The sequence below is a fragment of the Mytilus galloprovincialis genome, chromosome 2 (genome assembly GCF_965363235.1).
Source record: "Mytilus galloprovincialis chromosome 2, xbMytGall1.hap1.1, whole genome shotgun sequence".
In the NCBI taxonomy this organism is placed as follows: domain Eukaryota; kingdom Metazoa; phylum Mollusca; class Bivalvia; order Mytilida; family Mytilidae; genus Mytilus; species Mytilus galloprovincialis.
In genome coordinates this window covers 30,919,244-31,063,422 of record NC_134839.1, presented here as the reverse complement: position 1 = coordinate 31,063,422, position 144,179 = coordinate 30,919,244, and the positions used below count along the sequence as shown (strand labels likewise).

Below are 144,179 nucleotides of genomic sequence, written 5' to 3'. Positions count from 1 at the left end.
TGTAATAAATTGATTCTGTTTGATATAGTACATGACATTTTATCTATCTGCTGATTCCAATTTAGGTTTTTGTCGATATATAAACCAAGAAGTTTTTCACAATCTACATATTCTATTTGTTCATTTGAAATATTGATATCTAAACTGTTTCCAGTTGAAAAAAGTCTTTGTTTTGAACCAACAATCATTGATTTACACTTTTTGGCATTTAATTTCATACAATTTTGCGCACACCAGTTTTCAATTACATGAATATCATTTTGAAGGTTAGAAGTTAACTGAAGTAAATTATTACCTTTACAATGTAATGTAGAATCATCTGCATATAAATCTATTAATGAATGTAAATCATTGATATATAAAATAAATAACAGAGGGCCCAGGATAGAACCTTGTGGTACCCCAGTTTTTATGCATTTAGTATTAGACATGACGTTATTGACCTTAACTTGTTGGCTTCGTTCAAACAAGTATGACTTAAACCAGTCTAGTGTACAATTTGAAACATTATCATATTCAAGTTTTTTCAATAAAATTATATGATTAACCAGATCAAAAGCTTTCTTTAAATCTAAAAATATAACTCCGTTTATCTCTCCATTATCTAACGAAAGTCAAATTTTCTTGTTGATTTAAGGTAGATCATAAGTAAATCTTTTTTGAGACAGAATTTTCTTATACTTAGCCAGAATGAAGATTTTAATATGCTCTTTTTAAAAATATAAGAAAAAATAGGGGTCACCGTGCTATTTTTCAAGCTATGAGTCGTTGAAAATTGCCTAAATTTGGTTAGATTGTTAATGGAAAAACACAATTTTGTGCATAAAAAATAATCTATGAGATAGAATTTTGAAATAAATTGTGAAAAGATAGGTTTTGTAATATATTTTAAGAAAATAAAAAGAAAAAATGGTGTCACCGAACTTGTTTTCTTGCTACAAATAAAAAGAAAAAAATTCCCTATCTGTCCAGTATAAATTTTTTACTAAAAGAGTTATCTTCCCTTAAATGGCTCATTTGAAAAAAATGATTCAAAAAGCAAAATAAAATGATATTTGTTTAATTATTTTGAATTATACAATAAATTGTCAAGTTTTCTTTATATTATTAAACAGTCTAACCATCAAATTGCAAATCTGTCTCCAAATTTGCAGATTTAGTCAAATAACTAGACCGATTTTTTACTGTGATTGTTCAATCCAAGATGGCGGTATACCATGAATCTACCTTAAATCATTATTCAAAAAAAATATCTCCCAAAATAATATCATCACACAGAACGTGTCAAATGCTAAAGACACAACATGCTACACTTCCAGTAAATTGGAAATACGTATAGATTATAACATGCCCTTTTCCATATTGGCCCTGGTATCATCCCGAGACTCCCATATCGGCCTCGAGGCTTTAGGCTATTTTGTATATGTAATAAAGGTTCGTTTTTCCAGTCTGTATCACCTACCCTGTATCGCATGCCCCATATCGCATAGCTAAACCCGTATCGCATACCCCGTATCGCATGGTAAAACCCGTATCGCATACTTTTTTTTTTTTTTTTACATGAAGTCAGTTTTTTTGTTGTTTTTTTTTTGGCTTAAGAAAAAATTTCCTCAAAATATTTTTTTTTAATGACGTCATTGTTTTGTATGTGACGTCACGAACGTCAAGTTTTCACAACATATTTTTGGGCACACTAAGTGCAACTATAAAAAATACAAAACACTCAAATAAATACAATAATAAACAAAATATTTTTAAAACAACAGATTGTTAGGTAACCCAGGTGCTTCGTATAATTAACTGAGCAGTTATTTTAAGGCTTTGAAACAAGACAAAAGCAGGACTGATGGTAACCCAGTGCTATGGATCAGAAAACAGTTCATAAAATATAATACTCTTCTGTTGAAATATATGATAAAGCGTATAATACATGGCAAAATCCGTATCACATGCCGTATCACCCTCGACCAATATCATCCCTCGGGCCTAAAGGCCCTTGGGCTGATATTGATGTCTCGGGATGATACGACATATGATACGGATTTTGCCATGTATTATTCTCTATATATTATAACGTTACATTCACGTTCCGTGCAAAAATCGTTCAATTTGGACGTGGTAACATTTACGGGAGACACGGACAACTTGATGGAAATTGATGAAAAATTTGGCGTGTCCTTAACCTTGAAGGCTTAACCAAATCTTAAAAAAATAACATTTTAGTAATAACATTTGTTTGCATAGTTCATTTGTCTGTCACATATCTAAAATACCCTAAATTATCATCGTACTCAAAAATCTTGAACAATGGCTCTATGAGTAACATTTACGGGAGACACGGAAAATACTGAAAAAAATAAAATGGGAGAAGCTATGTTAAAAATAAAAATATTTTTGTAAATTCAATAAAATCACATTTTTATGTAGAGGTGGCGAACCTTTCCTATTATTTATATGAAAATATTATAATATTGAAGTGTTAGCTTTCATTTTTGTGTACTCGAATTTTCAAATCTTACAGCTATATGGAATTTCGAAAATGGCTGCTAGATTGCGAACTGACAGGATATTTATCGTGACCGTTTAACATAATAAATATGATCATATCATATCCCATCTGTACAAATTTTATCGAAATCCATTCAGCAGTTAGTATTTTTTCTTCGTTAATATTTGGATGGTTGGCACCTGTTGTTACGTCTTACACGGCAAATACGGCAAATTATGAACACAAAATCATTGTTTAATCATATAATGAGACATAACATTAAATTTATTAAAATCAGGTTTTATTTAATTTCTATCAAATGAAAAATCAAGACAAGTTACTATTCAATAATGCGTAGATTTGATTTGTTTTTATTACACGTATGCATTGATCAAGAAATGGTCAAATGAAACATATATATATAGACCGAATACCGTGCGTAACGTCTAACAGGTGTTTATATATTGTACAATATTGTTACTATACTATATATAAAAATATTAATTTTCGCGAACCATTTAGGTCACGGAAATTCCAAAATATGGCATCAGTAAGGAGAGTTGTGCAAATAATGTGAATACACAGAACCCCCATCCAAATTATCTTTAGCTAAAAGTATTCATCATTTTCTATTTTATATGTACTAACAACATTCCATTTTTCTATAATTTCGATTAAAATATTCCAAAATCTGAGTTAAAAAAAGTCAAATGCCCAAAATAAACATTGTCTGATTGGTTGAAGTACTGTGGCGTCAATGATAAGCATAGCAAGCCTCGATGTAAAGCACACGCTTCACATGAATAAGGAGAGTTTTACAAATAATGTGAATACACAGATCCTCCATCCTATTTATATTTTGCTGAAAATGTTGCAATGTTCATCATTTCTGTTTTGATTCTGCTAACAACATTCCATTTTTTCTTTAATTCAGATTTATATATGTGGAACCCGCAATAAAAATAGATGGCCTCAATGATTTAAACGCAACGCAAAAAATTCCGTTGACCCTGAATTCAACGGATCGATAATAGCATAATCACCATCAACAAAATGTTTACCGTTATCTTTGTGAAATTTCAGTTATATAGTTCTTTAATTAGAGAAATTTTGGTAAGTATTACTTATTAATGTTAAGGTTCTACTGATGTGCTCCTCTAGACCTTTTTGACGGTCCGTTTTATCCCATTTATCTCAATATTATCTCCGATGACAGTAATGTCAACCCGACCTATTCGTGTCAAAAGTGAAAATCGCATCGATTTATTGAACTAATTTCTTCTTAAACTGTGCATGCATTATTTCTGTATTATATGATAACCAATCACATTCACGTTGCATGTTTGCATGAAAATGGTCATGTATTAGTGAATTGTAAGGGCGATGCAACTTGAGGTCAGTGCGCGATCACGTGACATTATTATTTGTAAACAAATTTAAAACATGCTCCCCGCGTAACACGTGTCTGAATTATCCTTTCAAAGTGTTATGAATCTTTCAATCACTATTTTATGAGATATTTCTAGGTTTGCATATCAGTAGTCAAAGTGAATTAAACGTAGTTCTTAGTTGTGTTTTTTTTATATAGAATTAGAAGGTAAATCTACATAAGGGGGTCTCATTGGGGGGGGGGGGGGGTGTTCTGATCCCAGATCCCACTTACTGTTTTGTCAGATTCCCATATCCCGCTTACACTATGTACATGAGCAATTTTCATTTTTTTGTCATTTCCGGGGTCCTGCAGAACCCCATTTCCCGTTTTCACGACAGACCTCATTTCCCGTTTTCATGACACAATAATTTGACTTTCACGTTTCACGCTTGCGAAAAATTGTCAATATTGGTCACGCTTAGACCCAATGAGAACCACACACTAGTCAGTATTTAACTTCACCCAAAAAGATGACTCAACTTCAGTCTATATTTAAAACCTGCATACTAATTTAAATAGCATTTGCTCCCCTTGAACACTATTTGGCCCCTTCCGTGTCATTTCCCTTTAAATTTGCTGAAAAGTCATACTTTAAGTCCATTTACAGTAACGGCTAATATTTGATTTTACCATCTTAATTTCAATTTTCATATTGAACACATTTGACCATTCAATATGAGTTCCCATGTATTTTTGTCATATATGAAGGAGGTTTTAGGTCATGTTTTCCTAAACACCTTATTGCTATTTGTCTGTCTGGATTGTTAAAACCACAAAATCAAATATTGATGAATATGCAAGTTTTCAACAATCCCGGAACATTAACAAAGATGTGTGTGAGAGGGTGAAAATTACCCTTCTGATGTACTGATATTTTTAGCACCCCAAGTGAGAATCTAACTCAGGACTTTCAGCACTGTAGCCATCGGTCTTAACCACAAGATCACGAACTCACATTTGATGAACTAATTTCTTCTATATTAACTGTACGTGCATAAATTCTGTATTATTTGATAACCAATCACATTCACGTTGCATGTTTGCATGATAATGGGTTCTGTATGAGTAAACTGTAGTGTATTGCAAAATTAATGCAAATTGTGACGTCAGTGCGCCTTCACGTGACATAATTATTTGTAACCAAACCGGCTTCTCATGTAATGTAACGGTTTATTTCGTCCTCTGTGATATTTTATCCTGAGGATAATTTGTCCCGGTAATTTTTTTCCAGGCATGGTATTTCATTTCACAGGTTGATTTTTCCCAGAGGAGTGAAAATCTATCAGATTTCTGTGTTATGCGGATAGTATGTACGGGTATATATTTGCCGTATTATATTTCACAGAACCGTGTGAAAAAGAGTCCCATTAACTACTATGTAAGTTACTCTCAATCAATATATACCTGACTATAATTATAAAATGTTTACAAAGGTAAGCAACTGTCTAGGGCCAGGTAAGGGAGGGGAAAAATTAGTATTAGTACTATTTCGCAGAACGATAAACAGATGCATAGACAGACCAAGGGGGTGGGGGAAATTTAGCTTATGACATATATGTAAGAAATCATTGAAGCTTGATGGGAGTGGGCAACCCTCTGGTCCATCAGAGCCCCCACACCTTTTTGAAAAGTTCTGGATCTGCCACTGAGATTTGCAGGTTTTCTTAGTAAAGATACCTTAAAATATCACAAACTGTGTGCTTTCCAGACCATAGTTTACATTTTTTTCATATTTTGCCGTGTCAAAATGACCTAAATTTAAAGGACAGTATATAGACCCAAAAATGGTATATCACATTCTACACATCAAGATTTTAGCAGGAAAGACTGCCATTGGAGTTTTTAACCATTGTGACTTTTTAATTTGATCTACTCCACTAATTAAAGTCGTTGAGGTAGAATATTTAATGTAGGTTTGTCCACATTTTGGTATATATTAATACATGTTTAGAAATAATGTTGAGCCTGTTCCTAGATGCCTGTTATAGACTTCAATATTTATTGTTTATTGAAAATAAATGGAATCAATTCTTTCAGAAAAGTTTAATTCTATGGAAATGTATCCCCCCTTTTATAAGTTGAAAAGGCTACATAGAGGTCAATATACAGTCTACAACAGAAAACCAAAAAAGGAAAAATAAAGTGAATTTTGGAGAATTATTAAATGTACATGCATTTGAAATATTTAAGATATATTGTTTCAATTTTTTAGTTCTAGGTTCCACATAACTACCATTTTAGAAAACGATTTCAATGCTAAGTCTATTAGAGGGATATTTGATTTTCATTGGTTGTAAATATGGAATCTTATTCAGTGGCAAAGGAAATAGACACTGACAAGTCTTAGATAACATTTTATATAGTTTTGAATTTTTCTTCGTCAGTTGACTAAAATTAGATGGAGGTGTGTTCTAATTTCCAACAGAGGAGCAATCAACCTATATCAATATGTGCATGAAGCAAATTGATAGTTGCTAGATACTGAATGATTATATCCACAATAAAGGTTTAACCTGTGCATATATACTTAAAACAAGATAAAAAAAGTCATGTCTTTTTCAGGACTTCTGAATCCAATCATGTAGTATGGAATGTTATTGAGATATGGTTTGGGTGGATGGATGGTCATGAAGGACCTGTAGTACAAAGTATATCACTGGATTTAGCTCTTTGTCTAAGTGTATTATTAAAGTACTTTGCTTTGAGCTCAGTTCATTGTTATGCAATTCATTCTTTGTGAAATTAAGATTTGACAGACAACTCTAATGGACAAGGATTTGTCAAAGTAGTATCATCTCTATGTACAATGTAAGTATTCAGGAGATAAAAGCATTCTATTTTGATTTGAACCATACATTTTATAAAAAAAAGTGGGAACAAATTTACCGGACAATGCTACTCCCACTACTAGCAATATGATGCTAGGTTGTTTTAATACATCTGTATTGCCTGCTGATGACTCGGCCCTGAGTGTAAACGGTCCTTCAATTAGGAGGGAAAAAAATTATAAGGCCTATCCAGTCTAAGGGAGCTACCATTTGATTTTTATGGGGGGAGCTAAGATGAAATTTGAAAAAAAAGGCAGGACAGGATTTTGAGTAAAAAAAAAAGGCAGGATGAGTAACTTGGCAAAAAAAAAAGGCAGGATGACAATTGTTGTAAAAAAGTCAGGATAAGCTAAGAAAAAAAGAGGCAGGACCGAATAGACTGAAAAATAAAAAGGCAGGACAGAGATTACAACTAAAAAAAAAGGCAGGACAAAATTTTTCATCCTAGCCCCCCCCCCCCCCATAAAAATCAAATGGTAGCTCCCTAATCGATTTCTAAAACTATACTTCATTGCACATGTTCAACATTTTTATACAACCACAAAAAATTTGGGGTCGTAAATTGGTATCCTGTCCGAAAGATGGTTTCTGGATAATAACTTTATTATAAGTCAACAGAAATCAACAAAATTATAACACAACGTTTATAACCACAAAAGGAAGCTTGGGATTGATTTTGGGGGTTATGGTCCCTAAGGTTTAGGAATAAGGGGTACAAAGGTGCCCAAAACAAGCTTTAATCTAGTGTCGGTTTAAAAAGTTGTGTATAAGTATTTCAATTGTTCTGAAATTGTACCACAATGTTTAATACCATAAGTAGAACTCAAGGTTCGGATATATTGTGTGGGTTATGGGACAAACAGTCTAATAATTACGGACCAAAAACAAACATTTTTGTAAATTCAAGACCCTTAATTGGAGTTTGTCCAGAATGGTTCTTGAATTACCTAATACCAATGCTTTATGAAATCTTCTTTGAAAATTGGAGTTATCTTTCTTTGTTCAGTCAACTTAAATCAATTATACAATATACAATGCAATATTCACTTTATTACCAACTGATAAATTAAAGCAGTCATTAATAACCATTCAGTGATTGCAAGCACTTTCTAGGGTATGCCCTTTTACAAATGGAAAAATTATACATTTTTTTAGTTTCTGATCTCTTAACTGAAGTTTGTCTCCTCTAAATGTTTCTCATTTCAGAAATTAAAAAGAAAATTTCTTTAGATATTTTTGTTTGAAAGGATTAATATTCAGCAGCATAGTGAATTGCTCCTAACACAAAAGCAAAACAAATATTTAAGTTCATTAGACCACATTCATTCTGTGTCAGAAACCTAAGCTGTGTCATCTATTTAATCACAATTCAAACTCAGAGCTGTTTCCAGCTTGAATGTTGTGTCAATACTAGCCCCAACTGTTCAGGCTTCGACCTCTGCAGTCGTATAAAGCTGGGCTCTGCGGAGCATCTGGTCCATTCATTTGTTTATTTTTCAATTTGTGTGAATTAACATAGTTACAGTAAATGCTAATTACTGCACTTTCATACCACAACAAATATTGTATTGGTACATGTATCACTCAAATGTGTATCCATATAACAAAATAAAATGAAAAGGAATAATTTTGCATTACCTTTTGAATACTATGACTTTTTAGATATGTAGACATATTAAGACTCATTAGTAGATGTTGATAATATTGGCTTAAAATGCTTGAAATTTTATCAGATTACTTTTGGAGCAGTTATGAGTTTTGAAATTAGAAAGATCATATCATATGCAACAAGTGTAGTAAGTTTCAAGTTGATTGGAATTCAGCTTCATCAAAAACTACTTTGACCAAAAACTTTAACCTGAAACTCCCACTTCCATTTTCTATGTTCAATGGACCGTGAAATTGGGGTCAAAAGTCTAATTTGGCTTTAAAATTAGAAAGATCATATCATAATGAACATGTGTACTAAGTTTCGAGTTGATTGGACTTCAGCTTCATCAAAAACTACCTTGACCAAAAACTTTAACCTAAAGCGGGACAAACGAACGAACGGACCCACAGACCAGAAAACATAATGCCTATCTACTATTGTAGGTGGGGGCATAAAAAATTTAATAAATAACACTCATAATGCTCAGATTGGTTGTCATCGTGCAACATAGTTAATAACACCATATAGAAAAAACATAGAACTCATTTTGTCATAAGACACTGTCAAACATCCATACATACTATCCACACTCATCTGTGTCCACACTTGTTTATTTAAAAAAATATATATATTTGGTGGTGGCGTTGCAAAGGTAAATAGTTAAGAAAAGAAATACATACATTTTACTGAAACTTTTTATTTTTGAATCTGATATGCTCAAAAGATAGTATTTCCTAATCATTAGAAGTCCGATAACAAGGTATAATTCACAGTTGTCAATACACATAGGCAGACATAGTATATACACTAGTTAATGTGCCACGCATGATAATAGTGCTAAAATCATGCGTGAATTATGCTTGTACGACTTTACCCCCGCAAGCTACAGAAAAACAATACATTAACAGGTGTTTATATATTATACAATATTGCTTATTTAAAAAAAATATATATATTTGGTGGTGGCGTTGTAAAGGTAAATAGTTAATATATTTAGAAAAGAGCATACCGCCCTTTCCCCTTTTATGGAGCAAAACAATCGGTCAATAAACGTATTTTCTCCAATACATGGACATACATAGTATTTTAGACAATGTTGAAATAAAGAAATGATAATACCGACGTTTATATCTCAATTAAAAAAGACAGGAAATATGAAAATAAAAATCAAATCTCACCAAAAGATAAAATCCATATCAACTCACCAATTCACGATTGATCCTATAAATAAAAAGTGTTCGTGTAATAAATGTCCAAATAAGCAGCAACTCTTGAAGAAAATGTCCTAAATTTTGGACGGTAGGCTGCGATAGTAACACGTGTTTAATTAATCGCAATCAACACTTGCAGAGACGAGCATGAATAAAAAAAAATATTAAGTGTTTGTCTTAATATATACAATAACAAGACAAAATCTTTTTTTTCATAACATTTCATTCACTTATGAAATAAAAAATTCATTCTTTTGATTCATTTATATTGTTATTGAATTTATATTTAAGTTGTCTTCAAATCTATCAGGGGCGGATCCAGTCATTTTAAGATATGGGTTCCCAACCCAGGAAAAAAGGGGGTCCAACTAGTTTCCGTTCCGTTTTCCGTTTCCGCCGTTTAGCAACACCCGTCCAACTATATGTCCCCTTTCAAATACATTGATCGTCCAAAAAAGGTGGTTCCAACCCCCGGAACCCCCTCCCCAATGAATATTGAATTCATGTATTAGGCAGCAAACGTTCGACTTTTACCATTTTTTAAACGGGGAATGGGGGGGGGGGAAGGATGTAATGGTACATCCTGCATTTTTTCATCAAAATAAAGATCACAGCCTGTTTATTTCAAATCAATTGAGCCCCCGCCTCTTTTTCCCCCGCTTTCCGTGTCACTCTTAAAAATCAAACTATACCTTATTTACCACAAAAATATTTCTTTGATATATTACTTTTAAACGAAGTTAAACTTGAGAATGGAAGTTGCATTTTAAAAGTCTCAAATGTGATAACATAAATCTTTTACTTAAAATGGTTCCCTTTTTTTTTTTATCAAATTAATGACTTTGAGGCCATTTAAGTTTCTCAAATATTCAGTCTTGCAAAATGTAATACTTCTTCCTTGTAACGTCGGATAAGTCAGATACAAAACAAAAGTAACAAAAAACAGGCCGGAAACAACCTGCCGTATATTTTTTCTGCACTTGTCAGGTCAAGGTCCGCTATCGCAACGGACCTTGACTTGACTACTCGTGTAGAAAAACTATCCGGCAACGGTTGTTACCGGCCTGTTTTTTTGTTACCTTTGTATTGTATCTAATACATATTTTTCGCATTAAAAACGCCAAAATCTAGCTACAGCCGATAATCGTGCATAAATTTACGCACGATTTTCGCATGATTACACGCACGAAAAACATGCGTATAGATCTCCAGCTACATTGTACGTGCGAATAACATAATTATACCCATGACAATCATGCGTTAATCAAAACACATGATTGTCGTGCGTAATCATGCTAAAACTATGTAGTGAATTTTTTATTATCATATGGCTTTGATTAGTTCTTTTTTTTAATGTATTGACAACTTTGGGTATTTTCTTTTTACATTTGATATACAAATATAAAGTGAAATTTAAAAAAAATAATATATACTTGTAGTTTATAAGTTGATATTTATGTCACAGTTGTATTGCTTGAACTTTCGATGGAACAGTCAATATATACTTTTATATACATTCATTTTTAGGCGATAAATTTTATCTGCATTTCCTTATAGTCACTTCGTGTCCAACTAAAATAAGTTTCTAATTCAATATACACATACAAGGATTTTGGTAAAGAAATGTCAGCCATATGTACAATAAATTGTTGTTACATGTTAAACAAGGTGAATATTGATGATAATTCTACGTGGATACTCAAGAGTACAGCAACAATATCCCCAAGTATTTCAGTGCTTGCCTCTACATAAATACATAAATCGGATGAGGTGAGCATGATAAACACATGACTTTCTCATGTACTTAGCTTTCATGCGTAAATCATGCGTTTACAATATATGCAATACAAGCATGTATTTATTACGTGCGAAAAGCGCATGTGAAGATCGTGCGTTTAACGCATACTTCAGATAACGCATGATTTTCGCACGATTCACACATGATAAAACCGCACGTAAAGATCGTGCGATTTACGCACAGTTCATATTTCGCATGATTTACGCATGATTCACGCATGAATTTCTTACGGTCTTCGTGCGTATATCATGGATGGCACTTTTGCCAGTGTATACAGTGGCGGATCCAGAACTTTTCCTAAGGGGGGCCCGCTGACTGACCTAAGGGGGGGGGGGCCGCTCCAGCCATGCTTCAATGATTCCCTATATAATCAACCAAATTTTTCCAACGAAAAAGGGGGGGGCCAGGGCCCTCCCTGGATCCGCCTATGGTATATTATCTCATCTTATATAATACAAAAATTATGAAAAATATCTGCAATTAGAAGAACTTAAAGATATGTAAGTACTGTGCAAGATCAGAATAAGTGCACACCCCCTTAAAGTAAAGATGGATAGATATGCAAAAAACTATAAAGATAAATCACAAAGATTATGTAAAAAATGCACCTTAGATAAAGTTGAAGACGAAGAACATTTAATATCGGTCAATTTCCCCTTTATAACTTTGTTTAAGAAAAAAAAAATTATGATAATTTATTAGTAGGTTGTAAAACATTTTAAGTACAATTGCCAAATTGCATTGGTCTTTTACCGAAGTACATTTTGTATGAAGCGCGGAAGCGCTTCATTCTAAAAATGTGCGCACGGTCAACGCTTTTACAACCCTATAAAGTTACAAAAAGAAGCATTCAATACTTATAATTACATTTTTTAGCTATGATCATGAAAACACGAATTTTATATATTTTTTTTACTTAATTCGCCTGTGCACTTTATTTGTTGGACCACGTCCCAGATAGCACAAAAACATTTTATTGATATTTTTAAAAATATATTGCAAAATATCACCAAAATATCATTCAAAAACATGTTTTTGACGTAATATGTCTGGCTGTACTCATGTGAATAGCATATTTTCTGGAAATATTTGTTCTGAATGTTTAAAGAGCATTATTTTTAAATATCTTGATTTTATATTGAAATAACATAATTTTGATATAATTCAGTTTCAATTGAAAATATCCAGACAACATCTTTCAAACATCTGGACAAAATATTCTTCTAATGTCTAGGATATATTTAATTGATGTCTACCTAATGTTTTTTTTTTAAATACAGTCTGCCAACCTTATTTTCATTGTAACATAAAGTTGAGGCATTGAATTGAATTGAATGATTATAAGTCAATTCATAAATTCTACTGGTTGATATTATAATATATATATAATCATGGAAGTATTATATTGACAAGATAATGCTTCCATGATATAATTAACAACTATCAATTGGAGAGTAAGAAAATTCACTCGTGTCAATGAAGTGTTGATAAACAAAAAAATGAAAAATATGAAAGTATATTCAAATTGTATTTGTTGTTTTGGGCTGGTTTTACATATTTTTTGTTTGTGCATAAAATTATTCAATCATTTAGGTAAATACATTTAAATGACTACACAGATTTGAAAATGTTAGATAAAGAGAAGGAAGAGCACATTTTTGGTTAGAACATTAGAATAATATAATTTTCAAGTATGTGGTATAAAGGGGGGAGATAAGTTCCTAATACGTTGGCATATTGTTGGCACAATGTTGGCTTATATTTCTATATTGGCATGAAATATCAATGATATTTTTTTATAATGCCCGCGTCACACTGTCCCGATTTTTATATACGATGGACACCCGAATGCGAAAATTGAAAGTTCGTACGAAGTTGGTCCCGATCTCGTTAAAATACCAAAAAGTGACCGAAGCAAGTACGATGAATAACGAAGTCTATACGATGGTGCCGAAATTATATACGATAGCAAAAGATGGACATACGAAGGTTAACCGAAGACGGGTATATAAGCTTCATATCTCAGCCGAAGCCTACACGACGGATCACGAAGGCAATACGATGGATTACGAAGGTTACACGATGGATTACGATGATGGCGCGATGGCCATACGATGTCTTAAAGACGTCAGCTTACGGTGCATTTAAATTATATGCCGAAGGCATCACGCGTTTCTAATTGTTGGATCAATATTGAATATATATTATATTGTACATTTAATTTCTGGTTTAATCATAAGACGGAAGACCGTGGGCTTGAAGGGTAAAACTTGACTCTGAGTCTCTGCATATAATGCCACCAAAATCAGGGAGAGGGAGAGGAAGAGGAAGAGGGAGGGGTATGGGTCTAGCAGAAAAGTACACCACCAAAAGAAAACTGAACTGTATAATGTGTGCACTAGTCTGAATAATCACCCATAATTATGCTCATGTTTACTGATCTATCTTAAAGGTAAGGGTAAAAAAAAGAGCTCTTTCCAGGAGAATATCATATTAATATAGACAAAAGGAAGGATGTGGGGAAAGCAACAAATGTGGCAAAATATGACATATAGAAAAAAAAATGGTTATGGAGTAAACATACGTGTGACAACAACTCGGACAATACATAAAAAATCAGAATAATGAAGAAAAAAGTTGGTTTCCCTATATACGTGTACTTGCAGTGTTGGTGTACGAGGCGCGATTATGATTTTCATTATGTTACTTGGTATGAAAAATTGACAAAAAATAATATTTTACTTGTCAAAGTAAATCCTGAGCCTGTAATAGCTGCTCTTCTTGTTTCATTTGAATTAATAGAAACAACGCTGTCGCCTTTCTTGTTCTCATAGAATCATATGATATGAGCTCCATGTTTTGTGAACGTCTTTCTTAACTGTCGTATTAGACTGACCAGTGCATATCGCGCATGGCACTTTAAATGTATTTTAGCGCGAAAATTAACTTGCATATAGCTGGATTTATTGCCGTCGTAGTTCCATCTTGTCGCCTTCGTTCTTTTATTCGATGGCAACACGACGGGATTACGAGGTCTTCACGAAGTCGTGTTGCCATCGTAAGACCTTCGGGTAGCTTCGTGATTCATTCGTGTAGACATCATAATGTCAAAACTGCCCGATGGAAACGATGGAAACACGAATGCAATACGATGTTCAAAGATGCATTCCCGGTGACATTACGATGGTGAGGATGGTGATACGAACTCAATATGAACCCTCAACATCGGACGCACCTTCGGGGATTTTTTAACATGTTAAAAAATTTAGAACCCTTCCCGAAGTTGTCCCCGAAGGCTAGAAAAAATGGCCGATGGTTCTTCGATGGTTAAAGATGGCACTACGAATAGCCCGATCTGGATACGATCAGTCCCGATTTTGAAAATTTCCATAATCGTTTTGCCATCGGCGTAAAAATCGGGACAGTGTGACGCGGGCATAAACACTGTTTAAAAAACTTTGAATTAGGCAAAATACAAAGAATATTCTAGTTCTAGGCACAGATTATCGTAGTCCTATTTGGTATGACTTTAACATTTTGATTTTTTACTGGGTCCTCAATGCTCTTAGAACACAATCGTTATTCGCTAGATAATTTTTCTTTTGACTTGATTTGAATTTTCATTTAAGTTTGATTAGAATTGTTAAGACTTTTCTATCAAAAATGAGGAGACATTCATGTTAATCTGATTAAAAAATTATATAAAAAATATTTTCTTTTTCATATCAAACATCATGGACTTCACACTAACAAACATAAGAGAAACATTTGTCGTACATCTTACAAATATCAATTAAAAATATTATGTAAAAATGTTTATAAAATATTTCTTTTTTCATATCAAACATGTGCTTCACTCAAATATCACTGACAAACATTTGGAGAACATTTCTAGCATACATCTTACAAATATCTATTAAACATATTATCTTAAAACTATTATGAAACAGTCTTTAACTAATATTTTCTAAATAAAATCGAAAAAATATATTGTTATGATGTTATTGAAATATTCATTAGATATTACCATTTTTATATTTTTGATTAGGACAAGAAAAGTATATTGATGTTACACTGATCAAAAAGATATTTTATTATACATCAAACCTATGCTTTACATAGATGTAAATCAAAAATGTTTTATAAATATTTCTTTTACACATCTAAAAAATATATATATTAAATGTTATATAAAAATGTCCATCAGATATTGATTGAATATTGCAAAGAAATATCTCCCCGACATACAATTGTTCTCATTTATAAAACTGTCTATTTAACGTTTTAAAAAATATCATTAATGCATAATTTCTGATGTAAAAAAAATGTCTTTAAAATATTTTTGGTAAATATTTTTGAAAAACATATATATAACCAGTCAATAATATCATGAAAATATTATGTGTTAGCTGGGGTGTTATCATCAATGAAAAGTTGTATTGAGCAATGTAACTGCTTACGGAATAACACGTGATGTGCAGTTAGCCAATCAGAATAAAGTATTATAATGAAACATACATCTAATGTAATTATTTTTATTTAACACGTTGAGAATATTAGAAATAATTGTTATGCCTTTTTTCTAATATGTGTGTGTTGCTCGAGCTGATCTGGCTGTGATTTAACATCTTAGTATTGAGTGTGTTGCTCGAGCTGATCTGGCTGTGATTTAACATCTTAGTATTGAGTGTGTTGCTCGAGCTGATCTGGCTGTGATTTAACATCTTAGTATTGAGTGTGTTGCTCGAGCTGTTCTGGTTGTGATTTAACATCTTAGTATTGAGTGTGTTGCTCGAGCTGATCTGGCTGTGATTTAACATCTTAGTATTGAGTGTGTTGCTCGAGCTGATCTGGCTGTGATTTAACATCTTAGTATTGAGTGTGTTGCTCGAGCTGATCTGGCTGTGATTTTACATCTTAGTATTGAGTGTGTTGCTCGAGCTGATCTGGCTGTGATTTAACATCTTAGTATTGAGTGTGTTGCTCGAGCTGATCTGGCTGTGATTTAACATCTTAGTATTGAGTGTGTTGCTCGAGCTGATCTGGCTGTGATTTAACATCTTAGTATTGAGTGTGTTGCTCGAGCTGATCTGGCTGTGATTTAACATCTTAGTATTGAGTGTGTTGCTCGAGCTGATCTGGCTGTGATTTAACATCTTAGTATTGAGTGTGTTGCTCGAGCTGATCTGGCTGTGATTTAACATCTTAGTATTGAGTGTGTTGCTCGAGCTGATCTGGCTGTGATTTAACATCTTAGTATTGAGTGTGTTGCTCGAGCTGTTCTGGCTGTGATTTAATCTTAGTATTTAGTGTGTTGCTCGAGCTGATCTGGCTGTGATTTAACATCTTAGTATTGAGTGTGTTGCTCGAGCTGTTCTGGTTGTGATTTAACATCTTAGTATTGAGTGTGTTGCTCGAGCTGATCTGGCTGTGATTTAACATCTTAGTATTGAGTGTGTTGCTCGAGCTGATCTGGCTGTGATTTAACATCTTAGTATTGAGTGTGTTGCTCAAGCTGATCTGGCTGTGATTTAACATATTAGTATTTAGTGTGTTGCTTGAGCTGATCTGGCTGTGATTTAACATCTTAGTATTGAGTGTGTAGCTCGAGCTGATCTGGCTGTGATTTAACATCTTAGTATTGAGTGTGTTGCTCGAGCTGATCTGGCTGTGATTTAACAGGTCGAGAACTCTAGATTTTCTGACGTCAGAATATATTTGCATAGTAATTTCCAAAACACAAGGCCAATATGGCCTTGAAAAACTGTCCAATCGACTCAATGAACTACAATGCATTGTGGGCTACTACGAGTAAACTACTACTTAAATCACGTGGAATTATTGGGAAAACAGTCAATTAATATATTGTCTGGGACTCTCATTACCAAAGTTTTTATTCTGCAAATATATTTAATGTAAAATATATAACGTAATCTTCAATTTGCATGCTCAGATTAAAAAAATATTGTTTATGTGTGGGCTACTACGAGTAAACTACTACTTAAATCACGTGGAATTAGTGGGAAAACAGTCAATTAATATATTGTCTGGGACTCTCATTACTAAAGTTTTTATTCTGCAAATATATTTTATGTAAAATATATAACGTAATCTTCAATTTGCATGCTCAGATTAAAAAAATATTGTTTATGTGTGGGCTACTACGAGTAAACTACTACTTAATTCACGTGGAATTAGTGGGAAAACAGTCAATTAATATATTGTCTGGGACTCTCATTACCAAAGTTTTTATTCTGAAAATATATTTAATGTAAAATATATAACGTAATCTTCAATTTGCATGCTCAGATTAAAAAAATATTGTTTATTGGCTTCACGATTCGACTTTCTTTTTCGCCTTGCAGTAGTAGTTGAACCGGTTTTGTGCATTGTTATGAATTGAACCTGCATTAAATTCACGACATTACACAGTGAAATATCCAATGAAGTGACCACTGTCCAGTAAGAAAATCATTTGAGCTCTTTTAAATCTGTATAATGTCATTGCAAAATCATTTCTGCCTAGAAAAACACGAAACTTTCATTGAAACACTTCTTTCTGTACTGAATGTGTATTTTTTTTATCAGGACCTGAACTTATAGTAAGAACATCATAATATTCAGTATGCTAAAAAGAAGTGTTATGAAAGCGGCAGGGGCGGGTCTAGCCATTTTAAAAAGGGGGGTCCTAACCCTGGACAAAAGGGGAGGGGGTTCCAACTACATGTCCTCGTCCAAAAAAAGGGGTCCATCCCCCGGAGCCCCCGCCCCTGGATCCGCCACTGAGCGGGTACGGTATATAGCTCAATACATTTTTTTATAGTTTCATCCATCGATAATATCCGTTTGTTGCTAATTTTATCACAAAATTTACCTCAGGGGTGTTTTTATCGTTCGGCTGCTGTCCTGTTGACATATGTAAAATATCTCCAATATTAAGAGTCTCTGGATCATAGTGGGTGCCATATTACCTGTTATTTTTTTTCTAAAACGTTCTTTGTATATAGAAAAAAGAAGATGAGGTATGAGTGCCAAATAAGACATCTTTCCAACAAAGACATAATTTAGTAAAGTAAGCAGTCATAGGTCCAATGCTGAAAAGTAAGCTATTAATGACCCCAAAATTACTTGTGTAAAACAATCCAAACAAAAAAACAAAAAAAAAAAACCCGGCCCAATTAATATATAAAAGGACAAGAAATCTATCCCATCAAAAAAAAATTATTGTATAGGAGCCTGTATTTCAGTGGTTGTCGTTTGTTTATGTGTTACATATTTGTTTTTCGTTCATTTTTTTTTTATATAATTAAGGCCGTTAGTTTTCTCGTTTGAATTGTTTTACATTGTCATATCGGGGACTTTTATAGCTGACTATGCGGTATGGGCTTTGCTCATTGTTGAAGGCCGTACGGTGATCTATAAATGTTAATTTCTGTGTCATTTTGGTCTCTTGTGGACAGCTGTCTCATTGGCAATCATACCACATCTTCTTTTTAATTATAGATCCAACGCTGCAATTTTCACAAAATATATCAAATTTTCCACCTTGTCGCACATACATATGGATAAAAATCCTTACAGCTTATTTCCTAATGCACGTGGAGCAAAACTTTGGTTAGCTTGCTTGCTTTGTTTGTATATTGTACAAAATATAAAATATACAAGTTAAACTATGCCTATATATATATACAGTAAGTTTGTCTCATGAGTAATTGTGTTTTTCGCTGTTGTTTCGTTGCTTCTGGTGGACAAATACATGAAATCTCTGTGCCATCATCAAACATGTTAATGGCTATATATCGGGTAATTCAAACCCTTTTTTCTTCGCATAGAAACAACTCTTCGTTAATCTGAGCATGGAAGTAATACTTTATATCACGAACTATAAATAAGGATACACAAAATGAAAAACTAAGCGAAATTGTGAATCCCGCATTGCACGAAAAAATGTGTTGTATTTCAGTAAATAACACGTGTTCTTGGTTGATTGTAAACACGTAGTAGTCCATCATGCATTGTGACTCATTGAGTGGATTGGTCAAAAACCTAGGTAAAAATAAATTGCGTCACATGTAAATAAACAATTACATGTGCGAGAACATAAGTATGCTAATTTATGCATTTCCATATAAGGTAGTGGTCCCGACCTGTTTAACATCTTAGTATTGAGATGATTATATTCATATTTATATATATGATTTATATCAACATTATTGTGTTAATTATCAAAATCATTGTAAAAAATACTTTGCTCTTCATGGGCCCGTTATTTATAATTGGAATAAAAATAGATTTATAATTATTATACATGTTATATACATACAGACTGAGAGTACAGACATCTTTATGCACAGGAAGATAAGAGAAGACAAATTAGCAGTTCAAAAAATTACGATTTTACTACTTTGAAAAAAATGATGGAAGCGATCGATAATAACGGATCCGCATTTGTTGTTATTATGCAGGATTTTTCTTTTGACACCTGTCCACACAGATCTATAGATGTCTAAAGTTGTAAATTCCCCCAAAGTAGAATAATGTTATTACGAATTCTATTTATATCACGATTATACGATCAATACACACGAACCATGTACAAAAACAAAACACGTATGTGTGTAAATTGTACGATAAGTGGAATGTTCTGAAATGTATGTATTTTTTTGTTTTATTGCTTGCTTTATTTATAATTTATAAAATAGACAATACTAAACAATCATTTTATTTTTTGTTTATTATCTTTCGTCGTTATTCGTTATTCATATAACTACAATAATATATATAGTAAATTGATCTGCTGGACATATAATTTTTTAGTTAAAATTTTTAAATAATTTTCAAATGACCAGTTATGTTATGTACACAGGTAGAGTCATGTAATTCAACAACTACACAGTGACACTGAAGTATAAATTCAAATGCATTGATCGTCCAAAAAAGGGGATGGAACCCCCAGGATCCGCCCCTGGACCTTTGTTTCACATTATGTTCAATCTAATTGAATTTATTTTAATTAGATTGACATTATGTTCGTACGAGGCTTGATATCTCTTTATTTATAGAAATAATGTTTATTCATAAACATTATATACAGAGACATAGTATTAATTTATAACCTTGATAATATTTTAGATTAAGTATTCTAATCTGCCCCTAAGTTGTGATTACAGCGAGGAGTGTTTTTAATCTGCCACCAAAGTTCTGATTACAACAAGGAGGTCTTCAATCTGCCACCCAAGTTCTGATTACAACAAGGAGGTCTTTAATCTGCCACTCAAGTTCCGATTACAACAAGGAGGTCTTCAATCTGCCACCCAAGTTCTGATTACAACAAGGAGGTCTTTAATCTGCCACTCAAGTTCCGATTACAACAAGGAGGTCTTCAATCTGCCACAAATTCTGATTACAACAATGAGGTCTTTAATCTGCCCGTAGTTCTGATTACAACAAGAAGGTCTTCAATCTGCTCCCAAGTTCTGATTACAACTAGGAGGTCTTCAATGTGCTCCCAAATTCTGATTACAACATGGAGGTCTTTAATCTGTCACAAATTCTGATTACAACAATGCGGTCTTTAAACTGCCACCCAAGTTCTGATAACAACTAGGAGGTCTTTAATCTGCTCCCAAGTTCTGATTACAACTAGGATTGTTTTAATCTGCCCCCAAATTCTGATTACAACAAGGAGGTCTTTAATCTGCCCGTAGTTCTGATTACAATTACAAGGTCTTTAATCTGCCTTCAAGTTCTGATTACAACAAAGAAGGTCTTTAATCTGTCCCAAGTTCTGATAACAACAAGGAGGTCTATAATCTGACACTTAAGTTCAGATTACTACAAGGAGGTCTTTAATCTGCCACCAAAGTTCTGATTACAACGAGGATTGTTTTTAATCTGCTCCCAAGTACTGATAACAACTAGGAGGTCTTTAATCTGCCCCAAATTCTGATTACAACAATGAGGTCTTTAATCTGCCACCCAAGTTCTGATTACAACACGGAGGTCTTTAATCTGCCACAAATTCTGATTACAACAATGAGGTCTTTAATCTGCCACCCAAGTTCTGATTACAACACGGAGGTCTTTAATCTGCCACAAATTCTGATTACAACAATGAGGTCTTTAATCTGCCACCCAAGTTCTGATTACAACAAGGAGGTCTTTAATCTGCCACTCAAGTTCTGATTACAACAAGGAGGTCTTTAATCTGCCCCAAGTTTTGATTACAACACGGAGGTCTTTAATCTGCCACAAATTCTGATTACAACAATGAGGTCTTTAATCTGCCACCCAAGTTCTGATTACAACAAGAAGGTTTTTAATCTGCCACAAATTCTGATTACAACAATGAGGTCTTTAATCTGCCACCCAAGTTCTGATTACAACAAGGAGGTCTTTAATCTGCCCCAAGTTCTGATTACAACAAGGAGGTCTTTAATCTGCCACTCAAGTTCTGATTACAACAAGGAGGTCTTTAATCTGCCCCAAGTTCTGATTACAACACGGAGGTCTTTAATCTGCCATAAATTCTGATTACAACAATGAGGTCTTTAAGCTGCCACCCAAGTTCTGATAACAACAAGGAGGTCTTTAATCTGCTCCCAAGTTCTGATTACAACATGAAGGTCTTTAATCTGTCCCAAGTTCTGATTACAACAAGGAGGTCTTTAATCTGCTCCCAAGTTCTGATTACAACAAGAAGGTCTTTAATCTGCCCCTAAGTTGTGATTACAACAAGGAGGTCTTTAATCTGCCACCAAAGTTCTGATTACAACTAGGATTGTTTTTAATTTGCCCCTAAATTCTGATTACAACATGAAGGTCTTTAATCTGTCCCAAGTTCTGATTACAACAAGGAGGTCTTCAATCTGCTCCCAAGTTCTGATTACAACAAGAAGGTCTTTAATCTGTCCCAAGTTCTGATTACAACAAGGAGGTCTTCAATCTGCCCCCAAATTCTGATTACAACATGGAGATCTTTAATCTGCCACAAATTCTGATTACAACAATGAGGTCTTTAAACTGCCACCCAAGTTCTGATAACAACTAGGAGGTCTTTAATCTGCTCCCAAGTTCTGATTACAACTAGGATTGTTTTAATATGCCCCCAAATTCGGATTACAACAAGGAGGTCTTTAATCTGCCCTCAAGTTCTGATTACAACAAGAAGGTCTTTAATCTGCCCGTAGTTCTGATTACAATTAGGAGGTCTTTAATCTGCCCTCAAGTTCTGATTACAACAAGAAGGTCTTTAATCTGTTCCAAGTTCTTATTACAACAAGGAGGTCTATAATCTGACACTTAAGTTCTGATTACAACAAGGAGGCCTTTAATCTGCCACTTAAGTTCTGATTACAACAAGAAGGTCTTTAATCTGTTCCAAGTTCTTATTACAACAAGGAGGTCTATAATCTGACACTTAAGTTCTGATTACAACAAGGAGGTCTTTAATCTGCCACCAAAGTTCTGATTACAACAAGGATTGTTTTTAATCTGCTCCCAAATTCTGATTACAACTAGGATTGTTTTAATCTGCCCCCAAATTGAGATTACAACAAGGAGGTCTTTAATCTGCCCTCAAGTTCTGATTAGAACAAGAAGGTCTTTAATCTGCCCGTAGTTCTGATTACAATTAGGAGGTCTTTAATCTGCCCTCAAGTTCTGAATTACAACAAGAAGGTCTTTAATCTGTTCCAAGTTCTTATTACAACAAGGAGGTCTATAATCTGACACTTAAGTTCTGATTACAACAAGAAGGTCTTTAATCTGTTCCAAGTTCTTATTACAACAAGGAGGTCTATAATCTGACACTTAAGTTCTGATTACAAGGAGGTCTTTAATCTGCCACCAAAGTTCTGATTACAACTAGGATTGTTTTTAATCTGCTCCCAAATTCTGATTACAACAAGGAGGTCTTTAATCTGCCCCCAAGTTCTGATTATAACTAGGAGGTCTTTAATCTGCTCCCAAGTTCTGATTACAACAAGGAGGTCTTTAATATACAACCAAGTTCTGATTATAAATAGGAGGTCTTTAATCTGCTCCCAAGTTCTGATTTCAATTAGGATTCAGTGATATTGTTTGCCTTAAATTATTGGAGAATAAAGGCCTTTTCCCTGGGGGAAGAGTCCCAATTTGAAATAAAAATGGCTTAAAATTATACTAGAAGACAACTTTTTTCCCATACAGGGCAGTCACAGTAGTAATTGTGCGTGAATACAACTGAAAAACACCCATTTAACATGTTTAAACATTTTTTCATGCCTAAAATGACTATAAGTGCAGATTTGAGGGTCTATTTATGTATCATCACTGACAATGAGGGGTCTTATTTCATATGAGCGTTTTCCTCTTGAAAGGGGGTCTGCAAATCGAAGATCCAGTCAAATTCATGGTTAATAATAAATTTCCCAATAAAAAAGGGTAGAGGTAGTTTTGAAAAAAGCCAACAATGTCACTGACAAAGTACTAATTACAGATCTGTTGTCGGATTGATATGTCATCAAACAGTCGGTAATTCATTAGGTACTTCTGGTGTAATGGTCTCCATCATATGACAGTTCTTGTCCGTTCGTTTTTGATGTGTTTTGTTATTTGATTTTGCCATGTTATCATGGTTATTATGGACTTTTCGAATTGATTTTCCTCAAGTTCAGTATTTTTGTGATTTTACTTTTTGTTTACACAGTCGGTAATTCATTAGGTGTTTCTGGTGTAATGGTCTTCATGAGTTGTTTAGTAATACATAGTCGTATGAAGCAGAATTCTTACTCAACCTCCAAAAAAAAAAAAGTTTAAAAAGTTCCTTCTCGAGATCTCTTATTATATATTTAGATATATTGTTGGTGTCCTGTTGTTCAATAGTATTCATTTACAAGTGTGGGTGCATCTAATATATTCCGGTGAATCTGGGTGCATCTTATATATCATGTATATCCCAGTGAAACTGAAATTAAGGATACTGCCAAATAACAGGTCTGCCTTCTATCTTTAAAAATCTTTTTCGAAATTAACACAGACGGATGACTTTCTAAATGAAAACAGCGTTTTATAAGTTTGTTGAGTCCGAAGCACTTTTATCAACTTACTGATTTATCTTCACCAAGCTGAAAATATTGAAAGCTGAGGATATTTAAACACTTCAGGAGTTATATATGTCAAAAGAGACGGACAAAATCTTCTAACTAACGATCAATTTAACCAGAGGAAGTTGATGCTAGCTTTTATTAGTTTCTTTATAGTATTCGTTCCCACTATAAAAACTTTATTTTTCTAACACAAAAGCTATTCATGGGAAGAGAGAAGAACTAAAATCGACACTATCTACAAGTGGTATGGTAATCCTCACGATTCGATGTGTATGTTTTTCAGATCACGATAGCCATGTTTTCATTGTTTTAGATCTTAAGTTACAAGAATATTCGTATATTCGAATTTTACCGACAGTTTACGTAATAGTTATCCCATTCGGACTTGGTGTGTAATAATAATAATAATAATAATAATTAAAACCCAATTCTTCAGAGAACAATTGAAGGTCTTTCCACCTCGATAATAAGAATGAAATTTAGAAAACGATGTTAGAAAATGTCACTCCTTGTTGATGTTATGTGCTAAATCAAACTGATATATATAAGAAATAAGATTAATATGATTGTGCAGAAGACTTAATAATGAACCTGAAAGTTTTTTTAGCAAAGGTCAAAATCTAGAACGTCAAATTGTCCTTGGACCTTGACCTCAATTTTGAGGTCATAGGTCAGTGATCTCAAATCAAAAGACCCCAGGTCAATCAATTGTATGGTTGTGAAGAAATACTGATTTCAAATACATAAGGGGACAAAACTCCTACAAGGGTTAACCAAAACACTTTTACTCAAATGGGTTGCAGTTGCGCCTTATTGTAAACAGTTTTTTGGAAAACACATCACATCATTGTTTGTTACAGTTTCTTTTGAATATAGATTACAAGCAACGTTCTAAATTTAGAATATGACCTTGACCGTCAACCTTCAACCTTGACCTCAATTTCAAGGTCATATGTCCGCGAACTCAAATCGAAAGACCCGAGGTCAATCACTAATCATACAATTGTTAATCTCACAAAAGGCCTTCACACATTTAAATGAATAATTCATATAACTATCAATGCATATAGAACAATATTCAATAGATACAAATGCATGTACACAATTACAAATATATATACACAAGCATGAAAACAGACTGTAGAACTAGCATGGCGAGAATGTCCTAAAAAAACTTTGTCTACTCATGATAAGTGTCGGTCAAAGATCACCCCAATGGCCGGAGGCACACCAAGTCCGAATTGGATAACTATTTTACATCCCAGCTGTTTTATATTAGACGAAAACCCATTTACAATTCATAAAATCTAGTTTAAAACGCCACACAACCATTATAAAATACTTTATATATTACTTTATGACCCCGAACACGATGAGTAGATGTAAAACGATGTCAACTCGCCCCACCGGCCAATCGGCCCCACACTAGATCGCCAATTTATAATAAATCGCCCCACTCTTGTTTACCGACTCGCTCCACTTTGAAAGAGGCTAAAATCAAATTGAACAATCAATCTGGCAACTCACTTATTAACAAAATGGGTTTAAAGCCCACTGAATAAAGGTCTGCCAACTCGCCCCACTTTATAATATCTTGCTTCTTTTAAGTATGTTGAATTACCGAAAGTTGGTATACAGTCGTCCTGATGTAGTGGTATGTGTCGTGGGTTGATATGCTAAAGGTCTTGAGTTCGAATCCAAGCATTTACACTGGATTTATCTACGCAGATTTTGATAGATAGTCTTTTCCGTATGATTAATTATAAGTTTTATAGTGGATTTGACATTCCCGCCAAAATGTTACATGACAAAGGAAGACAATAACAATCAAAACCAAAGTACATTTACATCAACAGTTATAAATAATAATTAAGAAACAACACGAACTCCACTAAAAACCGGGTGTAAAATCAGGTGCTCCTGAAGGGTAAGCATTTCCGTATACGGCACCCGTCGTGTTGTTTCTTTGTTCAGTTCGGTAATGATGGAAGGTTATTATGACTGAGGAAGAATATCAGATATGATTTCTGACACACTTTTGTCATAATGGCCAATCAGCTCATGATGGCATCCGTAAAATTTCTTTAGTGATGACCATAATTTGATTGATTCATAGCCCTGTCTTAGCAACTTTTGAGAAAGCAGTATTCCTCGTTCAACAAAATCAACGTACTTTGAGCTAGCTCTAGAGTAAGTATCAATTGAGACACATACTCCATATGCTGGTGCCGCTGGGATGTTGCTACAAAACAAAACACAACATAGAAAAGCCTGATTAACACTTACCCCTTTAAAAACTGGGGATGATCTCAGCGGATCTGGAAGGTAATGCAGATCCTGCTCAACATGTGGCACCCGTCGTGTCGATTATGTAAGTATAATCTCGGCACTAAGTTTAAATCAGTATGTCAAACTCGGGGAGAAAGGGACGGCGGTGTGGTTACAACAATTAAAATATATCCGTTGTCATATTGGTCAGTTGATGGGTTTCTCTCGGTTTTAGTTTGTAAACTTTTCAATGTATATTGTAAAATAAAATTTTTAATACATGTATGTGGAAACCTTACCGCAAGGTACGGTACTATATCTCCAATTGAAAGTAGATATCTACGTGAGAATTTATCAATGAAACAGTGTACGGACATTATTGTTAAGCTATTAAAAGATGGAATTTTAGTTCTAGATATCATCGGAAACGTTAAAAGATGATAAATAAAATAAGACGGGTGTATATGATCAGGTATCATAGTATGTTTTCAGTGGTTCACCATTTAAAAGACAAACATTTTTACTCCCCAGATTAAAACAATTGTTAATTTATAGTTTCTGATAGCTACTTCAATTGGAAAGGCCAAAACAAGAAAAAATCTTGTTGGTAAAGAATAAAACCACCTCGATCGTCTCGCTGTAGCGTGGTCGCTTCCAGTTTATGGGGTCAGTTGTTGACTACACTGTCGGGTCAAACAAAACAAAAATATTCTTATAGTACTTATACTGCAAACTTAAAATCCTATTTTACTACATTTTTTATAAATTTTCAGGTCAGATGTAGTTCAAATATTGGTTGTAGGCGATGGCGGTGTTGGAAAAACCTCACTTCTCGTTACATATGGTACCGGATCCTTTCCCCACCCGTATATTCCATCTGTAGCAGATCTTGAATCGATCATTAAAACAGTAGAAGGACATAATATTAACCTAACATTAATGGACACAGGCGGCGGTGTAAGTATGTTACAGTTAATGTAATGGGACACAGGCGGCGGTGTAAGTATGTTACAGTTAATTTAATGGGACACATGCGGCGGCGTACGTATGATTACATTGAATGACATGGGACACCGGCGGCAGTGTACGTATGGTTACATTAAATATAAAGGGACACATACGGCGGTGTAAGTATGGTTACATTTAATGTAATGGGACACAGGCGGTGGTGTAAGTATGGTTGCATTTAATGTAATGGGACACAGGCGGCGGTGAAAGTATGGTTACATTTTATGTAATGAACTCAGGCGGTGGTGTAGGTATGGTTAAATTTAATGTAATGGAACACAGGCGGCGGTGTAAGTATGGTTACATTTAATGTAATAGGACACAAGCGGCGGTGTAAGTATGGTTACATTGAATGTAATGGGACACATACGGCGGTGTAAGTATGGTTACATTTAATGTAATGGGACACAGGCGGCGGTGTAAGTATGGTTACATTTAATGTAATGGGACACAGGCGGCGGTGTAAGTATTGTTACAATTAATGTAATGGGACACAGGCGGCGGTGTAAGTACGGTTACATTTAATGTAATGGGACACAGGCGGCGGTGTAAGTATTGTCACATTTTCATATGTTTGAGATGGTAGACCTGATAAGATAAATCTGGAGCTTTAAGAATAATGCAGAAGGAGTTAAAATTGATGAGTTTAAAAAAACTGTTAAAGGCTAAAATTGTCTAGGGTTAAACTGGTTATTTAATTCAAATTGAAAGTGAGTACAATAATTAACTTCTATAAAAAAGTAGACTTATTTTGGAACAACCAAAAAAATAGAAAACAACAGGCATAATATGGACTCTGTATTATATTTAATTAAAAAAAAAGGTCGTTATTAAGAAAGGAAGATGAACATAGCAGTTGTGTCCAAATTACTTTCAATTTCCCCAGACAATACATGAATACTGTACGTTACAGTCTTAACTTCGTATGTTCTATTCAACACAGAGCAATTGGACTTCGATAATGTATCAAGTGTACGGATAGATATATCAGGTTTGCTCCATTTTCCAATAGACGGAGGAATAAATAATGATTTTTTTAAAGAGAGTATACAAATGGGACTATAAAGTCATTGGCATTACGCAGTGGATAATCAGTTGTACTTTGTATAGTTAAGGGAAAGAAATCACAAACATATTGTTTTACTACGGGAAAATGAGATCTCGTAAGTGTCTCATGAATACATGTAACATCAATTTAATGGTGGACCCATTTGTTATTCTTTCATCGATTTCCTTATATATATATATATATATATATATATATATATATATATATATATATATATATATATATATATTACTTTTCTATCCTATAAGTTAATTTAAAAATGCTTTTTATACGACCGCAACAGTTTTTAAGTCGTATATTGCTATCAGGTTGTTGTCGTCGTCGTCGTCGTCCGAAGACACTTGGTTTCCGGACAATAATTTGAGTATTAGTGAATAGAAATCTATGAAAAAAAACATTATCTTAATAACCACAAAAGGAAGGTTGGGATTGATTCTAGGGTTTGCAGTACTAACAGTTGGGTCCCAAATAAGCATTTTTCTAGTTTCCAGGCAATATTTTATGGAACGGTGTATGGATCTCTCTGAAATTATACCACAAGGTTCCATACCAGAAAGGGATGGTTATGATTGGCTTTGGGGTTATGGCTCTAACCGTTTAGGAAATAGGATAAAAAAAAATGGGAAAACAAGGGTGTCCTGGTAAATGGACATTTACTTTTAAGTAAAATTTGGATTACCTCCCTTACACTGCTTTCAAATTATTAAATGGGTAATTATGGTTGCAAACTCCATTGGAATTTCAAATTGAGATTTTGACCATATCTTGAAAGAAAGAATTGGGTTTTATTTAAAGGGGGAAAAATTGTGGGGGGATAATTTTTCTTTAAATTTCAAAAATTAATAGAAAATTTCTTCAAATATTTTTTTTTGCCAAAAGAAGGGTTTGGTAGGGGTAAAAAAAATTGGGGAGGTTTTTTTTTAGGGGGCAATTCTTAACAGCTTAGTGTATTGTACACAATAAAAAAAAGGGGGGGGGGTAAAATATTTTTTCAGTGTTGGACCTCTGCGGTCGTATCCAGCTGCGCTCGGCGAAGCAATTTATTTCAATTCTTTGAGCTACCACGATAATTTGCATATATTTTAGCTTACATTGAACAAATGAATATCACATTTCCCAGTACAGAACACAAATGATCTGGATTTGGGTAATTGTTTCTCTTCCTTTCCTCTTTCTCTTTTATCAATCAAACAAATCGGTTGGTTTATTTCAGGAGGACTACGATCGACTCCGACCTTTAAGCTACTATGGGAGAGATATTGTCCTGCTATGTTTTGACATTGGTAATGAGTCCACACTTCTCAGTGTAAAAGAAAAATATATACCTGATCTTGATAACCATACACCTACCATTCCTCGAATACTTGTAGGCTGTAAATCAGGTAATGTATGTATGATGATATTAAAACACTAATGTGTACAAACTATTCCTCAAGTACCCGTATATTGTGAAAAAATTAATATATACCTGGTAATTAATTAAAAGGTAAATCATCAAAGATACAAGCTTGCTAAGCCTTATAATTTGTTAACACCAACCGCGCTTTTTGTCTTCACAAGATTCATCAGTGGTGCTCAAATCAGAAACATTCAAACACAAATACATGTATAATGAAATTAGAAAACATCGAAAAACAAAATATTGATAAAAACAAAAAGTTACATAATCACACGAAGGTTATGTTTGCCAATGGCGGGAATAGCGTTGGTGCTTCAATTCTTTAAGTATTTTATAAAAAGCTGTTTTAAAAAAAAAATCTACGCTACCAATAATGATTCATGTAATAGCAGGTTGGGTTGGTGATATCCTCGCAAACTTTGATTTAATTCACTGAATTTTTGTAGATCTTCGGATATCAGAACCGAACTCCTGTGTTGATAAAGACCAAACAGAAAGGTCTGCAAATGCTTTAGGACTGCATTATTTTGAAACCAGTTCAGTGAAGGGACATGGGCTGCAAACGTGCTTTGACAAAGCTGTATGTAATTTAGTATAACTGGTTACATTGTTAGACACTCATTCTACTCCTCTCCCTTATATACCATGCTTACAGCGGTAAGGAAAATATTGCCTTCGTCAGTGTTTGTGGATGGTTGTAATGTTTGTCATACTTTCAGTATATCTCCCGTCTTGTTTAAGTGAAAAATAACTAATCTCAATTTTATTTCTTCTTAATACGGCTAGAAATATGGGATATGTATGACGAATGCTCAAAACATTTGAGTAATTTAAAAAAAAGAGACCATATTAAAGTATCACAGACTGCGTGTGGTTACAGAAAGAAGTGGTGTGTATTCATATCTCATTAACATTTTATCGTCTAACTATGCATGTTAATTCCCGTTCAAAGCAATCAATCAATCAATAAAAATAAGTAATGTTTATTTACAATATAGATGCGTATTGGTCTAGACTACAGCAGATTGCCACGGAAGGGAAAACAAAAACTCTACCATAGAACCCCTAAGGAGATGATCCCTCCTGTCAAACCCATTAAAGGTAATCTTATATTTAAAACATAAATATGATAAAATTTTAAGAATTCTTAAATACCTTCAAGAATTTTCATCCGAATTTGAGAGTGATAGAAGATGCAGAACTGAATGCATTAATAGATTGATTAATTGATTGGTGTTGAATGCCACTTTCAGCACTATTATGCTATATCGCGATTATTAGTTTTTATTTGTGGAAAAATCAGTCCCCGGACAGAACCACCGACCTTCGGTAGGAAAACTGACAATCCAAGTCAGTTAAAATTGGAATCGAGCGCATCATCCACGTGCGGCTGAATGCATTAAAAGTCGAACATAAATTTGAATGTAAGTCGAACATAAATCTGAATGCATTAAAATCATTAAAAGTCGAACATAAATCTGAATGCTTAAACAGTCGAACATGCATCAAAAGTCGAACATAAATCCGAATGCATTAAAAGTTCAACAAACATCTGAATGCATTAAAAGTCGAACATAAATCTGGATGCATCTGAAGTCGAACATAAATGAACTAAATGCATCAACATTTGAACATACATCTTAATCAATAAAGGCAACAGTAGTATACTGCTGTTCAAAATTCATAAATCGATAGAGAAAAAACAAATCCGGGTTACAAACTAAAACGGAGGGAAACGTATATAAGAGAACTACTACACAACACCGACACAACACCGAAATGTAACACACACAGAAACGAACTATAATGTAACAATGGCCATTTTCCTGACTTGGTACAGGGCATTTCATGAAAAAATGGTGGGTTGAACCTGGTTTTGTGGCATGCCAAACCTCCTGCTTTAATGGAAGTGTTAATTATAACATTAAAATGACAACATTACACGACAGGGCTACAATAAATAAATGGAAGAAAATATAGGACAGAGAAACAAACGAATAATAGCCATCAAAAGGTAACAGGTAACAAAATGTTTTTATACGCCAGACGTGTGCTACGTCCACACAAAACTATGCTCAGATGTAAAAAGTTTGAAAGCCATAACAACTACAAAGTTGAAGATCGCCGAGGACCAAAAGTTCAAAAAAGTTGTGAGGCCAGGGTTATCCGCCTGGAACAAAAACATCATTATTTTCAAGAACCATATTTTACAAAACCATAAGCCTAATAATGTAGCTCCAAATACAGAAGAACTATAATGCATATACATCACTTTCCTGTGTTAGGGGAGGGGAGGGTAGGGCGCCTACAGCGTTCTAATCCCCGCCATACGCTGCATTATGTACATGTCTCCAGTCCGGAGTTTGAACTAAGTGGTTATCGTTTGTTGTTTCTCATATACCTGTTTTTCCTTTGTTATTTTGTAATAAATCTGGCTGTTGCTTTTTTTCTCGTTTGAATTGATTTATTGCATCCAAGATTTTCAACCACAAGAGGGTTTTAGAGGCTTTTTACCTCAAAGATGTAAAATCCAAGCCTCCGGAAATCTCCTGTGCATCGTCGCAAAACATTAGTCCAGCTGGTCATGTTATTACTGGTGACCTTGGCTTCGTTGCCAATGAACAACTAAGAGAGTTGTTAGCCAATGGACCAAAATATAGAATTCCCCAGCCCATCAACTGGAAAAAGAACTTCAGGTTACTGATGGATACAGACGAACAAGAACTGGACACTCTGTCTGAATGGATCAAAGCTATTCGATCATGCATTCAGAAGCGCATTCAAAAACTACGATGTACTATGATCACAAGAGTTACTAACCCTTTTAGAATCCAGATGTTGTGGATGCTTTATCCTCTTTGCTTGACAAACATGTCGTTGTTCCAGCAGATACAACCTCCAATAATATTGTCTTCGTATGTAAAAACCGTTATTTGCAATGTCTCCCAGCAGAGCTTGGAATAACTAGAACTACTGGTATTATCCTTCATATTCTTTAACATCATTTATCAAGGACGAAATTTTACAAAATCACAAATTTGTCCTTCTTTCTTTTGGTATCAACATCAAAGAAAATTTACCGTCATTATACTGGATACCAAAACTTTACAAAACTCCATATAAAGAACGATACATAGCTAGGTCATCAAACTGTTCGACAAACATCCTACGCTTTACCCTAATATTCCCCATGCTCAGTTCGACTTCACCATTTCATTAAACATAGTTTTTTAGCTCACCTGGCCAGGAACATATATATTAACGTTACATATACTGTTCCCAGACCTGGCCCAAAGGGCCAAGTGAGCTTTTCTCATCACTTTGCGTCCTGCGTCCGGCGTCGTCGTCCTTCGTCGTCCGTCGTCGTTAACTTTTACAAAAATCTTCTCCTCTGAAACTGCTAGGCCAAATTTAACCAAACTTGGCCACAATAATCATTGGGGTATCTAGTTTAAAAAATGTGTCCGGTGACTCGGCCAACCAACCAAGATGGCCGCCATGGCTAAAAATAGAACATAAGAGTAAAATGTAGATTTTGGCTTTTAACTCTGAAACCAAAGCTTGAAGAGCAAATCTAACAGAAGTAAAATTGTTTATCGGGTCAAGATCTATCTGCCCTGAAATTTTCAGACTAATCAGACAACCGGTTGTTGGGTTGCTGCCCCTTAATTGGTAATTTTAAGTAAATTTTGCGGTTTTTTGGCTATTATCTTGAATATTATTATAGATAGAGATAAACTGTTTACAGCAATAATGTTCAACAAAGTTAGATCTATAAATAAGTGAACATGACCAAAATGATCAGTTGACCCCTTAAAGAGTTATTGTCCTTAATAGTCATTTTTTACCAATTTTTCGTAAAATTTTGTAATCTTTTATAAAATTCTTCTCTTCTAAAACTACTGGGCTAAATATAACCATACTTGGCCACAATTATCATTGAGGTAACTAGTTTAAAAAATGTGTGCAGTGACCCAGCCAACCAACCAAGATGGCCACCATGGCTAAAACTAGAACATAGGGGTAAAATGTAGATTTTGGCTTATAACTCTGACACCAAAGCATTAAGAGCAAACCAGACATGGGGTAAAATTGTTTTCAAGTCAACATCTATCTGCCCTGCAATTTTCAGATGATTCCGACATTCGACTGTTGGGTTGCTGCCCCTGAATTTGGTAATTTTTAAGGAAATTTTGCGGTTTTTGGTTATTATCTTGAATATTATTATAGATAGAGATAAACTGTAAACAGCAATAATGTTCAGCAAAGTAAGATCCACAAATAAGTCAACATGACCAAAATGGTCAGTTGACCCCGTAAGGAGTTATTGCTCTTTATAGTCAATTTTTGATCATTTTTGATAATTTTGTAAATTTTTGTAAATTTTTACAAAATCTTCTCCTCTGAAACTAATGGGTCACGTTCATTACAAATAGTGATAATTGTAAGAAGCAAGAATGTTCAGTAACATAAGATCTACAAACATATCACCATCACCAAAACACAATTTTGTCATGAATCCACCTGTCTTTTGTTTAATATGCACATAGACCAAGGTGAGCAACAACGGCTCTTAAGAGCCTCTAGTTTTCTATAAAAATGGGAATCGTAGATACAAATTTTTTGTTTAGGGTTACAATAATTCATATTTTTAAAGAACCACACTGAATCTACCAGAAAATATACTAAAGATGATATTATCAAAATGCTGGACATTTTGATCGACAATATATTTGTTGAGTTTGGAGGATTTATATTTCAATAGACAGTCGGTATTCCAATGGGTACTAATTGTGCACTCCTACTGGCCTTACGAAATTCTTTAATTTTACTTTCCGATATATTTAAATATATTGAATAACATATATTTCAGCTAATAATTACATCTCGTATATCCCAGTGAACTTGAAATTAAGGATACCACTGATATTAGAAGGACTGCTTCATACCTTGATCTTTTCCCCAATATAGACACAGAAGGACGACTTCACACGAAAATCTATGATAAACTGTCATTTGTCATTGCGTCGTCTGATCTTTTAATTACCGAACGTGACTTATTCCCGATTATGACTGTTTTGCTGAGTGTGAATTCACATTGCTATAAGACGTGTCACGGTACTTTTCTATCCAAAATTCATGTATTTAGTTTAGATGGTATACTTGTTATTCTCATCGGTAAAGATAATCAATCACCCAGTTCATTTATTTTATTTATTTTAGTTTGGGTCAACTAAATTTAAACGATATATTTGGTTAACAGTTTGATTCATAAGAAACACCGACATAGCTAGATAATACAATTAATTGCATTCGAAGTAAAGTGATATAACGAAAAAAAGTTTTCTCTTTAGAAAAACCACCAACATTTGTTTGGGAAAAATCGACTTTTGCTGAGGACTGGCTACAGATGTTTAACAATCCTAAATATTCAGATGTTATGTTTCTGCTTGACGGAGGACGACACGAATGTAAAGCTCATAGTATAGTCCTTTCCTCGGCGTCAGAATTATTTTGTGGGATAATCAGAAATCAGGTAAGTGCGCAAAACGCTGACGCTATTTACATTGTATGTGTTTATAACCTAGGTACACATTTTAATTTTTGAAATTGAATGTATTTATTAGGTAAATGACCCGAAAACACAAACAAAAACTTAGGAACATATTTAAAGGTAAAATGTATTTGGAAATTAGTTTCAAAAATATATATTGACCAAATGGAAATCTAATCAGTTACGTTAAACCACACAGAAAACGGTTTCAATGTCGTCTGAATCGGATAATATGCGAAAGATAAAGTGTCTAAAGAGAATAGATTATCACTAGAACAGGACGACAGTTGTATATGATTTGACGACACCGGAGCTATAAGCTTTATTTAAACTTGGTATAGATAAATGTGAATGATTTCCTATTGTGAAACTATTATGGTTGATATATTATACTGTTACGTATATGTACTTAAAACTACACAATATAGTTATATAATTTAATTTTGGATGTAACGCGTCTTCTGATTGGCTGACGTTATTTTGTTATCAGCCCATAGACATAATTTAGTCATGTGACCGTGACGTCATCAACGTTTTTCGTGGTTTTCTACGGTTTAAATAGAATTTAGAATTAAATTATATGAAATGACTGTAATATTTTTTCTGTCGATTCGAAATAACAAAAATTCTAATGCAATTATTTTGTAACAATTGTTCTGATTGGATGACAACAAGCGTAAAATTCTCTATCTCCTTGTCTGTAACTAAGGAAGCCGACATTTTGAATTTCGGAATGTGTTGACATGTTATTTCTACAATAATAAACAAAAAACTCACTTGTTGCGCCTACAAATTTTCTTTTTATCAAATTTTATTACATTTTGAAGCGGCACAGAAGCCAGAAAACGCCCGGTGTTTATGTTTGACGCCGGAAGCATACCTATGACGTCACCTAGTGTAGGGACCGAAGAAGATAACATCTTTTCGCGGAATTTTCTTTAATAAAGATTTTACACTGAAATAATGATTGAAATTTAATTATGAACTTGTTTTGCATTAGAATAGAGATAACTGTATTGTATTTGAAGCTTTGCGGACGTCCATCGGTAGTTTTACTGTCGCAAATACCCGTTTACCTGTCTCCGCTCCGCGTCGCCAGGTAAACTAAATTTGCGACAGTAAAACTACCGATGGACGTCCTTAAAGCTTCAAATACAATACAGTTATCTCTTAAATGTGGTGCACACTGTTAAATAACCCGCTACGCGCGTTATTCAGTGTGCACCAAATTTTTTATGTTATTTTTTCATAGACAGAAAAAATATTACAGTCATTCCTTAAATAAATTCGAATTTGTTATCTTATTGAGGTTTCGTATAAAATAAGAACATGTTCAAGATTATCTTTGTTCATTTTCATTTTTTAAAGAAATATTCTGGTTCGGTCGGAACAACGGAAGGTACGATGTCTGATAAAGTAGAGGGTATAGATACAATATTCTGCACCAAGAACAATGATGGTAGAAATATAATTACAATTGAGATCAATCATATGTTTGAAGCTGTAGCATTTAAGCAGTTGCTAACATTTTTGTATACGGGTGAGTTATTAATACATGTGAGTTATTTATACATGTGAGTAATGCATATATATATATATGTGTTATTTAGCTCGAAAATTCGTTGAACGTCGAAGAAGGCCACGGTTAACATCTGGAATTTCAGCAAATACGTTTCTTAAAATTAAAACGAGAAAGCGAAATGTATGTTTTCTGATTAGTCGAAATCATGTACTTTTAATGATTTTTCATCGCAATTCTATCATAAATTATATATTAGCATACTAAAACGTATATTCAAATTACAAAAAGGCAAAAAGAAACTATTAACATTGCATCGATTCGTTACTTTGCATTATCATTTTGCTAGTACTTTCAAAATCTATTTAAACATAATTATCACTCAAGGTAAATTGTAACTTCCAATACTGCCAATGGTCATATAACACGATAAACATAAATATAGTATAACAAAAGCAAGATTTAATTTTGGTGGTGTCACTCAAACCGCTCTAGAGTTATGTATGCTCTTTACAAATGAGAAAATAGCAGAATCTTACGTTTCCGTTCTCTAACTAAAGTTGCCTTCAACTTAACGTAAGGAAACTTATACAAAGTGTAAATTATCACAGAAAACAGATCAAGTTTTAATTTTGGGAAAAGGGCTGATTTTTTCGTTTCCGTTCTCTATCTTTAGTTTGCATCAAGCAAATGATATGAAACTTACACACAATGCTTATTATCACAAAATACGGACCAAGTTTGAATTTTCGGTGGTATCGCTTTAACTATTCTAGAGTTATGCCCCTTTACAAATGGAAAAAAAACTGATTTTTTATTTTCTAATATCTAACTTAAGTTAGCCTCAACCAAATGTTGTAAAAGTTATACACATAGTTTATCACCACAAAACATAGATCAAGATTTTCAAGTCACAAAATAATGTCAAACTTGTCAAGAAAATTACATAACTTGTTGAAGGTGCAGGAATCTAATATCTGTTCTAAAAATATCAATGATATAGTTTTAAAAAGTAATTGTTAGAATAGGAGTTTTCTTCCTTTGTCCGTAACTGTAGTTGAATCAACTTCAGCCAATGCTTTTATACAATGCAATGGTCGATGAAAAAATTAAAACAATCTTTACCCTTCGATGCTTACAAGCACTTTGAATAATATTCTTCAGTTTTTCCCATTTTTCCCTTTCTATGATATGTAAGCAGGGCCATCATCTGTGTTCATGGACACATCCTCCATTTATTATAGTTTATTATGTACATGTCAACATAATTTCAACTCCTTAAAGCAGAATAGCAAAAGAACAAAAAGTCAAAGGAGAACTTTTGTTTTATGTCTGTTTGATTTTTAACCGGATTTTTGTGATAAAAATGTCGGTTATTGATTTGGGGATGTACGGCGGGCGGGTGGCAAGCAAATGTTGTCCGTGCATTAACTCATGAACTGTTCAACCAAAGCTTTTAAAATTTTAATATGTTGTTACTGACAACAAAATGGAGGTCAAGTTCAAAAATGACGATTTCGACTTTTACGGTTCTGGAGTTATGGTTCTTGAAAGATTGAAAAATGGCGACTCCAGTCCTGTCCGTGCATTAACTCGTGAACCATTCAACCAAAGCTTTTAAAATTTTGATATGTTGTTACTGGTAACAAAATGGAGGTCAAGATCAATAATGACGATTTTGACTTTTACGGTTCTGGAGTTATGGTTCTTGAAAGATTGAAAAATGGGGTTTCGAGTCTTGTTCGTGCATTAACTCATGAACCGTTCAACGAAAGCTTTTAAAATTGTAATATGTTGTTACTGACAACAAAACGAAGGTCAAGTTTAATAATAACGATTTTGACTTTTACGGTTCTGGAGTTATGGTTCTTGAAAGATTGAAAAATTGTGTTACCAGTCATGTTGTTGCATTTACTCATGAACCATTCTACCAAAGCTTTTCAAATTTTAATATGTTGTTACTGATGACAAAATGGAGATCAAAAGTTTGATATTGATGATTTTCACTTTAACCGTGCATCAGGTATGGTTCTTGTGATATTGAAAAAATGCAAGGACACGAATAAATATTGATAAATCCGGTTTGCTGTCGCTCTGACAGCCTCTTGTATGTTTTATATTAAAGTTATTTGTAAATCGTCGTTTTCCTTGTATAATAATTATTTTGGGGCCAGACTCAGTCATCGAAATGGTTACTTATGTTATTTTTCCTTAATTTCTTTAAATTTTAATGTTGTTACCCCCCTTTTAATGACTGAAAAAGGTGAAAATATTTCCAACACATGCGCCACCTATCTTCGCTAAAGGTCAAATTTATGGTTGCATGAGCAAGGATTGAGAAGAATTATTAAATTTCTAGCTGATAATGCATAAGCGATGTTCTTAAAAGCTTAGTTCGACGAAATTGAACAAGCTTGATTGCTTATAGCGAAATATTGTTTCTTTATGCTACGTTTGAATTGATTGAAACAAAAACAAACAAAACATTTCATTCCTTGTCTTATTCGTAGCATATCGTATAGACCAGAACTGTTTTGTATAAAAAAAAAACCTGCCATATTTCAAATTAAAATTATTACAAGTTGGACGTACTTCAAACAGAAGTCATCTATATTTTAGGTGATCCCGGTACCATTCAAGCGACAAACAAAACAGAAAAATTAACAGAATTACGGAGAGCAGCGGACACATTCAAACTACCATACTTAAATGATATTTGTGTCAATATTGAAAATGACGAAGAGTTTTTGAATGAAAGTATAGCCGAATACTTGAACAGGGAAACTGGTAAAAAGATGAAGGAATTATATTTTAATCAAACAACTGACTGTGATATTAAATTTGAAGTAGAAGGTTAGTATCAACTTCCGTAGCAAGGTTGTCGGTTTTCCGGACTTTCCCGAAGTCCCACGTTTAATTGATTGCTTCGATCTTTGCCTTGAAGTTGGATTCGAGCGTATCTAAGAGACTTTTGAAGACGAAACAAGCACCTGGCGCAAATATAAAATTTCAATCCTGATATCTATGATGAGTTTATTTAATATATTATATCAGATAATTTTAATTTCACTGACATATTCCGTTCTGTGATTGGAGGAACAACTTATTATTGCAAATGTATTAATATAAAATAAATATCAAAACATTTAGCTTCATTAAAATTTGTTTGAGGTAGACAAAGAACCATCATTGCGCGAGATACTCAATCTTTATCTTACATTTAATAGCAAAATACAGATATAAGAAAATTCAATTAAGTCTCGTTGGTAAATAAGAAACCTGCAACGTGTAAAAATTCTGGTAATAAAATAACTGCAATCAATAAGACACACACACAACCATAGTTAAACAAAACTTTGTAATGAATAAAACCATTATGTTCTAATTTTAGGCGAACATATCTATGCCAGTACAGTAGTATTGTATTGCAGATGTCCAGTATTTGCAGATATGTTATCAATGGAATCTGAAAATGAAAACTTCGAGTCAACAGAGGTAATGAGCTTATTCAATATTATAGATTTTACCATACCGGTTTTTTTTTCGGATTTTTCTCGTGTTGTATAGAATCATTTTCATAACATCGTGGACAAGACCATTTTTTTGTGCGCTCAGGTTAACAATTGACTGGATCAGATCAGATGAACGTTCGTCTGTAACAACCACATGTCATGTCGTACGTGTTATAGACATATGAGGTCGCCAAAGTTCAAAACGCCTAATTCAAATAATATGAATAACTAGCAGAGAACTAGTGTGTGTTGATTTAAATGTTGAATACTTCATTTTCTTTTTTTATTCTTCTTGTTCACGTACATGTACTTTACTCTTTTATTCTATTTAAATCCCAATTGGAAGGCTTATGACACTGAGTGAGCGTAAAATAAATGTTATCGATAGTTCAAACATATTTATTTATAGTGGATGGGGAAACAAGTTATTGCAAGTTATATTAATCCCTCTCCACTTTGCGGGTGCGAGTGCTGCCTTAAAGCGGCACTAGCCTTCTCTTTTTCGAAAACTACAAGGGTGTCTTTTACGAGCAAGAGATGTGGCTCTCACTTAACACGGGTCAGCCATTTATCGTCCCATTCCGACGGACTATCATCGTTTCTCAAGACCATTCTAGCAAATGGTGTTGAGGGAGAGCCGAAAATTCAGTCCCAGAAACTTTCTCCCCGGAGCAGGTATCGAACCAGGAACCTTTGTGTCAGTAGTCCGATCTTTATTACTGTAGTCCGAAGCGCTAACCACGGCTCTCCTTGTTATCGATAGCCGATGACAAAGAAGATAAAGGCAAAATATTCAGTAGTATTAACAACAACAGGTTTGAAGTAGTCCACGCTGTTGTGAAAATGATTCTATTTGTATGATGTGACAACTCTACGACATACAATCTTCATTTAACTCCATATCATAGGGCCGAATGTCTATTACTAGATGGAGAGTCATTTTGTTAGGTGTCGCTATCAGCGTTACTCATGTAGGATGTATATCAATTCTTAAACTTCACTTGGAAGCATATGCCGAGTATAGCCTGGGGTCCTGGCTAATCTTGTACGACGCTCACCTAGACGTCGGTCCGGGATGTCAAGTTAATGACGAGTAAAGATAGGACTAACCAAAATAGATACAAACTACAACGCACAACAACGAATATAAATGAATTAAGATTTATTTGTTTTAAACCAACAAAGCATTTCAAAACAAAAACGCACTACAGTAAACATACAATGCTAAAACAACGAAAAGAATTACCCACCAAAATAATTTCATTTTTCCTCAATTCACGAAAATTAAGTACACACTAAAATGAATGAATCCACAGTATTTTAAGGTGAAAACGATTGATTTATGTTACAGATACAGCTGCCCGACACTCATCTAGATAGTTTTCTTGCTCTCTTGGAATTCCTTTATGCAGACCACGCTCCGATTCATGATGTCAATTGTACGGAACTGTTGCTTATTGCAGATAAATATGGAGTATTAAAACTCGTAAACTATTGTGAAATTTATATTATAAACATGCTAGATAAACTGACCAAATCTTCCAGTGATTATGCTGTACAGGATATTATAGATGCTCTATTGACAGCTCAGGTAAATTACATAAACATCACATGGAAATGTACTCATTTTAATCGAGAAGCATGATGGTTTCTTTGTGCGTTTGAAGGTCCCCTTTGTTTTATGAGCTCTTGATTACCAGTGCGTTATTTATCATTGTAAAATCAAACATTCAAATTATTTTACAAATGAAAAAGATTGTTTTTTCTTGATTTTAAAATTGTCTTGTAATATATGTATATATTACTCTCAAGGACACTAGAACAAGATGAACTCCTTTACTATCTGAATTATGATTGATTGATTTCTTAATTTACATCCCAGCTCCTTTGTTCTAACAGGGGTGATCTGAGTCGGTGTTATATAGCCATTCTTCCCCCATGCCAGTTTTTCCCCCGGGGAAAATATTGTCTCATGCCAGTCTTTCCCCCGGGGGAAATATTGGCTCATGCCAGTCTTTCCCCCGGGGAAATTTTGGATCATTGTCATTCTTCCCCCGCGGAAATTTGAAAATACGTATACATATAGTCACTTTTATCCCATGCCAATCTTTCCCCCTATATCATTGATAACCCTACATGTATAAATATTCACGTCTGAAAATTAAACCGAACAGTGTTAAAAATAGGTTTATATATACAAATGTTTAGTTCTTTTACATTAACACAAGTCTGTCTACAGGTTTCGCAGTCTGTCTATGTGTCAACTTATATGTCTTTCTTTGTGTCCTCTAGTCTTTCTGAATTCTCAACTGCAAGTCTGTCTACATATTCACCCGTCTGTTTACATGTTTATCAGTCATTCTATGTCCACTAGTCCGTCTACATTTTCACTACATTTGAAATAGCTTTCAGTAACTGCAAGTACTTTTATTTCGGTCATTTTTGTCTATTGTTTTTATGTAAGTGATAACTTTTCACCGTAACAACATTTTAGGGAAGTCAATTGTAACTGATATTTTACATTTTTTTCTTCTTTTTTTTTTCGTTGTGCTGTCCTGGGTTGGGTTCATTGGGGAGAGTTGAGTTTATGGCTACCACATTCATGACATCAGTGTGTATGTGCCAATGCCCATTCCAAAGCCAGGAACATGCAGTACAGTGGTTGTTGTTCATGGTTCATGTCTGTCAAGTTTTTTTTCGTAAATTATTTTGTTATCAATAAGGCTGTTAGTTTTGTTTGAACTGTTTTCAAATCTTTTTGTCGGGCATTTAATAGCGGACTATATATTTTTAGCTCACCTGGCCCAAACATGGCCAAAATCATTATTAGGGTATCTAGTTTAAAAATTGTGTCCGGTGACCCGCCCAACCAACCAAGGTGGCCGCCATGGCTAAAAATAGAACATAGGGGTAAAATGCAGTTTTTGGCTTATAACTCAAAAACCAAAGCATTTAGAGCAAATCTGACGTGGGTTAAATTGTTCATCAGGTCAAGATCTATCTGCCCTGAAATTTTCAGATGAATCGGACATTCCGTTGTTGGGTTGCTGCCCCAGAAATGGTAATTTTAAGGAAATTTTGCTGTTTTTGGTTATTATCTTGAATATTAGGGAGCTACCATTTGATTTTTATGGGGGGGCTAGGATGAAAAATGTTGTCCTGCATTTTTTTTAGCTGTAATCTCTGTCTTGCCTTTTTATTTTTCACTCTGTTCGGTCCTGCCTTTTTTTTTCTAGTTTATCCTGACTTTTTTTTACCTAAATTGTCGTCCTGACTTTTTTTTTTTGCAAGTGTCTCATCCTGCCTTTTTTTTTTACTCAAAACTCCTGTCCTGCCTATTTTTTTCAAATTTCATCCTAGCCCCCCCATAAAAATCAAATGGTAGCTCCCTTATTATAGATAGAGATAAACTGTAAACAGCAATAATGTTCAGCAAAGAAAGATCTACAAATAAGTCAACATGACCAAAATGGTGAGTTGACCACTTTAGGAGTTATTGCCCTTTATAGTCAATTTTTAACCATTTTTCGTAAATCTTAGTAATCTTTTAGAAAATCTTCTCCTCTGAAACTACTGGGCCAAATTTAACCAAACTTAGCCATAATCATCAAAGGGGTATCTAGTTAAAAAAATGTGTCCGGTAACTCGTCCAACAAACCAAGATGGCCGCCATGGCTAAAAATAGAACATGGGGTAAAATGCAGTTTTCGGCTTATAACTCAAAAACCAAAGCATTAAGAGCAAATCTGACAGGAAGTAAAATTGTTGATCAGGTCACGCTCTATCTGCCCTGGAATTTTCAGATGAATCGGATAATCGGTTGTTAGGTTGCTGCCCCTGAATTGGTAATTTTGAGGAAATTTTGCTGTTTTTTTGTTATTATCTTGAATATTATTATAGATAGAGATAAACTGTAAACAGCAATAATGTACAGCAAAGTAAGAACTAAAAATAAGTCAGTATGACCAAAATAGTCAATTGACCCTCTAAGGAGTTATTGCCCTTCATAGTCAATTTTTAACAATTTTCTTAAAATTTGAAGATTTTCAATAACATTTTCCACAGAAAGTACTGTTATAGATAGAGATAATTGTAAGCAGCAAAAATGTTTAGTAAAGTAAGATCTACAAACACATCACCATCACCAAAACACAATTTTGTCATGAATCCATCTGTGTCCATTGTTTAATATTCACATAGACCAAGGTGAGCGACACAGGCTCTTTAGAGCCTCTAGTTTTCATTGTTGGAGGCCGTACGGTGGCCTTTAATTACTTACTACCACGTCAGTGCAACACAGATGGATTTTTGTATCATTAGTGCTGGATCGTGGTCAACCCTTAGCTCATTTATAGAAGACAGGATATTTTGTAGATCTTGTACAGCTCACACTAATGGGGGTAGTTCCTGTACTTCCACGTCTCCCATGTCTGTTGTAGAGGGTTTACATATCTTCTTAAGGTTTGATGAAGTGTCATTCGTATCGGACTTTTTCTCCTTAATTAAAGCTTTACCTAGGGCGAGGAGTATTTTTCTCTATCCGTGCCTTTGATGGATTCTTTTACAACGTGGTCTTATTATCATTTCACCATATTACTTTGGAGACATCATAGACGTCTGTCCTCGGGAAAATCTACTAATTGACTGGAAGTGTTTAAAGTAATTGTATTCATTTAGTCAATGATACCAATGGTTCACGAAAAAGAATGGATGTGATCATCACATCAGCATGTACTTCGTGTGTATAAATATAAAATGTATGTACATGTATACTATTATATAAATATATATCAAATGTATACTAACACGACTCCGTAAAGCTTTGGTATCGCTAAACTAATAAAAAAAAGTTTATATTGTTTTATTAGGATAAATATTTCTAACTGACGTCGCCGACGTTATATTACAAGGGGAAAAACTAGCTTCTTATGCCGCAAAGGGGGGGGGGGGGGGAGAATTGGCCTGATCTTCGTTTTCCCCTTATAACGCTGAGGGGGAAAAGTTGGATCATGCCAATTTTTCCGTGGGGAAATATTGAATCGATCCAGATTCCCCCCCCCCCGGAAAAATTGGCATGGGGGAAGAATGGTTTTAGGACACCAGATCACCCTACCAGATAACCCTCAGTTTGAGTTTTTTAGTTTCTTTGTTTTCCTTTGTTCTGTAACATTTTTGCGGGAATGTCAAATTCACTATAAAACTTATATTTAATTATACAGAAAAGGCAATCTATTAAAATTTACGTAGAAAAATACAGTGTATATGCTAGGATTCGACCTCAAGACCTTTAGCATATCAACCTACGACACATAGCACTACACCAGGACGACTGGATACCATCGATCAGTAATTTAACATACTTAAAGGAAGCAAGATATTTTTATAAGTGGGGCGACAAGGTAGACCTTTACTCGTTGGGGGTTTAAACCCTTTTCGTTAAGAAGTAAGTTGTTAGATTGATTGTTTAATTTGATTTTACACTTTTTCAAAAGTGGGGCGAGTCGGTAAACAAGAGTGGGTCGATTATTTTATAAAGTGGCGATCTAGTGTGTGCCGATTGGCCAGTGAGGCGAGTTGACATTGTTTTTTATCTACTCATCGTGTTCGGGGAACATAAAGGGTATTCATTATACAATAATATATAAAATATATTATAATGGTTGTGTGGCGTTCTAAACTAGATTTTATGAATTGTAAATGGTTTTTCGTATGATCTAAATTAGCTGGGATGTAAAATAGTTATCCCACTTGGACTTGGTGTGTCAGTGTTAGATTACCCTCTGGCTTCCGCGGCCATCGGGTGATCTTACATTGACAAACCGCGTCCTCGTGGGATAACTATTACAGAACACCAGGCTAATTGCAGTCGGGACCTATTCATTCGCCATTTTATTAACCTTGATAATAAGATTTTGGTTGAAGTAGAATTTGAAATCTTATGAAAGCCTATACTGCCGGCTGTACAATTATTGAACCGTTGCTAGGAATGTTGCGAATCCCTTTCAGTGCGTTACTATTTCATAACTTCCTTGTCTTATCTTGACACACCGATGCTAACACATGATCGGTTTCTAAGCAACTGCAACATTTTATTAGTTAGGCTTGAAAAAAAAAACAATCACTAATGTATTAATATTTTCCGTGTTTATCTTTTGTCAATAATTAAATTTTGTCTCATTTTACATGAACATTATTTGTTTAATTGTGACCGGATGTTTTTAAAGTAGATTTGGTAGTACATGTTTTGTTTTCCATATATTCAACTTATTAATTGACAAGACATAATTATCATAGTGGGTTAACAATGACACAACGAACCATTGTTACTATGTGCATAACGTAGACTCTGCGCATGTTTTGTTATTAAAATATGAGTTTGAGGCCTTGATTTTTGGAGTTACTTATGAAAATATAGTACAATCAGTAAACAACTAATTAATGTTACTCAAATTACATATTTCTTTCTTTCACAGGTTTACAATGCAGAACAGTTGACAAGATGGTGCTTACATACTATTTCAACAAATTACGATAAATTTCAAAACACGGAACAGTTTTCTCAGCTCGGTGACCAAACCAAGAAACACATTGAAACAAATCGCTGGCCACCATTGTCCTATTTACAAGATTTTGAGAGATTCCAGCGTCGGAGGCCACGAAGAAAATGCTCAATTTTATAAATAATGTGCAATTTTAATTGTTATAAATCTATATATATGACGTTACAATTGAATTTTATTCTGATCATAATGATAAAAACTTTTTATGACTATGTATGTCTTATATATATATATATATATATTCATTTCCTACCTCTTAAAAGGTTAATTATATCTTATTAAAATTTAGGTATATTTTTATCAGTTTATTTTTCACTGGAAAAAAATCAATTTGTATAATGAAGGGTAAAGCTATTGATATATATGTTTGCAACATTCCTATCTAGAAAACTTCTAAACTACATGCATGAAGCTACGTTCGAAACTTAGGAATATATATGTAGGACTCAAATCTATGGTGGGTTCCAAATCTATGGCAGATTCCTAATCTATGGTAAATGTGACGTCATGCCATTCCAAATCTATTGCAGATTTTTAGGCAGTTAAGCTGCCTTATGCGAGCACCCTGGATTTTGGTTCCCCCTGGGAATTTTTTAAAAAGTGCCATTTCTCTGATCTGGCAGGTCTGGTAGATTATTTATAACTAATTAGACATTTTTGTCACACTTTTTGTTATGAAAAACAATAAATATAAGGAAGATTACCTTAAATGATCGTCGATTTTCCCAAAACAATTGATGTTCCCCATTTTAAAAAGTGCTAATTAAAAAGTTAAGCATAGATTTTTATCGTCTGTACTTTTGATGAAGATGTAAGTGAGCTATTGTAAGAAGAATTTCATTGCCGAAAATGTTTGTAATGAAGGCATTAAAATTTGCCAAATGGCGCATGGATATAATTTTGCTGCTATTTTTAATCAGTGACGCCGTTGAATTTGGTGGATTCCATCCCAATAAAGGTAAATATTTAAAAGCATTGTCTTACTTCCTCTCTGTATAAGTCTTGAATTTGTAAGAATACTTGATTATTTTATTTCTACATTGTATGAAGATATGTATTTTATTTAATTATTTAATGCAAGCTGATGTTATTATTATTTGTCATCGTGTCTCTCTGTACTTGCTATGTATCGTGGAAACCCCCAAACATTATACTCGACCAGGGCCTTTGCAATTTTAATCGGGACCTCATTTGAATACGTATTTATAGATTTTGTCGATGTCAAGGTCATTTCAAGATGGTTTCCTTAATCGTGTTTTAGTTAAGGCTTTGGTGTTACAGACTGCTACATGTGCTTTGATATAGCCAAAGGCGCTTGAAAATATTAAGATTACTACTTTATCAATAATTTGCTAATGGACAGCATTATTTCATTTCAAAAGTATATAATTGTAAAATATTAAGTACGAAATTTGTGACGCTTCCCAAGTCGTAATTGATTTGGATTTACAAGCACTTTTCATTTTCCGGATATTTAAGCATTCGTTAAATTTTCAAGAATCATAACTTTACGTTTCCTTCAGCAACTTGATACTGGTAAACCACTTTTCTATGAAATTACTGTGAAATAAAACTCGCATGGTACGAAAAGAAGCCTGTAGAAGGTAACGTTGTGCGTTACGAAGTTACGTTTTTAACAAGTTACAAACAGTATTTTTCTTAATTCCTACATCAATTATTTATAGAACAGATATATTATTTTATTATAACATTGGCAATGGATGACAGCGAATCCGTGATCAAGATATTTCACTAACAATTTCAAATAAAATTGGAATGAAAATGGAGAATGTGCTAAAAACACAACAACACGACCAAAGAGCTGAGAACAGCCGAAGGCCACCAAATGGTCTTCAATGCAGCGAGAAACTCTCAAACATGAAGGCTTGCTTCAATTGACCCCTAAACAAAAGTTACTAGTTCAATGATTATGGAGTTCATGTCATACTAAACTTAAGTTAGAATTATACACAAGAATCTATAATTGAAAATCATACAAGACTAACAAAGGCCAGACGATCCTGACTTGGGACCCTAGAGAATTTAAGCATTACAAATGTAATTATGAGGGCCTCAATGAACATGAACATGGACAAAACTAATACATAAAGATTTTAGACATGAATGTATAAAAAAGAAGATGTGGTATGATTGCCAATGAGACAACTGTCCACAAGAGACCAAAATGACACAGATAATGAGCAAAGCCCATACCCCATATAAAAGGCCACAATAAGACAATGTAAAACAATTCAAACGAGAAAACTAACGGCCTTATTTATATGAAAAAAATGAACGAAAAACAAATATGTAACACATAAACAAACGATTACCACTGAATTACAGGCTCCTGACTTGGGACAGACACAAACTTAAATAATGTGGCGGGGTTGAACATGTTAGCGTGATCCCAACCCTCCTCTAACCTGGGACAGTGGTATAACAGTACAACATGAGAACGAACTATAAAAATCAGTTGAAAAAGGTTAACTCATTAGATGGACAAAAATACAAGTGGACGTGACATGAAGCCTTTATGCTACATTTTATATGTAAAAATTTTAAAGCAATAATGAATATTATACCTATTTGACAAAATTGTATTTGTTTTTATTTCAGCTTGATTCCAATCTTTTGCAATGGCTAATACAAGAAGAGGCAAGGCATACATGTACATGTATATGTACAATACATGATTCTCTGTAGCAACTGGATTGTCTATTCACCCCTATAGTTCCACAACAACAATGAAACTCTAGACTACTACATGTACGATGTTATGAAAATATTTACATATACCTACATGTAAATCTACATACATGATCAATTTTGAAGATTGTTTTTGCCAGGTGTAATCATGTCAACTAATACAACAAGTTTTGATTCAGCTTTCTGACAGGAATTATTTATAAACTTGCCAGCAGTTACAACAAATGAATATTATTAATTGAGTTAAAAATTAAGCTCATTTGGACAGTGAAGTGATTTTGACGCGTATTGAAGTAGACATTAAACATGTGAAACGTTTCAAATTGATATCGAATTATGTGTAAATGCAGCATTGATTTATTTAAGAAAATAAGAATAAAGAAAATATTAAAAAAAAGATGGACAAAATATTTGTATTAAATTTGTTGGAATTTTTGTCTTGCCAAAGATGACAGAGTCAAAAAGAGAGGCATACATGTATATATAGTTGTGTTGTTTTGTCAGCATGGTCAGCATCAACAATGTATTACAAAAATGTAGTTTGTGATTGTGTGATTAGGTCTAGTTTATGGGAGGTCAATGATATTTGGTACGCAGTTGTGTTAGCATAGGTATATCTCATTACCTGATTACCAGAATATTTAGCCCCACCCCCTTTGTCATAGTCAATTGACTCTGAAACTTAGTTTACATGTATTAGTTTTTGATTAGGTCAGTTATTGAGGAACCACAAGTGAATGGTCAATGATATTTGGTGTGCAGTTGTATAAACTTTGTCACTTTCAATTTCTATTGAGGATATTTGACCCTGCCCCCTACATTATTCTCTTTTTACTTGGAAACTTACGTTACTTTGAAATTTCATAAAGCTTTTGATTATTTTACTATGAAGGAAACCAATCGTCGTAAGTCAATGATGATTGCCATGTAGGTGAAGAAGCATTAGTACGTTTCGGTTCCATAGAGGATATTTGGTCCTTACCCCTCGGTCATATGCATGATCTATTGACTTTGACTATAATTATGTTAGTTTAAGAAACCAGCAATCTATGTGTTAGGGTTTGTTTAAAGGGGACAACTTATGAAAAGTCAATGTTATTTCGTAAGCAGTTGTATAAGTGTTGGCACATCTTATTTCCATAGGGATTGTTCAGCCCTGTACAATCAGTCATGGATCATTGTCTTTGAATATATTTTACATGTTAATGCATTTCTATTTTAATTGTATTATTTGTATTATCAAAATAACAAATAGGCAAAACATGTTTCTGTATTAAAAGCTGATTATAGATAAGACATGTACAATTATTATAAAGATAAGAATATGTGGAATGATAGCCAATGCATCATAATGAGACAACTATATATATATCCACCAAAATAAATGAGGAAAGTAAGCAATTATAGTTAGGCAACCATACAGGCTTCAAAAATGTTGTATCATTGCTAGGCCATTATAACAACATCAGCATTTATTGTAATATAACTTACAAGAAAATTACACCTTTTAAGATAGTTTCAGCTATGATTTGATGATAACTCTAAGTGGCAGGATTGGATAGTGAAAACTTTAGGGTACAAACATTATTCAATACTTGAGAAATAGCGGAGATAATATTTTCACCAATTTTTCAACAATATTCGTCTTAACTTCTGCCAAGTTTGCCTCTCCTTTTTTTTTTACTTAACTGCCTACAACGCCTTTGGTGCTTTGATTTACAATCCTAATCTATGACAAGTTTTGTAGTTTCCTAATCTATGCCGGATTTTTATTGTTTCAAAATCTATGGCATTTTTTTTTTTTGAAAATTTGAAAACAATGCAGTACATTTTCGACCAATGACTTGTCTTAAGAAAGGAAATATACGACAGTTTATTTTTTGTAACGTCACATTTACCATACATTAGGAATCTGACATAGATTTGGAACCCGCCATAGATTTGAGTCCTACATATATATATAAAGGCAACAATAGTATACCGCTGTTCAAAATTCATAAATCGATAGAGAAAAAACATATCCGGGTTACAAACTAAAACTGAGGGAAACGTATCAAATATAAGAGAACTACGACACAACAGAGACATAACACCGATTTATATCATTTATAAATTCGAAACCTATAGCTAAGAAAACTTATCTGCATCGTCCGTAGCTAAAGTGTCGATAGCGTAAACCATACTATTCAGTAAAAGTAGTTATATGATGGCCAGAGTTGTGAAGTAACCTGTAGTTTAGTGGTTGTCGTTTGTTGGTTTGGTTCATACGTGTTTCTCGTTTCCGGTTTTTTTATATAGATCAGACCGTTGGTTTTCCCGTTTGAATGGTTTTACAACCAATCATTTGTGGGACTTTTTATAGCTTGATGTTCGGTGTGAGCCAAGGCTCCGTGTTAAAGTCAGCAATTTGACCTATAATTGTTTACTTTTACAAATTGTGACTTTGATGGAGAGTTGTTTCATTGGCACTCATACCACATCTTCTTATACCTATATATTGAGAAGCTTTTTATAAAAGTACATTATATTTCTTATTTGAAAAGATTGCACCTTGAACGTACTACATGTATTATATAATAGGTTTTTGTGAAGAAAATGTACAGAAGCTGGACAAATCTTAAATCATTTCATATCTAAATCAAGTTGTATGGGTGTAGTAATAGAACTGTCGGTCAGTTACTATCATGATCAATTCATGACATAGATATCTAGGCCAAACAATTACCAACAATGCGTAAAATATGGACAATCAGATTTCGCATAACAAAACCACATAAACTTCCAAAGTTGTTAAAATTTAATACATAATAAATATTGCCATATTGTATTTCCAGCATACAAGTAAGTGTTGCATATTTGAAAATGATTAACAGACATACGATTATATATTAAACCCGAATAATCCAGTCGTTATGTTGGTATATCCGTTAACCGAACACTTTACATTGTAAGAGTTATCTCCCCAAATACTATTTTCTTGTGTCTACTCCTTCGCAACCGTAAAAGATTACGACAAATTTACTTTACCAAATAGCTTGTAACATCTTCAGGATCAGGATGACTATTTGGACCGACGCTATCCTGAGACTCCATATGAGAGTTATTCCCCCTTATGAATTTGATATAAGTGATATGCATTTCTCACTGGAAAATCATAAGTGATAGAGACCTAGGGTATTTTGATTTGAGGTCCATGGACCCCCCAAAAAAGTAAATTATGTCAAGGTCAAAGATCAAAGGTCAAGCTCATATTCTAATTTTTGATTTTCGCTTATTTTCACTTGTTTTTAAAAACTATAGAAGATATTGACAACATATTTTTTATAAAATTGTCCTTTGCGACATGTCGTAACTCATAAATTTTGGTTGAAAGGGTGCGCAGAAAATAAATGGGAGTTTTCGCCTCTCTTGTATTTATGATTTTACGTAAAGTGATATAACTCATTAACCATACATGATTTGATGTAATTGGCTTGTAAACTTTAAATGTAGGTCAAGGTCATAGGTTAATTGGACGTTCTATATTTTACCTTTATCTCAAATTCATATTTGTACATAATTAGGCCATAGAACTCTGTATTTTCAGTTACAAGCCACATGACTTTGAAAAAGCAAATCAGAAGTGACTTGGTGTAAACCAGAAGTAGCTATTTTTGGACTAATTGCACACAAAAGTACTATGTAGAAACCATAAATGTTTGGAATCAGCTAAGAATTACCTAGCATTTGACAGTGGAAATGACCTTTCAAAATAAATCGTACAATATTATTATTATTATTAGATCTGTGGAAAGACACAGAAAGAAACCATAAGCGAAAGAGACCTAGGGTCTTTTGATTTAAGGTCCTCGGCCCAAAACAAAAAGTGGTCAAGTTCAAAGGTCAAGGATTTTTGTTTATTTTCACCTCTTTTAAAACACCAAATAGGATATATATGTGTTGTAAATTTCGGCAGTTTCTTTTGAAAAATTTCTTGATTATTTAACTAAAAATATCATCAAAATAACGTATTGTTGAATTTATCAATTTTATACAATTTATACGGGTTTTACTGAACTAGGTCATAAACTGTTATTCATACCAATACAATCACAATTCTGCTATCAAAGGGGACCCATTGGTTTTCATAGGAATGTCTACAACCTGTCGATAAAATTTATTACCGAAACGTACGTAAATATCACCAAGGAGAAAATTAACAGCTTCGATTATCTCATCACACATCCAGTTTATCTAGCAAAGTTATCTTTCTCATTAAAGAAGAAGGCATTAAATGAGTTGCAGCAAATATATTTGCATTTAGATTTACCAAATGACCGTTTAAGTTCCTAACTTTGTTCCAGAAGATTATGTGGAAGTGTAGTGCAAAGAGTTGAAAAGACTAAACTGTCAACAGAATCAAAAGGACCACTAAAAGCACGTCATTTTTCTAAAACATCCAAAGAATATTTTACACCTCAAAAATAGTTAATTCCACCATTTTCATATGTTTTATTACAAAAGTTAACGATAAGATATTTGATAGTAGTTAAGGAACTAGTTAAAAGCACTGAAAGATTAGTTGCAGAAAACGATATTTTACTGCTGACTATGCAGTATGGGCTTTGCTCATTGTTGAAGGTCGTACGGTGACCTATATATAGGGGTCAATTTCTGTATCAATTGGTCTCTTGTGGAGAGTTGTCTCATTGGCATTCATACCACATCTTCTTTTTATATGAACCACGTAATATAATTAGAAGACGACCATTTGATAATTCGGGGGGAGGGTAAAGAATGTTTTCTCATAGAATATTCAGCTTCAGCTTTTGCAAGTGTCGTTAACTGTTTGTGCTCAGCTCAGGCTTTGCGCATACATACTGCACGATAGTATCCACACGATCCAAACTCAGGCTTTAGAAGCAGATATTGATGTTAACACAATTACTTGCAGATTGTGTATTTAATATAAATCATATGGGTCGTTTTCAAAAAATGTCGAATTTTCAGTACACCCATGCTAACTTTTTTATTTCTAATGGAAATTTCAGTTGTAATGGTTTAAATGAAAGCTTGTCGGATTTGTGATTCAGAACATTAATAATAAACACACCTTACATCTATTTTGATAAGATTAAACTGCATTTAAGACCCATTTTGGGGGTATTTGTCTGCGTACAGTGTCAGAAAAACACATTTCAAATGATTTTTTTGCGATTTTCTGATCGCCTTGATATCTACAAAAGGGACTTTTTAAGAACGTTAAATATTATTCTAACGAAAATTCGTAGCTTCTATATCACTGTATGTAACATATTATCTACAAACTAAATTGAATCTGCGTACAGGAGGTTCATGTCTTTCCTGTTACCGCTACTTATATCAGCCGTGAAATTAATCTCCCTATGAATATTGAATCAGTCAGTGTTGATTTCAAAAGTGCAAAGTAATCTTTACATTTAAAACGCCTCGTTTCTTGAACGACAGTGTAAAAAAAGAAATTTCAAGACATTTAGTGAAAAAAATATAGCGTACTTTTTTTTATGTCTATGCTGTTACCACCAATTTTGATTAAATACACCAACAGTATATTTGTAAAAAGTGCAATAACGTGTTGGAAACCAAATTCACAATAGAAAAACATAATCACTTCTCCAAAGGGAGTAGTTATTTCACAACAGCAATCAAAAACGAAGAAATTTGTCTATCCTGTTATGTCTATCCTGTTACTATGGTTGCTATGGTTACAGTAACAGCATAGACAATTGTAGACAAAAACGTCGTTAATTTTTTTATCTTAACATATAGGTGCAAAACGAATGAAATATTTCGTTGTTTGAAGTCATCTTCAGGTTATAACGTCTTAATCTTCCCAATTAAGCATTCGCAGGTGCAATACTGATATCGGTAACAGGATAGACAAAAAGGTAACAGGATAGACTTTTATATAGTAATATATCAGAAACGTACGTTCCTGTTACCAATGAAATATAGAGAAAAGTAAACTAACTTATGAGGGATTTACTTGATGTTGGGTTTATTTGAAAGGGTGAAAAAATGCCGAACAATATAAATTGCTATCTTAGACTTGCATTACTGGTGCTAATTTTTACAACCTTTGAAAACCAATTTTTAGAGGCATTTTTCAGTACAACCTGGAAAATTGGCAAATTATCTATTATATTACAGAATGAATATATATAGAAGGTTATTCTCTTGAAAACCATCTAATTGTCTACGTAAAACAAGCTTAACATTTTATCTTAACCTTTTCTTAATAACCCAAAATTTCTTTTGAAAATGGTAACAGGATAGACAAAATAATGTACCACCGATCAAAAAATGTTATAACATATTCTTGTATGACATCATTAAGATTGCATCTTTTAATATGTTGTTCTTAAAGTACTGTTTGTTATGATTTGCTTATGTAGAGGGTTGTTTGAATAAGTAACTTTTAATAATTTTTTCAATTTCAAAATTCGACATTTTTTGAAAATGACCCATATATCAAATGTCATCTTGTCTTTAATATGCATGAAATATCTGCCACTGGACGTTACGCAAATAAAAAAAAATCAATCATTATTCATAATCTAAACTTATTTGTTGTTAGTATTTAGGTATAGTAAATATTCGAATTGTAGACGTGATTTTAATACACTTTAAATCGATCCCTAAGTACATTCATTCTACATGTTCTATTTTTATCACAGTCAAACGACCAATACAATATGTACACAACATATAATATACACATATGTGTGAAATGTACGATAAATGATATGTTCTGAAATGTATGTATTTTACTTTATCAATCGTTTCATTTGTTTTTAATGAAATAGTCATTATTTTTTCCTTATAGTCTTTCGTCTTTCTGCTTATAATATATAAAATTACACATGTATAACAATGTATAATTCTGCTGGAAATGTATTTTTCGGATGAAATACTTTAATAATATGCACTTGACCAGTACACCACGGGTATCATTCGATTTAACGAGAGAAATGATCGTGAAAGAATATCTAACGGCGGTCAAGTATTGAGAGACGATCGTGAAAGCTCTGGTAACGGATCGTGAAAGACATTTAATGAAATTTCAAGGTCAGAATCTTTGAAAAAATCGCTTAATTTTCAAAACGCGGAAAAAATCCTAACAAAAAAACATGTCTGTCAAAATGGTTTAACTTCCTCAACATAACTGTGAAATAAGATAGAGAAAATATGCAGTACTTTATGAAAAAACACAAAAGGCGCAATGCATGCATGTCTATGAAATTAATTACAAATAACACGCTTTTTGTACCTATAATGGTCATACATTGTATTTCAGTTTATCGTGATATATTTGAAATTTAATCTTTGGTGTATCTGATAATACAGTAAAATTAAGGTATGTTCTTCTCTTAAAAGCATTAATTTGTATATGAAAACCTTGAATTTGTTGAATTTCCATCAAACTTGATCGTGAAAGATCAGGCAACGCATTATTTTGATCGTGAAAGATATTGCGTGACCAGACTTATTAATAATAATCAGAAATCAGTATTTCTTTTACCATTTGATAAACCTGCAACTGGTTGAACCCTGTAACTATTTTGATAAGGATGAACATAACAATTCTCTGAAACTGATATTATCAAGATGCTTGATTTCTTGATTGACAACATATGTGTTACGTTCGGAGGACGTGTTTTTTAACAGACTGTCAGCATTCCAATGGGAAAAAAACTGTGCCCCTCTACTTGCCGACTTGTTTCTTTATTATTATGAGGCTGACTTCATGCAGGAACTTCTTAGGAAGAAAGATAAGAAGTTAGCAATATCCTTTAACTCTACTTTCCGCAATACGGATGATGTTCTTTCACTAAACAATTCAAAATTTGGTGACTATGTGGAAAGCATCTATCCCATCGAGCTAGAGATAAAGGATACTACAGATGCAGTTAAGTCGGCCTCATATCTTGACTTACATCTAAAAATTGACAATGAGGGTCGGTTGAAAACAAAACTTTACGACAAAAGAGATGATTTCAGCTTTCCAATTGTGAACCTTCCATTTCTAAGTAGCAACATGCCGGCAGCACCTGCATACAGGGTATATATCTCCCAATTGATACGATATTCCCGTGCTTGCATTTCCTATCATGATTTTCTTGATAGAGGGTTGCTGCTCACAAGGAAGCTATTAAACCAAGAGTTCCAAATGGTGAAGTTGAAATCATCCCTTCGTAAATTTTACGGACGCCATCACGAGTTGGTTGACCGTTATGGTATAACCGTTTCACAAATGATATCGGATATGTTCCTTACGTCGTAACTACAATACCCTTCCCTTTCACGAATGTGACCTACCGAATTAGACAATTTACCGGATTTGTTATCACATAAGCAACACGACGAGTGCCACATGTGGAGCAGGATCTGCTTACCCTTCCGGAGCACCTGAGATCACCCCTAGTTTTTTTGTGGGGTTCGTGTTGTGTATTCTTTAGTTTTCTATGTTGTGTCATGTGTGCTGTTGTTTGTTTGTCTTTTTCATTTTTAGCCATGGCGTTGTCAGTTTGTTTTAGATTTATGAGTTTAACTGTCCCTTTGGTATCTTTCGTCCCTCTTTTAAAGCTTTTTTTAAAGTTATAAAAACGTCTCTAAATAAGTTTGAAAGATTGAGCTCTGAGATTCGGTCAAGTGCAATTCAGACAGACCGACACTATTTAGCCAATAATATGGATATGCAATGTTTAAACCAAAATGATATCCATCAAACAAAAAAATACAGCAAAACAGCATCTTTCATGAGTAATTTGAGATTGAACGATAACCAACATTTTGTGCAACAGTACTTTCATACGACAAAATTATTTTTATGTCTACCTGTGCGAATTTCAAACGCGCAATTTTACACCAGTAATGAAAACCTTCTTTCATTTATGGGTAGACTTTACATAGATAAATTCAGTCGTATAAGAAAAGCAAAATGAGAATGTTGAATTTGATGTATGCCTTTTTGTGCTACTTTGTTACATTTGTTGTTTATGTAGTGATATTAAGATGATAACACAATATTGACTGTTGTACCCCTATTTTTGACATTTTTGCTCTTTGAGTATGTTTGTTTTGTTCATGCATCGTTGACAATGTAATGGAATTTGATGCGACTGTCATACAAGTGAGAGGTTTAGCTAGCTATAAAACCAGGTTCAATCCACCATTTTCTACATTAGAAAATGCCTGTACCAAGTCAGGAATATGACAGTTGTTATCCATTCGTTTGATGTGCTTGGACTTTTGATTTTGCCTTTTGATTTTTGATTTTCCTTTTTGAATTTTCCTCGGAGTTCAGTATTTTTGTGTTTTTACTTTTTTCTTAAGATCTGTATATACAACGCAGATGTGGATTGATTTAACTATATACTACAGACTATAGCATACCAGAGCGCAAATGCTGTAATGTCTCGTATGCTTTACTTATGATAGTTAATTTTTGGAACGTCTATAATATGAAGGTTATGAAGTGTTAAATGCACTTAATGCGCTTAATGTATTTAACGTTGTGCACGATGTTCCTACAACACGACGTTACACTAAAAATGCGGCGTCAAAGAGGGTTTTTGACTTTGATTAATTTTTGCAAGTTTTATTCGGTTTTTTATATGTTGTTGGTTGATTCTGGTTCTGTTCTTTTTGTGATATCATTTTATCATAAATTACTTCAAGTTGTGGAAATCGATTTAATAATGTTTACCTTTTAAGTTATTTCACCTATAAATGTAGTGCTTACTGTCGCAAGTAATGTAGGAAGGAAAAATGGACGGAAGTACATGTATACGGTTTCCATAAATAATGTGCAAAACTTTTATCATAGGATGTTTAACTTTCATGGTGCATATCATCTGTTATTGCAAAATTTCTATATCTTAATTCAACCCCAATACAAATATATCTGACACTCTGCAAGTAAATCGAAACATTTTTAACCTTGATTAATTTGAATAGAATTGTATTTTTCTTGGCACATAATTTGTCGAAATACACCCCTTCAATTTCTTGAATTATTTCCAAGTCTTCTAAAGTTGCTTGCTTAAATTGTTTAACTTCTGATATACATTTTAAAATAAAGTAATCTACTCTTGAATTGTCCTTAAAAACGGCTAATATAATCCCGGGTTTTATTAATTCAATGAAACGGTTTTCGTCGCTGTTTTGGATTTGTCTTTCAATTACCTCAATTTCATGCACAAGTTAATATTGACGAAAAGTTCCGGCTTCGCTAGTACATGTAGTACAGGAATAACTTTCAGTTATAACATGAATAGCAGGACAAATTGCAAGGTAAACATTCCGTGGACTTGTATTAATAGTTATCGAAGGTACCAGGATTATAATTTAGTACGCCAGACGCGCGTTTCGTCTACACAAGACTCATCAGTGACGCTCATATCAAAATATTTAAAAATCCAAACAAGTACAAAGTTGAAGAGCATTAGGATCCAAAATTCCAAAAAGTTGTGCCAAATAATGCTAAGGTAATCGTCTTTTAATATAATTGGTGAATGCACCTTACTGAAGAGACTACTTTAAAAGATCTACTTCGAAGTCCTTCCGCAACATAAATTAAAATTTGCATTTTACATTTAGAGGATTGTCTTGGTGTTTCCAATTTGTCTTTGCAAAAGTTGAACGAAGTTCATGTAATGCGATTTAATTTCCCTTTTCACGATTCTTTTAAATAAATCGATAAAAGCTACAAACGATCAATAAAAATTGCAAAATTTAACCTGTGTCGAATCTAGTATGTCTCGGTCGGAGTCTATACATGTAGCAACATGCACTATTCTTTTTTTTTGGCAGCCATCAACATTTTTTTTCCAAATTTCACCAAACGATTTGTTTTAATTATCATGAACATTTAAGTGAAACTTTAGGACATGTAACGTCGGAAATTAGCGTTTTTCGGATTTTTCGACGTCTTTCGACGTTTGGACAAAATGGCTCCCGTTTTGTAATGTGTTGAAAAAATTTACTCCTTAAAGACCCAAATATGTAGTTAATAAGAAAAGAATTTTGGCATTTTGTACTCTTCGTGTATCTAACATTTGTTTTGATCAATTATAAATAACTTATTGAAATATCAGTTAAAAAATACGCGTTAACTGCTTTGAAAAATGAAATATCAACTTGGACAAAATGGCTACCGCTTGAAAAACGACTGTGTACAGAAGATTTTATAAAATCTGCAATATTTGAACTCACGAACAATGAGGTAAATATTTGTACTTTTGGTAGATGTTGTTATTGTCTTTTTTGGGCTTTGCTCATTGTTGAAGGCCGTACGGTGACCCATAGTTGTTAATGTCTGTGTCATTTTGGTCTCTTGTGGATAGTTGTCTCTTTGGCAATCATACCACATCTTCTTTTTTTTAAATTATGATTGTCAATGGTTCATAAAAAGAGTGCAAGGTCAGATGAACCATGATATATAGATCTCTACAAATATCCCGTAGACCAAATATATGTGTTCCGATCCTTACAGTGCCTTAGAAACTGACAAATGTAAAAGTTATGCTTGGTCAATTAATTCTAAACATAAGGTCAAAAGTATATGAACCCTGACCGACAGCCAGACATAGACATCTTACTATCATTCAATATATCAAATACAATTGACGTCATCATGGTCATATATGAAACATGCAGACACACATGTACACCGTACACGAAATACCACGGCGCTATAGCATACAGGTATACATTGCATATCCAAAAGGCTAGACAACATAAAACGAGTATTGCCGAATGATGCATGATAATGAGTTCGATGTTATTTGAAACCTTGCTTAAGTCGAAAATGTACACCTCACAATCATAACAACAGACAGTTATCCTAAAGCTTAACGAATCCGCGATACGGACTTGACCACAAAAATGAATCTCCATCCATGAAATAAGTCAAATTCGGGGTCAGGTGAATCCTGTCTGACGGACATGTAGTTTATAGGATCCAATATAAAAAATGTGGGTATCCTATAACTCGTGATAAGTGAGTACTTCACATGACAACAAAAAGCTTCATCCTACAATCATCCAACTATTTTACATTTCATTTTCTGAAAGTATTAATACTTTGAAAAGCTTAAACCTATTGAGGATGTTCACCTACATAGCTTTTCTCAATACCAATAACAAATATTAGTTATGATATAATTGAAGAATAATTTGAACGTCTTCGTAGCGTCAGATCTTTCACGATCTTCAAAAATGCGGTACGTGATCTTTCACGATCCGAAAAATCAATTTTTGTGTAAATAGTTCTTTATTTACCAAGTTTCAGATTATGTTTATACAAAATAACTATGAGAACCATTTGATCAATTCAAATAGAAGGCCCTTATTCGTATTACAGTAGTTTTTGTAGTCGAATTTGTGAAAAATCATGTTTGTTTACATTTTTTATGTCATTGAAATGCCGAGAAGCAATCTGCCTTTTGTTGTTTTGTAATAACTATGTACTTTTAAAACTGGATATTCTCACATACTGATCATAATGTTGAACCATTTTGACAGACAGTTTTATTTTGTCGAAAATTTGTCTGTGTAATTAATTAAATTAGAATATGTATTGACCTTTCATATGTCTTCTCGATTAAATGTCTTTCACGATTCGTTACCAGAACTTTCACGATCGTCTCTCAATACTTGACCGCCGTTAGATATTCTTTCACGATCATTTCTCTCGTTAAACCGAATGACACCCGTGTACACAGGTAGGATCCTGTATTTATAGACATTTTGTTTAGTTCTAGAGTGTTTCAGTTAAATTTCCCCTCTTTTATAAAATTATTGGTTACTTTCATAGATAAATTTGTACGGCAGAGACATAGTAATATACATTTATTAACTTGATAATACTTTAGATAAAGTATAAGACAAAAAAGTGAGAAAACTAGTTTTCGGATGACCTAGGGCTTTTTCCTGTCCCAGAGGTCTTATAACAGATTAGATTGATATATCATCGCAGTTCGGAAAACAGTCGGTTTTCCAATAGGTATATACTTATTGTGTTCTGGTCGAATTGTTACATACTCGTATAAAGCAAAATTCTTATTAATTCTTCTCTTGTTAATGTCCTGATGTTCAATTTAATTCAACCTTCTCTTGTTAGTGTCCTAATGTTCAGTCTTATTCAACCTTCTCTTGCTAGTGTCCCGATGTTCAGTCTTATTCAACCTTGTCTTGTTAGTGTCCTGATGTTCAATCTAATTCAACCTTCTCTTGTTAGTGTCCTGATGTTCAATCTTATTCAACCTTCTCTTGTTAGTGTCCTGATGTTCAGTCTTATTCAACCTTCTCTTGTAAGTGTCCAAATGTTCAATCTTATTCAACCTTCTCTTGTTAGTGTCCCGATGTTCAGTCTTATTCAACCTTCTCTTGTTAGTGTCCTTATGTTCAATCTTTTTCAACCTTCTCTTGTTAGTGTCCTGATGTTCAATCTTATTCAACCTTCTCTTGTTAGTGTCCTGATGTTCAATCTTATTCATTCTTCTCTTGTTAGTGTCCTGATGTTCAGTCTTATTCAACCTTCTCTTGTTAGTGTCCCGATGTTCAATCTTATTCAACCTTCTCTTGTGAGTGTCCTAATGTTCAATCTTATTCAACCTTCTCTTGTTAGTGTCCTGATGTTCAGTCTTATTCAACCTTCTCTTGTTAGTGTCCCGATGTTCAATCTTATTCAACCTTCTCTTGTGAGTGTCCTAATGTTCAATCTTATTCAACCTTCTCTTGTTAGTGTCCCGATGTTCAGTCTTATTCAACATTCTCTTGTTAGTGTCCTTATGTTCAATCTTATTCAACCTTGTCTAATTAGTGTCCTGATGTTCAATGATTTTCCTTTCTAAGATCGATCAAGTGCCTGCATTTCATACTACCAGTGAAGCTGAAGATACTAGCAAACTTCAGGACTGCATTCTATCGAGACCTTCCGAAATTGTCCTAGATGACCGACTACAAACACAAAGGTTCCTGATTCGATCCCCGTTCCGGGGAGAAAATTTCAGGGACTGAATTTTCGGCTCTCCCTTGACAAAATTTGCGAGTATGGTCTTGAAAAACGACGATAGTCCATCGGAATGGGACGATAAATGGCTGACCTGTGCTTAGAGAGAGCCATATCTCCCGCACGTAAAAGACACCCTTGTAGAGCAGTGTGCGGACAACGATGTTCGAGGAACAAACATTTAGCCCTAGTTATCATCGGAAACCTTAAAAGATGCTAAATTTGATATATCGGTATAATTCAAATGATGTTGTAAATATTTTCATTCGGTCCCCATTTTAAAGACAAATATTTGTACTTGCCAGATTCAAACATTTAATTTGTAAATTTATGAATTCTGATAACTACTTCAATAAGAATAGCTAAAACAAGAAAAATTCTTGTTGGAAAAGATTAAATCCGTCTCGATGGTCTCTTCGAGTGCCTGGGGTCAGTTGTTAGATACCCTTTCGGATCAAACAAAACACTTTAAAATAAGTATTTTCCCGCTAAGAACACGACAGAAAAAAAATCGACTGGTCGGCTCGGAGTAAGAAAATGTCGGGGTAGGATGACATATGTCATCCCGAGGACTGTCTCTGTGATTGACAGTAAGCCTATTAAATAACGGACTCAGCGTTTCAGTCTAGTACAAAGCAGGGTTTATAGCCACATCTCATTAACATCTGATGTACATCTCAGAAGTGTTTGTTATGAACACAATACTTTTAAATTGTCATGAAAATATTTATTTCATTTTGAATTGAATTTATTAGGTAAAATGAATACAGCACATGTAGCAATGATACTTGTGATCATATGATAGTTAGAAGCAGTATATATATATATACCGAATAATACAGTAGTTATATTCCGCTGATCTACAATAATTCATAGTTTACGCAAGTTTGAGAGATCGAGTACTGGAACTGAATTTTTCGGACTAAGAAACAGTTTGTTGGTTACTGCTCCTAATAAAGGAGGAAAAAGATACAGAACATACAAACATACATATAATATTGTATCGGTATTGGAACTTGTTAATAAATGGTAATGATTGCACGGTAGTATTTCCTTGTCCATAAGGGATAATGATAGCCCACTTTCTAACACTGCCCAACATTCTACATTCACAGTTAACTGAAGTACTTTCATGTTAATATTCAGAAATGAATTTGAATGCGTATCATGACTGTTTACCTTTTTGCTATTTTAGAAAACCTAAGACCACTAGTGCTTTTAGGTCTTTTATCATGAATGCAGTGAATACAAAATGTATAAAAAAAAATCTCAAAAATTCATTATTATCTGTTTGTAAAATTATTTCATATTTTTCTACACCTGATTCATCCCTGTGTTTGGGAAAGTATGTTCATTTGATACTGTATTGTTTGTCCAATCACACTGTTCATATACATTGACTTAGGTAGGGTACACAAAAGAGCAACTTATTTCTGGGATGCAAATACTACCGTGCTACCTAAGATCGATTTCGTGGTAAACGAAAGGGCCTGGGATGGTGTAATTTTTAATGAACATCATTTCACTATATTAGTTATATATAAAGTTGAATTCTTTGATTCGTCTTTTTAACGTCATACCGACTGATCAATTGGACCTCGTTATTTTAGTAGTATAGATTATTACTAGCATGTTAAATGTTGATATATACTTTCAGGTCAGATGAAGTTAAGATATTGGTTGTTGGCGATAGTGGTGTTGGAAAAACCTCACTTCTCATTACATATGTTACCGACTCCTTTCCTCACCCGTATATTCCGTCCGTAGCAGATTTTGACCACCATATTATTGGAACAGTGGAGGGACAGAATATTAATTTGACATTATGGGACGCAGGCGGCAGTGTAAGTATGCTTACAGTGAACATTATGGGACACAATCGGTGTTGTAAGTATGGTTAGATTTAAAATTATGGGACACAGCATTCAACGAAAAACTAACCATCAGAGATATGAATAACTATCAAAGATATATCTAACCATCAGAGATGTGATTAGCCATCAGAGATGTGTCTAAACATCACATATATGACTAACAATCAGAGATATGACTAACCATCAGAGATATGACTAACCATCAGAGATAGGACTAACCATCAGATATATGGCTAACCATCAGAGATATGACTAACCATCAGAGATATGACTAACAATCAGAGATAGGACTAACCATCAGAGATAGGACTAACCATCAGAGATATGACTAACCATCAGAGATATGACTAACAATCAGGAATATGACAAACCTCAGAGATATGAATTATCACCAGAGATATGAATAACAATAAAAAATATGACTAATAATCAGAGATATGACTAACAATCAGAAATATGACTAACAATCAGAAATATGACTAATCATCAGAGATATGACTAACAATCAGAAATATGACTAACCATCAGAGATATGGCTAACAATCAGAGATATGACTAACAATCAGAGATATGTCAACCATCAGAGATATGACTAACAATCAGAGATATGACTGACCATCAGAGATATGGCTAACAATCAGAGATATGACTAACCATCAGAGACATGAATAACCATAAGAGATATGACTAACCATCAGAGATTGTACTGACCATCAGAGATATGACTAACAATCACAAATATGACTAACCATCAGAAATATGACTTATCATCAGAGATATGACTAACAATCAGAGATATGACTAACCACCAGAGATATGGCTAACAATCACAAATATGACTAACCATTAGAGATATGACTTATCATCAGAGATATGACTACAATCACAAATATGACAAACAATCAGAGGTATGACTTATCATCAGAGATATGTCTAACAATCAGAGATATGACTAACCATCAGAGATAGGACTAACCATAAGAGATATGACTAACAATCACAAATATGACTAACATTCAGAGATAGGACTAACCGTCAGAGATATGACTAACCATCAGGGATAGGATTAACCATCAGAGATATGACTAACAATCACAAATATGACTAACCATCAGAGATATGACTTATCATCAGAGATATGACTAACAATCAGAGATATGACTAACCACCAGAGATATGACTAATCATCAGAGATATGACTAACAATCACAAATATGACTAACAATCAGAGATAGGACTAATCATCAGAGATATGACTAACAATCACAAATATGACTAACCATCAGAGATATGACTTATCATCAGAGATATGACTACAATCACAAATATGACAAACAATCAGAGGTATGACTTATCATCAGAGATATGTCTAACAATCAGAGATATGACTTACCATCAGAGATAGGACTAACCATAAGAGATATGACTAACAATCACAAATATGACTAACAATCAGAGATAGGACTAACCATCAGAGATATGACTAACCATCAGGGATAAGATTAACCATCAGAGATATGACTAACAATCACAAATATGGCTAACAATCAGAGATAGGACTAATCATCAGAGATATGACTTACCACCAGAGATATGACTAACCACCAGAGATATGACTAACCACCAGAGATATGACTTATCATCAGAGATAGGGCTAACCATCAGAGATATGACTTATCATCAAAGATATGACTAACAATCAGAGATATGACTAACCATCAGAGATATGGCTAACCATCAGAGATATGTCTAATCATCAGCGATATGACTAACAATCACAAATATGACTAACCATCAGAGATATGACTTATCATCAGAGATATGACTAACAACCAGAGATATGACTAACCATCAGAAATTTGACTAACCATCAGAGATAGAACTAATCATCAGAGATATGACTAACAATCACAAATATGACTAACCATCAGAGATAGGACTAATCATCAGAGAAATGACTAACAATCAGAGAAATGACTAACAATCAGAAATATGACAAACCACCAGAGATATGACTAACCATCAGAAATTTGACTTATTATCAGAGATGGGATTAAACATCAGAGAGGTGACTAACCATCAGAGACATGAATAACCATCATAGATATGACTTATCATCAGAGACATGAATAACCATTAGAGATATGACTAACCATCAGAGACATGCATAACCATAAGAGATATGACTTACCATCAGAGATATGACTAACAATCACAAATATGACTAACAATCAGTGATAGGACTAATCATCAGATATATGACTAACAATCACAAATATGACTTACAATCAGAGATATGACTTATCATCAGAGATATGACTAACAATCACAAATATGAATAACCATCAGAGATATGACTAACCATCAGAGATATGACTAACCATCAGAGACATGAATAACCATCATAGATATGACTTATCATCAGAGACATGAATAACCATTAGAGATATGACTAACCCATCAGAGACATGAATAACCATAAGAGATATGACTTACCATCAGAGATAGTATTAACCATCAGAGATATGACTAACAATCACAAATATGACTAACCATCAGAGATATGACTTATCATCAGAGATATATGACTAACAATCAAAGATATGACTAACCACCAGAGATATGGCTAACAATCTCAAATATGACTAACAATCAGAGATAGGACTAATCATCAGAGATATGACTAACAATCACAATATGACTTACCATCAGAGATATGACTTATCATCAGAGATATGACTAACAATCACAAATATGAATAACCATCAGAGATATGACTAACAATCACAAATATGACTAACCCTCAGAGATATGACTAACCATCAGAGACATGAATAACCATCAGAGACATGAATAACCATCATGGATATGACTAACCATCAGAGACATGAATAACCATCAGAGACATGAATAACCATCAGAGACATGAAAAACCATCAGAGATATGACTAACCATCAGAGACATGAATAACCATCAGAGACATGAATAACCATCAGAGACATGAATAACCATCAGAGATATGACTAACCATCAGAGATATGACTGACCATCAGAGATATGAATAACCATCAGAGATGTGACTAACAATCAGGAATATGACTGACCATCAGAGATATGACTAACCATCAGAGATATGACTAACTATCGAAGATATAACTAACCATCAGAGATATGACTAACTATCGAAGATATGAATAACACTCAGTAATATGACTAACCACCAGAGATAGGACTAACCATCAGAGATATAAATAACCATCAGAGACATGAATAACCATCAGAGATATGAATAACCATCAGAGACATGAATAACCATCAGAGATATGAATAACCATCAGAGATATGACTTATCATCAGAGACATGACTAACCATCAGAGATATAACTAACCATCAGAGATATGACTAAACACCAGAAATATGACTAACCAATTTTTTTATTTATTTCAGGAGTACTTCGATAGACTTCGACCTTTTAGCTACTATGGAAGAGATATCATCTTGCTGTGTTTTGACATTGGTGATGAGTCCACACTTGTTCTGGTGAAAGAAAAATTTATACCTGATCTTGATTATCATGTACTTAACATCCCTCGAATACTTGTAGGCTGTAAATCAGGTAATGTATACATATTATACACACACATGTATAAACCATGATTCCTCAAATACCTGTATACTGTGACAAAGATAATAACATTTTAGTACGCCACACGCGAGTTTCGTCTAGATGAGATTCATAAGTAGCGCTCAAATCAAAACAGTATAAATAACGAAATTGAAAAAACAAAAAAAATATTTTAAATTAAAAATGAAGTTCCAAAATCACACAAAGGCAAATGGTAAGAAAACCTTAAGGCTTCGAATGCCTTTTAACAGTATTTTATAAATAGTAATTTTAGAGAATTTACTCTACCAATAACGTTTCAAGTCAGCGAAGGATTAATCACTACTGGGCTGGTGATTACATAGCTTGGTAAGATGGCGTTCTGGAATCAAGATGGAATATTCGCTTCTTAAACTTTTATTTTAGCAGTCTGACAAGACCGAACAACAAACTCAAATTAAAAAGTAACATAACAACAATAACAATATATACAAGCACAAGCAATTAAAGGAGTAAGAAGATTAACAGATGCCAAAATAGAAACACGTATTTTTAAATAATTGTCTAAACTGTCGCAGCGAATAAATAGTTAAATGAATAGACTAAATGAGATTCGGCCCTTTGTCCTAGATTATGACCCTTAATCTGTGTAAAGCACTTATGTGCAAATTAACGACAAAGTCCCAAATAATAAAATATGAAGTAAAATAAATGCATGAAACATGAAAGTACAGTAAGACACTTGAAATTGTAAAATGTTGTTTGAAAACTAATTTCACATTCCACAATACAAATAGTCCGGCCACAATACCCTAACATACTTTTATTTAATTCATTGTACTGTTTGTAGATCTTCGGATAACAGAACCGAACTCGTGTGTTAGTACAGACCAAACAGAAAGGACTGTAAATGCTTTAGGACTGCACTATTTCGAAACCAGTTCAGTGAAGGGACATGGACTGCAAACGTGCTTTGACAAAGCTGTATGTATTTAGTATAAATGGTCACATTGTTAGACACTCATTCTTCCCCTCTCCCTTACCATGCTTTCAGTGGTAATATTGTCTTCATCAGTGTTTGTGGATGAGCTGTAATGTGTGTCATACCTTTAGTATATCCCCCGTCTTGTTTTAGTGAAAAATAACTATTTACAATTTTATTTCTTCTTAAGACGGCTAAAAATATGGATATATGTATGACGAACTCTTGAAAGAAACAACTATATATTCATGATATTATATACCAAATACATTTTTGAGGGAATTTTAGTTATTTCCCTCTTTATGGGTAATGGTTAGAACACGATTCACAAACTAGTCAAAGACAAACAAGAATTTCGCACAAAACATATGTGTAATTTAAAAAAAATGACCGTATTAAAGTACCTCACACTGCGTTTGGTTATAGAAAGAGTGGTGTGTATTTATATCTCAATAATTACATTAGATGTATGTTTCATTATAATATTTTATTCTGATTGGCTAACTGCACATAACGTGTTATTCCGTAAGCAGTTGCATTGCTCAATACAACTTTTCATTCATGATAACACGTGCTTCAACAATAAAGTGCACAGGTGAATTAAGTAAAAAAAATATATAAAATTCGTGTTTTCATGATCATAGCTAAAAATGTAATTATTAGTATTGAATGCTTCTTTTTGTAACTTTATAGGGTTGTAAAAGCATTGACCGTGTGCACATTTTTAGAAAGAAGCGCTTCCGCGCTTCATACAAAATGTACTTCGGTCAACGCGTTTACACCCCAATAAATTTACAAAAAGAAGCATTCAATTCTCAATTAACATTTTATCGTCTAACTATGCATGTTAATTCCCGTTTGGCATTAAAAGCAATCAATCAATGAATAAATCTTTTCAAAATAAATAATATTTATTTACAATATAGATGCGTATGGGTCTAGACTACAGTAGATTGCCAAGGAAGGGAAAACAAAAACTCAGACTCTACCATAGAAACCCGAAGATGATCTTTCCTGTCAAAACCATTAAAGGTAATCTTATATTTAAAACATAAAAACGATAGAGTGTGAACGATTCTTATATATACTTAAGAATGTTCATACGAATTGAGGGTGATAGAAGATGCAGAACTGAATACATTAATAGATTGATTAATTGATTGGTGTTGAATGCCACTTTCAGCACTATTGGACTATATCGCGCCCGGTGGTCAGTTTTTATTGGTAGAAAAAATTGGTAGAAAAAATCGAGCAGAGCCACCGACCTTCAGAAGGAAAACTGACACTGCACCAAAAGTCGAACATAAATCTGAATGTATCAAAAGTCGAACATAAATCTGAATGTATCAAAAGTCGAACATAAATCAAAATGCATTCAAAATCTAACATAAATTTGAATGCATTAAAAGTGTAACATAAATCTGAATGCATTAAAAGTCGAACATAAATCTGAATGCATTAAAAGTCGAACATAAATCTGAATGCATTAACAGTCGAACATAAATCTGAATGCATCAAAAGTCGAACATAAATATGAATGCATTAAAAGTCGAACATAAATCTGAAAACATTTAAAGTTGAACATAAATCATCTGCACGCATCAAAATTTGAACATATATCTTAATCAAACACGACCGTTACTATTTTTTTCTTATTTTTTTCATCCATTGAATTGTGTGTGTTTTATATTTTGTTGAACTCGATTTATCATCCGGTTTTCTCCCACTGGTTTAAAAGAAATGCGAGATAAACAATGACCTTAATTATCTAGGAAGTGTATGCTATAGTGTTAGCTTGCATCAGCCTTGGTATGCAATAGCAAACAAAACCAATTAAAGTGACAAGGGGAAAATGGAAGGAGAAACAGAGGAGTAAAAGTTGGGCAATATTCAAAGCGGATTTTGAAATCTCTTCTGACCATCATTGGAAATTCATAAACCATCGCTATATTTTAAAAACTATAAACCTAATTAAAAAAAATATATAACGCAATGATCAAAAAGAAAAACAACGAAAGATGAACATCAGTTCTTAAACCAGAATAGTTTAAACTAAGATTGAATAAAACTAAAAACAACGAAATCCATAAGACCACTTACGTAGTTTCTGCTCCAACACTGACACCCGTCATGTTACTTCTAAAAGGACGTCGATCAGTCCTATCCTGTCATTTGTCATCATATAAAGTGGAATTTGTAATATCCCTTTGACTCTGATACACGGGAAATTCGTAAACCAGCGGTATATTGTAGTTCTCTAACCCAAAATCCCGAATGTATATAGATATTTGGAAACATAATTTCTCATGACAAAGAATTGACAAAACTTGAAGAGACAACTAAAACATTGAAAATAATGTAGCACCAAATACAGAAAAAAAGCAACGACTATAATGCATATACATCACTTTCCTCTGTTAGGGGAGGGTAGGGCGCCCACAACGTTCTAGTCCCCGCCATTCGCTGCATTATGTACATCTTACCAGTCTGGAGCTCGAATTTAGTGGTTATCGTTTGTTGCTATTTCTCATAAACTTGTATTTTGTAATAAATCAGGCTGTTGTTTTTTTCTCGTTTAAATTGTTTTAATGCATTCAAGATTTTCACCCACAAGAGGGTTTAAGCGGATTTTTATCTCGAAAGATGTAAAATCCAAGCCTCCGGATTGCTCCTGTGCATCGTCGCAATACAATAGTCCAGCTGGTCATGTTATTACTAGTGACCTTGCCATCATTTTCAATAAACAACAAGAGAGTTGTTAGCCAAGGGTCCACAATATCGACTTCTCCAGCCCATCATCTGGAAACAGAAATTCAAGGTTACCGATGGATGCAGACGAACAAGAACTGGACACTCTGTCTGAATGGATCAAAGCTATTCGATCATGCATTCAAAAGCGCATTTAAAAACTACGATGTACTATGATCACAAGAGATACCAACCCTTTTAAGAATCCGGATGTTGTGGATGTTTTATCCTTATTGCATGACAAATATGTCGTTGTTCCAGCAGATAAAGCCTCCAATAATATTGTCTTCATATGTAAAAACCGTTAAGTGCAATGTCTCCCAACTGAGCTTGTAATAAATAAAACTACTGGTAATCCTTCATATCCTTTAACATCATTTACCAAGGACAAATTTTAACAAAATCACAAATCTGTCTTCTTTCTTTTGGTATCAACATCAAAGAAAATTTACCGTCATTTTACTGGATATCAAAACTTTACAAAACTCCATATAAAGAACGATACATAGCTGGGTCATCAAAATGTTCGACTAAACATCCTATGCTTTACACTACTATTCCCCATGCTTAGTTGAAAGATCGACTTCACCATCTCATTAAACAGAGCTTTTTCTATAACAATGGGAATCGTAGATACAAATTTTTGTTTAGGGTTACAATAATTCATATTTTGTGAAGAACCATACTGAATCTACCATAAAATATACTGTAAATGATATTATTAAAAGGCTGGACATTTTGATCGACAATAATTTTGTTGAATTTGGAGGATTTATATTTCAACAGACAGTTGGTATTCCAATGGGTACTAATTGAGCACACCTACTGGCCTTGCGAAATTCTTTAATTTCATTTTCCGATATATTGATGATGTCCTACCATTGCTATTTCAGCTAATAACTACATCTAATATATCCCAGTGAACTTGAAATTAAGGATACTACTGATACTAGAATGACTGCTTCATACCTTGATCTTTTACCTAATATAGACACAGAAGGACGACTTCACACGAAAATCTATGATAAACTGGCATTTGTCATTACGTCGTCTGATCTTTTAATTACCGAACGTGACTTATTCCCGATTGTGACGGTTTTGGTGAGTTCATTTTGATTGGATAACGTCACTTATTTACATGGCATCAATTGACAATTGATGCTATCGGACGAACGCGCAAGCGCAGACGGCATATGAAAATCTTTAATACACGTTTTAACGTTGTTTTCAGTCAGTTTCATTAGAATGGAAATAACAATATTATATTTTAAGCTCCGACAGCATCAATTTGGGATTTGATGGTCGCAAATACTCGTTTACTGTCTCCGCTAACGCGTCGCCAGTAAACTTAATTTGCGACCATCAAATCCACAATTGATGCTGTCGTAGCTTAAAATACAAAACAGTTATCTCCTACATGTCCTAATTGCTATAAGACGTGTCACTGTACTTTTCTATCCAAAATTCATGTATTTAGTTTTGATGGTATACTTGTTATTCTCATCAGATTTTGTCAAATGTCTTATCGTTTGTAGTTGTAAATCTTATTTTTTTTCTGTTGTATTCGTGTATTATGGTAAAGATAATTAATCATCCAGTTCATTTATTTTATTTATTTTAGTTTGGGTCAACTAAATTTATACGATATATTTGCTTTACAGTTTGATTCAGAAGAAACACCGACATAGCTAGATAATACAATTCATTATCTAATTACTACCACAATTTGATATTAATTAGTATTGTAATTTTCCTTGTTAATAATAAACGTTATATCAGTATTACAAAAATAATCTTGAGTTCTATCTTAATTCTATACTAGATATTTTAATTTAGAAATTCAAATGTGAAGTCACGTTGTGCGTTAATAGCTTTGGCTAACTCGGTTGTGAATGTTTATGTGCTTGTTTAGGTTGTTTTATGTATCCGTTTTTTATTCTGTAGTTATTCACCTTTTCGGTTTGATCATGTATATCTATTATATAGAGATTTTAGAAAAATTTCCTATTTGCACGAGTATGAATTATTCTAAATAATAAGGATGTTCTTATCCCAGGCAGAAAACCTTAGTCGTATTAGGTACAACCTTTTGGAACTTTTGGTCCTCATTGCTCTTCACCTTTGTACTTGTTTTGGCTTACGAACTTTTTTCATATGAGCGTCACTGGTTAGTCATGTGTGGACGAAACGCGCGTCTGCCGTATCAAATTTTAAACCTGGTACCTTTTGTTAGCTATTGTTCGTGTTTTTCTCTGTCCTTTATGTTCTCCCATTTATTTGTACTGTAGTCCTGTCATGTAATATTGTCATTTTAATGTTATATTTAGCATTGCCAAGAGAGCGGGAGGTTGACATGCTTCAACCCACCATTTTTTGCTTAAAATGTCATGTACCAAGTTAGGAAAATGGCCATTGTTATGTTATAGTTCGTTTCTGTATGTGTCACATTTTAATATTGTGTTTCTGTTATGTCATAGTTCTCCTCTTATATTTGATGTGTTTCGCTCAGTTTTAGTTTGTGACCCGGATTTGTTTGTTTTTTTTCTCAATCGATTTATGAATTTCGAACAGCGGTATACTACTGCTGCCTTTATTAACAATGTGGGACCTTTTATAGCTTCCTATGCAGTATAGGTATTGGAGAAGGCATATGCTGTTTTCTTTTTATTATTATTATATTATTATATTTGACCTGCATTCAAAGTAAAGTGATATAACGAAAAGAGTTTTCTCTTTAGAACAACCACCAACATTTGTTTGGGAACAATCGACCTTTGCTGAGGACTGGCTACAGATGTTAAACAATCCTAAATATTCAGATGTTATTTTTCTGCTTGAAGGAGGGCGACATGAATGTAAAGCTCATAGTATAGTCCTTTCCTCGGCGTCAGAATTATTTTGTAGGATTATAAAAAATCAGGTAAGTGAGCAAAATACTAACGCTGTTTACATTCTATGTGTTAACCTAGGTACACATTTTGATTTTTGAAATTGAATGTATTCATTATGTAAATGACTCAAAAAGACAAATACAAACGTAAGAACACATTTAAGGGTAAAATGTATTTGGAAATTAGTTTCAAAAATATATATTGACCAAATGGAAATCTAATCAGTTACGTGAGGTTCGTGAGGTTCGTGTTGCTTATTCTTTAGTTTTCTATGTTGTGTCATGTCTACTAATGTTTGTCTTTTTTCTTTTTAGCAATGGCGTTGTCAGTTTAATATTTTCGAATTATGTTTGACTGTCCCGCTGGTATCTTTCGTCCCTTTTTTACGTTTAACCACACACAAAACGGTTTCAATATCATCTGAATCGGATAATAGAGGTTTCCAGATTTGCTACGTATCAGGTACGGTTGGTACGTAACACAACCGTTGGTGTTGTTTGGGAGGTTTCATTTAATGCATGAGATTATTGTATGTATCATGATGAAAATAAAGAAACAAAATTGCATATCAGTGATGAAAACCTTAATCTTTTATTTTATAATGATTTCTCTGCTTCTAGAAAACCTTGCACGTGATTTTATACGATAAAATTTATTTTGTGCACAAGAGAATGAATCAAACAGTCCTTACTGGAACTGAGTTGCCTCGACCTTTATATTCTAAAAATAGAATTGCGTTTTTGTATGGCTATGTTTATATTGAGAAAAGGATTAGAATAAAGAATGTTTTCTAATACTCAAATATAAATTGGAATAATTAGAAATTACTTATTAATAATATCTTACTTGTACCTTACTGGTGTCGTTAATGACTAGATAGACGGATCCAGGAGGAGGGGGCTTGCCCCCCCCCCCCCTTTTCGTGGAAAAAAATTTGGTTGATTATATAGGGAATCACTGAATGCATGCATGGAGCGCCCCCCTTTTATGAAAAGTTCTAGATGCGTCACTAAACTAGTACACGTGCTTATGGCAAAAATGAGTTCAAAATTGTGTTGATTTCTCATTAAAATAATTTTTTATTAATTAAACTATCTTTTCGATCATTGGAGCAAAATTTTTTCAGAAAACGCAACACACATTGTGAAACCATCGATCTATCTTTTTCCTTATATTTTGTCACTGAACTTTTTAATAAAATTGTTGATTATATTAATTACTTAAATAATAAATATAAATTTTATGACACTAACGAAAACCATTTTTTGAGTCGAAATATTTATCATCACGATGTTACTTCATCGTGTTCGCTTATTATTATCATTATGTCACTAGATATTGTTATTACATTAATATTTGTAAATATTGTCGCGAGTAAAATTGTGTATTGCACATGCCTGGGAGTAGTATAATGTAATCTACGAGGAGTAATGTTAAACCAATATCCATCCATTAATCCTTTTGTCGTACAGCATTGCCAAAAAAACTTCATACAACACAGCGCATATTGTTAACTGATAACGGCAATAACTTGACGCTATATTTACACTTGTCTATTTGCAATATGAATATGTCTTTCTAACTCTTCGTAATGTTGTACGGAAAATACTATGTTGCTATATAATGTCTTTTCCACCATTGAAAACTGATTTATGGACTCAAAATTAAGGATTATTTTCATCGGTTGGTAAAGGTTTCTATGTAATTTGTTCAGGTTTATATGTACTAGTATCATGAATACGATACTACTTAAAATAGATAGCTTCAGTTTTTCTGAGTTTTCTCTCTCGGCTAACTGCGAAAAAGATATATGAACAGTTGTGTTGTTTCTAAAATTTATATAGCATATTGATTTTATGAGGTTTTTTTTTATAAAGAAAATTTTTAAGCCCGACGGTAAAGATAATTGTCCAAACAGGAAGGATGTCAAGTAAATACGATATCAGCCATATCTTTATGCATAATTGTTCAAATTGAAGATGTAAACGACCTTGTATTTTTTATAATTTCTTTCCGGACGTCTGATTTTTTTTTTATCTTTATTTAATTCTTCAACATATATATATATACAACAGATATATTACATATAACACAAAATTATCACAAGGCAATGTTATTTAAAAGTATAATGACAAAGATAATCAGTACAATATTTAGAAAATCAAACGTTTTGACACCTTCGGTTTTTTGAAACAGAGTATTAATTTATATAAAGTATGTCTCCCTGGACTTTTTTATTATCTTGATTCAATATCCATTGACATAGGTTTAAGACCTCACGCGTACAGATGGTTTTATATTAGTTTTGTCATTTTTCTTTTGTTATTAAGGTCAATTTATTTTGTTCAAATTCATTTTATTTGATCGTGTTTTCTAAAAACTAACCAAAATGAATACAAAACTTTAACATTTTACAATGATACATAAAGTTATTACAAACAAAATTTATAAAGTTTTAAATTTGTTTTGTAATTTAGCTTCTTTGTATCTATGTAGTTTCACGGGGAAATAACTCTTAACTATAAACCTTTCGTATCAACGGTTACTTTCAACGGTTGCTTGAAAGCATAATCGAGTGCACACACTATTGTTTCCTACGAATACAAGAAGAAACCACATGAAATTAGTCCCAAATTACAGCTAAAAATTCTCAAAACAGTTCTGCATATGATTCCTAAAACATGTGTTGATATAAAGTGTATGCATCAATAATTTTCAAAAGTTAAATGACGGCTCCCAATTCGTACTACGGTTGGTACGGTCGCAAATCTGGAAACCTCTAATAGAGGTTTCTCAACATCTTACGAACGGACGGAACTCTACGAACGTATCGTTATGGAGCAGTAATTTTGTTATAATAAAATCCATAATAAATGTCTACCGATACTGCAGTGTGTTTAAAAGACAACAGTTAACAACTTAATATCCTTTTTTGCAATCTTGCATTTTATTGTTGTCATAACACATCCGTGTTCCAATTTATTTTCTGTTTTTGACTGTTTCGTTTTCTTACGTTGAGTTCCGTTTGTTGACATGTCGCATATATGCGTTCGATTTATCTCCCTTATCCATTCAAAAAGATTTTTTTTATAATGTCCTTGATTAAAAAATTCAACACATCTAGTTTGCAATTAGTTGATTGATTGTTTGGTGCTTAACGTTCAGTGGCAAATATTCCATTCATTTCATTGCGAAATTAGCGTTTTGTAAAGAATTGATAAGTGATCGAGATAACACAACTTTAATATATTTCATATATCCACACGTCCCTTCTATGGGTCCAATCTGTTTGAGTTACTATGAGTTTCGTTATTTCGTATCGGAGAGTGTCTTGAATAGATATGTCGCAACATAGCTTTTTTATTTCTAATATTTATTGGGAATCAGTTTAAGAAATTCAAAGGTGCACTCGATCTATCGTTAGAAATAGAGTTTTGTGTGTTCTTGTTGAAAGTATGAGTGCTACAGCCCTAACACAACTGGTAGTCACATAGTTATCAAAATATATATTTTTATATATTACACCCCTACAGTTGGGTGCAGACCAAGCATTACATAAAGTAAACGCAAGTTAACGCCGCGTGCACATATTTCGTTAGTTAACTTCAAGTCTCCCGTTTACTAGTAAACGCACGTTTACTATAATTACGTTAACGTGGTCGAAATGGAAATTTCTAATGTCTACCCTAGTAAACGGGCGTTTACTATGTGTCCGTTTAGTCAGTAGTAAACGGGCGTTTACTTCAGAATTCTTCAAATTTATTTTTACGTGCACTTAAAAGTAAACGGGCGTTTAGTACAGATTTTACAAGTGTATTTTTACGTGCACTTGAAAGTAAACGCACGTTTACTTTTCGCGTTAACTGATTGGGTAAATTTAGAAATAAACTTCAAGTTCATTTGCACATTTATTTTATAAAAGCGACCTTTAGTCTTTATATATTTCACGTATATGTGTTTCAAACCAGAACAATTCAAAAACTCTTTTAATTCGAAATATTAAATTACACAAAATCACTTTCATAAAGTCCATTAACTTTACTGATTGGCAGATTTTCTATATTTTCCTTTCAAAAGTTACATGTGCAAATATCGATACTGAAAGAAAGGTTATCCGAGACATCTGGAGAATATTTTTATATGATGGGATATAAACATCGTGGTTTACGTTGTTTCGTTCCCCGTTTATAATTGTCTCTTCGAATTCCTAACTATAACTCGGTGTATTTAATACATTAATTTTTAATCGAAATTCATCTTGTTTGCCTTGGATTAACATGATAAGATTCTGTTTTGACAAATGATAAAAAAAAACGTAAATTGAACAGTATATTGAAAGGGATATCAATAAAGTGTATTATAAGTATGTTCATTTGTACCATCTCGTCAATTAAAATGTTCAAATATTGCTATCTTTACATGGATATATAACTCATTTACTATGCGGCTATATAAATTTACATAATAGAATGCTTATATGGTCAGTTTTGGTTGTTGTGGACAAATAATTTTATTATATGAGTCAGTCTGATGTATGAAAACTACTGAATTTTGTTTACGATTCAATATTTTGAATAAAAAAAGGACATGCTGGCACTCTAAATTGATGCGAACAAAATTTTTTAGTCATAATATTCAAATATTGCTACCTATTTTCTTATACAATCAATCCTTACATGAAAATATAACTCATTTACTATGCGGCTATATAGATTTACATAATAAAATGCTTATATGGTCAGTTTTGGTTGTTGCGGACAAATAATTTTATTATATGAGTCAGTCTGAGGTATGAAAACTACTGAATTTTGTTTACGATTCAATATTTTAAATAAAAAAAGAACATGCTGGCACTCTAAATTGATGGGAACAAAATTTTTTTAATCATAATATTCAAATATTACTTCCTTTTTTATTATACAATCAATCCTTACTTGAAAATATAACTCATTTACTATGCAGCTATATAGATTTACATACTAGAATGCTTATATGGTCAGTTTTGGTTGTTGCGGACAAATATTTTTATTATATGAGTCAGTCTGAGGTATGAAAACTACTGAATTTTGTTTACGATTCAATATTTTGAATAAAAAAGGACATGCTGGCACTCTAAATTGATGCGAATAAAATTTTGTAATCATAATGTTCAAATATTGCTACCTATTTTTTTATACAATCAATCCTTACATGAAAATATAGCTCATTTACTCTGTGGCTATATAGATTTACATAAGCAAATGCTTATATGGTCAGTTTTGGTTGTTGCGGACAAATAATTTTATTATATGAGTCAGTCTGAGGTATGAAAACTACTGAATTTTGTTTACGCTTCAATATTTTGAATAAAAAAGGACATGCTGGCACTCTAAATTGATGCGAACAAAAATTTTTAGTCATAATATTCAAATATTGCTACCTATTTTCTTATACAATAAATCCTTACATGAAAATATAACTCATTTACTATGCGGCTATATAGATTTACATAATAAAATGCTTATATGGTAAGTTTTGGTTGTTGCGGACAAATAATTTTATTATATGAGTCAGTCTGAGGTATGAAAACTACTGAATTTTGTTTACGATTCAATATTTTGAATAAAAAAAGTACATGCTGGCACTCTATATTGATGCGAACAAAATTTTTTAGTCATAATATTCAAATATTGCTACCTATTTTCTTATACAATCAATCCTTACATGAAAATATAACTCATTTACTATGCGGCTATATAGATTTACATAATAAAATGCTTATATGGTCAGTTTTGGTTGTTGCGGACAAATAATTTTATTATATGAATCAGTCTGAGGTATGAAAACTACTGAATTTTGTTTACGATTCAATATTTTAAATAAAAAAAGGACATGCTGGCACTCTAAATTGATGCGAACAAATTTTTTTTAATCATAATATTCAAATATTACTACCTTTTTTATTATACAATCAATCCTTACTTGAAAATATAACTCATTTACTATGCGGCTATATAGATTTACATACTAGAATGCTTATATGGTCAGTTTTGGTTGTTGCGGACAAATAATTTTATTATATGAGTCAGTCTGAGGTATGAAAACTACTGAATTTTGTTTACGATTCAATATTTTGAATAAAAAAAGTACATGCTGGCACTCTAAATTGATGCGAACAAAATTTTTTAGTCATAATATTCAAATATTGCTACCTATTTTCTTATACAATCAATCCTTACATGAAAATATAACTCATTTACTATGCGGCTATATAGATTTACATAATAAAATGCTTATATGGTCAGTTTTGGTTGTTGCGGACAAATAATTTTATTATATGAGTCAGTCTGAGGTATGAAAACTACTGAATTTTGTTTACTATTCAATATTTTAAATAAAAAAAGAACATGCTGGCACTCTAAATTGATGCGAACAAAATTTTGTAATCATAATATTCAAATATTGCTACCTATTTTCTTATACAATCAATCCTTACATGAAAATATAGCTCATTTACTATGCGGCTATATAGATTTACATAAGCAAATGCTTATATGGTCAGTTTTGGTTGTTGCAGACAAATATTTTTATTATATGAGTCAGTCTGAGGTATGAAAACTACTGAATTTTGTTTACGATTCAATATTTTGAATAAAAAAGGACATGCTGGCACTCTAAATTGATGCGAATAAAATTTTGTAATCATAATGTTCAAATATTGCTACCTATTTTTTTATACAATCAATCCTTACATGAAAATATAGCTCATTTACTCTGTGGCTATATAGATTTACATAAGCAAATGCTTATATGGTCAGTTTTGGTTGTTGCGGACAAATAATTTTATTATATGAGTCAGTCTGAGGTATGAAAACTACTGAATTTTGTTTACACTTCAATATTTTGAATAAAAAAGGACATGCTGGCACTCTAAATTGATGCGAACAAAATTTTTTAGTCATAATATTCAAATATTGCTACCTATTTTCTTATACAATAAATCCTTACATGAAAATGTAACTCATTTACTATGCGGCTATATAGATTTACATAATAAAATGCTTATATGGTCAGTTTTGGTTGTTGCGGACAAATAATTTTATTATATGAGTCAGTCTGAGGTATGAAAACTACTGAATTTTGTTTACGATTCAATATTTTGAATAAAAAAAGTACATGCTGGCACTCTAAATTGATGCGAACAAATTTTTTTAGTCATAATATTCAAATATTGCTACCTATTTTCTTATACAATCAATCCTTACATGAAAATATAACTCATTTACTATGCGGCTATATAGATTTACATAATAAAATGCTTATATGGTCAGTTTTGGTTGTTGCGGACAAATAATTTTATTTTATGAGTCAGTCTGAGGTATGAAAACTACTGAATTTTGTTTACGATTCAATATTTTAAATAAAAAAAGGACATGCTGGCACTCTAAATTGATGCGAACAAATTTTTTTTAATCATAATATTCAAATATTACTACCTTTTTTATTATACAATCAATCCTTACTTGAAAATATAACTCATTTACTATGCGGCTATATAGATTTACATAATAAAATGCTTATATGGTCAGTTTTGGTTGTTGCGGACAAATAATTTTATTATATGAGTCAGTCTGAGGTATGAAAACTACTGAATTTTGTTTACGATTCAATATTTTAAATAAAAAAAGGACATGCTGGCACTCTAAATTGATGCGAACAAATTTTTTTTAATCATAATATTCAAATATTACTACCTTTTTTATTATACAATCAATCCTTACTTGAAAATATAACTCATTTACTATGCGGCTATATAGATTTACATACTAGAATGCTTATATGGTCAGTTTTGGTTGTTGCGGACAAATATTTTTATTATATGAGTCAGTCTGAGGTATGAAAACTACTGAATTTTGTTTACGATTCAATATTTTGAATAAAAAAGGACATGCTGGCACTCTAAATTGATGCGAATAAAATTTTGTAATCATAATGTTCAAATATTGCTACCTATTTTTTTATACAATCAATCCTTACATGAAAATATAGCTCATTTACTCTGTGGCTATATAGATTTACATAAGCAAATGCTTATATGGTCAGTTTTGGTTGTTGCGGACAAATAATTTTATTATATGAGTCAGTCTGAGGTATGAAAACTACTGAATTTTGTTTACGCTTCAATATTTTGAATAAAAAAGGACATGCTGGCACTCTAAATTGATGCAAACAAAAATTTTTAGTCATAATATTCAAATATTGCTACCTATTTTCTTATACAATAAATCCTTACATGAAAATATAACTCATTTACTATGCGGCTATATAGATTTACATAATAAAATGCTTATATGGTAAGTTTTGGTTGTTGCGGACAAATAATTTTATTATATGAGTCAGTCTGAGGTATGAAAACTACTGAATTTTGTTTACGATTCAATATTTTGAATAAAAAAAGTACATGCTGGCACTCTAAATTGATGCGAACAAATTTTTTTAGTCATAATATTCAAATATTGCTACCTATTTTCTTATACAATCAATCCTTACATGAAAATATAACTCATTTACTATGCGGCTATATAGATTTACATAATAAAATGCTTATATGGTCAGTTTTGGTTGTTGCGGACAAATAATTTTATTTTATGAGTCAGTCTGAGGTATGAAAACTACTGAATTTTGTTTACGATTCAATATTTTAAATAAAAAAAGGACATGCTGGCACTCTAAATTGATGCGAACAAATTTTTTTTAATCATAATATTCAAATATTACTACCTTTTTTATTATACAATCAATCCTTACTTGAAAATATAACTCATTTACTATGCGGCTATATAGATTTACATAATAAAATGCTTATATGGTCAGTTTTGGTTGTTGCGGACAAATAATTTTATTATATGAGTCAGTCTGAGGTATGAAAACTACTGAATTTTGTTTACGATTCAATATTTTAAATAAAAAAAGGACATGCTGGCACTCTAAATTGATGCGAACAAATTTTTTTTAATCATAATATTCAAATATTACTACCTTTTTTATTATACAATCAATCCTTACTTGAAAATATAACTCATTTACTATGCGGCTATATAGATTTACATACTAGAATGCTTATATGGTCAGTTTTGGTTGTTGCGGACAAATATTTTTATTATATGAGTCAGTCTGAGGTATGAAAACTACTGAATTTTGTTTACGATTCAATATTTTGAATAAAAAAGGACATGCTGGCACTCTAAATTGATGCGAATAAAATTTTGTAATCATAATGTTCAAATATTGCTACCTATTTTTTTATACAATCAATCCTTACATGAAAATATAGCTCATTTACTCTGTGGCTATATAGATTTACATAAGCAAATGCTTATATGGTCAGTTTTGGTTGTTGCGGACAAATAATTTTATTATATGAGTCAGTCTGAGGTATGAAAACTACTGAATTTTGTTTACGCTTCAATATTTTGAATAAAAAAGGACATGCTGGCACTCTAAATTGATGCAAACAAAAATTTTTAGTCATAATATTCAAATATTGCTACCTATTTTCTTATACAATAAATCCTTACATGAAAATATAACTCATTTACTATGCGGCTATATAGATTTACATAATAAAATGCTTATATGGTAAGTTTTGGTTGTTGCGGACAAATAATTTTATTATATGAGTCAGTCTGAGGTATGAAAACTACTGAATTTTGTTTACGATTCAATATTTTGAATAAAAAAAGTACATGCTGGCACTCTAAATTGATGCGAACAAAATTTTTTAGTCATAATATTCAAATATTGCTACCTATTTTCTTATACAATCAATCCTTACATGAAAATATAACTCATTTACTATGCGGCTATATAGATTTACATAATAAAATGCTTATATGGTCAGTTTTGGTTGTTGCGGACAAATAATTTTATTATATGAGTCAGTCTGAGTTTATGAAAACTACTGAATTTTGTTTACGATTCAATATTTTAAATAAAAAAAGAAAATGCTGGCACTCTAAATTGATGCGAACAAAATTTTGTAATCATAATATTCAAATATTGCTACCTATTTTCTTATACAATCAATCCTTACATGAAAATATAGCTCATTTACTATGCGGCTATATAGATTTACATAAGCAAATGCTTATATGGTCAGTTTTGGTTGTTGCGGACAAATATTTTTATTATATGAGTCAGTCTGAGGTATGAAAACTACTGAATTTTGTTTACGATTCAATATTTTGAATAAAAAAGGACATGCTGGCACTCTAAATTGATGCGAATAAAATTTTGTAATCATAATGTTCAAATATTGCTACCTATTTTTTTATACAATCAATCCTTACATGAAAATATAGCTCATTTACTCTGTGGCTATATAGATTTACATAAGCAAATGCTTATATGGTCAGTTTTGGTTGTTGTGGACAAATAATTTTATTATATGAGTCAGTCTGAGGTATGAAAACTACTGAATTTTGTTTACGCTTCAATATTTTGAATAAAAAAGGACATGCTGGCACTCTAAATTGATGAGAACAAAATTTTTTAGTCATAATATTCAAATATTGCTACCTATTTTCTTATACAATAAATCCTTACATGAAAATATAACTCATTTACTATGTGGCTATATAGATTTACATAATAAAATGCTTATATGGTCAGTTTTGGTTGTTGCGGACAAATAATTTTATTATATGAGTCAGTCTGAGGTATGAAAACTACTGAATTTTGTTTACGATTCAATATTTTGAATAAAAAAAGTACATGCTGGCACTCTAAATTGATGCGAACAAATTTTTTTAGTCATAATATTCAAATATTGCTACCTATTTTCTTATACAATCAATCCTTACATGAAAATATAACTCATTTACTATGCGGCTATATAGATTTACATAATAAAATGCTTATATGGTCAGTTTTGGTTGTTGCGGACAAATAATTTTATTATAGGAGTCAGTCTGAGGTATGAAAACTACTGAATTTTGTTTACGATTCAATATTTTAAATAAAAAAAGGACATGCTGGCACTCTAAATTGATGCGAACAAATTTTTTTTAATCATAATATTCAAATATTACTACCTTTTTTATTATACAATCAATCCTTACTTGAAAATATAACTCATTTACTATGCGGCTATATAGATTTACATACTAGAATGCTTATATGGTCAGTTTTGGTTGTTGCGGACAAATATTTTTATTATATGAGTCAGTCTGAGGTATGAAAACTACTGAATTTTGTTTACGCTTCAATATTTTGAATAAAAAAGGACATGCTGGCACTCTTAATTGATGCGAACAAAATTTTGTAATCATAATATTCAAATATTGCTACCTATTTTCTTATACAATCAATCCTTACATGAAAATATAGCTCATTTACTATGCGGCTATATAGATTTACATAAGCAAATGCTTATATGGTCAGTTTTGGTTGTTGCGGACAAATAATTTTATTATATGAGTCAGTCTGAGGTATGAAAACTACTGTATTTTGTTTACGATTCAATATTTTAAATAAAAAGAGGTCATCGCCGTCAGGCTGGTACAAAAATTGCTGTCAATTGTTTTATATGGTCAATTATGGCATAAAAATTACTTCTATATAGAATAAGATAACTTGTTAAGAGGTAAATATTGTCAGTTGTGGTGAATGATATCAAAAAGTTTTGTTTTACGAGTCAGTCTGTCTAAGATGAGAAAACTGTTTGATTTTGGTGAGGATTAAATTACATGTATTTGAATAAACATACTTAAACTATTATTTGCGAAGAACAAGAAATTTACTATAATTATTGTTCAATTAAATACAAATGTGTGACATTTTTAAATAACTGTTATCGTCAATATGTCAAGCAGAAATGACCAGTTGGTCAATTAATTTTGATGTTCCTTATCATTTCATATTTTAGGTCAGTGTATCCAAGTTACGATGACAATCTGCGTTAACGGGCGTTTACTACAAACAATAAACGCGCGTTTACTTATTACAAAAATAGAAGACCCGCCTTTTTCCACGTTAACGCGGAGGTAAACGGAAAAGTAAACGCCCGTTTACTCTTTACAAAATTAGAAGACTCGCCGTTTTTGCGTTAACGCGGAGGTAAACGCGAAAGTAAACGCCCGTTTACTTTTAATGTCTACTGCAATTTCGGAGTTAACGCACAGTTAACGCGGCGTTTACATGAAGTGCACGCGAGTAAACGCCGCGTTAACTTTTTCGGCCCGTCTACATGTAATGCTTGGTCTGCACCCAACTGTAACTAAAAAGAAAAATGAGAAATATGAAAAATAGAGGAAATATACACAGTATGCCATAGAAGCTTAACGGAAACAATAAACAAGAAAAAAAAATGTATATACTCATAATTATACTATAGAGGAAACATACACACAGAGAATAAGAAAAGCCACGATAACAACAAAAAAACACAATATATAAGTTTAAATATTTTCCTTTATTTTTCTTGTTAAGTCTACCAATTTATAACAATATATCAATAAGAAGAGATCATTTGGATTTTAGTGGTTGGGGCAAAGAAGTTATTCAGGAACTTATTGGGATGTTTTCTTTTCAAATATAAATCGAAAGGCGTTCACTCCTAGATTTATTTTACCTCGTGTCCACGAACGAATTTTTACCGTTAATCAGCATCTAGCTACATGTAAGATAAAAAACAAAATCCTAGCCCTTTCGATCCATATACATGAATCTATATTTACCTTTTTCACATAAACTAAATAGTGTTGTCATCATGTTTATTAAAATTTCTTGTACGATTACTGTCCTTTGATTAAATATTCTTCACTTAAATTTATAGGTCAATAAGACTTTCAACTGTGTTGATTGAACAGTAAATTGTATATTATATATTATATAATATCAAATAAATATAATATGTATTTGTTTCAAAATGGTTTTAAAAAATCAAGCATGCATATTTTACATGTAAAAGACATTTCACAGGGAAAAAGAGCACAGCCGATAATCCAAAATTATAAGATAAATTACTGCTCCCTCTTTTCTGGTTACGGCAAGTTACGTCAAGTTAGGGCGATTTTCGTTCGTTCGTAAGATGTTGAGAAACCTCTAATAAGCAGCAACTCTTGAAGAAAATGTCCTCAATTTTGGACGGTAGGCTGCGATAGTAACACGTGTTTAATTAATCGCAATCAACACTTGCAGAGACGAGCATGAATAAAAAAAAATATTAAGTGTTTTTCTTAATATATACAATAACAAGACAAAATCTTTTTTTCATAACATTTCATTCACTTAAGAAATAAAAAATTCATTCTTTTGATTCATTCATATTGTTATTGAATTTATATTTAAGTTTTCTTCAAATCTATCTGGGGCGGATCCAGTCATTTTAAGATATGGGTTCCCAACCCAGGAAAAAAGGAGGTCCAACTAGTTTCCGTTCCGTTTTCCGTTTCCGCCGTTTAGCAACACCCGTCCAACTATATGTCCCCATTCAAATACATTGATCGTCCAAAAAAGGTGGTTCCAACTCCCGGAACCCCCTCCCCTCACTGAATATTGAATTCATGTATTAGGCAGCAAACGTTCGACTTTTACCATTTTTTAAACGGGGAATGGGGGGGGGGGGATGTAATGGTACATTCTGCATTTTTTCATCAAAATAAAGCTCACAGCCTGTTTATTTCAAATTAATTGAGCCCCGCCTCTTTTCCCCCCGCTTTCCGTTTCACTTTTAAAAATCAAACTATACCTTATTTACCACAAAAATATTTCTTTAATATATTACTTTTAAACGAAGTTAAAATTGAGAATGGAAGTTGCATTTTAAAAGTCTCAAATGTGATAACATAAATCTTTTACTTAAAATGGTTCCCTTTTTTTTTATCAAATTAATGACTTTGAGGCCATTTAAGTTTCTCAAATGTTCAGTCTTGCAAAATGTAATACTTCTTCCTTGTAAAGTCGGATAAGTCAGATACAAAACAAAAGTAACAAAAAACAGGCCGGAAACAACCTGCCGTATATTTGTTCTGCACTTGTCAGGTCAAGGTCCGCTATCGCAACGGACCTTGACTTGACTACTCGTGCAGAAAAACTATCCGGCAACGGTTGTTATCGGCCTGATTTTTTGTTACCTTTGTATTGTATCTAATACGTATTTTTCGCATTAAAAACGCCAAAATGGAGCTACAGCCGATAATCGTGCATAAATTTACACACGATTTTCGCATGATTACACGCACGAAAAACATGCGTATAGATCTCCAGCTACATTGTACGTGCGAATAACATATACCCATGACAATCATGCGTTAATCAAAACACATGATTGTCGTGCGTAATCATGCTTAAACTATGTAGTGAATTCTTTTATTTTTATTATCATACGGCTTTGATTAGTTCTTTTTTTTAATGTTTTGACAACTTTGGATATTTTCTATTTACATTTGATATACAAATATAAAGTGAAATTTTTTGAAAAAAAAAATATATACTTGTAGTTTATAAGTTGATATTTATGTCACAGTTGTATTGCTTGAACTTTCGATGGAACAGTCAATATATACTTTTATATACATTCATTTTTAGGCGATAAATTTTATCTGCATTTCCTTATAGTCACCTCGTGTCCAACTAAAATATGTTTCTAATTCAATATACACATACAAGGATTTTGGTAAAGAAATGTCAGCCATACAATAAATTGTTGTTACATGTTAAACAAGGTGAATATTAATGATAATTCTACGTGGATACTCAAGAGTACAGCAACAATATCCCAAGTATTGCAGTGCTTGCCTCTACATAAATACATAAATCGGATGAGGTGAGCATGATAAACACATGACTTTCTCATGTACTTAGCTTTCATGCGTAAATCATGCGTTTACAATATATGCAATACAAGCATGTATTTATTACGTGCGAAAAGCGCATGTGAAGATCGTGCGTTTAACGCATACTTCAGATAACGCATGATTTTCGCACGATTCACACATGATAAAACCGCACGTAAAGATCATGCGATTTACGCACACTTCATATTTCGCATGATTTACGCATGATTCACGCATGACTTTCTTACGGTCTTCGTGCGTATATCATGGGTGGCACTTTTGCCAGTGTATACATTGGCGGATCCAGAACTTTTCCTAAGGGGGGCCCGCTGACTGACCAAAGGGGGGCCCCGCTCCAGTCATGCTTCAATGATTCCCTATATAATCAACCAAATTTTTCCCACGAAAAAGGGGGGGCCGGGCCCCCCAGGGCCCTCCCTGGATCCGCCTATGGTATATTATCTCATCTTATATAATACAAAAATTATGAAAAATATCTGCAATTAAAAGAATTTAAAGATATATAAGTACTGTGCAAGATCAGAATAAGTGCACACCCCCTTAAAGTAAAGATGGATAGATATGCAAAAAACTATAAAGATAAATCACAAAGATTATGTAAAAAATGCACCTTAGATAAAGTTGAAGACGAAGAAAATTTGATATCGGTCAATTTCCCCTTTATAACTTTGTTTAAGAAAAAAAAATTATGATAATTTATTAGTAGGTTGTAAAACATTTTAAGCACAAGTGCCAAATTGCATTGGTCTTTTATTCAAGAAAACCTGGAGGTATTGAAAAGTATTTAAGAATTGAATGCTTCTTTTTGTAAATTTATTGGGGTGTAAAAGCGTTGACCGAAGTACATTTTGTATGAAGCGCGGAAGCGCTTCATTCTAAAAATGTGCGCACGGTCAACGCTTTAACAACCCTATAAAGTTACAAAAAGAAGCATTCAATACTTATAATTACATTTTTTAGCTATGATCATGAAAACACGAATTTTATATATTTTTTTACTTAATTCACCTGTGCACTTTATTGTTGGACCACGTACGTGTTATCATGAATGAAAAGTTGTATTTAAGAATTGAATGCTTCTTTTTGTAACTTTATTGGGGTGTAAAAGCGTTGACCGAAGTACATTTTGTATGAAGCGCGGAAGCGCTTCATTCTAAAAACGTACGAACGGTCAACGCTTTTATACTTATAATTACATTATTTAGCTAGGATCATGAAAACACGATTTACATCAAGTTTTTATTTAATTTATCTGTGCACTTTATTATGGGACCTCGTGTCATCATGAATGATCAGTTTTATTGTGTGATACAACTGCTTAAGGAATAACACGTGATGTGCAGTTAGCCAATCAGAATAACGTATTACAATGAAACATACATCTAATATAATTATTGAGCAATGTAACTGCTTACGGAATAACACGTGATGTGCAGTTAGCCAATCAGAATAAAGTATTATAATGAAACATACATCTAATGTAATTATTTTTATTTAACAAGTTGAGAATATTAGAAATAATTGTTATGCCTTTTTTCTAATATGACTGTGTGTGTTGATCGAGCTGATCTGGCTGTGATTTAACATCTTAGTATTGAGGGGGGGCAAGGGGTTTAGCTGTTATATATGCTGTTATGGGGCATTTTAATTCTTTGTTATCTGTTATTCTGAAAATATATTTGCTGTTAGCTGTTATTGTCTTATTCTTTGTTAGCTGTTATTGGGCTTTTAGTTTTTTTGTTATCTGTTATTGTGATACTGTATTTGCTGTTAACTGTTATTGAAAATTGGAATGTTAGCATTTTTTTGACAGCCAAAATTCGGTAGAAATTGAAGATCATTCAGGACATTGGAGTCTACCACTACTAATATGTTGGTCCCGTATTCGGAGAAGGATGCCATTAACATATACCCATCACAGAAGTGAGGTCCAGGACAATTCCAGTATATCTATAATCTTATGATTATTCTTTGTTATACATTCCATTTGTTTTGGAACATTTATTTAGAATTATCTTATTTTTTTTTTGTATGAGGATAATTTTCTTTATTCCCGTACGAACATATTAAATTAGAACAATTCTTAATATGACAAAAAAGAAAACATATGGCCAGGAATATCTGACAAGGATCTCAAGTAAGGACTAGGTCCTTGCAAACAGTTAACCTTTTATATTATATGGTACATAGACTCCGCTCTTTTCAAAGCAGAACCAAATACATTGTGTACAATGAAAATTCCCACCATGTACTGGGTTCCGACGCTGCACATAACTCATTACAAACAAAGATTTATTTCGTCTTCAAGCCATTGTTCCCCTACTAAACTATGTATTCTACTTACTAGTAGACTTGGTACAATCAAAAACCTAATAATAGTTATCAAAGATACCAGGATTATAATTTAGTACGCCAGACGCGCGTTTCGTCTGCATAAGACTCATCAGTGACGCTCATATCGAAAACAGTTAAAAATGCCAAACAAGTACAAAATTGAAGAGCAATGAGGATCCAAAATTCCAAAAAGTTGTGCCAAATACGGCTCAGGTAATCTATGCCTGGGATAAGAAAATCCTTAGTTTTTCGAAAAATTCAAAGTTTTGTAAACAGGAAATTTATAAAAATGACCACATAATTGATATTCATGCGAAGTGCTGACTACTGGGCTGGTGATTCCCTCGGGGACGAAACGTCCACCAGCAGTGGCATCCAAAAAGTTGTGGCAAATACGGTAAAAAATACTGATAAAAAATTGTTCAAATAAGGCCTTTTAAAATAGTACAATAAATTACTTTTGAAGTGTCAGAATTGGTTCGAGGTACTTGATAAATTGCATGCTTATAATTGGTGCTTTTGATTCTACCTTATATACAACTTTGCCTCATAGTCATATTCAGAAAAATTCACACACCTCATTAAATGGACATTTAAAAAAGTCAGAATGCGAATATATATATTCAAACTCTTTCAGGTCATTTTTTAGTATCAACAAACACAATAACTATGCCAATAGGACCTGCTTTGATACCATAACTGCCCTTGAATTTTTACTAGATATCATTTTTGTCTCTTTGACACATTCCTCATTTCCATTCTCAATTTTATTACACACTATTTAAATTACAAGCATACGTGAGTTTCTATAACTATAGAAATAAATGCTGAAAAGAGTATTCTATAACAAATAAACAGCTACGCCATGAGCGCATGATACGCCCGTCACCTTCAAGTTTTGAAATATTCGATAACTTCTCAATGTCAACAGATATTTATAAAAATCAGTCAATATATATCATGTATATGAACAATAAATCAAAGTTTCATGAGAACTGCTGAAAACATTTTTGAGTTATTGTCCGAAAACTGGAAAATACCATCTTTTTTAATGAATAAACCCCTTAACTGAATAACATAAAATCGAAAATTAATAAAAATCGAAAGGGCGCTTACAACAATAGATATAAACAATTCAGCAAAGTTTCATGAGAACTGCTAAAAACGTTTTTATGTTAATGTCGGAAAACTAGAAAATCACCCCTTTTTAATTAAAAAAAAAACCTTAACTCGGGAACGTAAAATCTAAAATTTATAAAAATTGAAAGGGAACTCATGTCCATAGATATAAACAATTCACCAAAATTTGTGAAAAGATTTGTGAGATATTATCAGAAAACTGAAAAAAAACACAATTTTTTTTATTGAATAAAACCCCATTACTCAGAAACTTAAAATCTAAAATTTATAAAAACGATAGGGAGCTCACGTCAAAAGATATAAACAACTTCCCAAAGTTTTATGTAAATTGGTTAAAGAGTGTTAAAGTTGAGTTAATGTCCAACATGTTGACGACAGACGGACAAGAATATACCAAATACATATCTAGAAACACAATTCTAAAAACCATGTTCATAGAAAATGGAATTCATTACAAAAGATTATAACCGTAATAAGAAATACTGGATTTGTCAAGGACCCCACTTATTTTAGTATTTCATTTACTGTTATCTGTTTTTGTCCATTTTAATTCCTTGTTATCTGTTATAAGCCAAATCAATTTGCTGTTTTGCTGTTATTGGGACCCCCCTTGCCCCCCTCAGTATTGAGATGATATTATATTCATATTTATATATATGATTTATATCAACATTATTGTGTTAATTATCAAAATCATTGTAAAAAATACTTTGCTCTTCATGGGCCCGTTATTTATAATTGGAATAAAAATAGATTATCTTATCTGATCTTATCTTATTTTATAATTATTATACATGTTATATACATACAGAGTACAGACATCTTTATGCACAGGAAGATAAGAGAAGACAAATTAGCAGTTCAAAAAATAACGATTTTACTACTTTGAATAAAAATGATGGAAGCGATAATAACGGATCCGCATTTGTTGTTATTATGCAGGATTTTTCTTTTGACACCACACAGATCTATAGATGTCTAAAGTTGTAAATTCCCCCAAAGTAGAATCATGTTATTACAAATTCTATTTATATCACTATTATACGATCAATACACACGAACCATGTACAAAAACAAAACACGTATGTGTGTAAATTGTACGATAAGTGGAATGTTCTGAAATGTATGTATTTTTTTGTTTTATTGCTTGCTTTATTTATAATTTATAAAATAGACAATACTAAACAATCATTTTATTTTTTGTTTATTATCTTTCGTCGTTATTCGTTATTCATATAACTACAATAATATATATAGTAAATTGATCTGCTGGACATATACTTTTTTGGATAAAATGTTTAAATAATTTTCAAATGACCAGTTATGTTATGTACACAGGTAGAGTCATGTAATTCAACAACTACACACTGAAGTATAAATTCAAATGCATTGATCGTCCAAAAAAGGGGGTGGAACCCCCAGGATCCGCCCCTGGACCTTCTTCTTCTTCTTCTTCTTCTTTTCTTCTTCTTCTTCTTCTTCTTCTTCTTCTTCTTCTTCTTCTTCTTCTTCTTCTTCTTCTTCTTCTTCTTCTTCTTCTTCTTCTTCTTCTTCTTCTTCTTCTTCTTCCGTTAAGGAGTTGACCTCATATTTGAGTGATTTACTAACTCTGCTCGGTAAAACAGGAGGCTTCTCCATTGATTAAACATGTTAAAAGTAAATATTAACAAGATAATTAAAATTATATACACTGTACAATTTGGCAGGCTGATGTCTAGTTATAGGCTGCATCTGGGTCCAGGGCACACTGGATAATCTGGCCCTGAACTCCTCGAGTGTTGGTGACGGTGGTGCAGCTGCTACTGTGTCTGGCAGAAGGTTCCAGTCTCTTAACTTATAGAGCGTGGGAAGAAGGAGTTGTTGTATACTTCCTTAGTGGCTCTTATCTGTCTAAGTCTGTGGCCACCCCTTGTTCTGTTGTCCCCAGATGTGTAGTAGATAGCTGGTTGTATCTCCACTAGTTGGTTCTGTATCTTGTAGCATAGGACGAGTCGTTGTTTAATTCGTCTATACTGTAGTGGATCCCACTGGAGTTGGTCTAATAGTCCAATGACACATCCTTGGGAAGTGTCTGTGTACTGGTTGTAAACAAATCGTGCTGCTTTACGCTGTACCCTTTCGATGTCTTTGATCAAGGTGGTTTGATGGGGGTCCCACAGCGTGGCTGTGGCAGCGTACTCAATCGATGGTCTGATGAGTGCACAATAGGCTGTGTTTTTTACAGATGAGGCCCCTCATGGGGGGGTCCTAGTAATCACATAATCACCATTTTTTTGCCAATATAATCACATAATCATTAAATCATTAAATATTTGCTTATCTTTAGTAATCAAATAATCATAAACTAAAAATACAGTCCTAGGTAATCAAATAATCATGAAATATTTGGCTTAAAACAACGAAATTACTTTCTAAACTAGAAACATCAAAAGCAACTGGACTTGATGAAGTTGGTCCGTTTTTTATTAAACTGTCATCGAAAGCTTTAGCCCCAAGTATAACGTATTTAATAAACTTAAGTATACTAGAGGGTGTTTTCCCAGAAAATCTTAAATTAGCTAAAGTAACTCCAATATTTAAAAATGGTGATAAACATATGCCAGAAAACTACAGACCTATATCAATACTTCCTACATTATCAAAAATATTTGAAAAACATGTCGCAAAACATTTTTATCTATATCTGTCAAAATATAAAGTATTACATGAGGCACAATCTGGATTTCGATCTAACCACTCATGTCAGACAGCCCTTACCAAATTAATTGACACATGGCTCAAATGTATTGATAATGGTAATGTTGTAGGAACAGTCTTTCTAGATTTAAAAAAGGCATTTGATCTCGTTAATCACACCATTCTCTGCCATAAATTACATTTATGCAAAGTATCTTATCATTCAATAAAATGGTTCGAGTCGTACCTGTCTAATAGAAAACAAAAAGTGTGCTCTGGTAATACAGCCTGAGTATCTAAATGTATCAAATATGGGGTTCCCCAAGGATCCATTTTAGGTCCCCTTTTGTTTGTCTTATTCATAAATGACATGACTTTAGAAACCACTCATACAGCCATTGATATGTATGCTGATGATACAACACTTCATACATATGGAACAAATAAGGAAGAGATAGAAAGGAAACTAAATTACGATGCCAACACCATAAATAATTGGTGTCTGAACAATAGGATGGTTATAAATCCCTTAAAAACTACTTCTATGTTGATTGGAACAAATAAGAAACGGACTTTGCTAGGAAATGATATGAATATATGTATACAAGATAGCCCAATCACACCCGTTGAAATACAGAAACTTTTGGGTGTATATATTGACAAAAATTTGGACTGGAAATTTCAAATTGACTATGTATGTAAAAACTTAAGTTCTCGTATCGCACTGCTATCTAGAATTAAGAAATTTTTGGATATAAGTAGTAGAAAGCTGTTTTATAATGCTTATATTCTGCCCATATTTGATTTTTGTTGCTCAATATGGGGAAATTGCTATGAGGATGGATATAAAAAAATTCTTAAAATGCAGAAAAGAGCTGCAAGGATTATACTTGATGCACCAATACTAACACCTAGTATAAATTTATTTAAAGAGCTAAAGTGGTTGAATTTCAAATCTCGAATTTCATATCATAAACTTATTCTTGTTCATAAAATTCTAAACGATAAAGCACCTGATTACTTAAAGGAACTCTGTTGTCCAATTGTTAACCTACATAGTAGAAATCTAAGGTCATCTGCAAATAATAATTTAGCTGTTGTACGACCGAACACAAATTCAATGAAGAAATCTTTTGCATATACCTCATCTATACTTTGGAATAAACTACCAAATGAAATAAAATGTTGTGAAAACCTGGACACTTTTAAACAAAAATGTGTTGATTTCTTGTCTATAAATGATTTATAACAACTTACTCAAATATTCTAATGATTTGAATGTTATGTATATATATATATCAATGAATTTATTTTTCTCTTGTTCTACAGACAGTTTATAGTTAGTATGAATAGTGCATTTACATAATATGTTAGAAACTGTAAGCTTTGTAATATTTGTACTGTTTGTTCTTTGTGAGGGCCTCAAGGTAGATTAGCGAAAGCTAATTGAGTCACCCTCTGTAAATAAAGTCATTACTTACTTACTTACTTACTTACTTACTTACTTAATAATCAAATAATCATTAAAAAAACGGCCAAGTAATCACATAATCAAAAACCCCATGAGGGCCCTCACAGATGGTTTGCATCGGCCCAGGTTTCTGCGGAGAAAACCGAGCTGGTCCTGGTTGCTTTTCCTGTGGTGTTATTAATGTGCTTATTCCACTGTAGGTCTTGACTAATGGTAACTCCAAGGTACTTTCCGCTATCAACAACTTCTAGTTGGTGTCCATGCAGGGTGTATGTTGTTTGCAGGGTGTTGCGCTTGTTAGATATCCTCATGACTGTGCACTTTTCTGGATGGAAACACACACCTTTGTTTCACATTATGTTCAATCTAATTGAATTTATTTTAATTAGATTGACATTATGTTCGTACGAGGCTTGATATCTCTTTATTTATAGAAATAATGTTTATTCATAAACATTATATACAGAGACATAGTATTAATTTAAAACCTTGATAATATTTTAGATTAAGTATAATAATCTGCCCCTAAGTTGTGATTACAACGAGGAGTGTTTTTAATCTGCCACCAAAGTTCTGATTACAACAAGGAGGTCTTTAATCTGCCACCCAACTTCTGATTACAACAAGGAGGTCTTTAATCTGCCCCAAGTTCTGATTACAACACGGAGGTCTTTAATCTGCCACAAATTCTGATTACAACAATGAGGTTTTTAAGCTGCCACCCAAGTTCTGATTACAACATGGAGGTCTTTAATCTACCACAAATTCTGATTACAACTAGGATTGTTTTTAATTTGCCCCTAAATTCTGATTACGACAAGGAGGTCTTTAATCTGCCCGTAGTTCTGATTACAATTAGAAGGTCTTTAATCTGCCACCAAAGTTCTGATTACAACAATGAGGTCTTTAATCTGCCCGTAGTTCTGATTACAACTAGGAGGTCTTTAATCTGCTACCAAGTTCTGATTACAACAAGAAGGTCTTTAATCTGTCCCAAGTTCTGATTACAACAAGGAGGTATTCAATCTGCCCCCAAATTCTGATTACAACATGGAGGTCTTTAATCTGCCACAAATTCTGATTACAACAAAGAGGTCTTTAATCTGCTCCCAAGTTCTGATTACAACTAGGATTGTTTTTAATTTGCCCCTAAATTCTGATTACGACAAGGAGGTCTTTAATCTGCCCGTAGTTCTGATTACAATTAGAAGGTCTTTAATCTGCCACCAAAGTTCTGATTACAACAATGAGGTCTTTAATCTGCCCGTAGTTCTGATTACAACTAGGAGGTCTTTAATCTGCTCCCAAGTTCTGATTACAACAAGAAGGTCTTTAATCTGTCCCAAGTTCTGATTACAAGGAGGTCTTCAATCTGCCCCCAAATTCTGATTACAACATGGAGGTCTTTAATCTGCCACAAATTCTGATTACAACAATGAGGTCTTTAAACTGCCACCCAAGTTCTGATAACAACTAGGAGGTCTTTAGGCTGCCACCCAAGTTCTGATTACAACTAGGAGGTCTTTAATCTGCTCCCAATTTCTGATTACAACAAGGATTGTTTTTAATTTTCCCCAAAATTCTGATTACCACAAGGATGTCTTTAATCTGCCCGTAGTTCTGATTACAAATAGGAGGTCTTTAATCTGCTCCCAAGTTTTGATTACAACATGGAGGTCTTTAATCTGTCCCAAGTTCTGATTACAACTAGGATTGTTTTTTTATTTGCCCCCAAATTCTGATTACGACAAGGAGGTCTTTAATCTGCCCGTAGTTCTGATTACAACTAGGAGGTCTTTAATCTGCTCCCAAGTTCTGATTACAACAAGAAGGTCTTTAATCTGTCCCAAGTTCTGATTACAACAAGGAGGTCTTCAATCTGCCCCCAAGTTCTGATTACAACATGGAGGTCTTTAATCTGCCACAAATTCTGATTACAACAATGAGGTCTTCAAGCTGCCACCCAAGTTCTGATAACAACTAGGAGGTCTTTAATCTGCTCCCAAGTTCTGATTACAACTAGGATTGTTTTTCATCTGCCCCCAAATTCTGATTACAACAAGGAGGTCTTTAATCTGCCTGTAGTTCTGATTACAATTAGGAGGTCTTTAATCTGCCCTCAAGTTCTGATTACAACAAGAAGGTCTTTAATCTGTCCCAAGTTCTGATTACAACAAGGAGGTCTATAATCTGAAACTTAAGTTCTGATTACAACAAAGAGGTCTTTAATCTGCCACTTAAGTTCTGATTACAACAAGGAGGTCTTTAATCTGCCACCAAAGTTCTGATTACAACTAGGATTGTTTTTAATCTGCTCCCAAGTTCTGATAACAACTAGGAGGTCTTTAATCTGCCCCTAAGTTCTGATTACAACGAGGAGTGTTTTTAATCTGCCACCCAAGTTCTGATTACAACTAGGAGGTCTTTAATCTACAACCAAGTTCTGATTATAACTAGGAGGTCTTTAATCTGCTCCCAAGTTCTGATTTCAACTAGGATTCAGTGATATTGTTTGCCTTAAATTACTGGAGAATAAAGGCCTTTTCCGCTGGGGAAGAGTCCCAATTTGAAATAAAAATGGCTTAAAATTATTCCCAAAAAGACAACTTTTTTCCCATACAGTGCAGTCACAGTAGTAATTGTGCGTGAATACAAATGAAAAAACACCCATTTAACATGTTTAAACATTTTTCATGCCTAAAATGACTATAAGTGCAGATTTGAGGGTCTATTTATGTATCATCACTGACAATGAGGGGTCTTATTTCATATGAGCGTTTTCCTCTTGAAAGGGGGTCTGCAAATCGAAGATCCAGTCAAATTCATGGTTAATAATAAATTTCCCAATAAAAAAGGGTAGAGGTAGTTTTGAAAAAAGCCAAGAATGTCACTGACAGAGTACTAATTACAGATCTGTTGTCGGATTGATATTTCATCAAACAGTCGGTAATTCATAATTCTGGTGTAATGGTCTCCATCATATGACAGTTCTTGTCCGTTCGTTTTTGATGTGTTTTGTTATTTGATTTTGCCATGTTATCATGGTTATTATGGACTTTTCGAATTGATTTTCCTCAAGTTCAGTATTTTTGTAATTTTACTTTTTGTTTACACAGTCGGTAATCCATTAGGTGTTTCTGGTGTAATGGTCTTCATGAGTTGTTTACATAGTCGTATGAAGCAGAATTCTTACTCAATCTTCAAAAAAAAAAGTTTAAAAAGTTCCTTTTCAAGATCTCTTATATATTTAGTTATACTGTTGGTGTCCTGTTGTTTAATAGTATTCATTTACAAGTGTGGGTGCATCTCATATATTCCGGTGAATCGCGGTGCATCTTATATATCATGTATATCCCAGTGAAACTGAAATTAAGGATACTGCCAAATAACAGGTCTGCTTTCTATCTTTAAAAAATCTTTTTCGAAATTAACACAGACGGATGACTTTCTAAATGTAAACAGCGTTTTATAAGTTTGGTGAGTCCGAAGCACTATATCAACTTACTGATTTATCTTCATCAAGCTGAAAATATTGAAAGCTGAGGATATTTAAACACTTGAAGAGTTATATATGTCAAACGTCGTTCCCACTATAAAACTTTATTTTTCTAACACAAAAGCTATTCATGGGAAGAGAGAAGAACTAAAATCGACACTATCTACAAGTGGTATGGTAATCCTCACGATTCGATGTGTATGTTTTTCAGATCACGATAGCCATGTTTTCATTGTTTTAGATCTTAAGTTACAATAATATTCGTATATTCGAATTTTACCGATAGTTTACGTAATAGTTATTCCATTCGGACTTGGTGTGTAATAATAATAATAATAATAATAATAATAATAATAATAATAATAATAATAATAATAATAATAATAATTAAAACCCAATTCTTCAGGCACAATTGAAGGTCTTTCCACCTCGATAATAAGAATGAAATTTAGAAAACGATGTTAGAAAATGTCACTCCTTGTTAATGTTATGTGCTAAATCAAACTGATATATATAAAAAATAAGATTAATATGATTGTGCAGAAGACGTAATAATGAACCTGAAAGATTTTTTAGCAAAGGTCAAAATCTAGAACGTCAAATTGTCCTTGGACCTTGACCTCAATTTTGAGGTCATAGGCCAGTGATCTCAAATCAAAAGACCCCAGGTCAATCAATTGTATGGTTGTTAAGAAATACTGATTTCAAATACATAAGGGGACAAAACTCCTACAAGGGTTGACCAAAACACTTTTACTCAAATGGGTTGAAGTTGCGCCTTATTGTAAACAGTTTTTTGGAAAACACATCACATCATTGTTTGTTACAGTTTCTTTTGAATATAGATTACAAGCAACATTCTAAATTTAGAATATGACCTTGACCGTCAACCATCAACCTTGACCTCAATTTCAAGGTCATATGTCCGCGAACATAAATCGAAAGACCCGAGGTCAATCACAATCATACAATTGTTAATCTCACAAAAGGCCTTCACACATTTAAATGAATAATTCATATAACTATCAATGCATATAGAACAATATTCAATAGATATGTACACAATTACAAATATATATACACAAGCATGAAAACAGACTGTAGAACTAGCATGGCGAGAATGTCCTAAAAAAACTTTGTCTACTCATGATAAGTGTCGGTCAAAGATCACCCCAATGGCCGGAGGCACACCAAGTCCGAATTGGATAACTATTTTACATCCCAGCTGTTTTAGATTAGACGAAAACCCATTTACAATTCATAAAATCTAGTTTAGAACGCCACACAACCATTATAAATTACTTTATATATTACTTTATGACCCTCGAACACGATGAGTAGATGTAAAACGATGTCAACTCGCCCCACCGGCCAATCGGCCCCACACTAGATCGCCAATTTATAATAAATCGCCCCACTCTTGTTTACCGACTCGCTCCACTTTGAAAGAGGCTAAAATCAAATTGAACAATCAATCTGGCAACTCACTTATTAACAAAAGAGGGACGAAAGCAGGCCTGGGGCCATTACATTGCAATGTAATGCATTACATTACAATTACTTTGTGATTCTACCATTACAATTACAATTAGAATTACATTTTTTCTCACATGTAATGCATTACATTACAATTACTTTGCCTGTGTAATGCATTACATTACACATTACTTTTTCAATATAAAAACTAAAAACATTTAAAAAAACAGATTTTTATAAGACATTGATAAATATTACAGGGGTATATGTAGATATATATACAGTGTTAGTGACATAGACTTCAAATACTGGTTAATCAATATGTCCATTGAACTTTATTATTATAAGAGGTTCAAAAGTGATGTCATTAAGAGAACAGCGATCAGTTTTGTACACCTTTCTGGCAATACTAAAAAACCTTTCTACAGCAGCTGATGTGTGTGAAATGGCAAAATACTTGATAGCTGTATTAGCCAAAGAAGAAAGGCACACTGAATTTGACTTCCATCATTCCAGTGCATTGATTGAAATCTCTTCACATGTCTCAGACAAGTAGATGTCAACATCATGTACTGCACCATACCTGTGTCTATACTCTTTGATGGAGTAGTAGGAGGCATGAAACTGGAAAAGTCACTTTTAAGATTCTTAGGTGGTGGTAAAAAATAAATAAATTATCATATAATTTTGTTTCTTACATTGATCACTTAATCATTAAGACATCATTAAGGGATTTCAAAGGAATATAATAAATGTGTCATTAACATGATTAAAGGATTATCTTTTGAAATGCTTAAGGGCTCTGTGAGGACAAACATAAGTTGAGTAGATTTGATTGCAATAAAAACATTTTGATATTAATAAGGTGAAATAACAACACAGACAGGACCCAAACCAGTTTGTATTAAAAATGTTGTTTGACATATTCAATCTTTCACTGAAATACATGTAAGGTGTGTATAGAATTATGAAAATTTCATCTTCATATTTTTTCCATTCATCTATATAGTTTTGTTTTATAAATTTTTATAAGATTTTTCATAGAACACCAAACCACCAAACACCAAAATATTCCTAATATCATTTTAAACAAATATCAGAAACCAAAATCAAGACTTGATAATTTTTACCATTTTATATTTATTACCTTAATGTGTGTTTTAAAGATTGATGTAATTTATTTAATACAGTAATTAACTGTGACAAAAATTTTATTCCATACTTTCTTTTGTTTTTGTTAATATTTTATTTTTTATTATACAATATTCTTCAATTTTATGTATTTTACCAATTTGTAATGAAAAGTAATGTACTGTAATGGAGGCATTACATCAATTTTTAACTAAAGTAATCATTACATTACATGTAATTGTAATGCAGAAAATGTGCATTACAAATTACTTTGCATTACATCCAAAAAATGTAATATTACAATGCATTACAATTACAAATTACCATTACCCCAGGCCTGGACGAAAGATACCAAAGGGACAGTCAACAGTCAAAATGGGTTTAAAGCCCACTGGATAAAGGTCTGCCAACTCGCCCCACTTAAAAAAATATCTTGCTTCTTTTAAGTATGTTGAATTACCGAAAGTTGGTTTACAGTCGTCCTGATGTAGTGGTATGTGTCGTGGGTTGATATGCTAAAGGTCTTGAGTTCGAATCCCAGCATTTACACTGGATTTATCTACGCCGATTTTGATAGATAGTCTTTTCCGTATGATTAATTATAAGTTTTATAGTGGGTTTGACATTCCCGCCGAAATGTTAAAAGGGAGACAATAACAATCAAAACCAAGTAGTCAACAAAGACTCACAAAACCAAAGTACATTTACATCAACAGTTATAAATAATAATTAAGAAACAACACGAACTCCACTAAAACCCGGGTGTGAAATCAGGTGCTCCGGAAGGGTAAGCATTTCCGTATACAGCACCCGTCGTGTTATTTCTTTGTTCAGTTCGGTAATGATGGAAGGTTATTATGACCGAGGAAGAATATCAGATATGATTTCTGACACTTTTGTCATAATGGCCAATCAGCTCATTATGGCATCCGTAAAATTTCTTTAGTGATGACCATAACTTGATTGATTCATAGCCCTGTCTTAGCAACTTTTGAGAAAGCAGTATTCCTCGTTCAACAAAATTGTTGTGATCCGAGCATATAATTAATAATATAAGAACAATATACATGAAACTCACCAGGGTTTATTCAGGTGATACAGCAATTATTTTAAAATACAGTAATAATAGAAATAATCAATATGTCAATACATGTGATTAAGGTGAAGAGTTCGGAATCATGTGTTCTGTGTAATACGTCTTGGATACATGATGAGGAACATGTAAAACATGGACTGGTTCAGTACTATATATTGGTGTTCAGCACCACACTCGCCCTATCTCAGTAGAACCAGACCAGGGGTAATTATAATAAATAGAACGAAAGCATTGTCTGTCAAAATTAATCCATATAGAAATGTCTGAATAAACAAGGTCTCCTATAACACATCAGGTTTCAATGTTGTATAAAAGTTCATACTTAATAGTCCAAATTTTAAACGTTCTATATTCCTTTAGACGCTATCAATGTTTCAAAGTACATGGAATATGCAAAACAAACGGTCATAAGAATAAAATGTCTCTTCCTCTCTGGAAACATAATCTAATACGGTATATTATATAGTTCGACAAAGTAACGCAATTTAATAAACGAAATAACACGATGACGAGTAAGACGCCGGAAACTATTATACTGGTATAAATCCTTGGTTTGGAATCTAAAAGATATGTTATACACTGTCATTAACTGTGAACACAGAAAACGGAATATTCATAAAACAACTCAAGGCAATGGCAATCACTGGTAGGTTCCACGGGTAGTTTACGTGACAGCGTACGAACGGAAATTCTTGAGGTTACAATTGGCACTTCATGAAAGTGTAAAGTTCTCTCTGTAAAATGTAATCCAAGAGATCTTCAAGAGTGGAATATTCTAATAGCATTGTGCTAATTTGATGACGTGAACCCCAGCATAAGCTGGACCAAAGAAGTCTTCGTCAAATACGGAACGTTCTTCTCTATGTTCAATTGCATGTCGGTGGGTCAAAGGACCTGTCCGAACTTCACAGCTCCAGCAGGTCGTGTGTGGTTCAAAATAACATGACAAGTTGTCTTTAAGACGTGGCAACCCATTTTGACCTGTGTCACTTATCCACGTACAAAACACTGATGTGGTAAGCTCCAATACGAATGTATCAATTTCCTGTCAATTGCTGCTAAACTATATGCAGTGACAAGAGATGCTGCGGGACCTTGGGCCCCTGCAGATCTCTGTTGGGAGACTCCCTCGCGACGGACCTTATGGTTATCTGATGTTTCATCTGTTATGTCCACGTACCTATTTTCATCACTGACCATCTTATTAGAAAGGTCTGTTGCTATAGGCGAGATTTCACTAGCAGTATTATTGACAATGTTTACAGTGTATTGGGGTGTAATTTCCATGACGTGTGATATTAAGACAGGTAGGTGGTTCTGTATGAGGAGAGTATCATAATCGTCCTCAGGCAAGGATTTTCTTTTCATTGTTTTGAACATAAATGAATTTAGAACATAGCGAACCAAGTCTACCATTGCGCTGCATACAATCAGACCATGCAGGCCAAGGTTGATTGTACCGATCAAATATATGACACGAATGGTGAATTGCCCTAAATTGGCAAGGATATTCGTAAGTAGTTGAATTCCAGTTCCTTTTAAAACAGCAGTGTCAATGGTAGCCCTGATTTGTATGGAATTTACAGCTACATGTACATCTAAACTTCTACCAATAGTTTTAACAACAAGCTAATTATGGCTCTCTTCCTCTTGGGTCAGGCGTGAGCCTAGTGGCCTGACCCTGACCTGTTTAAAGATTGGTCTTTTGGTGAAATCGAGGTCCTCTGAAAAGTATAGTCTTGTTCTTTACTAGAACTTGAACTTCTTTGTGGTGAGGGGGGGTGTGAATTCTGAGGACTCCTGAATTTCAATTGTGACCTTGATGGAGTTGGTGATCTGACATAAATTCTGTGAGGGCGCATTGAGGGGGAGTTGTAATATTCTCGGTGCACCGCAGGAGGTAATTGTCGTTTACTACTTTCATCTTTTAATAACTGATTAACTACAGATATACAGTCTTTTATATCTGATTGTACCTTTTCAAATGTCTGACTGTTCAGTGAGGCCGTGGGCCTCTGTGGAAAATGATCTGAGTCGTTGATATATGACATTTTTACTTGTCGTTGGAAATATGATTGAGGACTGCTAGCGTAAGTCATACTGGCTCCATAACTGGCTTTCTCGGTAGGTAATGAAGACTTGGTCCATTTTAATGCTCCACCTATAGCGCTGTGATTTGCCTCTACTATTCTTCGGGATACCTCCTTCTGACGTTCCTGTAGGAAATATTCCCAAGATATATTGAAAGAAATAGTGAAGATTGGCACCTTCAGCGGTTGAGGACTCATATTTCTTCCCCTGGCATAGGACTCTTTCAATTGGGATGGTTGTCGGTCATAAGAGTCCTGACTCACTTGAAGCAGAGGAGGATTCCCTATGGCAGCATTTTCGTTTTCTCCACTTGTGTCTGTCAGGTGTAAGTTCACAGTTGGTCTTAACATAAGTGTTGTCCACAGACTGGACATGGGAAGACATTACAACTGGAGTCGTCAACTGTAATGATATTGCATTTATATTTGGAGTGTTCTTAATTGATCCCGAGTAGAAAGCTGGAGCTGTCGATACAGCTGATCCAACAATGTGCTGGACTCTCGGAAGCAGGTTACTGCAAGACCAATTTGGTGACAATTTGGGTGCAGGGCAGTCTTCAAATAAGATAGGGTAATACTCTGAAGACGGGACCATAGTCCCCAGACCAGGATAACCCGGTAAGACAAGGTAATTTAGTTTTGTTTCATGGGTTCTGGTTATGTAATGATCTGCATCATATAAAGATACTGGCGGAGCCAAAGGCCCCTGTCCAAATGTAGACATATCAAACTGGGTGTGTATGGTAAATGTTGTGTCCGACTGAGCTTCCCCAGTGTAAGGAGTATCCATAGGCGGAGCCAAGGGCCCCTGATCAACAAATACTTCAGTGTTGGATTTCTCATGTTTTTGTTTAACTACTCTTGGTGCAGTATCAATCTTGAGAGTGGTTTCTACTGAAGCACAAGGGTTTCCCGTGATGTCTTTGTTCATAAAGTATGAAGTAGATTTACTGATAGGTGACACCACGATAAAGTCCTGATATGGTGTTGAACTAGCTGGAGTGCTAAGACACTTAGGTTGAGTTCCAAATTGTTCCTCAACCTGCTGGTTTTTATGTTTTATCAAAGTATCTAGCTTTTCTGGAACTTCACGATGTTCGTCCTGCAATAATGGAATGTGATTTTGGAACTGAGTGGTTGACTTTATTAACTGGCTTGTCTCCATTTCAGTTAAGCGGATACCTGATGTTCCAGTTGTCTCTTCCGTTTTGTCAACTTCAGCCATTGTCTTATCTTCCTCTTGTAATCCTAAAGTTATGATGGACTGTAGTCCTGAAGTTATGATGGACAAGTCCTGTTTGATTTCCTGCCTGAAACTCACTAGATCATTATGTAGTTTCTGATAAAAGAATAACATGCCAGGTTCAATGAAATATTTCTTTAAAGTTGATTTTGGCACACCAGTAATGCCGGACACTGTATTAAAGTCTATGAAATGTGAGGCATCTCTAACCTCAAGTATCTGTATGGCCATTTCATTGTCTATACCCTCAACTGATTGAAGTTTATCCAAGGTGGCATCCATAAGTATGATAAGTTTTGACATTCTAAAACTTCGGTTAAATTGAATGGTTTGTTATGATTGTTATTTCAAACTACTAGTAAACTGTTTCGTGAGTATGTTGTCTATGCCTGTACTTTATTTGTGCACGAAACGGTGTTTGTCATCAACCACGATGCATGTACTGTATTTGTGCACGAAACGGTGTTTCTTATTAACCACGATGCCTGTACTGTAGTTGTGCACGAACGGTGTTTGTAGTAAACCACGATGCCTGTACTGTAGTTTTGTCAGAGCATGCGCAGAAATCCAACTTCCGTCCTGCTCAATTTGGACAAGATACAGCTAATGGCTATTTAAAATGGCGACTCACTAAAACGAGAAACTAGCCAAGCATTAAATTTCAACAGTGAATATAATGTGTAGTATTGCCTAAAAAGGTACTAAATCTTTCCAAAATTGATGGAGGTTTTAATTGAAAATATAGCCTTTGCTATAATATGCAGTAATTTAGAGCAAATGGTGTGAAACGTACCGTGTAAAAGCGGTAGTTTCAAAATTAACAGATTCGAACTGTCGACGACGCCAATGTTGTGATCCGAGCATATAATTAATAATATAAGAACAATATATATGAAACTCACCAGGGTTTATTCAGGTGATACAGCAATTATATATAAAATACAGTAATAATAGAAATAATCAAGATGTCAATACATGTGGTTTAGGTGAAGAGTTCGGAATCATGTGTTCTGTGTAATATGTCACGGATACATGATGAGGAACATGTAAAACATGGACTGGTTCAGTACTATATATTGGTGTTCAGCACCACAAAATCAACGTACTTTGAGCTAGCTCTACTAGAGTAACGTATCAATTGAGACACATACTCCATATGCTGGTGCCGCTGGGATGTTGCTACAAAACAAAACACAACATAGAAAAGCCTGATTAACACTTTCCCCTCTAAAAACTGGGGATGATCTCAGCGGATCTGGAAGGTAATGCAGATCCTGCTCATCATGTGGCACCCGTCGTGTAGATTATGTAAGTATAAACTCGGCGCTAAGTTTAATTCAGTATGTCAAACTCGGGGAGAAAGGGACGGGGGTGTGGTTACAACAATTAGAATACATCCGTTGTCATATCGGTCAGTTGATGGGTTTCTCTCGGTTTTAGTAAAAGATGATAAATAAAATAAGTCGGGTGTATATGATCAGGTATCATAGTATGTTTTCAGTGGGTCACCATTTTAAAAACAAAAATTTTTAGTCCCCAGATTAAAACAATTGTTAATTTTTAATTTCTGATAGCTACTTCAATTGAAAAGGCCAAAACAAGAAAAAATCTTGTTGGTAAAGAATAAAACCACCTCGATCGTCTCGCTGTAGTCCGGTCGCTTCCAGTTTATGAAGTCAGTTGTTGACTACACTGTCGGGTCAAACAAAACAAAAATATTCTTATAGTACTTATACTGCAAACTTAAAATCCTATTTTACTACATGTTTTTATAAATTTTCAGGTCAGATGTAGTTCAAATATTGGTTGTAGGCGATGGCGGTGTTGGAAAAACCTCACTTCTCGTTACATATGCTACCGACTCCTTTCCTCACCAGTATATTCCCACTGTAGCAGATTTTGATTCGATCATTAAAACCGTAGAAGGACATAATATTAACCTAACATTAATGGACACAGGCGGCGGTGTAAGTATGTTACAGTTAATGTAATGGGACACATGCGGCGGCGTACGTATGATTACATTGAATGACATGGGACACCGGCGGCAGTGTACGTATGGTCACATTAAATATAAAGGGACACATACGGCGGTGTAAGTATGGTTACATTTAATGTAATGGGACACAGGTGGTGGTGTGAGTATGGTTGCATTTAATGTAATGGGACACAGGCGGCGGTGAAAGTATGGTTACATTTTATGTAATTGACTCAGGCGTTGGTGTAAGTATGGTTAAATTTAATGTAATGGGACACAGGCGGCGGTGTAAGTATGGTTGCATTTAATGTAATAGGACACAAGCGGCGGTGTAAGTATGGTTACATTGAATGTAATTGGACACATACGGCGGTGTAAGTATGGTTACATTGAATGTAATGGGACACATACGGCGGTGTAAGTATGGTTACATTTAATATAAAGGGACACAGACGGCGGTGTAAGTATGATTACATTTAATGCAATGGACACAGGCGTTAATGTGAGTAGGTTAACATTTAATGTAATTGGACACAGGCGTTGATGTCTGTATGATTACATATAATGTAATGGGACAAAGGCAGTGGTGTAAGTATGATTACATTTATTGTAATGGACACAGGCGGCGGTGATAGTATGGTTACTTTTAATGAAATGGAACACAGGTGGCGGTGAAAGTATGGTTACATTTAATGTAATGGGACACAGGCGGTGGTGTAAGTATGGTTGCATTTATTGTAATGGGACACAGGCGCCGGTGAAAGTATGGTTACATTTTATGTAATGGACACAGGCGGTGGTGTAAGTATGGTTACATTTAATGTAATGGGACACAGGCGGCGGTGTAAGAATGGTTACATTTAATGTAATGGGACAAAGGCGTTGGTGTAAGTATGGTTACATTTTATGTAATTGACACAGGTGGCGATGTAAGTATGGTTACATTTAATGTAATGGGACACAGGCGGCGTTGTAAGTATGGTTACATTTTATGTAATTGACACAGGCGGTGTAAGTATTGTTCCATTTAATGTAATGGGACACAGGCGGCGGTGTAAGTATTGTCACATTTTCATATGTTTGAGATGGTAGACCTGATAAGATAAATCTGGAGCTTTAAGAATAATGCAGAGGGGGTTAAAATTTATGAGTTTAAAAAAAGTGTTAAAGGCTAAAATTGTCTAGGGTTAAAATTGTTATTTAATTCAAATTGAAAGTGAGTAGAATAATTTACTTCTACAAAAAAGTAGACTTATTTTGGAACAACCCCGAAAAAAAAAGAACAGGCATAATATGGACTCTGTATTATATTTAATTTAAAAAAAAGTCGTTATTAAGAAAGGAAGATGAACATAGCAGTTGTGTCCAAATTACTTTCAATTCCCCCAGACAATACATGAATTATCTGAGTACTGTACGTTACAGTCTTAACTTCGTATGTTCTATTCAACACAGAGCAATTGGACTTCGATAATGTATCAAGTGTACGGATAGATACATGTATATCAGGTTAGCTCCATTTCTAATAGACGGAGGAATAAATAATGATTTTTTTTAAAGAGAGTACACAAAGGGGACTATAAAGTCATTGTCATTACGCAGTGGATAATCAGTTGTACTTTGTATAGTTAAAGGAAAAATAAACCACAAACATATTATTTTACTACGGGAAAATGAGATCTCGTAAGTGTCTCATGAATACATGTAACATCAATTTAATGGTGGACCCATTTGTTATTCTTTCATCGATTTCCTTTATATATATATATATTGCGAAAGCAAATTTACAGATCTAACATTGTTGGGTTGATGTTTAGACGAGTTGTATATACATTATGTACACAGCCATGTATCACCATCATTGATGGCGATCCGATGGATACATCTGTTGTAGAGTTGTCACTGACTCAGACGTACTTATGAATATAATTATTTTCTGTGACTGTATATTACATTAATTTGTAGGATCCTTTACTATCATAATTTAGCTGATCTGTAACAATAACATCTGCATGCCTTATATATCATGTACTGTAGTACGCCGCTAGATTAAAACTGACGAGGAAAGGTAACACACGGCCAGCGAAAGCTCTTTTTTTAGAGCCCAGGTGGTTGTGTGGTCTAGCGGGACGGCTGCAGTGCAGGCGATTTGGTGTCACGATATCACAGTAGCATGGGTTCGAATCCCGGCGAGGGAAGTACCAAAAATTTGCGAAAGCAAATTTACAGATCTAACATTGTTGTGTTGATGTTTAGACGAGTTATATATATATATATATAGATATATATATATACTTTTCTATCCTATAAGTTAATCAAATGCTTTGTATACGACCGCAAAAGTTTTTAAGTCGTATATTGCTATCAGGTTGTTGCCGTCGTCGTCGTCGTCCGAAGACACTTGGTTTCCGGACAATAACTTTAGTATTAGTGAATAGAAATTTATGAAAAAAACATTATCTTAATAACTACAAAAGGAAGATTGATTCTGGGGGTTGCGGGACTAACAGTTGGGGCCCAAATAAGCATTTTTCTAGTTTCCAGACAATATTTTATGGAACGGTGTATGGATCTCTCTGAAATTATACCACAAGGTTCCATACCAGAAAGGGATGGTTATGATTGGCTTTGGGGGTTATGGCTCTAACCGTTTAGGAAATATGATTAAAAAAAAATGGGAAAACAAGGGTGTCCTGGTAAATGGACATTTACTTTTAAGTAAAATTTGGATTATCTCCCTTACACTGCTTTTAAATTAAAGAACCTTAGTGAGCACGCTCACATAGACGGCGTGCACAAAGCTGAGTCCACAAACGTAACGTCTTCAAAGTACTAAAATCATTTACGACGTCGGCATTTTCCCCCAGAAAACAAGCGCGTAACAAAAACACTGGACACTTAGTTTATCACATAACTTTAAATATTTACGTTCAACATATTTCTTTTTTCTTTCGAACAATAAAGTGCAGCAAATGCACATTCTGGAAATATAGATAAATATGTGCTCAGAGCAGAGAAATGGAAATGATTAGCGACTATGTCGTGGACCTCTTTCAGAAAATAGCGTTAAAACGTCATTTCTTTAGATTGAAACATAATAGCTGGACATTAATAACAATCAGGTGTTCAGTCTGGACTATCGAATCATTCATATTTTGCAGATAATTTTAAACCTCTGGTTATGCACATTTGGAATACCAAGTTATTTTGAAAATAAAGAGATTGCAATTACATATTTTTCTTGCCGATTCTTCCATTTCGATTAATAGTCCTTCCAAATTACTACTTCTTACACATAACGAAGATAATTCCAGACTTATCTACCATGATCTTTTTTAATTTTTTTTTTGATGAATTTAGTGTGATGTCCGAGTCCGAATCCGAACAGTTCTACTATACGAAAATGCAGGAAAATATGTTGAATTTGTATAAGTTTTAGGTCAAAAACTCTTATTTATGCTTATTTAATGTTACAAGTTACACCGTATTTTTTGCCGTTTCTATATGTCCGTTTCACGCTTTATAGATTAAATTTTAATTTACCTTACTAGTAATGTGGATTTTAATGGCATGCATTCATCATTTTATCATAAAAAAATTCTTATTCTTATTCTTATTCAGAAATATTTTAAACACGGTTGTATAAAACTTTTTAAAACGCGCATTTTACAGTTGCCGTCAACTTTGTGCACGCCGTCCAACCCCACGTCCCCACATTGTCATTGGAGAAATTAAATAAGTATAAGAAAAAAAAATTGTATAAGAAAAAATATTGAATAATAATTTCCTGTCAATATACATAGTATGTCCTTATTATCTACAAAATTTCATGAAATTCTGTTGTGTGTTTTCAGAGGAGTTGAGATGACAAACTGTTGCAGAAGTACATTGAAGCAAATAAGTTCAAAGGGGCATAACTCCTAGAAAAAAATTGAACCGTAATTTCCTGTTGATATGCACATCTACATAGTATGTCCTTATTATCTACAAAGTTTCATGAAATTCTGTTGTGTGGTTTGAGAGGAGTTGCGATGACAAACTGTTGCAGTAGTACATTAAAGTAAATAAGTTCAAAGGGGCGTAACTCCTAGAAAAAAAATTGAATCGCAATTTCCCGTCGATATGCACAACTACATAGTATGTCCTTATTATCTGAAAAGGTTTCGTGAAATTCTGTTGTGTGATTTGAGAGGAGTTGTGATGACAAACTGTTGCAGTAATACATTAAAGAAAATAAGTTCAAAGGGGCGTAACTCCTAGAAAAAAAATTGAATCGCAATTTCCCGTCGATATGCACAACTACATAGTATGTCCTTATTATCTGAAAAGGTTTCGTGAAATTCTGTTGTGTGGTTTGAGAGGAGTTGTGATGACAAACTGTTGCAGTAATACATTAAAGTAAATAAGTTCAAAGGGGCGTAACTCCTAGAAAAAAAATTGAATCGCAATTTCCCGTCGATATGCACAACTACATAGTATGTCCTTATGATCTGAAAAAGTTTCGTGAAATTCTGTTGTGTGGTTTGAGAGGAGTTGCGATGACAAACTGTTGCAGTAGTACATTAAAGTAAATAAGTTCAAAGGGGCGTAACTCCTAGAAAAAAAATTGAATCGCAATTTCCCGTCGATATGCACAACTACATAGTATGTCCTTATTATCTGAAAAGGTTTCGTGAAATTCTGTTGTGTGATTTGAGAGGAGTTGTGATGACAAACTGTTGCAGTAATACATTAAAGAAAATAAGTTCAAAGGGGCGTAACTCCTAGAAAAAAAATTGAATCGCAATTTCCCGTCGATATGCACAACTACATAGTATGTCCTTATTATCTGAAAAGGTTTCGTGAAATTCTGTTGTGTGGTTTGAGAGGAGTTGTGATGACAAACTGTTGCAGTAATACATTAAAGTAAATAAGTTCAAAGGGGCGTAACTCCTAGAAAAAAAAATTGAATCGCAATTTCCCGTCGATATGCACAACTACATAGTATGTCCTTATGATCTGAAAAAGTTTCGTGAAATTCTGTTGTGTGGTTTGAGAGGAGTTGCGATGACAAACTGTTGCAGTAGTACATTAAAGTAAATAAGTTCAAAGGGGCGTAACTCCTAGAAAAAAATTGAATCGCAATTTCCCGTCGATATGCACAACTGCATAGTATGTCCTTATTATCTGAAAAGGTTTCGTGAAATTCTGTTGTGTGGTTTGAGAGGAGTTGTGATGACAAACTGTTGCAGTAATACATTAAAGTAAATAAGTTCAAAGGGGCGTAACTCCTAGAAAAAAAAATTGAATCGCAATTTCCCGTCGATATGCACAACTACATAGTATGTCCTTATGATCTGAAAAGATTTCGTGAAATTCTGTTGTGTGGTTTGAGAGGAGTTGCGATGACAAACTGTTGCAGTAGTACATTAAAGTAAATAAGTTCAAAGGGGCGTAACTCCTAGAAAAAAAAATTGAATCGCAATTTCCCGTCGATATGCACAACTACATAGTATGTCCTTATTATCTGAAAAGGTTTCGTGAAATTCTGTTGTGTGGTTTGAGAGGATTTGTGATGACAAACTGTTGCAGTAATACATTAAAGTAAATAAGTTCAAAGGGGCGTAACTCCTAGAAAAAAAATGAATCGCAATTTCCCGTCGATATGCACAACTACATAGTATGTCCTTATGATCTGAAAAGATTTCGTGAAATTCTGTTGTGTGGTTTGAGAGGAGTTGCGATGACAAACTGTTGCAGTAGTACATTAAAGTAAATAAGTTCAAAGGGGCGTAACTCCTAGAAAAAAAATTGAATCGCAATTTCCCGTCGATATGCACAACTACATAGTATGTCCTTATTATCTGAAAAGGTTTCGTGAAATTCTGTTGTGTGGTTTGAGAGGATTTGTGATGACAAACTGTTGCAGTAATACATTAAAGTAAATAAGTTCAAAGGGGCGTAACTCCTAGAAAAAAAATTGAATCGCAATTTCCCGTCGATATGCACAACTACATAGTATGTCCTTATTATCTGAAAAGGTTTCGTGAAATTCTGTTGTGTGATTTGAGAGGAGTTGTGATGACAAACTGTTGCAGTAATACATTAAAGAAAATAAGTTCAAAGGGGCGTAACTCCTAGAAAAAAAATTGAATCGCAATTTCCCGTCGATATGCACAACTACATAGTATGTCCTTATTATCTGAAAAGGTTTCGTGAAATTCTGTTGTGTGGTTTGAGAGGAGTTGTGATGACAAACTTTTGCAGTAATACATTAAAGTAAATAAGTTCAAAGGGGCGTAACTCCTAGAAAAAAAAATTGAATCGCAATTTCCCGTCGATATGCACAACTACATAGTATGTCCTTATGATCTGAAAAAGTTTCGTGAAATTCTGTTGTGTGGTTTGAGAGGAGTTGCGATGACAAACTGTTGCAGTAGTACATTAAAGTAAATAAGTTCAAAGGGGCGTAACTCCTAGAAAAAAATTGAATCGCAATTTCCCGTCGATATGCACAACTGCATAGTATGTCCTTATTATCTGAAAAGGTTTCGTGAAATTCTGTTGTGTGGTTTGAGAGGAGTTGTGATGACAAACTGTTGCAGTAATACATTAAAGTAAATAAGTTCAAAGGGGCGTAACTCCTAGAAAAGAAAATTGAATCGCAATTTCCCGTCGATATGCACAACTACATAGTATGTCCTTATGATCTGAAAAGATTTCGTGAAATTCTGTTGTGTGGTTTGAGAGGAGTTGCGATGACAAACTGTTGCAGTAGTACATTAAAGTAAATAAGTTCAAAGGGGCGTAACTCCTAAAAAAAAAAATTGAATCGCAATTTCCCGTCGATATGCACAACTACATAGTATGTCCTTATTATCTGAAAAGGTTTCGTGAAATTCTGTTGTGTGGTTTGAGAGGATTTGTGATGACAAACTGTTGCAGTAATACATTAAAGTAAATAAGTTCAAAGGGGCGTAACTCCTAGAAAAAAAATGAATCGCAATTTCCCGTCGATATGCACAACTACATAGTATGTCCTTATGATCTGAAAAGATTTCGTGAAATTCTGTTGTGTGGTTTGAGAGGAGTTGCGATGACAAACTGTTGCAGTAGTACATTAAAGTAAATAAGTTCAAAGGGGCGTAACTCCTAGAAAAAAAATTGAATCGCAATTTCCCGTCGATATGCACAACTACATAGTATGTCCTTATTATCTGAAAAGGTTTCGTGAAATTCTGTTGTGTGGTTTGAGAGGATTTGTGATGACAAACTGTTGCAGTAATACATTAAAGTAAATAAGTTCAAAGGGGCGTAACTCCTAGAAAAAAAATTGAATCGCAATTTCCCGTCGATATGCACAACTACATAGTATGTCCTTATGATCTGAAAAGGTTTCGTGAAATTCTGTTGTGTGGTTTGAGAGGAGTTGCGATGACAAACTGTTGCAGTAGTACATTAAAGTAAATAAGTTCAAAGGGGCGTAACTCCTAGAAAAAAAATTGAATCGCAATTTCCCGTCGATATGCACAACTACATAGTATGTCCTTATTATCTGAAAGGGTTTCGTGAAATTCTGTTGTGTGATTTGAGAGGAGTTGTGATGACAAACTGTTGCAGTAATACATTAAAGTAAATAAGTTCAAAGGGGCGTAATTCCTAGAAAAAAAATTGAATCGCAATTTCCCGTCGATATGCACAACTACATAGTATGTCCTTATTATCTGAAAGGGTTTCGTGAAATTCTGTTGTGTGATTTGAGAGGAGTTGTGATGACAAACTGTTGCAGTAATACATTAAAGTAAATAAGTTCAAAGGGGCGTAATTCCTAGAAAAAAAATTGAATCGCAATTTCCCGTCGATATGCACAACTACATAGTATGTCCTTATTATCTGTAAAGGTTTCGTGAAATTCTGTTGTGTGGTTTGAGAGGAGTTGTGATGACAAACTGTTGCAGTAATACATTAAAGTAAATAAGTTCAAAAGGGTGTAACTCCTAGAAAAAAAATTGAATCGCAATTTGCCGTCGATATGCACAACTACATAGTATGTCCTTATTATCTGAAAGGGTTTCGTGAAATTCTGTTGTGTGATTTGAGAGGAGTTGTGATGACAAACTGTTGCAGTAATACATTAAAGTAAATAAGTTCAAAGGGGCGTAATTCCTAGAAAAAAAATTGAATCGCAATTTCCCGTCGATATGCACAACTACATAGTATGTCCTTATTATCTGTAAAGGTTTCGTGAAATTCTGTTGTGTGGTTTGAGAGGAGTTGTGATGACAAACTGTTGCAGTAATACATTAAAGTAAATAAGTTCAAAAGGGTGTAACTCCTAGAAAAAAAATTGAATCGCAATTTCCCGTCGATATGCACAACTACATAGTATGTCCTTATGATCTGAAAAGGTTTCGTGAAATTCTGTTGTGTGGTTTGAGAGGATTTGTGATGACAAACTGTTGCAGTAATACATTAAAGTAAATAAGTTCAAAGGGGCGTAACTCCTAGAAAAAAAATTGAATCGCAATTTCCCGTCGATATGCACAACTACATAGTATGTCCTTATGATCTGAAAAGGTTTCGTGAAATTCTGTTGTGTGGTTTGAGAGGAGTTGCGATGACAAACTGTTGCAGTAGTACATTAAAGTAAATAAGTTCAAAGGGGCGTAACTCCTAGAAAAAAAATTGAATCGCAATTTCCCGTCGATATGCACAACTACATAGTATGTCCTTATTATCTGAAAGGGTTTCGTGAAATTCTGTTGTGTGATTTGAGAGGAGTTGTGATGACAAACTGTTGCAGTAATACATTAAAGTAAATAAGTTCAAAGGGGCGTAATTCCTAGAAAAAAAATTGAATCGCAATTTCCCGTCGATATGCACAACTACATAGTATGTCCTTATTATCTGTAAAGGTTTCGTGAAATTCTGTTGTGTGGTTTGAGAGGAGTTGTGATGACAAACTGTTGCAGTAATACATTAAAGTAAATAAGTTCAAAAGGGCGTAACTCCTAGAAAAAAAATTGAATCGCAATTTCCCGTCGATATGCACAACTACATAGTATGTCCTTATTATCTGAAAAGGTTTCGTGAAATTCTGTTGTGTGGTTTGAGAGGAGTTGTGATGACAAACTGTTGCAGTAATACATTAAAGTAAATAAGTTCAAAGGGGCATAACTCCTAGAAAAAAATTGAACCGTAATTTCCTGTTGATATGCACATCTACATAGTATGTCCTTATTATCTACAAAGTTTCATGAAATTCTGTTGTGTGGTTTGAGAGGAGTTGCGATGACAAACTGTTGCAGTAGTACATTAAAGTAAATAAGTTCAAAGGGGCGTAACTCCTAGAAAAAAAATTGAATCGCAATTTCCCGTCGATATGCACAACTACATAGTATGTCCTTATTATCTGAAAGGGTTTCGTGAAATTCTGTTGTGTGATTTGAGAGGAGTTGTGATGACAAACTGTTGCAGTAATACATTAAAGTAAATAAGTTCAAAGGGGCGTAATTCCTAGAAAAAAAATTGAATCGCAATTTCCCGTCGATATGCACAACTACATAGTATGTCCTTATTATCTGTAAAGGTTTCGTGAAATTCTGTTGTGTGGTTTGAGAGGAGTTGTGATGACAAACTGTTGCAGTAATACATTAAAGTAAATAAGTTCAAAAGGGCGTAACTCCTAGAAAAAAAATTGAATCGCAATTTCCCGTCGATATGCACAACTACATAGTATGTCCTTATGATCTGAAAGGTTTCGTGAAATTCTGTTGTGTGGTTTGAGAGGAGTTGCGATGACAAACTGTTGCAGTAGTACATTAAAGTAAATAAGTTCAAAGGGGCGTAACTCCTAGAAAAAAAATTGAGTCGCAATTTCCCGTCGATATGCACAACTACATAGTATGTCCTTATTATCTGAAAAGGTTTCGTGAAATTCTGTTGTGTGGTTTGAGAGGAGTTGTGATGACAAACTGTTGCAGTAATACATTAAAGTAAATAAGTTCAAAGGGGCATAACTCCTAGAAAAAAATTGAACCGTAATTTCCTGTTGATATGCACATCTACATAGTATGTCCTTATTATCTACAAAGTTTCATGAAATTCTGTTGTGTGGTTTGAGAGGAGTTGCGATGACAAACTGTTGCAGTAGTACATTAAAGTAAATAAGTTCAAAGGGGCGTAACTCCTAGAAAAAAAATTGAATCGCAATTTCCCGTCGATATGCACAACTACATAGTATGTCCTTATTATCTGAAAAGGTTTCGTGAAATTCTGTTGTGTGATTTGAGAGGAGTTGTGATGACAAACTGTTGCAGTAATACATTAAAGAAAATAAGTTCAAAGGGGCGTAACTCCTAGAAAAAAAATTGAATCGCAATTTCCCGTCGATATGCACAACTACATAGTATGTCCTTATTATCTGAAAAGGTTTCGTGAAATTCTGTTGTGTGGTTTGAGAGGAGTTGTGATGACAAACTGTTGCAGTAATACATTAAAGTAAATAAGTTCAAAGGGGCGTAACTCCTAGAAAAAAAATTGAATCGCAATTTCCCGTCGATATGCACAACTACATAGTATGTCCTTATGATCTGAAAAGGTTTCGTGAAATTCTGTTGTGTGGTTTGAGAGGAGTTGCGATGACAAACTGTTGCAGTAGTACATTAAAGTAAATAAGTTCAAAGGGGCGTAACTCCTAGAAAAAAAATTGAATCGCAATTTCCCGTCGATATGCACAACTACATAGTATGTCCTTATTATCTGAAAGGGTTTCGTGAAATTCTGTTGTGTGATTTGAGAGGAGTTGTGATGACAAACTGTTGCAGTAATACATTAAAGTAAATAAGTTCAAAGGGGCGTAATTCCTAGAAAAAAAATTGAATCGCAATTTCCCGTCGATATGCACAACTACATAGTATGTCCTTATTATCTGTAAAGGTTTCGTGAAATTCTGTTGTGTGGTTTGAGAGGAGTTGTGATGACAAACTGTTGCAGTAATACATTAAAGTAAATAAGTTCAAAAGGGCGTAACTCCTAGAAAAAAAATTGAATCGCAATTTCCCGTCGATATGCACAACTACATAGTATGTCCTTATGATCTGAAAAGGTTTCGTGAAATTCTGTTGTGTGGTTTGAGAGGAGTTGCGATGACAAACTGTTGCAGTAGTACATTAAAGTAAATATGTTCAAAGGGGCGTAACTCCTAGAAAAAAAATTGAGTCGCAATTTCCCGTCGATATGCACAACTACATAGTATGTCCTTATTATCTGAAAAGGTTTCGTGAAATTCTGTTGTGTGGTTTGAGAGGAGTTGTGATGACAAACTGTTGCAGTAATACATTAAAGTAAATAAGTTCAAAGGGGCATAACTCCTAGAAAAAAATTGAACCGTAATTTCCTGTTGATATGCACATCTACATAGTATGTCCTTATTATCTACAAAGTTTCATGAAATTCTGTTGTGTGGTTTGAGAGGAGTTGCGATGACAAACTGTTGCAGTAGTACATTAAAGTAAATAAGTTCAAAGGGGCGTAACTCCTAGAAAAAAAATTGAATCGCAATTTCCCGTCGATATGCACAACTACATAGTATGTCCTTATTATCTGAAAAGGTTTCGTGAAATTCTGTTGTGTGATTTGAGAGGAGTTGTGATGACAAACTGTTGCAGTAATACATTAAAGAAAATAAGTTCAAAGGGGCGTAACTCCTAGAAAAAAAATTGAATCGCAATTTCCCGTCGATATGCACAACTACATAGTATGTCCTTATTATCTGAAAAGGTTTCGTGAAATTCTGTTGTGTGGTTTGAGAGGAGTTGTGATGACAAACTGTTGCAGTAATACATTAAAGTAAATAAGTTCAAAGGGGCGTAACTCCTAGAAAAAAAAATTGAATCGCAATTTCCCGTCGATATGCACAACTACATAGTATGTCCTTATGATCTGAAAAGGTTTCGTGAAATTCTGTTGTGTGGTTTGAGAGGAGTTGCGATGACAAACTGTTGCAGTAGTACATTAAAGTAAATAAGTTCAAAGGGGCGTAACTCCTAGAAAAAAAATTGAATCGCAATTTCCCGTCGATATGCACAACTACATAGTATGTCCTTATTATCTGAAAGGGTTCCGTGAAATTCTGTTGTGTGATTTGAGAGGAGTTGTGATGACAAACTGTTGCAGTAATACATTAAAGTAAATAAGTTCAAAGGGGCGTAACTCCTAGAAAAAAAATTGAATTGCAATTTCCCGTCGATATGTACAACTACATAGTATGTCCTTATTATCTGAAAAGGTTTCGTGAAATTCTGTTGTGTGGTTTGAGAGGAGTTGTGATGACAAACTGTTGCAGTAATACATTAAAGTAAATAAGTTCAAAGGGGCGTAACTCCTAGAAAAAAAATTGAATCGCAATTTCCCGTCGATATGCACAACTACATAGTATGTCCTTATGATCTGAAAAGGTTTCGTGAAATTCTGTTGTGTGGTTTGAGAGGAGTTGCGATGATAAACTGTTGCAGTAGTACATTAAAGTAAATAAGTTCAAAGGGGCGTAACTCCTAGAAAAAAAATTGAATCGCAATTTCCCGTCGATATGCACAACTACATAGTATGTCCTTATTATCTGAAAAGGTTTCGTGAAATTCTGTTGTGTGGTTTGAGAGGAGTTGTGATGACAAACTGTTGCAGTAATACATTAAAGTAAATAAGTTCAAAGGGGCGTAACTCCTAGAAAAAAAATTGAATCGCAATTTCCCGTCGATATGCACAACTACATAGTATGTCCTTATTATCTGAAAAGGTTTCGTGAAATTCTGTTGTGTGGTTTGAGAGGAGTTGTGATGACAAACTGTTGCAGTAGTACATTAAAGCAAATAAGTTCAAAGGGGCGTAACTCCTAGAAAAAAAATTGAATCGCAATTTCCCGTCGATATGCACAACTACATAGTATGTCCTTATTATCTGAAAAGGTTTCGTGAAATTCTGTTGTGTGGTTTGAGAGGAGTTGCGATAACAAGAAACAGGACTGACGGACGGACGGACTGACGGACGGACGGGTCAAAAACATTATACCCTCCGCAACTTCGTTGCGTGGGGTATAATTATTAAATGGGTAATTATGGTTGCAAACTCCATTGGAATTTCAAATTGAGATTTTGACCATATCTTGAAAGAAAGAATTGGTTTTTTTTTAAAGGGGGAGAAATTGTGGGGGGATAATTTTTCTTTAAATTTCAAAAATTAAAAGAAAATTTCTTCAAATATTCTTTTTTGCCAAAAGAAGGGTTTGGTGGGGGTAAAAAAAAATTGGGGATTTTTTTTTATGGGGGATCAATTCTTAACAGCTTAGTGTATTGTACATAATAAAAAAAAAGGGGGGTAAAATATTTTTTCAGGGTTGGACCTCTGCGGTCGTATCCAGCTGCGCTCGGCGAAGCAATGTATTTCAATTCTTTGAGCTACCACGATAATTTGCATAGATTTTAGCTTACATTGAACAAATGAATATCACATTTCCCAATACAGAGCACAAATGATTTGTTTCTCTTCCTTTCCTCTTTCGCAAACAAATCGGTTGATTTATTTCAGGAGGACTACGATCGACTCCGACCTTTAAGCTACTATGGAAGAGATATCGTTCTGCTGTGTTTTGACATTGGTAATGAGTCCACACTTCTCAGTGTAAAAGAAAAATATATACCTGATCTTGATAACCATACACCTACCATTCCTCGAATACTTGTAGGCTGTAAATCAGGTAATGTACTATGTATGATGATATTAAAACACTAATGTGTACAAACTATTCCTCAAGTACCCGTATTAATTGTGAAAAAATTAATATATACCTGGTAATTAATTAAAAGGTAAATCATCAAAGATACAAGCTTGCTAAGCCTTATAATTTGTTAACACCAACCGCGCTGTTTGTCTTCACAAGATTCATCAGTGGTGCTCAAATCAGAAACATTCAAACACAAATACATGTATAATGAAATTAGAAAACATCGAAAAACAATCCAAAATATTGATAAAAACAAAAAGTTACATAATCACACGAAGGTTATGTTTGCCAATGGCGGGAATAGCGTTGGTGCTTCAATTCTTTAAGTATTTTATAAAAAGCTGTTTTAAAAAAAAAATCTACGCTACCAATAATGATTCATGTAATAGCAGGTTGGGTTGGTGATATCCTCGCAAACTTTGATTTAATTCACTGAATTTTTGTAGATCTTCGGATATCAGAACCGAACTCCTGTGTTGATAAAGACCAAACAGAAAGGTCTGCAAATGCTTTAGGACTGCATTATTTTGAAACCAGTTCAGTGAAGGGACATGGGCTGCAAACGTGCTTTGACAAAGCTGTATGTATTTAGTATAACTGGTTACATTGTTAGACACTCATTCTACTCCTCTCCCTTATATACCATGCTTACAGCGGTAAGGAAAATATTGCCTTCGTCAGTGTTTGTGGATGGTTGTAATGTTTGTCATACTTTCAGTATATCTCCCGTCTTGTTTAAGTGAAAAATAACTAATCTCAATTTTATTTCTTCTTAATACGGCTAGAAATATGGGATATGTATGACGAATGCTCAGAACATTTGAGTAATTTAAAAAAAAGAGACCATATTAAAGTATCACAGACTGCGTGTGGTTACAGAAAGAAGTGGTGTGTATTCATATCTCATTAACATTTTATCGTCTAACTATGCATGTTAATTCCCGTTCAAAGCAATCAATCAATCAATAAAAATAAGTAATGTTTATTTACAATATAGATGCGTATTGGTCTAGACTACAGCAGATTGCCACGGAAGGGAAAACAAAAACTCTACCATAGAACCCCTAAGCAGATGATCCCTCCTGTCAAACCCATTAAAGGTAATCTTATAATATATTTAAAACATAAATATGATAAAATTTTAAGAATTCTTAAATACCTTCAAGAATTTTCATCCGAATTTGAGAGTGATAGAAGATGCAGAACTGAATGCATTAATAGATTGATTAATTGATTGGTGTTGAATGCCACTTTCAGCACTATTGTGCTATATCGCGATTATTAGTTTTTATTTGTGGAAAAATCAGTCCCCGGACAGAACCACCGACCTTCGGTAGGAAAACTGACAATCCAAGTCAGTTAAAATTGGAATCGAGCGCATCATCCACGTGCGGCTGAATGCATCAAAAGTCGAACATAAATTTGAATGTAAGTCGAACATAAATCTGAATGCATTAAAATCATTAAAAGTCGAACATAAATCTGAATGCATAAACAGTCGAACATGCATCAAAAGTCGAACATAAATCCGAATGCATTAAAAGTTCAACAAACATCTGAATGCATTAAAAGTCGAACATAAATCTGGATGCATCTAAAGTCGAACATAAATGAACTAAATGCATCAACATTTGAACATACATCTTAATCAATAAAGGCAACAGTAGTATACTGCTGTTCAAAATTCATAAATCGATAGAGAAAAATCAAATCCGGGTTACAAACTAAAACGGATGGAAACGTATATAAGAGAACTACTACACAACACCGACACAACACCGAAATGTAACACACACAGAAACGAACTATAATGTAACAATGGCCATTTTCCTGACTTGGTACAGGGCATTTCATGAAAAAATGGTGGGTTGAACCTGGTTTTGTGGCATGCCAAACCTCCTGCTTTAATGGAAGTGTTAATTATAACATTAAAATGACAACATTACACGACAGGGCTACAATAAATAAATGGAAGAAAATATAGGACAGAGAAACAAACGAATAATAGCCATCAAAAGGTAACAGGTAACAAAATGTTTTTATACACCAGACGTGTGCTACGTCCACACAAAACTATGCTCAGATGAAAAAAGTTTGAAAGCCATAACAACTACAAAGTTGAAGATCGCCGAGGACCAAAAGTTCAAAAAAGTTGTGAGGCCAGGGTTATCCGCCTGGAACAAAAACATCATTATTTTCAAGAACCATATTTTACAAAACCATAAGCCTAATAATGTAGCTCCAAATACAGAAGAACTATAATGCATATACATCACTTTCCTGTGTTAGGGGAGGGGAGGGTAGGGCGCCTACAGCGTTCTAATCCCCGCCATACGCTGCATTATGTACATGTCTCCAGTCCGGAGTTTGAACTAAGTGGTTATCGTTTGTTGTTTCTCATATACCTGTTTTTCCTTTGTTATTTTGTAATAAATCTGGCTGTTGCTTTTTTTCTCGTTTGAATTGATTTATTGCATCCAAGATTTTCAACCACAAGAGGGTTTTAGAGGCTTTTTACCTCAAAGATGTAAAATCCAAGCCTCCGGAAATCTCCTGTGCATCGTCGCAAAACAATAGTCCAGCTGGTCATGTTATTACTGGTGACCTTGGCTTCGTTGCCAATGAACAACTAAGAGAGTTGTTAGCCAATGGACCAAAATATAGAATTCCCCAGCCCATCAACTGGAAAAAGAACTTCAGGTTACTGATGGATACAGACGAACAAGAACTGGACACTCTGTCTGAATGGATCAAAGCTATTCGATCATGCATTCAGAAGCGCATTCAAAAACTACGATGTACTATGATCACAAGAGTTACTAACCCTTTTAGAATCCAGATGTTGTGGATGCTTTATCCTCTTTGCTTGACAAATATGTCGTTGTTCCAGCAGATACAACCTCCAATAATATTGTCTTCGTATGTAAAAACCGTTATTTGCAATGTCTCCCAGCAGAGCTTGGAATAACTAGAACTACTGGTATTATCCTTCATATTCTTTAACATCATTTACCAAGGACGAAATTTTACAAAATCACAAATTTGTCCTTCTTTCTTTTGGTATCAACATCAAAGAAAATTTACCGTCATTATACTGGATACCAAAACTTTACAAAACTCCATATAAAGAACGATACATAGCTAGGTCATCAAACTGTTCGACAAACATCCTACGCTTTACCCTAATATTCCCCATGCTCAGTTCGACTTCACCATTTCATTAAACATAGTTTTTTAGCTCACCTGGCCAGGAACATATATATTAACGTTACATATACTGTTCCCAGACCTGGCCCAAAGGGCCAAGTGAGCTTTTCTCATCACTTTGCGTCCTGCGTCCGGCGTCGTCGTCCTTCGTCGTCCGTCGTCGTTAACTTTTACAAAAATCTTCTCCTCTGAAACTGCTAGGCCAAATTTAACCAAACTTGGCCACAATAATCATTGGGGTATCTAGTTTAAAAAATGTGTCCGGTGACTCGGCCAACCAACCAAGATGGCCGCCATGGCTAAAAATAGAACATAAGAGTAAAATGTAGATTTTGGCTTTTAACTCTGAAACCAAAGCTTGAAGAGCAAATCTAACAGAAGTAAAATTGTTTATCGGGTCAAGATCTATCTGCCCTGAAATTTGCAGACTAATCAGACAACCGGTTGTTGGGTTGCTGCCCCTTAATTGGTAATTTTAAGTAAATTTTGCGGTTTTTTGGCTATTATCTTGAATATTATTATAGATAGAGATAAACTGTTTACAGCAATAATGTTCAACAAAGTTAGATCTATAAATAAGTGAACATGACCAAAATGATCAGTTGACCCCTTAAAGAGTTATTGTCCTTAATAGTAATTTTTTACCAATTTTTCGTAAAATTTTGTAATCTTTTATAAAATTCTTCTCTTCTAAAACTACTGGGCTAAATATAACCATACTTGGCCACAATTATCATTGAGGTAACTAGTTTAAAAAATGTGTGCAGTGACCCAGCCAACCAACCAAGATGGCCACCATGGCTAAAACTAGAACATAGGGGTAAAATGTAGATTTTGGCTTATAACTCTGACACCAAAGCATTAAGAGCAAACCAGACATGGGGTAAAATTGTTTTCAAGTCAACATCTATCTGCCCTGCAATTTTCAGATGATTCCGACATTCGACTGTTGGGTTGCTGCCCCTGAATTTGGTAATTTTTAAGGAAATTTTGCGGTTTTTGGTTATTATCTTGAATATTATTATAGATAGAGATAAACTGTAAACAGCAATAATGTTCAGCAAAGTAAGATCCACAAATAAGTCAACATGACCAAAATGGTCAGTTGACCCCGTAAGGAGTTATTGCTCTTTATAGTCAATTTTTGATCATTTTTGATAATTTTGTAAATTTTTGTAAATTTTTACAAAATATTTTCCTTTGTAACTAATGGGTCACGTTCATTACAAATAGTGATAATTGTAAGAAGCAAGAATGTTCAGTAACATAAGATCTACAAACATATCACCATCACCAAAACACAATTTTGTCATGAATCCACCTGTCTTTTGTTTAATATGCACATAGACCAAGGTGAGCAACAACGGCTCTTAAGAGCCTCTAGTTTTCTATAAAAATGGGAATCGTAGATACAAATTTTTTGTTTAGGGTTACAATAATTCATATTTTTAAAGAACCACACTGAATCTACCAGAAAATATACTAAAGATGATATTATCAAAATGCTGGACATTTTGATCGACAATATATTTGTTGAGTTTGGAGGATTTATATTTCAATAGACAGTCGGTATTCCAATGGGTACTAATTGTGCACTCCTACTGGCCTTACGAAATTCTTTAATTTTACTTTCCGATATATTTAAATATATTGAATAACATATATTTCAGCTAATAATTACATCTCGTATATCCCAGTGAACTTGAAATTAAGGATACCACTGATATTAGAAGGACTGCTTCATACCTTGATCTTTTCCCCAATATAGACACAGAAGGACGACTTCACACGAAAATCTATGATAAACTGTCATTTGTCATTGCGTCGTCTGATCTTTTAATTACCGAACGTGACTTATTCCCGATTATGACTGTTTTGCTGAGTGTGAATTCACATTGCTATAAGACGTGTCACGGTACTTTTCTATCCAAAATTCATGTATTTAGTTTAGATGGTATACTTGTTATTCTCATCGGTAAAGATGATCAATCACCCAGTTCATTTATTTTATTTATTTTAGTTTGGGTCAACTAAATTTAAACGATATATTTGGTTAACAGTTTGATTCATAAGAAACACCGACATAGCTAGATAATACAATTAATTGCATTCGAAGTAAAGTGATATAACGAAAAAAGTTTTCTCTTTAGAAAAACCACCAACATTTGTTTGGGAAAAATCGACTTTTGCTGAGGACTGGCTACAGATGTTTAACAATCCTAAATATTCAGATGTTATGTTTCTGCTTGACGGAGGACGACACGAATGTAAAGCTCATAGTATAGTCCTTTCCTCGGCGTCAGAATTATTTTGTGGGATAATCAGAAATCAGGTAAGTGCGCAAAACGCTGACGCTATTTACATTGTATGTGTTTATAACCTAGGTACACATTTTAATTTTTGAAATTGAATGTATTTATTAGGTAAATGACCCGAAAACACAAACAAAAACTTAGGAACATATTTAAAGGTAAAATGTATTTGGAAATTAGTTTCAAAAATATATATTGACCAAATGGAAATCTAATCAGTTACGTTAAACCACACAGAAAACGGTTTCAATGTCGTCTGAATCGGATAATATGCGAAAGATAAAGTGTCTAAAGAGAATAGATTATCACTAGAACAGGACGACAGTTGTATATGATTTGACGACACCGGAGCTATTATAAGCTTTATTTAAACTTGGTATTGATAAATGTGAATGATTTCCTATTGTGAAACTATTATGGTTGATATATTATACTGTTACGTATATGTACTTAAAACTACACAATATAGTTATATAATTTAATTTTGGATGTAACGCGTCTTCTGATTGGCTGACGTTATTTTGTTATCAGCCCATAGACATAATTTAGTCATGTGACCGTGACGTCATCAACGTTTTTCGTGGTTTTCTACGGTTTAAAATAGAATTTAGAATTAAATTATATGAAATGACTGTAATATTTTTTCTGTCGATTCGAAATAACAAAAATTCTAATGCAATTATTTTGTAACAATTGTTCTGATTGGATGACAACAAGCGTAAAATTCTCTATCTCCTTGTCTGTAACTAAGGAAGCCGACATTTTGAATTTCGGAATGTGTTGACATGTTATTTCTACAATAATAAACAAAAAACTCACTTGTTGCGCCTACAAATTTTCTTTTTATCAAATTTTATTACATTTTGAAGCGGCACAGAAGCCAGAAAACGCCCGGTGTTTATGTTTGACGCCGGAAGCATACCTATGACGTCACCTAGTGTAGGGACCGAAGAAGATAACATCTTTTCGCGGAATTTTCTTTAATAAAGATTTTACACTGAAATAATGATTGAAATTTAATTATGAACTTGTTTTGCATTAGAATAGAGATAACTGTATTGTATTTGAAGCTTTGCGGACGTCCATCGGTAGTTTTACTGTCGCAAATACCCGTTTACCTGTCTCCGCTCCGCGTCGCCAGGTAAACTAAATTTGCGACAGTAAAACTACCGATGGACGTCCTTAAAGCTTCAAATACAATACAGTTATCTCTTAAATGTGGTGCACACTGTTAAATAACCCGCTACGCGCGTTATTCAGTGTGCACCAAATTTTTTATGTTATTTTTTCATAGACAGAAAAAATATTACAGTCATTCCTTAAATAAATTCGAATTTGTTATCTTATTGAGGTTTCGTATAAAATAAGAACATGTTCAAGATTATCTTTGTTCATTTTCATTTTTTAAAGAAATATTCTGGTTCGGTCGGAACAACGGAAGGTACGATGTCTGATAAAGTAGAGGGTATAGATACAATATTCTGCACCAAGAACAATGATGGTAGAAATATAATTACAATTGAGATCAATCATATGTTTGAAGCTGTAGCATTTAAGCAGTTGCTAACATTTTTGTATACGGGTGAGTTATTAATACATGTGAGTTATTTATACATGTGAGTAATGCATATATATATATGTGTGTTATTTAGCTCGAAAATTCGTTGAACGTCGAAGAAGGCCACGGTTAACATCTGGAATTTCAGCAAATACGTTTCTTAAAATTAAAACGAGAAAGCGAAATGTATGTTTTCTGATTAGTCGAAATCATGTACTTTTAATGATTTTTCATCGCAATTCTATCATAAATTATATATTAGCATACTAAAACGTATATTCAAATTACAAAAAGGCAAAAAGAAACTATTAACATTGCATCGATTCGTTACTTTGCATTATCATTTTGCTAGTACTTTCAAAATCTATTTAAACATAATTATCACTCAAGGTAAATTGTAACTTCCAATACTGCCAATGGTCATATAACACGATAAACATAAATATAGTATAACAAAAGCAAGATTTAATTTTGGTGGTGTCACTCAAACCGCTCTAGAGTTATGTATGCTCTTTACAAATGAGAAAATAGCAGAATCTTACGTTTCCGTTCTCTAACTAAAGTTGCCTTCAACTTAACGTAAGGAAACTTATACAAAGTGTAAATTATCACAGAAAACAGATCAAGTTTTAATTTTGGGAAAAGGGCTGATTTTTTCGTTTCCGTTCTCTATCTTTAGTTTGCATCAAGCAAATGATATGAAACTTACACACAATGCTTATTATCACAAAATACGGACCAAGTTTGAATTTTCGGTGGTATCGCTTTAACTATTCTAGAGTTATGCCCCTTTACAAATGGAAAAAAAACTGATTTTTTATTTTCTAATATCTAACTTAAGTTAGCCTCAACCAAATGTTGTAAAAGTTATACACATAGTTTATCACCACAAAACATAGATCAAGATTTTCAAGTCACAAAATAATGTCAAACTTGTCAAGAAAATTACATAACTTGTTGAAGGTGCAGGAATCTAATATCTGTTCTAAAAATATCAATGATATAGTTTTAAAAAGTAATTGTTAGAATTGGAGTTTTCTTCCTTTGTCCGTAACTGTAGTTGAATCAACTTCAGCCAATGCTTTTATACAATGCAATGGTCGATGAAAAAATTAAAACAATCTTTACCCTTCGATGCTTACAAGCACTTTGAATGATATTCTTCAGTTTTTCCCATTTTTCCCTTTCTATGATATGTAAGCAGGGCCATCATCTGTGTTCATGGACACATCCTCCATTTATTATAGTTTATTATGTACATGTCAACATAATTTCAACTCCTTAAAGCAGAATAGCAAAAGAACAAAAAGTCAAAGGAGAACTTTTGTTTTATGTCTGTTTGATTTTTAACCGGATTTTTGTGATAAAAATGTCGGTTATTGATTTGGGGATGTACGGCGGGCGGTCGGGCGGCCGGCAACCAAATGTTGTCCGTGCATTAACTCATGAACTGTTCAACCAAAGCTTTTAAAATTTTAATATGTTGTTACTGACAACAAAATGGAGGTCAAGTTTAAAAATGCCGATTTCGACTTTTACGGTTCTGGAGTTATGGTTCTTGGGAGATTGAAAAATGGCGTTTCAAGTCCTGTACGTGCATTAATTCTTGAACCATTCAACCAAAGCTTTTAAAATTTAAAATGTTGTTACTGATAACAAAATGGAGGTCAAGTTCAATAATGACGATTTTTACTTTTACGGTTCTGAAGTTATGGTTCTTGAAAGATTGAAAAATGGTGTTACCAGTCATGTTGTTGCATTTACTCATGAACCATTCATTCAATTAAAGCTTTTCAAATTATAATATGTTGTTACTGATGACAAAACGGAGATCAAGTTTGATATTGACGATTTTCACTTTAACCGTGCATCAGTTATGGTTCTTGTGATATTGAAAAAATACAAGGACACGAATAAATATTAATAAATCCGGTTTGCTGTCGCTCTGACAGCCTGTTGTATGTTTTATATTAAAGTTATTTGTAAATCGTGGTTTTCCTTGTTTAATAATTATTTTGTGGCCAGGCTCAGTCATCGAAATGGTTACTTATGTTATTTTTCCTTGATTTCTTTTTAATGTTGTTATCCCCCCTTTTAATGAATGAAAAAGGTGAAAATATTCCCAACACATGCGCCACTTATCTTCACTAAAGGTCAAATTTATGGTTGCATGAACACGGATTGAGAAGAATTATTAAATTTCTAGTTGATAATGCATAAGCGATGTTCTTAAAAGCTTAGTTCGACGAAATTGAACAAGCTTGATTACTTATAGCGAAATATTGTTTCTTTATGCTATGTTTGAATTGATTGAAACAAAAACAAACAAAACATTTCATTCGTTGTCTTATTCGTAGCATATCGTATAGACCAGAACTGTTTTGTATAAAAAAAAAACCCTGCTATATTTCAAATTAAAAATATTACAAGTTGGACGTACAAAATGTACTTCAAACAGAAGTCATCTATATTTTAGGTGATCCCGGTACCATTCAAGCGACAAACAAAACAGAAAAATTAACAGAATTACGGAGAGCAGCGGAAACATTCAAACTACCATACTTAAATGATATTTGTGTCAATATTGAAAATGACGAAGAGTTTTTGAATGAAAGTATAGCCGAATACTTGAACAGGGAAACTGGTAAAAAGATGAAGGAATTATATTTTGATCAAACAACTGACTGTGATATTAAATTTAAAGTAGAAGGTTAGTATCAACTCCCGTAGCAAGGTTATCGGTTTTCCGGACTTTCCCGAAGTCCCGCGTTTAATTGATTGCTTCGATCTTTGCTTTGAAGTTGGATTCGAGCGTATCTCATGAGACTTTTGAAGACGAAACAAGCATCTGGCGCAAATATAAAATTTCAATCCTGATATCTATGATGAGTTTATTTAGTATATGATATCAGATAATTTTAATTTCACTGACATATTCCGTTCTGTGATTGGAGGAACAACTTATTATTGCAAATGTATTAATATAAAATAAATATCAAAACATTTAGCTTCATTACAATTTGTTTAAGGTAGACAAAGAACCATCATTGCGCGAGATACTCAATCTTTATCTTACATTTAATAGCAAAATACAGATATAAGCAAATTCAATTAAGTCTCGTTGGTAAATAAGAAACCTGCAACGTGTAAAAATTCTGGTAATAAAATAACTGCAATCAAAAAGACACACACACAACCATAGTTAAACAAAACTTTTTAATGAATAAAACCATTATGTTCTAATTTTAGGCGAACATATCACTGCCAGTACAGTAGTATTGTATTGCAGATGTCCAGTATTTGCAGATATGTTATCAATGGAATCTGAAAATGAAAACTTCGAGTCAACAGAGGTAATGAGCTTATTCAATATTATAGATTTTACCATACCGGTTTTTTTTCGGATTTTTCTCGTGTTGTATAGAATCATTTTCATAACATCGTGGACAAGACCATTTTTTTGTGCGCTCAGGTTAACAATTGACTGGATCAGATCAGGTGAACGTTCGTCTGTAACAACCACATGTCATGTCGTACGTGTTATAGACATATGAGGTCGCCAAAGTTCAAAACGCCTAATTCAAATAATATGAATAACTAGCAGAGAACTAGTGTGTGTTGATTTAAATGTCGAATACTTCATTTTCTTTTTTTATTCTTCTTGTTCACGTACATGTACTTTACTCTTTTATTCTATTTAAATCCCAATTGGAAGGCTTATGACACTGAGTGAGCGTAAAATAAATGTTATCGATAGTTCAAACATATTTATATAGTGGATGGGGAAACAAGTTATTGCAAATTATATTAATCCTTCTCCACTTTGCGGTGCGAGTGCAGCCTTAAAGCGGCACTAGCCTACTCTTTCTCGAAAACTACAAGGGTGTCTTTTACGGGCAAGAGATGTGGCTCTCACTTAACACGGGTCAGCCATTTATTGTCCCGTTCCGACGGACTATCATCGTTTCTCAAGACCATTCTAGCAAATGGTGTTGAGGGAGAGCCGAAAATTCAGTCCCAGAAACTTTCTCCCCGGAGCAGGTATCGAACCAGGAACCTTTGTGTTAGTAGTCCGATCTTTATTACTGTAGTCCGAAGCGCTAACCACGGCTCTCCTTGTTATCGATAGCCGATGACAAAGAAGATAAAGGCAAAATATTCAGTAGTATTAACAACAACAGGTTTGAAGTTGTCCACGCTGTTGTGAAAATGATTCTATTTGTATGCTGTGACAATTCTACGACATACAATCTTCATTTAACTCCATATCATAGGGCCGAATGTCTATTACTAGATGGAGAGTCATTTTGTTAGGTGTCGCTATCAGCGTTACTCATGTAGGATGTATATCAATTCTTAAACTTCACTTGGAAGCATATGCCGAGTATAGCCTGGGGTCCTGGCTAATCTTGTACGACGCTCACCTAGACGTCGGTCCGGGATGTCAAGTTAATGACGAGTAAAGATAGGACTAACCAAAATAGATACAAAACACAACGCACAACAACGAATATAAATGAATTAAGATTGATTTGTTTTAAACCAACAAAGCATTTCAAAACAAGAACGCACTACAGTAAACATACAATGCTAAAACAACGAAAACAATTACCCACCAAAATAATTTCATTTTTCCTCAATTCACGAAAATTAAGTACACATTAAAATGAATGAATCCACAGTATTTTAAGGTGAAAACGATTGATTTATGTTACAGATACAGCTGCCCGACACTCATCTAGATAGTTTTCTTGCTCTCTTGGAATTCCTTTATGCAGACCACGCTCCGATTCATGATGTCAATTGTACGGAACTGTTGCTTATTGCAGATAAATATGGAGTATTAAAACTCGTAAACTATTGTGAAATTTATATTATAAACATGCTAGATAAACTGACCAAATCTTCCAGTGATTATGCTGTACAGGATATTATAGATGCTCTATTGACAGCTCAGGTAAATTACATAAACATCACATGGAAATGTACTCATTTTAATCGAGAAGCATGATGGTTTCTTTGTGCTTTTGAAGGTCCCCTTTGTTTTATGAGCTCTTGATTACCAGTGCGTTATTTATCATTGTAAAATCAAACATTCAAATTATTTTACAAATGAAAAAGATTGTTTTTTCTTGATTTTAAAATTGTCTTGTAATATATGTATATATCACTCTCAAGGACACTAGAACAAGATGAACTCCTTTGCTATCTGAATTATGATTGACTGATTTGTTAATTTACATCCCAGCTCCTTTATTCTAACAGGGGTGATCTGAGTCGGTGTTATATAGCCATTCTTCCTCCATGCCAGTTTTTCCCCCGGGGGAAATATTGGCTCATGCCAGTCTTTCCCCCGGGGAAATTTTGGATCATTGTCATTTTTCCCCCTCGGAAATTTGACAATACGTATACATATAGTCACTTTTATCCCATGCCAATCTTTCCCCCTATATCATTGATTAACCTGCATGTATAAATATATAGTCCGCTATTAAATGCCCGACAAAAAGATTTGAAAACAGTTCAAACAAAACTAACAGCCTTATTGATAACAAAATAATTTACGAAAAAAAACTTGACAGACATGAACCATGAACAACAACCACTGTACTGCATGTTCCTGGCTTTGGAATGGGCATTGGCACATACACACTGATGTCATGATTGTGGTAGCCATAAAATCAACTATCCCCAATGAACCCAACCCAGGACAGCACAACGAAAAAAAAGAAGAAAAAAATGTAAAATATCAGTTACAATTGACTTCCCTAAAATGTTGTTACGGTGAACAGTTATCACTTACATAAAAACAATAGATAAAAATGACCGAAAGGGCCAAGTGAGCTTTTCTCATCACTTGGCGTCCGGCGTCCGGCGTCGTCCGTCGTCGTCGTCCTGCGTTAACTTTTACAAAAATCTTCTCCTCTGAAACTACTGGGCCAAATTTAACCAAACTTGGCCACAATCATCATTGAGGTATCTAGTTTAAAAAATGTGTCCGGTGCCCTGCCCAACCAACTAAGATGGCCGCCATGGCTAAAAATAGAACATAGGGGTAAAATGCAGTTTTTGGCTTATCACTCAAAAACCAAAGCATTTAGAGCAAATCTGACATGGGTTAAATTGTTCATCAGGTCAAGATCTATCAGAAAATTTTCAGATGAATCGAACATTCCGTTGTTGGGTTGCTGCCCCGGAAATGGTAATTTTAAGGAAATTTTGCTGTTTTTGGTTATTATTTCGAATATTATTATAGATAGAGATAAACTGTAAACAGCAATAATGTTCAGCAAAGTAAGATCTACAAATAAGTCAACATGACCAAAATGGTCAGTTGACCACTTTAGGAGTTATTGCCCTTTATAGTCAATTTTTAACCATTTTTCGTAAATCTTAGTAATCTTTTAGAACAATCCTCTCCTCTGAAACTGCTGGGCCAAATTTAACCAAACTTGGCCATAATCATCATTGGGGTAACTAGTTTAAAAAAAGTGTCCGGTGACCCGGCCAAACAACCAAGATGGCCGCTATGGCTAAAAATAGAACATAGGGGTAAAATGCAGTTTTTGGCTTATAACTCACAAACCAAAGCATTTAGAGCAAATCTGAAAGGAGTAATATTGTTCATCAGGTCAAGATCTATCTGCCCTAAACTTTTCAGATGAATCAGACATTCCGTTGTTGGGTTGCTGCCTCTGAAATGGTAATTTTAAGGAAATTTTGCTGTTTTTGGTTATTATCTTGAATAATATTATAGATAGAGATAAACTGTAAACAGCAATAATGTTCAGCAAAGTAAGATCTACAAATAAGTCAACATGACCAAAATGGTCAGTTGACCACTTTAGGAGTTATTGCCCTTTATAGTCAATTTTTAACCATTTTTCGTAAATCTTAGTAATCTTTTAGAAAAATCTTCTCCTCTGAAACTGCTGGGCCAAATTAAACCAAACTTGGCCATAATCATCATTGGGGTATTTAGTTTTAAAAATGTGTCCGGTGACCCGCCCAACTAACCAAGATGGCCGCCATGACTAAAAATAGAACATAGGGGTAAAATGCAGTTTTTGACCTATAACTCAAAAACCAAAGCATTAAGAGCAAATCTGACAAGGGTAAAATTGTTCAACAGGTCAAGATCTATCTGCCCTAAACTTTTCAGATGAATCAGACATTCCGTTGTTGGGTTGCTGCCTCTGAAATGGTAATTTTAAGGAAATTTTGCTGTTTTTTATGCCCCACCTACGATAGTAGAGGGGCATTATGTTTTCTGGTCTGTGCGTCCGTTCGTCCGTTCGTCTGTCTGTCTGTCTGTCTGTCCGTTCGTCCGTCTGTCCCGCTCCAGGTTAAAGTTTTTGGTCAAGGTAGTTTTTGATGAAGTTGAAGTCCAATCGACTTCAAACTTAGTACACATGTTCCCTATGATATGATCTTTCTAATTTTAATGCCAAATTAGAGTTTTTACCCCCAATTTCACGGTCCACTGAACATGGAAAATGATAGTGCGAGTGGGGCATTCGTGTACTGAGGACACATTCTTGTTTGTTATTATCTTGAATATTATTATAGATAGAGATAAACTGTAAACAGCAATAATGTACAGCAAAGTAAGAACTAAAAATAAGTCAGTATGACCAAAATAGTCAATTGACCCCCTAAGGAGTTATTGCTCTTCATAGTCAATTTTTAACAATTTTCTTAAAATTTGAAGATTTTCAATAACATTTTCCACAGAAAGCACTGTTATAGATAGAGATAATTGTAAGCAGCAAAAATGTTTAGTAAAGTAAGATCTACAAACACATCACCATCACCAAAACACAATTTTGTCATGAATCCATCTGTGTCCATTGTTTAATATTCACATAGACCAAGTTGAGCGACACAGGCTCTTTAGAGCCTCTAGTTTTCATTGTTGGAGGCCGTACGGTGGCCTTTAATTACTTACTACCACGTCAGTGCAACACAGATGGATTTTTGTATCATTAGTGCTGGATCGTGGTCAACCCTAAGCTCATTTATAGAAGACGGGATATTTTGTAGATGTTGTACAGCTCACACTAATTGGGGTAGTTCCTGTACTTCCACGTCTCCCATGTCTGTTGTAGAGGGTTTACATATCTTCTTAAGGTTTGATGAAGTGTCATTCGTATCGGACTTTTTCTCCTTAATTAAAGTTTTACCTAGGGCGAGGAGAGGAGTATTTTTCTCTATCCGTGCCTTTGATGGATTCTTTTACAACGTGGTCTTATTATCATTTCACCATATTACTTTGGAGACATCATAGACGTCTGTCCTCGGGAAAATCTACTAATTGACTGGAAGTGTTTGAAGTAATTGTATTCATTTAGTCAATGATACCAAGGGTTCACGAAAAAGAATGGATGTGATCATCACATCAGCATGTACTTCGTGTGTATAAATATAAAATGTATGTACATGTATACTATTATATAAATATATATCAAATGTATACTAACACGACTCCGTAAAGCTTTGGTATCGCTAAACTAATAAAAAAAAAGTATATTGTTTTATTAGGATAAATATTTTTAATTGACGTCGCCGACGTTATATTGCAAGGGGAAAACTAGCTTCTTATGCCGCAAAGGGGGGGGGGAATTGGCCTGATCCTCGTTTTCCCCCTATAACGCTGAGGGGGAAAAGTTGGATCATGCCAATTTTTCCGTGGGGAAATATTGAATCGATCCAGATTTCCCCCCTCCCGGAAAAATTGGCATGGGGGATGAATGGTTATAGGACACCAGATCACCCTACCAGATCACCCTCAGTTTGAGTTTTTTAGTTTCTTTGTTTTCCTTTGTTCTGTAACATTTTTGCGGGAATGTCAAATCTACTATAAAACTTATAATTCTAAAATTATACAGAAAAGGCAATCTATTAAAATTTACGTAGAAAAATCCAGTGTATATGCTAGGATTCGACCTCAAGACCTTTAGCATATCAACCTACGACACATAGCACTACACCAGGACGACTGGATACCAACGATCAGTAATTTAACATACTTAAAGGAAGCAAGATATTTTTATAAGTGGGGCGAGAAGGTAGACCTTTACTCGTTGGGGGTTTAAACCCTTTTCGTTAAGAAGTAAGTTGTTAGATTGATTGTTTAATTTGATTTTACACTTTTTCAAACAATAGTGGTTCGATTATTTTATAAAGTGGCGATCTAGTGTGTGCCGATTGGCCAGTGAGGCGAGTTGACATTGTTTTATATAGATCTACTCATCGTGTTCGGGGACCATAAAGGGTATTCATTATACAATAATATATAAAATATATTATAATGGTTGTGTGGCGTTCTAAACTAAATTTTATGAATTGTAAATGGTTTTTCGTATGATATAAATTAGCTGGGATGTAAAATAGTTATCCCACTTGGACTTGGTGTGTCAGTGTTAGATCACCCTCTGGCTTCCGGCCATCGGGTGATCTTACATTGACAAACCGCGTCCTCGTGGGATAACTATTACAGAACACCAGGCTAATTGCAGTCGGGACCTATTCATTCGCCATTTTATTAACCTTGATAATAAGATTTTGGTTGAAGTAGAATTTGAAGTCTAATGAAAGCCTATACTGCCGGCTGTACAATTATTGAACCGTTGCTAGGAATGTTGCGAATCCCTTTCAGTGCGATACTATTTCATAACTTCCTTGTCTTATCTTGACACACCGATGCTAACACATGATCGGTTTCTAAGCAACTGCAACATTTTATTAGTTAGGCTTGAAAAAAAACCCAATCACTATCGTTAGTGTTATAAATAATGTTTTAATGTATTAATATTTTCCGTGTTTATCTATTGTCAATAATTAAATTTTGTCTTATTTTACATGAACATTATTTGTTTAATTGTGACCGGATGTTTTTAAAGTAGATTTGGTAGTACATGTTTTGTTTTCCATATATTCAACTTATTAATTGACAGGACATAATTATCACTATGTGCATAACGTAGACTCTGCGCATGTTTTGTTATTAAAATATGAGTTTGAGGCCTTGATCTTTGGAGTTACTTATGAAAATATAGTACAATCAGTAAATAACTAATTAATGTTACTCAAATTACATATTTCTTTCTTTCACAGGTTTACAATGCAGAACAGTTGACAAGATGGTGCGTACATACTATTTCAACAAATTACGATAAATTTCAAAACACGGAACAGTTTTCTCAGCTCAGTGACCAAACCAAGAAACACATTGAAACACATCGCTGGCCACCATCGTCCTATTTACAAGATTTTGAGAGATTCCAGCGTCGGAGGCCACGAAGAAAATGCTCAATTTTATAAATAATGTGCAATTTTGATTGTTATAAATCTATATATATGACGTTACAATTGAATTTTATTCTGATCATAATGATAAGAACTTTTTATGACTATGTATGTCTTATATATATATATATATTCATTTCCTACCTCATAAAAGCTTAAATATATCTTATTAAAATTTAGGTATATTTTTATCAGTTTATTTTTCACTGGAAAAAAATCAATTTGTATAATGAAGGGTAATGCTATTGATATATATGTTTGCAACATTCCTATCTAGAAAACTTCTTAACTACATGAAGCTACGTTCGAAACTTAGGAATATATATGTAGGACTCAAATCTATGGTGGGTTCCAAATTTATGGCAGATTCCTAATCTATGGTAAATGTGACGTCATGCCATTCCAAATCTATGGCAGATTTTAGGCAATTAAGCTGCCTTATGCGAGCACCCTGGATTTTGGTTCCCCCTGGGAATTTTTGAAAAAGTGCCATTTCTCTGATCTGGCAGGTCTGGTAGATTATTTATAACTAATTAGACATTTTTTTCACACTTTTTGTTATGAAAAACAATAAATATAAGGAAGATTACCTTAAATGATCGTCGATTTTCCCAAAACAATTGATGTTCCCCATTTGAAAATGTGCTAATTAAAAAGTTAAGCATAGCTTTTTATCGTCTGTACTTTTGATGAAGATGTAAGTGAGCTATTGTAAGAATAATTTCATATTGCCGAAAATGTTTGTAATGAAGGCATTACAGTGGCGGATGCAGGAATTTTCGAAAGGGGGGTGCTAGCCCAGGGCAAAGGGGGGGTGCAAAACATATGTCCCGATTCAAATGCATTGATCGGCCAAAATAAAGGGGGGTGCGCACCCCCGGAACCCCCCCTCTGGATCCGCCACTGCATTAAAATTTGCCAAATGGCGCATGGATATAATTTTGCTGCTATTTTTAATCAGTGACGCCGTTGAATGTAAAGGTAAATATTTAAAAGCATTGTCTTACTTCCTCTCTGTATAAGTCTTGAATTTGTAAGAATACTTTTTTATTTTATTTCTACATTGTATGAAGATATGTATTTTATTTAATTATTTAATGCAAGCTGATGTTATTATTATTTGTCATCGTGTCTCTCTGTACTTGCTATGTATCGTGGAAACCCCCAAACATTATACTCGATCAGGGCCTTTGCAATTTTAATCGGGACCTCATTTGAATACTTATTTATAGATTTTGTCGATGTCAAGGTCATTTCAAGATGGTTTCCTTAATCGTGTTTTAGTTAAGGCTTTGGTGTTACAGACTGCTACATGTGCTTTGATATAGCCAAAGGCGCTTAAAAAATATTAAGATTACTACTTTATCAATAATTTGCTAATGGACAGCATTATTTCACTTCAAAAGTATATAATTGTAAAATATTAAGTACGAAATTTGTGACGCTTCCTATATATCTTTATTCTCAATAAACCATATACATAGGTATAGAGAAGACATGCAATTATGTACAATATTTACAACAAGACAGAGCAAACAAAATAGTTGCTAAAAAAATATCTGAAGTCCATTTTAGCCAGGAGCACATACACCTGTGTTAATAATCTTTATGAATTTACATAATTTAATCAATACTGATTTGCTTTTTGAAGACATAATCTGTTTGTATTTGACAATATTTGCATTTTGTAAATAATAATGTGACAGATAATGTTTCCTGTTTTCTTTAAAGTATTTACATTCTAATATATAATGCAATTCATCACCAATATCATTTTTATTACATAGAAGACAAATTCTATTGTTTCTGACTATATTGTTCCATCTACCCTGTTCAA

At 33.7% G+C, this 144,179-nt stretch overlaps 2 protein-coding genes across 2 annotated transcripts; both read left to right on the top strand.

Annotated features, from left to right (window-relative positions):
• The first annotated feature begins 19,927 nt into the window (after window positions 1-19,927).
• Window positions 19,928-47,607, top strand: LOC143063357 (rho-related protein racA-like). Its single transcript, XM_076235466.1, has 11 exons — window positions 19,928-20,059; window positions 27,538-27,721; window positions 30,055-30,223; window positions 30,687-30,820; window positions 31,239-31,341; window positions 35,595-35,776; window positions 37,163-37,334; window positions 39,933-40,166; window positions 40,705-40,808; window positions 42,177-42,416; window positions 47,299-47,607. Coding segments are annotated over exons 1-11 (1,731 nt in total). The 5' UTR covers window positions 19,928-20,057; the 3' UTR covers window positions 47,506-47,607.
• An 18,185-nt stretch (window positions 47,608-65,792) lies between these two features.
• On the top strand, window positions 65,793-143,023 carry LOC143063358 (rho-related protein racA-like). Its single transcript, XM_076235468.1, has 10 exons — window positions 65,793-65,973; window positions 69,453-69,621; window positions 70,460-70,593; window positions 125,955-126,057; window positions 130,315-130,496; window positions 131,887-132,058; window positions 134,511-134,744; window positions 135,284-135,387; window positions 136,752-136,991; window positions 142,151-143,023. Exons 4-10 carry the CDS (start codon window positions 125,955-125,957, stop codon window positions 142,355-142,357), a joined length of 1,242 nt encoding a protein of 413 aa, XP_076091583.1. The 5' UTR covers window positions 65,793-65,973; window positions 69,453-69,621; window positions 70,460-70,593; the 3' UTR covers window positions 142,358-143,023.
• The last annotated feature ends 1,156 nt before the right edge of the window (window positions 143,024-144,179 follow it).

What these genes read in the sequence shown, in the direction of transcription:
- LOC143063357 (XM_076235466.1), top strand. An exon ending in ACTTGTAGGCTGTAAATCAG is followed by an intron (nt 30,224 to 30,686) that starts GTAATGTATGTA and finishes GAATTTTTGTAG; the next exon opens with ATCTTCGGATATCAGAACCG. An exon ending in TATTAAATTTGAAGTAGAAG is followed by an intron (nt 40,167 to 40,704) that starts GTTAGTATCAAC and finishes TTCTAATTTTAG; the next exon opens with GCGAACATATCTATGCCAGT.
- LOC143063358 (XM_076235468.1), top strand. Translation starts at nt 125,955, where the DNA reads ATGCGTATTGGTCTAGACTACAGCAGATTGCCACGGAAGGGAAAACAA. An exon ending in TCCTGTCAAACCCATTAAAG is followed by an intron (nt 126,058 to 130,314) that starts GTAATCTTATAA and finishes TTTTCTCTTTAG; the next exon opens with AAAAACCACCAACATTTGTT. An exon ending in GTGGGATAATCAGAAATCAG is followed by an intron (nt 130,497 to 131,886) that starts GTAAGTGCGCAA and finishes CATTTTTTAAAG; the next exon opens with AAATATTCTGGTTCGGTCGG.